The sequence below is a fragment of the Mytilus californianus genome, unplaced genomic scaffold (assembly GCF_021869535.1).
Source record: "Mytilus californianus isolate M0D057914Y unplaced genomic scaffold, xbMytCali1.0.p SCAF_1, whole genome shotgun sequence".
NCBI classification, from domain to species: domain Eukaryota; kingdom Metazoa; phylum Mollusca; class Bivalvia; order Mytilida; family Mytilidae; genus Mytilus; species Mytilus californianus.
The window spans coordinates 116,286,305-116,417,742 of record NW_026262581.1 but is presented as its reverse complement, the minus strand read 5'-3'; the positions used below and the strand labels follow the sequence as shown (position 1 = coordinate 116,417,742).

Genomic DNA, 131,438 nt, shown 5'->3' with positions numbered 1-131,438 from the left:
TCCTTGCCCTGTGTAGTCTAGCATTGTCGTACATGCACAAGGGTCTTGAGGCAAGTGGAGGATTATCAAAATGAGGGACTACAATGTTTCTAAGCACCAAATCCCTGTATGTCTGTCCGTTCATGTTACCCAGCAGAATATGTATACCCACCTTACAACAGTATGAGAAGAAACCCCATACTGTAACACCACCAGCAACGTATGCAGTCGATGGGCAAATGTTGTTTTGGTCATTAGCAGTTTTATTTCCACGACAAACTCGTATTCTGCCGTCTATTGGTCGTAACAGAAACTGACTCTCATTTGACCAATGAACATTTTGCCAGCTTCTCATGTTCCAGCGTCGATGGTCATTAGCCCTTTGAAACCCGATTATACGGTGCCTGGCTGTTAGGGCAGGTCTCTTGACAACACGACGTGCTCTTAGGTAGCCTCTATGAAGTCGACGGACCAATGTTCGAACACTAACATGACCACCTTGACGCCAGTGGTGTCTAAGTTGTGGTGCAGGAGTAAATGAGTTGGCTTTAGCACAACCAATAAGGAGTCTGTCATCACGATCGGTAGTTAAACGGGGTCTTCCGGACCTTGGTTTATCATTTACAGTTCCTGTGTCAACATGACGTTGTAAAAATCTGACAATGACGGTGTGTTTAAAGGGAAATCACACTATTGTTTATACGCATCGCTCTCGGCGCCGCTATAGTGTCGTGACCGTATTATGACGTCGCCGTTTCGAGTCCGTCGTAAAGGTTGCTAATTTCTAAAATGGCGGCCCGCTCAAAGGGACGTTCACTATTAAAGCAAGAGAAAGCAAATGACGTTTTGATTTAAGTGCAAAAAATGAAAATGCTACTCGAAACGGACAAAATGTATGGCAAAAAAAAAAGCCGAAAGTGGTCTTGATATGGTCTTGAATTACCTTACGATTGGGTTTAATTCAAATGAGTTACTCTCTTTAAATAAAGATATTATTATCATTATTATTATTATTGACTTAGTATTTACATACAATACCATTTATACAATTATTTTTCTTAAAGGTTTATTAATTTCACCGAAAAATATTGTTAGATATGAGAAATATCAACATTTTTTGTTGATCTGGTCTTTATTATTTGTAGCGACATCCGTCAGCTCAACTTTTTTTTTGTAGAAAACCTTTTTTATTTACTGTAGTTTATATTTTCATATATTAACAATTTTTTTTATCTCGCAGATTTCTTAGTTTCACGAAGAAAAAAAATATTTAAAAACAAAAGAGATATTTATAACACTTTTTGTCGATCATTTCAGTATAATCAAAGCGTACATCGGCGAATGTGAAATCCGTCCGGTCAACTTTTTTTTTTAGAAAAACATTTTGTTTTACTATGAAGTTTAAATTTTCATATAAGATAACTATTAATCTCGCAGATTTCTTAGTTGTATGAAAAAATATTGTAAAACAAAAGAGATATTACCAGTAACACTTTTTGTCGATCAGTTCAATATTGTAAAGCGTACATCAGTGAGTGTGAAATCCGTCCGGTCAACTTTTTTTTGTTAGATTTTCATAAAATATAGTCTAATATTTCTAAGGTCTTCAAATATTAAAATAATCTATCAAATAACAAAAAAGTTCTGACTATTTATATCTCATCCGGTCAATACGGGCAATTGTCCTGTCATTAGTGTAACCCAACTGTTGGCAGCGTATTGTCGCGATGCGGTATGTGGGAATATACTGGAAAAAATAACAATATACCAAGAGTAACAGCATGTAAGCGTACAGCTTCCGGAATTTGTAGTTTTCTGTCCAACAGAGGGATGTAAATAAGAACAATGAGTTTCGATGTTCCTTTGGTATCAAACGCCTCTCTCTCTCTCTCTCTCTCTCTCTCTCTCTCTCTCTCTCTCTCTCTCTGTTTCTTTTTTTTTGGGAAGTGGGGTATGGGGGGAACAAACACATGAACACAAGTGATTCGTAGAGTAATCATATTTGTTGAAATATCAAACGTTATTTAAGAATAACGCCAGTTAAACATCACTGTAAAAGAAGCATACAAAATTTTACATCGGTTGCTGGCTGTCGAAATCAAAGAAAATTTAGCACCGTATTATATAGTACATTATACGCAATCTTCCTTTAATGCTTTGTACAGGCTTTCATAATTTGGGCACAAAAAAAAATCATATTTTGTATTATTTCTTCAAACTGTCAATTATAGCGAACTGTACGACCAGCAAGTTAAAAAATAAGGCCGCTAGACGTCAGAGCAATCTGGGAATATCAAACACTATGCCTAGTTATTTTTGTACTATTGATGACCGTACTACCTACAACAACAACAAAAAATCCACACTGTATATTTGGCTTTACAAGACTCCAACAAGAGAAATATTTAACACACACACATGTATTTATGTAGAGTAACATGTCTTTCAAAGTGCTAATCTGTAACCATCACATTAAGGTCCGTCTTGTGAAAGAGTATTCATCTCATATAGAAAAAAATTTTGTGCTGATATTCATGGAATATTTGCCACTGAAAGTTTTGCAAAAATCAAGAAAAAAACGAAAACAAAAACAAAACAAAGACTAGTAATTAAGATGTAGGTTCGTGTTCAGATCACTCAATGTGATCACTTGCCTGTCAACAAACAGTGATACAGGGAGATTGTCAGATTCCGATCATGACTGTAAAGGACAACCATTTGTTTAATACAAAGGTAGCTGATTTACTCTTGATACCTTGGTTCTTTAGAAAAAAAACGGCCAACATGATATAGCAGAGTGCTGAAAGTGGCACACACAATCAATCAGTTATTTTCAAATTACCTATCATTAATCAGTTTTGGCAAAAAAAGTATAAAGGCTATATCATACTGAAACATAAATGTGATAAAAGAATATACAATTCAAGAAAGAGAGGTGCACCAACAGAAAATAGAAACTGCAATCTTTCTTTTAATTTCATCCGATCTCAGATCTCAAAATTTTAACTCTTACCAGAATTTATTCTATCTTACAGTTACTGTATAACTCTGAAGTTTCTAAGTGGAACTCGAGCTTTAACCTTTAACTAGAACTCTTACTCGAATAAACATTCGAACTAAAAATAAAACTGGAACTTTAACTCTAAATTTAGCTGGAACTCGAATTCTTATTCTACATCAAAGGTTATCTACACTCTCATTTGTCATCTGATAACAAAATTCGTAAGGGTTCCACGAAACCCAGTGTCTCGCCTACTTTTGCTGTTAATCGCAGGCTCAACAAAAATGAGGAAAAAAAATCAATAAAAATATTCCTCTCGATACTATCTTTTGATTATAAGAAGCTTCTGTCCAAGTTTGGTTTAAATCTAGGATAGTTTATGGATCTAATAAATGTTTTAAAAACTTTAACTGCATACTGTATGTAATGTTAACTGGAAGAAAAACTAAGTCCATTTATAAGTAAAATACGGATAAACAGGTACAAAATTTTGACAAAATTTCCTTCGAGATACAAGCTTTTGATCATAAACAAGCTTCTGTCCAAGTTTGGTACATATCCAGGATAGTTTAAGAAAGTTATTGAAATCTTAAAAACTTTAACCACAGAGTGAATGTATTGTTTCCTGGCAGAAAAACTAAGTCAATTTATAAGTAAAATACGGAAAAAAAAGATTTTTTTTTTACAAAATTTACTTCTGGATACTATCTTATGATCATAAACAAGCTTCTGACAAAGTTTGGTAAAAATCCAGGATAGTTTAAGAAAGTTATTAAAAATTTAAAAACTCTAACCACAGAGTAAATGTATTGTTTCCTGGCAGAAAAACTAAGTCCATTTATAAGTCAAATATGGAAAAACAGGAATTTTAATTTTACAAAATTTACTTCTGGATACTATCTTATGATCATAAACAAGCTTCTGTTCAAGTTTGGTAGAAATCCAGGATAGTTTAAGAAAGTTATTAAAACTTCAAAAACTTTAACCACATAGTGAATATTTGTGGACGCCGCCGCCGCTGCCTCCGCCGACGCCGACGACGACGCCGACGACGGAATGTAGGATCGCTATGTCTCGCTTTTTCGACTAAAGTCGAAGGCTCGACAAAAAACTAGAGTTAGATAAAATATATCGATATTTCCACAGAAACACGGATAGATGTAGCAGAACAAGAAAAAAAACTAGATCCGTTTATGACAAATTAAAAGATTTTTTTAAATACATCAACTTGGAACATTATATGTTCCTGATATCAATATGGCGATGTGTATTTCATTGTCAATTAACTCTAAATTATCAGATGCATTGTATTTCTCATAACATACCAACGTTGAGCGATTAATCGAACGGTAATAAAATATACGTAATACATAAAGTTTTAATACACAGGCGATGAACATTGAACATATTATGTACAATGAACATGCAACGATGTATGAAAAATGGATGCGGGATGATAGAACTCAGAAAAAAATTTGGTTTCCACAGTTCGAATAAATTATGAAGCGTTGTGTAACTACGGAACCAATTTTAAATTCCTACCGAAAATAGGTTTCTTTTAATGTGCTGAGTTAGTGGCATTTTCAATACGGCATTTCAGGTTTTATCTTCCCGGTGCGAATGGACAAGCTAGTGAAATTATGGTAACGAAATTTTTCTGCCTGCAGTCTAAAAGGAACGTGTTACTTTTCAGCCCTTCAGTCTTCCGAGGTAGAAGATTCTTTTTCTGGAAGCCGAAAATTAATTCTATAATACGGCATGAGGCAAACATTCGTTTTCCACATACAACAAATGCAATTTAAAAAATGAGATGACTTCAACTTTGACAATTACTTTATAATAAACTGTTCAGTATTGTATCTATGTTTAACGATTTGATAGATTGATAAAGATATCAATGAATAATCAAAATACCTTAAAAAATGTTCAAAAATGATATTATATTTTGTAGTGAAAAGGTTTAATTCAACCTAAGCGTTGCAAGAAATGCTGTTATGCCAGCAACGTCGTTCTATAACGTTAAAAGGTTATAGTTCCCGCCAAAATTCAATAATAAAGATTATTTCCGTTTTAGCGGATTTAAAACATCGGTGACCCCCCTTTTTTATTTATGCTTTTAAAATCTTCCCTGAAGCTGCAACTTATGCAGAAGTTTGAAGGGAAAAACATTAGTAGATTTTTTTTATTTCAAGAAAAATCTATTATAAATAGCAATTAAAAATGGCGGGAAATGTTCAAATGCCTTCAAAAATAAGGAAACCGAGACAAATAAATGTTCATAAGGTATAAGTTACATTTGACTGTTTTTGTTATTCCAGTTAAACATGGTTTTTCAATAAGTTTGTCTTTTTCTAACAATTTAGAGCGGTATTTCTATATTTCGTTATAACGCTATTCTTTAAGTTTTGATGACGTCATATCTCGAAAACAACATCGGTGACCCCAATTTTTTTTTCGCCTAAAATATCTTAATATGTATGATCTGTCTACATGCAAAATTTCAATGAATTATTATTAGTAGTATAAATAGTGTGATTTCCCTTTAACATTGAAATGGTTACCTATGCAACTAGTGCTCCTACCGGCATTTGACATGTCAATTGCTTGTCAAGGTTCAGTCACATATAACTTATCCCTTGTCATATTTCACAGTGACTTGGTGAAGGTCAACTTTCACCTGTACGCGGGACAGTAGGAAGATGATTTAAAGGCATCGAAACAGTGTATTCGAAAAAGTGCAGATGACCTTTAATAAAAAATTGCTTGGCGTGTTTATCGGAGTTTATTTTTTTTTTGTCGTAATGAATTTTCTTAGTGTATGTTATAGGCAATTCATAACACCAAACATAAATATTTTTTTCGCAATAGTTAAAAAAATATTGCCAGTTATATTTAGGTGGTGCTTAACTTTTGGCGGACTGTATATAAAGCAATACATTGCAGGTCAACTATGTTTGGCATATGAAATGGTTGTAAGGTATACATGTCTGTCTGGCTTGGTTCTTCTGACCATGATCTCATTTTCACGAATCATTGATAATTAAAAGTTTATGTGATACTTGTAGTTAAACTTTGTCTTTAAATTATGACTATCAATATAAAATCAATAATGCGAGACATTTCAGTGTGTGCACTCTTGTTATTGTTCCAGCGCAATGCGTTGCAGGGGACATAGAAATACTAATGTCCGTCCATCTGGTCTTAATTGTTAGCGCTCTCACATGTACAATTATTGTCAAATTTTTATAAAACTTATATCAAAGGTTCATATCAGCATTGTCTCAAACAAGATCGAAAATCAGTGCTGATCAACAATTTTTAAAAGAGTTATGCCCCTTGGAAATATTAGTTATATGCAAAATTGCATTGTTAGTGCAAGGTTTAATTCAGCAATGTCTTGGATAGTTTCGAAAATCAGTGCTGATAAAATATTTTTAAGAGTTATGGCCCTTGGAAATATTTTTTATATCGGAAATTGCATTACATTTACTTTCTCTAAGATAGTTATAAAGATTTTAAAGAACCAAAAAAAAGTTTTAGTTATTGCCCTTGGACAGATAAACTATGTGCAACGTGGGGGACTTTTGAACTCTTCTTTCATATAATCAGTAGTAATGAGAATTGGTGAACAAGGAGTTTAAATGTTGGGGATAATTTCTCATTATTGATTGATTGTTTGCTTAATGTCAATTTCTCTCTTTACATATTTCCTGGTTCAATGACATTGGTTAAGGTTAATGACCCCTTCTATGGCAAGCCGTTTTACTATTTATTTTAACTTCAAGATATCTAATAAACTTAATAAGATATCACATATAGTTTATAAGATATCTTATAAATTATATGAGATATCTTTTAAACTCTACGAGATATCTTATAAACTTTATAAGATATCTTATAAACTATATAAGATATCCTATAAAATATATGAGATATCTTATATAAAAAATATTTATAAGATATCTTATATATTATATGAGATATCTTGTAGGTAGAATAAATAGTAAAACGGCTTGCCATACCCATCTGTAGGCCTGTGTATTACGAAATTTTCAAAGTGCTACAATATCATAACAGTAAAATTACTGAAAGAAAGTGAAGTGCCAGTTTGTACATATACCAAAGGGAAATGTTGTTCAAAGCAATACTGTTTAATATTTGCATTGCATTTAATAGAAAATGGGGATTTGGTGGAAAATAAATTACAAAAAAAACAGACTTTATAACGTGGATATTCGTTATAAAATTGTAAACATAGATTACTCACTTGTTTGTCCATGGTGTGCTTGCTTTTATTGTCTACAAAAAGTCCAAAACAACCTTTACAATCCAAAAAAACCTCGTGCTGAGTCACTTAAGTCGAGCGCACCCTTGAAGGTGTACTTGGATAAGTCCATTTTTATACTTGTTTTAACCAATATCTTTATTTATAAACTTGTTTTAGAGAAATCATTGCTAGCACTGCATGCAATAATCTTCTATCTTTTAAGTACTGAATTGTTAAATAAAAGAGTACAAAGGGAAAGGCTGCAGATTTTTTATAAAATTTCCATGTGTTTAGCATTGCAACATAAAAAGGAAACATTATCCTTAAAGTTTATGCCAAGTTGATATTAGGAAAGTTTTATGTCATATTTTACAGCTGTTTTCATGTTAGTAATAGAGATGATCTAATGTAAATATGCATTATAGGGAGATAAGCATCCATGCACATAGTGACACATATTAAAGTTTCATTGCCTTCGGTTGAATTTAAGTCAAAGTTTATTTGTGCAACTATAAATAATAGGACTATCTCAACATGTGTAAATATAAAAATAAGGTAAATATGCATTTGTTGTTTGGATTAGATCAACTGCCAGGCAAAAGTATATCACTTAAATGCATGTAACTTTAAGTAATAAGACCCGCTAAACATGTGTAAATTTGCATGTTTTGGATTAGATCAGTAGCCAGGCAAAAGTTTATTACTTTAAAACATGCAACTATAAGTGATCTAAACATGTGTAAATATGCATTTTTTTTTTATTAGATCAGTAGCCAGGCAAAAGTATATCACTGTGCATACACTTCACTGGCTTTAATTGAGTTATATAACAGAGTTCATATCTCTGTAACTTAGTAATATGATCATCTTACCTTGTGTACATATGCTTTTATGGAAGGGCAGAATCAGGCAAAACTATGCCACAGACATATTTTATGCTTTATTGACTTTAGTTAAGTTTTACTTCAGAGTTCATATCTATGTTATTTTCAGTAATACAATCATCTCAACTTGTGTGTTAAGTTTTACCTCCAAGTTCAAATATCTGTTACCATCAGTAATAGGATTTCAACTTGCATAAATATGTATTCTTAGGACTAGGTCAGCAATCAGGTAAGAGTATGGTAGCTGGATACTATAGGTCACTCTGACCTATTTTGCATATATCATAGAAAACCAATTTTAAATTTGCATTGCCAGAGCCAAGAACAGATCTGGTAACCCATCAACTCTATTCATCAAAGACACAGAGGTACCTAGTTTGGGTCATTCAGAACTTCAACCATTTTCCTAAACATTTTTAAACTCTCCCCATTTGTGGAACTTAGTAATTTTTGGTATTGAATTAGGTTTGTGTCATCAGCATCTCCAAGTTTCCTTTGAAGTGATCATACAAATTGAAAATCTACACCTCTCAATTTATAGATTTTTTTTCTAAAGTTTCTTGATGTGCAGAATTTTTTGTCATTGAATGCTATAGAATGTACCTCATTTGTAAGTCCAAGTTTTACTTCAACCATACCCAATCTTTGCATTTGGGTCTAAATATCCCCATTGTAACTATATTCAGAAACCTACCAAAAAGAGAGTAGAACACTATACATTGTATGATTAGTTTTCTCCAATTCTTAGCTGATTTATCATTTTCCTGACCTGCTAATTATTTTTTTTTAATCAATGTGTGGTTTGTTTGATCTCAATTCGTCATTGGTCAAAATTCAATTATGACATCAAATTTTCTTGCTTTCCTCTGAATTTCCTATTGTGACGTCACGAAAACAAGCGACCATGCCTGAATATGTCACATAGAAAGAACACATCTTTTTGCAGATCATTGGAAAAGAAGGATAAAATCTATCTACATATCATCTAAAAATCATTTAAAAAAAACCAAATTCCATCACTAAATCTCTAGCAATGCAATATTTCTCCACTCCTGTAAGGTAAATTTTCTTAAAAATGTGATCTGCTATATCTCTATCAATACATTTAAATGTATTTTGGTTGCTTAGACAAAATTCTAGCACTTGAAAATTTTCCAATCTTTATTGCACTAAAGGCTGTTCTCTAAAACAGCAGTTTGATGCAGGTCCAGACATTATTGGTCTGTTATCTTTAACCACTCAACATTAACAAAAGTTTAAATTTCTATGACTTTTCTGTATAATTCAGATTCAATAACTTTTCAAGTACTTTAATATTTGCTAAAACTAAATTCTATGCAATCAATGTTTTTTTGGCAGCTCAGTTGAAAACTGGAAACTCATACTTCACAAATTAAACAAACCTTTTTTGTGGTACTGCAGATTATTCCTTAAATCAAGTAATGTAGTTGTAAGCAAAAAAAAGGTCACTGCACAACCTTCAACAACAAGCAAAACCAAAACCTATTAGTAGGTTATACAAGACCCTAAAAGGACAAAATGTAAATCAGTTCAAAAACAAACTGAGAGGTGATCTATTGATCACAAATACGATCTAGTGATCACAGTAACCGAGAGATCATGACTTCGTTTCTAGCTGCATTATGTGAAATTTTATAAGATGTAATAGTTTTGCCATATTTCAAAGGCATAAAATGTGGAACAGACCTTACATTAGTTTTGTCATTTTTAAAATTTCAATTCGAGGCAAGTGCTCACCCGAGAACAAACAAACCAAACCACAACCATTTATATCAATTTGTAAAAGAATTAAAAAGTAAATTAACTTTAAATAAAATGCTTCGCTGAGCGCAGCCTGATACGACCGCAGAGGTCGAACCCTGAACAGTTGGGGCAAGTTTTGACACAATATTCAAGCTTGATACTGTCTGAATTTGGATTGTGATAAAGTTTTTTGACATAATACAGGTTTCTGACACAAAATAAATGTGGTCAAACATCTTAAAAATTTGAAATGGGACATTTAATTTACCTAGAATGGTCTGATATCTAAAATTTAACAACATGGTTAGATTCAGCATATAAAAAAAACCCAAAAATTTAATTTTAGTTGAAATCAAACAAAGTTTGTAAGGGAGGTAACTCTAATGGAAAAAAAAACCAAACAAAGAATAACCAATTCGGAGTATAAAAATTTATTTCCACTGAACCCTTTGATATACACTATTATAATATTATATGTATCTAAATCACAGTATTTGATGTTTCTAGAAACAGCTAAAAAATATTTCATACTAGAACTAGCAAACAAATAGCAAAAAGTACCAACATAAAGAAACAAAGCTAAAGTAATTGTCCATTAATCAGGAAATACTTGTTTTCCACCCATTTTTTTGCCCCTAATTCAGACTGAGCCATAACCCCCCAAAGCCAATCCTAACCATCCCTTTGTGGTGTGGAAACTTGTGGTACAATTTCAGACAATTCCATACACTGTTTCACAAGTAATTGTCTGGAAACTAGAAAAATGCTTATTTGGGCCCCTTTCTGACACCTAATTCCTAAACCGTAGGGACCATAACCCCCAAAATCAATCCCAACCTTCCTTTTGTGGTTTCAAACCTTGTGTTTAAATTTCATAGATTTATATTTACTTATACTAAAGTTATTGTCAAATTTCCAATGGAGTTTGCAACCATAATAACCCATTTAAATACATCATAAAAGTCTTAAAATAGAAAATGACATACATAATCATGGTTAAAATTAAATTACCTTGCATTTTTAAAATAGTAACTTCTAAAAATAAATTGATAGCTAATCACCTCAAGACAATACAACATTTCTTTATACATAATTTAAAAGCAGTGTAAGGGAGGTAATTCAAACACATTGTCAATGTTGTGTTTGAATTACCTCCCTAACATTGCTTATTAATTATGTTTTATTCTTAAATAACTGTCCATTAACCTGGAAGTCATTGCTTATCCCCCTAATTCCTACACGGTTTGAGCCATAACCCCCCAAAGCCAATTCTTACCATCCCTTTGTGGTATGGAAACTTGTGGTATAATTTCAGACAATTCCATACACTGTTCCACAAGTTATTGTCTGGAAACTAGAAAAATGCTTATTTGGGCCCCTAATTCCTAAACTGTTGGGACCATAACCCCCAAAATCAATCCCAACCTTCCTTTTGTGGTCATAAACCTTGTGTTTAAATTTCATAGATTTATATTTACGTATACTAAAGTTATTGACTGAAAACCAAATGTCTTCTGACAACGCTGAGGACGTGATACCAATATACGACCACAAAAATTTTGCGGTTGTATAATAACTCGGGAGATAGTTTTAAAAGTTTTGGGAAAAACTTCTGTTTAGTGGTCATTAAACATTCCAATAAAATTTAAAAAAAGTCTTCCAATTTATCATCCAGAAACCGCAAAATTTTGAATTTTTCCAACAATCAAAAACCATAACTCTTGGAATGGTAAAAGAAGCCAACATAAATCAAACTTAACCAGCTGTCTTTAGTGGTCCAAAATGGTATTATAATTTCAGTCAATTTGAAAGAGCAGTTTTTCATTTTATATCCAGAAACCATAACATTTTTCCAACAATATAGTACTATAACTCTGGAACGATAAAATCGAATTTAACCTGTCTTTCATGGTTCAAACATTCCATTAAAATTTCAATTAATTTAAAAATGTGGTTCTCTCTTTATCACATGAAATCCAAAATTGAGACTGAAGTATAGACATGAGGAATGTACAAAACAACAAACAAAAAAAAAGACAGCGACCAACAACAACAACCACTAAATTACAGGCTCCTGACTTGGGACAGGTACATACATAATGTGGTGGGGGTAAATCATGTTAGAATGTTAGTTGATGTTAAAATGGAATATCCTTTAAAGAATTACAAGTCATGTGGAACCTTGTGTATAATGATATGAACTATTTTTTTAACTGATCTGATTACTAAGAGCAAACTTTTGAGCTCTAAAATACTTCATACATTTTAAGGTGGTGAACAGTTATACACAATTACATCAATAAAACTGAAGGGGCTCAAATTTTTCAACAACAAATAGCGAAGTATTTTGACATAAAGAAATAAAAGCAACTTGTTATTTATAATTTTATCTCATTTTTATATAAATACTTATATCAATCTTCATTCAAAACAATCATGTCATTCTAGCAATATTACAAAACACAAATTAAAAACATTTCAAAATCACAAAAATGATGCTAAATAACTTTTGTAAAAATCAATTATCTGTATAAATAAATAATCATATAAAAATGTCAGTATCACTTCACATCGTACATACATTATTAATTTTGTTTTCACATAATGTTCCTCATTAGCTACTTTGCTCATGATGATAATTACATACTATTAAACATATATAGAGTACAACATTAACTTTAATTATAAGTGTAGGCAAAAGATAAATCTATTTGTTCTCTCTTTAGAGATTATAAATCTGTTGGTGTATAAAAATGATTATGGTAGTGTCATATCAAGGAATATTAAATAGTGTTGCTATTTTGCCATTACTCTAATAATCATATATTTTTTCTTTAGTCATTTCAGATAAATAGTACAGACTGTTATTTCTTTCTTTGTATTTTCATCTATTAAATGTGTGACAGATCACATACATTTAATGATACTATCATTAGTAATTTTTTTTTAAACCTTCAAAATCAATTTTTCATTTAAAGTTTACATTTAGAATGCTTAAGTCTATTGATACATTTTTCAAGTTTACTATGTAAGTCTCATTAAAGTTTAGATTTTCCAGCTGCTGACTGGAATTCTCTCAGCTTCATTGCAAGTCCCATGTTCCCTTGAATCTTTAGTTTGCCTTGGAAAAAAGCCTGGAATATAAAATTGTTATCCATCATTCATACATATTCTTTCTCTCATCAATAATATATATAGCCAACTGCTTTGCTGGTTCATTTTAAAATAATAGATGTGCCAAATATGCATCACAAAACTAAAATAAAAGAAATAGCCTATACTACTAAAGGACATATATTGTTTTTCTTTATGGTTTATATGCAGTTTTTCAGCATATTTGAACTTTTTAAAGATTATTTATAAGTAAATGTTACATGTATATAATCCATACTTTTAGTTATAGAAATGAACAAAACAAGCTGACAGCTGTGATGAAATACTGCTAAATATAAGAAGGTAACTGAGGATTTGGCCTTAATGAAAAACTGAACTAAAGTCATTCAAGTATAGTGACCCATACCATGGTAAACACAATTGTACTATAAAAGAGATTAAATCAGTGATTTGTTACCCTGTTAAAGAGAAATTCTCCACGGTAAAAAATAAATACATCATTTTGATAGAGGCACAAAATGTTGGAAAAAGTGACTGATATTGTGTGAACAGCATTGTACTTTTACAGACACTATAAACAAGATTGAAAGTGTAACGTCATTGATATATAATCAATGGTTTGGAAAAATTCACCATCATCAAAACAGTAAGTCCATATGGACAGACTACAGCTTCTATCTAGAAATTTGCTGACATAAACTACTTGATAACAACTTTAAATAAACTAAAACTTCTTTTTGGAGAATGTTTACAATAAATATCTTACTTTTCCACAAGGTTTACTACATACCTGCTGAGGATTAAGTTTTCCCAACATTAAGTTTAGCATATCATCATCTTTCATTATAATTGTCACGTCACCTTTGGCTGAAATAAATATTTGTTTTAATTATAAAATACAAAGAAACTATCCATTTTGTGAGGAAATGTGAGGGTTAAGTTCCCACAAAAAGGTTTGACCCTGCCAAATTTTTTTTTTCATATAAAGCCTGTCACAAATCAGGAACCTGTTATCCAGTGATTGTCGTTGGTTGGTGTCTACCATAAATGTTTTTCAGCATAAATCAGGTCATAGGTTTTTCTATTTTGAATTGTTTCACATTTTGTCATGCTGGGGCCTTTTATAGCTCACTATAATATACAGTTCAGGTTTTACTGATTTTCATAGATTGTATGGTGACCTGTAGTTGTTTCCATCTTCATTGTTTCATTAACAATCTTACAACATCTCTCTATCTTCATATAATATGCATGTTATATACAATTTCATTCACAGTAATCATAATTTTGGTATCCACTAAGACATGGCCCCAGCATGCTGTCAAATGCTTTAATAACAATCAATTTATGTCATAACTACTATATAGACCTTAATAGTAATTACTGGATATCTTTTTTGGGTCAATTCAGGATACATCTGGATGAGTATTAACTTACGTTCAACACCAAATTTAACTGATCCACTGCCATTCTTTGCATCAACAACCCAGACACCTTCTGTTCCATCATTTGACTTCACTTTAAAACAGAAAATTCCTTTCATCTTTTTCACCCATGCAGCTCCATCCTAGACAAAGTAAATAAAATATTGTGAATAGATAATAATTTCTTTTAGGAATAACAAGTAAACTGAAGTAAAAAACATGAACTAAATCATTAAATTAAAAAAACTAGAAGATCACCTGCATCTTCAACAATAGCCACTTTTTAGTAAAAATTAGCATTAAAGGGGAACAACTCTATTAAGAGTTAAATGACAATTTTACTAATGTTTACATATTTTTAGATCTTATCCTGTTGATATTTTTTTCCTTTCTAATGTTTTTATTTATCTATTATAGTTTTTTGCGGCTCTCTGAAGCAGGGGCAAAATTTTTGTCAGCCTTCTACCTCGGTAAGAAAATTTCATAGGCCGATGCAGCTTTCCAAAGCTGGGGCAAAAAAGATAATAGGCAAAAAATGCAAAAAAATGTAAAAATTATCAGTAAAGGGTAATAACTACAAAACTATTTGTTCTTGTCTTGCTGATCATTTATGCTATTTAGTTTCTATCTATCTATTACAGTTTTCAAGATTATAGACAATAATGGGAAAAGTTGTCATTAAAGGGCAATAACTTCAATAAGGAGCCGAGTAACGGTTTTGGTCATGTTTGACTTATTTGTAGATCTTGTCTTATTGATTATTTTTGCTTAGTATTGTTTCTATCTATCTGTTATAGTTTTTAAGATATTAGGCAAATACACACAAAATTGGTAAAAATCAGCATTGGAGGGCAATAACTCCAATAAGGATTTGTCAGATGATTTTGACTATTTTGACTTATTTGTATATCATAAAATTGAGAATGGAAACAGGGAATGTGTCAAAGAGACAACAACAACCCTACCAAAAAAGCAGAAAACATCCCTTGCTGATAATTTTTGTTGTATAAAGTATTTATCTATTCACTCTAATTTTCAAGATAATAGACAAAAACACTAAAAACCGTCATGAAAGAGCAATGATTCCAATAAGGATTCAAATGTTCTCTTTTCAAAGCAGTTTTCAAGTTAATAGACAAAACTTGCATAATACCACTATGTTTTATTTTTGGCCATTTTGGCCATGTTGGGTTTTAGGCAGGTCATCGGACAATGATGATTGTGCCCAAGTTTGGTTAAATTTGGCCCACTACTTTCAGGAGAAGATTTTTTTAAGAGTTAAGAACAACAATGGACGACAGACGACGGACACCAAGTGATGAGAAAAGCTCACTTGGCCCCGTGGGAAAGGTGAGCTAAAATTATTTTCAGGAATTTTTTTTTTACTGATTTACTTTTCTTGTTTATTTTGAATGTTCTGTATTTTACTTTACAAAAATTAAGATTGACTGCAAAAGCATGAAAAAAATAAACAAACTTGTGCAAGGTGGTAAATGAAAAGCAAACAGTATTGACAGTTAAGGAATATTTTTATAATGACTAACTTTTCTTATTTCTATTTTACCACTACATGAAAATATACCTCAGTCTCATCATCATTTTTTCAATTTAATATTTGGTCCAATCTTCACTCAATTTCAGACATTTCTGGTTCCTACCATATATCATTTAATGCATCTTGTCATATACATTACCATCCAAAAATAAGGTTGTGTTTTAATTCAGAAAAACTTAAAATTTGGAAACTGATAAAAAGCAGTTAAATGGGAAAGCAAAAACAAAAATTATAATAACATATTTTTGGGTGCAGATAAAAACTATATGACAGCATAAAAATAAAATGTAATACCTTGTCAAGGTTGCTTTTGATTTCTTTGAAAATTGCTGCTGACTGGAATTTGTCTTCTGTAGAAGCACTGGTGGCAAATGCTTGGATTTGACTGAAACAAACACACTTAAATACTTAATACTTCTCCTTTGAAAAACATTAATAATAAAAACATAGCAAAAAAGTTCTGAATTTGTACCGATTATCAGGGTGACTTAATATTGATATTGTAAAATATCAGCTGTGAGTCGCAATTTGAAGCTTTTTGTCGAGTGAGCGGTTCGAACGAATTCAAAAAGGCTTCACATTGTTTAAAGCAGCTAGCATATTACAATATAAATATGATGAAAATCTGATAATAGATTTTTCTGATTGTACTATTGTATTTTGCATAAAACAGACAAGTGTTTTTCTTTGTTTCACCAGCAAACCGGAAGATGACTTGATATGTTAGAGTCAAACTTATCAATATCTGTTTTTTCATTATGAAGTCAATGATATGTCTGGGTCAAAGCTATATCATGGGTTAACGTATTTGACGTCACAAAGCCGTGACATGCAACTTTATGAAGAGCTGAGCAGAGTGATTCAGACAGTAGGAACACAAATAAACAGTATTACAGTATTACAGTTTTACCACTAAAGAGATATTTGTAAGAAATTAAATGGTCAATTTAGATTTAAAGGCTTCTGGAAATGGTTCCTTTTTACACTTCAAAAATTCTAAATTTATACCAAATTCATTTATATTTACGCATAAGACAACTAACCTCTGCTTAGGGAATCCTTTTTTATATAATGCTACAACTGCTGCACCTCCCAATCCTATATTGTGTTGGAGAGCAACCTTTGCATTTGATACTTGTCTTTTGTCAGCCATGCCTCTAAGCTGCCAACACAGTTCAGCACACTGAGCAAGACCTAAAAAAGTGCATTACTTAGTACTTAACTAGCCTGCTGTTTTATTATTATTCAATACATATTTTTCAAAGTATCTTTCTATTTGTAGAACTGACAGGAAAGAAAGAATCAGCTTTATTTGTTTCTAGTGTTAACAAGTGTAAAAGTAACATGACTTATAAAATTGTTCAATACTGAACATTAATTATTTATTGTAAAGACTAACAATACATAATTCCAAATAAGTCAATCTCATCTTAGTAATAGGCAAATCCCAGGTAAATGTTGCTGTTAACAGTTGTCACCTGAAAAGTCCCAATAATGGTTTTAGATTATTTTTAACCAACCTGTAGCACCAAGAGGATGACCTTTAGAAATGAGTCCACCACTTGGATTGATTACATATTTCCCACCATATGTATTGTTACCCGAGTCTACCAATTCTGGACCTTTACCTGTAATTTAAAAAACATTAAAGTTAAACAATTCAAATCATAAAGTTTATGAAATTAAGCAGTGGCCATGACCACAAATTTAGTAGTAAATTCTGCTCTAGTTATTAAGAACTGCATTCAATAAACTATTCATTGTCATTCAATTGTTTTATGTTATTGTATAAGAATGTTGTTTATTACAGAATTTCCAATCAATCTAGTTCATGGAATCTTGCATTTTTCTTACAAATATCTTGATATTGTCCTGAGATGTATTTATGTTTTGCAACTGCTAAACTATGATGTTCAACAAAACATATCAATAAAATTGAGAATGGAAATGGGGAATGTGTCAAAGAGACAACAACCCGACCATAGAGCAGACAACAGCCGAAGGCCACCAATGGGTCTTCAATGCAGCGAGAAACTCCCGCACCCGGAGGCGTCCTTCAGCTGGCCCCTAAACAAATATGTATACTAGTTCAGTGATAATGGACGTCATACTAAACTCCAAATTATACACAAGAAACTAAAATTAAAAATGAAACAAGACTAACAAAGGCCAGAGGCTCCTGACTTGGGACAGGCGCAAAAATGTGGCGGGGTTAAACATGTTTTTTGAGATCTCAACCATCTTTTATATAATTAAATATTATGTAATACTAAAAGTAGGCCATCTCTATATTTGTTCCTTTCATAATTGATATATATAAATATCCCAATCCTTACTCTTACCTCATTTGTTCATTAACCCTATCCAAACATTTATCCTGATTTAAGATCATTGGGCATTGCATTTACAGCAATTTTTGAAGAAGGTGGTATTTCATTTGCTCCAAAAATAAATACTGCTTTTGCGCCATTTTACAGGTAAAATATAACAGAAACGTTTTAATATAAGTTGTATCATGAATACGAGGCCTGTATGAGAAATGTTGTAGAGTTTCCACCCCCATTGGGTAAGTAAATGAGTTCATTCCTCATACAAAACTGAGTCACTTAAAAGGTATAACATTATTTAGTGTTCACATGTTTGAGTTGACAAGATGGACATAATTAATTCGGAGATTAAAAGAGGAGGAAATACATCTGTATTTTGTAAGACCTCACATTTAAAATATCTAATGTATTAAAAAAACAGAGACAAATAGTAAAGATGTACCCCAAAAAGTTGCAAAGCCAGAATCACAACAGATGTGGACTTTAAGACCATTATAAAATCATTAAACAATGCAGTCAACAATGGTTTAGACCAGCAAAAAGTACAATCTCAGCATTAAAAACAAAAGTATCTTTTTAATATAAACCTATTATTTATAATATTTACCTGTATTATTGGCACAAAAGCAAAGCAGCACAAAACCCTTACAAATAATAATTATAAACAAGAATGTGTCCATAGTACACAGATACCCCACTCGCACTATCATTTTCTATGTTAAGTGGACCGTGAAATTGGGGTCAAAACTCTAATTTGGCATTAAAATTAGAAAGATCATATCATAGGGAACATGTGTACTAAGTTTCAAGTTGATTGGACTTCAACTTCATCAAAAACTACCTTGACCAAAACCTTTAACCTGAAGCTGGACAGATGGACGAACGAACAGACGCACAGACTGAAAAACATAATGCCCCTCTACTATCGTAGGTGGGGCATAAAAAAGGAATACAGCAAAATTTATAATTCTTACCTGGAGGACACAACCCGAGAGCTTCATAAGTGATGAGTTCATTACAGGAGAAACAATCATGCAGTTCCACCACATTCACATCATCTCTACTCAAACCTGAATAAACAGTTAGATGTTTACAAAAGACTCAGCATGACCTGTTTTTAACCTTACCTTTTAGACATTTTCAAATTTCAAAAAATATATAAGGTACATATATTTATCAATACAGATTGGTTGAATGGTTATAAAGTTTAAAGATATTACAGTGTAAATAAATTGCAAAAAAATTAAAATTTGGTTAAATGATTGATATTGTCCATAGCTCTTCTTTGTTCTTGCTCTACATTCATATGCTACATTTTTATATCAACCTAATAAAAAAATTGCAAAAAATATATTTGTGATGAAAGCTTGGGATGAAATTTAATTTTAATCAGACAAATTTGATCTTTATGGAGGATTTCTGATATTTCCCCCCAATCATTGTTACATTATAATTTTACTGTACATCAGAATAGCACAAAAAAAGAAACAACAATGACTTTTTTTAAACGTTGCTTGCTTATCAAAAGTAACACGACAAAGAAAATTTCGATAAAATGAGACCAAAAATGGCTTTTATTCATGTCCTTTTGGGATTTGTGCAAAAATCAATCTGATTATAGTGAAGTACCTTTGACTTCTACTTTTAAGGGTTGATAATCTGATGATAGTGAAGTACCTTTGACTTCTAATTGTAAGGGTTGATACTCACTGTTACATCTTGTCTAATACATTTTATTTCAAGCCAGACATTTGCATAGTTAATTACTTCAGTTAAATAGAAATGTTGGGAGATAGCAGAACAAAAATAGAAAAAGGAAGACACTAAATCTATTGTCAGGATTGAAATAAACAAAAGTGATGTTTTTTAATTTCCATTTTCCATATTTCTTTTTTGTAAATGAATAAAAGTAGGGGTATATGTCAATGAATAAGCAACACTTTTCTGTTTTATTTCATGCAGGTTTCTTCAATAATTTTGGAGCTTTAAACATTTTTTTCACACAATAAAACAATTTAATTACATATAAACAAGATCAACAAAACCATCTTACCTGCATTTTTGAATGCTCTGTCTGCAGCTTTTGCTGTCATATCATATCCAACCTTAAACATTTTAAATACCATACGGTTAAAGGCTAAAACTATTACAAAACAAATGAATGGGTCTGTACAGAAAAACCAAGTTGCAGAGTTCAAAGAGCAAATTCTTAATAATAGGAATAAAACAAAACAAAATCCTGCATATGATTCATTGATCCAACAATTCTGAACACTATTTGACAAAGAATTATGTACAGACAGACACTCAATTTGTTTGTGTATACATTACTATATGCTATACTTTCAATAAAAGTTGTTTTGCAATGATAATCATTTTGGTTTTTTTTTTAACACATTCAATATTACAGGAAAAAATTCATATTGCAAAAATTTTACCACACAAGGCAAAGTATCAGCTTGATAGTAAAGCTAAAGACATTTTGATATGTCAAGAGCAGATGAGACGACGGACATTTGATATTCTAAATATATGATTTATACATTTTTTATATTAAATCTGAGACAGTTACCATATTAACCCTTTCCCCGATGAGTCCCGGTTTACTGGGATTCACGCTTCAGACAGCTGACGATGAGTCCCGTTTTACCAGGATCGGAATACCTCTTTTATATTTCCCGCTCAAAACAGTGCAAATAAGAGTTATCTTTCTTTGTTGAATACCCGGATGAAAGTGTAAACATGGCGCTTCCGTATGTTGAAAACCGTGTCAAAATCAGAGGAAATTTAAGGAATTTACGAGAATTTAAAATGAGGGAAAATTTTTTTTGAAAGAATATGGAAAAATTGAAGCCAAACTAGTATACTTTTTTGACATAAAATGTCGTTTTATGTACAAAACACTTGGAATGGACATCGTTCAGTGTAAGGAATTTGTACAGCCTCATTAAATTTTTCAAAATTTTGCTGTTTTGGGTTAAAAAATTACGATTGGGGGTCAAAAAGTAGAATTTTGAGAATTTCACCTAGATGATGCCGAAAATTTGAAAATTTGAATATTTTATGAAGAAAAAATTATCAAAACATGAACAAAACTGTGAACATGGTGTTAGTGAATGAAATAAAGACACAAAATACTACAGACAAGTTTTTATTAACATTTATTATGAAGATCTCCCACTTGAGTTATAGTAGCCAGGGAAGCCATCGTCTCAGAGTAGCTTCTGTCTGGGCAGCTATCGGTGAAAGGGTTAAGTTGGATCTTATGTTTAAATACTTACAGCCTTCATACAACTATTATCATTGAAAGCACTTGGTAAATCAGTAGCCATTTCCATTGCTACTATTTCTACAGCTTGGTTTTCTAGTCCATGACTTCTGACAAATTCTTCACTTGCAAGAATAGCAGCACCAGAACCATCACTTGTTGGACTAAAAACCATTAGTTCTAACATTTAATCTTATAACAGTATGGTGTTACATATGAACTACTAATTCATAAAATATGAAGATTAATGAGCACTGTAATATATAGAAGATTATTTCGTTTTTTAGATGTCTTATAGTAATTTGTGTTATTGAGTTGCTATTTAATGGACAAATATCCTAATCCCTTTTTATTCATATGAGAAGCGTATACAGGCACATATCAAGGATGTCTCTGAAAGGGGTTATTCAGGGTGATGATCTCGACTTTAATAGCATTTTTTGCTTTCAGGGATGGGTGTTGTTGATTATTTTTATATAAACACCACACATTATCTTTTATTCATACATATTTTTATGTTTTGCTGAAATACGCATATATTTCAATTCAAAATGTCCTGAAAACCGGCTTGTTTCTAATTGTTAGAACTGAACAAGAATGATTACGTTTAATCATCTCTCCTGCAATACTGATCATGATAGAATTTTCTGTTTAATGTCTTTAAGATCAAGGTCACATAAACTAAACATTATTGATGATCTTCGCATCATACTATCATGAAGTATTGGTTCAAATTTGCAAATAAAACTATTTACAGGTAACTGTGACATCATGTATTTATTTCAATACCTACCAACACTGGAGCTTTGTAAGTGGATCGTGAATCTTTGGAGAATTCATAATTTGTTCTAGGGTGTATTCATCTTGAAACTGTGAATAACTGAAATAAAAAAGGATCAATGATAAGATATTTATATCTTCCAAAAGAAGAATGTAATGAAAGTACTGTATGGGATTTGCTTATTACTAAAGGTACGTTGACGTATAGTTGCTTACATCCTCGTCCTTTGTTCTCTGGTGTATAGTTCACACAATCATACCTATCTCCTTTTATTCATATTGATACAGGTCATACTTATTTGAAAGCATGAATATTTACTTATGAATAGTGATATTATACTGACTCCTTCTTACAGGGTTTTAATACTTTAACAGTTTCATTATCAGTAAAAATGGTAGCTTCTTAAGATTATATAACATCAAGGACTTTGATATCAAAAAGAGGTAAAATAACTTAATTAATACTAATATCCAACAGTAGGTATTTTACAAAACAAGACAATTCACATACACACCAAAAGTTGTATACAGTAGTATCATTAAATTTTTCAAACAATTCTAAGATTTAGCAAGATTTTCACTTGAATAAATAAAGTTATCATCAAAGCATTTATACATTATAATCCTATTATTTAAAACTTACATGACATTCTTTTTAGAAAATATCAATTTATCAAGTAATAAAAGTGAAAGGTATGACATTTTTTTTCTTTTTCCTCAATATTTCAATTTGTACACAAAACAGTTATGCCATTGTATAAATCATATTTAACTTCACTGTATAATATCATTTAGGGGATAAATCAGACAATATTACAATATAAGATGGCATGATTCAATCATCAACCTAAAAAATATTTTGATCTTGCTAAAAATGCAGTATTTTTGGGCATTTTTGGTCTAATGACAGAAATTTTTATCATTGGTTAATACTGTGATTTTCTGTTTTCTGTGTATTAACAGTACTTGGTTTTGATTATAGAGTTGATGCATTCACTATTTGTTAAAACTTGAGCAATTAGATATACCTATTGTTATATCATCATTTTAAATTCATAATAACTAAACTTACGGGTTATTTGTTGAATGCTTGTGGTTTTTATGAGCAATTTTGGCAAAATGAATTGGCTGAGTACCTAAAAATATTAAAAAACAAAGGTTTCTTGAAACCTGCACCTGCATTTTACAAATAAATATATGTATTATCTTCGTGTACTGTTTAATGTATTAGTATAGCTATCATAAATTAAAGCCATACTTAGTTACACTTTAAGAAATCATCTTCTTAAAACTATTAGATTTTTGTGCATTTCAGTTTGATATATATTTTTTATTCATGCATGTATATATTGTTTTTAAAGTGATCATTTCAATGCAGCAACTCAAATGATTTGACTTTAATTGTTAAACTTAGAAATATAGTACATTTATATTGGAAATAAGTTTTATTGCATTTCATTTAACCAATAAAGAAATATAAGCTTATGGTATTTGACTGTCCCATTGGTATCTTTTCCCTCTTTTTCTTTGTTCCCTGTGTCTGAAGTGTATTCTCTTATAATTTTACAATAATGTTGTATTCCTTCTTGATTTAACTTCTTTTGTGTACTTCTTCACTTTTTCTCTTTTTCTCTGTATGTTATCTAAATTGTTTTGCAGTCAATCTAAAATCTAAATCATTTGCTCTACCCCTACATAATATACTGTCAAGTTATCTGGTAAATATCTTGAATACATAGGCCAATGGTTTCTAAATGTTTGTATTTACTGCACATGTACTTATTTTCACGTTGTATTTATTTTCACAAATTTCGCGGTAAGTATATTTTCACGAAAATAAATACATGCGAATTTAAATGCAGATTTCACGCATATAAAAACCATTGAATAAATATCACTGGAAATTACAACTGTACATGCATGTTCCCCTTGTTGGCCTTAGATAATCTCAATTGAACCGTGAAACTGTTAAAACAACACCAGTTATCTTCACAGAAATTTAATTAATAGGAATAAAAGAACAGAGTTCCAATGTCCCCCACGTTGCACATATTTTTTCTATCCAAGGTACAAGGGCAATTATGAACTAAAAAAACACTTTTTTTTGGTTCTTTAAAACTTTTTATAAATATCTTAGAGAAATGAAGACATCAGAGCAAATGCAATGCAATTTACATTATAATTAAAATTTCCAAGGGGCATAACTCGTTAAAAATATTTGATCAGCACTTTTTTTCGAAAGTGTCAAAGACATTGCTGATATTAACCTATGATATATAAGTTTCATAAAATTCTGGCAAGATTTGTTCACATGAGAGTGCTAACAATGCAATATAATCAATATTTCTAAGGGGTATAACTCTTTTTTTAAAAATATTTGATCGGCACTGATTTTCAAATTTGTGAAAATCATTGCTGATATGAACCTATGATATAAGTTTCATAAAATTCTGGCAATAATTGAGAGCGCTAACAATGCAATTTTCCATATAATCAATGTTTCCAAGGGGCATAACTCTTTTAAAAATAATTGATTGACACTGATTTTCGAACTCGTCCAAGACATTGCTGATATAAACCCATGATATATGTTTCATAAAAATCTGGCAAGAATTGTAAACATGAGAGTGCTAACGTTGCAATTTTCCTTATAATTAATGTTTCCAAGGGGCTCTTTTAAAAATAATTGATCGGCATTGATTTTCGAACTCTTCCAAGACATTGCTAATATTAACCTATGATAAAGTTTTCATAAAAATCTGGCAAGAATTGTACACATCAGAGCGCTAACAAAGGCCGGACGGACTGACGCCCTGTATTTCTATGTCCCCGCAACACGTTGCGCGGGGGACAATAAAAGGACAAAAGGTGAAAAATAATAGCCCAAGCTAAATATGACAGTTATATTAAGTAATTAACGACTTAATCGGGTTATTAAACATCTATCAAAACAGACGACTGATTTTACGATTGAATAATCTTTGTTTATTTTGTTTTATATTGTTAAACAAATGAAGACCTAATTAATGAAAATTTTAAGAATTATCAGTCTGTTATTTATGTTCTGATATTTTTGAAAATACCGCGAAATTATATACACGCGAATTCATTGACAATACCAAAATCGAAAAAAAGTGTACATATATAGTATTCTGTAGTTTACAAATTAGACTGTAATTCTGTGATTTGTTGATCTTACCAGTCATCTATGTAAATCAAATGCAGAAGCCAAACTGAAAGTACAATTTTTGAGCTGCATTCTTTTTTGAACTCAATTATGATATTGGTATTATAAATGTTTTACATTGAAATCTACAAAGTCAAGCATGACAGAGATTAAAAGACTAGTTCTAATTTCAAAGTGCCCTTAATCTATTGTATTTTATATTACCCAAACTCCCTATTTTTTACATCAAATGTGCTGCCAAATAATGCCAACAACCAAAATATGTTTCATTTAATTTTACTGTATGACATGCACAATAATAATGGTCATAAGAAATATTTGTTTATTACTGTAGAATAAGGTGCATACCATATTTTTCCATATGTTCCCTGCCAGCATTTCCAAACATTTGAGCAGCCAATGGAGCCTTTTCTATACCAAATGTGTTTGCAACAACCATTGCATGCTTCTCCATTGGATTTGTACGATCTTGGTACTGTTAAAAAAATCTTGTTTCCTTAATTGATCTTAATTCCATCTATATAATTCATTTGAATTAGAAATATGATTAGAGTTGAGTCAAATGGTTTTGTACTCATGGGTCTTTAGTCTAGCACTCAAATAGCAGGATTAGTCAAGTTAGAACTAGTTTAGATATATGTCTTACATGAAAGATGTGTGCCCCCTGCCACAGTTACTCATTCATTTGTTTATTTCAATCAGATTAAAAAGCTATAAACAATTTTGGAAATGGAAAACCAACATATATATAGTGAGCATTAAATAAATAGGTACATATCTAAAGCATCTGTATAAAATAATATGTGTCTGTGTTTGTTGTATGTTGTAAATAGAGATACAGAGATACGTATGATTTCATAGTTCAGATAGCAAGACAGGTAACCAAAGATCCTGAATTCATAACACACTCAAGTCTATGCATTGTATCAGCAAAACTACTCATAGTTTTCATTTTCAAAATTATCTAATAAATAATCTTTTTTAAGAATAATTTGAGCACAAAGTTTTTTTTTTTGAAAGGACAGAACCTAGCTGTGAAACCAAAGCTCTTACTGTCCTTGGGATATTTTTTTGTATATAAAAAAATCCCAAGGACGACAAAAGCTACGGTTCTACAGCTAGACAGAACCCTCATATCAATGTTACCTAATACTACAGACTGGATAAATTCAACATACTTACAATAGATTTCAAAGAACCTCTGCTCATCTTTTCAAACCCCAATGCCAAAACACAATTTGCCAAACCTAAAAAAAAGAAAAAAAGTTATAAAACAAACAATTCCTGGAATACAGTCAAAGGACAACAGATGTTTGTTTGGAGTAAGTAAAAAAATGGTTGTCTCAGAGTTAGAATAATGCATCTAGGAGTGATGACATTGACTAATGGGAGATAGCTTAGCATTGCAAAAGCTTGTCCATCTAATGAAAAAGTTTATATTCATATTAAATAACCATGTTCTCATCTTGACTTTGGTTGAGAAATTGATTGCTTAAATTTAATACTTTTAAAACAGCTGCTACAAACAAGACAGGTATGGGTATATGAATATAAGGTGAGACTTTTTAATCAAATGAAGTAACCTACTGTGGATTCATTATTATTCGTGGAATATCAATTTTTCGTGGAGTTAGTGGGTAAACATGAACCATGAAATTAAATTTTCAACAAAGAATAACTTTTGTATAGGCTTGCATGCGGAGTTCGCCAAAACCACGAAATCTAATATCCATAAAAATACAAATTTCCCTCAATCCACGAAAATTGGTACCCACGCAAAATTAAACCAATCCACAGTATTTGTTGTTGTGGCATCTTTTTTTGTGTAATCTTTTGTTTTATCCATTTCCTAATCTGTCCTCTGTATTCCTTCCATAATTAGTAATCTTCGTCTTTTTTTATATATTTACAGACCATATAGTATCAACAAAATGTGTTTATCTCCTTGTATGAACTGTTTTGCTGTCAGAAGAGCAGTTGATACAGAGGCGTAGGCGTTGTTCACCAATAGTTTGGAAAATAATCTTATAACAAAAACCCCATCTTACCTCCTTCAATAAACTGTTTTGCCATAATGAGAGCAGTGGATCCTGTAGCACAGTTGTTGTTCACCTACAGAGAAAGCTATCATTATAGAAACACTATGAATGGTTCCTAAATATTTTTATTTCTTCAAATCTGATGAAAGAAGTTTATATTTTTTCTATTAAACTTTAAATTATCACTAAAACTATGCCTTTGATAAAAGGCAGGGTCCTTTAAGTTTAAATTTGAAAAGGGACACATTTAAAACCACTTCTTTCAGATTTCACTCTTCAGAAAAATGCGTCTATGGCTTTACTGATTAAATAAAATGCTCCGCTGGGGCGCAGCTTGATACGACCGCAGAGGTCGAACCCTGAACAGTTGGGGCAAGTATGGACACAACATTCAAGCTTGATACAGCACTGAATTTGGATTGTAATTAAATATTTGACACAGCATAGGTTTCTGACACAGAATGAATGTGGTCTAAGGACTTTTTAATTTACCTATTCAAACCATATCATTATCATTTGCTTTTATATATAAATCAGATATAACCAATTTAAAATCGAAAATTTTAAAGAAAAAAAAGGAAAAAATACCCCCCCCCCCCAAATTTTTTGAACCCGCTTATGATTCATCACCCCCAAACTCAATCCCAGCCTTCCCTTTGTGGTATGGTACCTTGCAGTACAATTTTAGAGAGATCCATACACTTGAGCACAAGTTATTGTCTGGAAACTAGAAAAATGCTTGTTTTTTTGCCCCTTTTTGGCCCCAAATTCCTAAACATTTAGGGCAATTACCCCCAAACTCAAACCCAGCTTTCCCTTTGTGATATGGAACCTTGCAGTACAATTTCATAAAGATCCATAAACTTACACACAAATTATTGTCCTGAAACTAGAAAAATGCTTGTTTTTTGCCCCTTTATGGCCCCTAATTCCTAAAATTTTGAGGGAATTACCCCCAAAATCAATCCCAGCCTTCCCTTAGTGGTATGGTACCTTGCAGTATAATTTCAGAGAGATCCATACACTTGAAAACAAGTTATTGTCTGGAAACTAGAAAAATGCTTATTTTTGGCCCCTTATTCCTAAACGTTTTGGGCAATTACCCCCAAACTCAATTCCAGCTTTCCCTTTGTGATATGGAACCTTGTAGTACAATTTCATAAAGATCCATACACTTCCACACAAGTTATTGTCATGAAACTAGAAAAATACTTGTTTTTTGCCCCTTTTTGGCCCCTCATTCCTAAAATTTGGAGGCAATTACCCCCAAAATCAATCCCAGCCTTCCCTTTGTGATATGGAATCTTATGGTACAATGTCAGAGAGATCCATACACTTACACACAAGTTTTTGTCATGAAACTAGAAAAATGCTTGTTTTTTGCCCCTTTTTGGCCCCTAATTCTTAAAATGTGGAGGCAATTACCCCCAAAATCAATCCCAGCATTCCCTTTGTGATATGGAACCTTGTGGTACAATGTCAGAGAGATCCATACACTAACACACAAGTTATGTCTGGAAGTTACAAAAATGATTATTTTTGGCCCCTTTTTCCTTAACTGTTGGTACTTTACCCCCAAAATCAATCCCCACCTTCCTTTTGTGGTATTGAACCTTATGGTAAAATTTCATAGAGATCCATTCACTTAAACTAAAGTTAGAGTGTGAAAACCAATGTGTCTTCGGACGACGACGACGACGACGACGCCAACATCATACCAATATAGGACCACAAACATTTTTTTGCGGTCGTATAAAAAGACTATCATTTATACTGTTTGAAAGTTTCTTTTCCATACTGAAAACTGTAGCAATATTAGATAAGAATGAAAAAGATGGACATAATTATAATACATGAACTGCAAATCAGATGGATATATAGACATTCAATTGATATTTTATTGTGTGTCTTTTTATGTTTGAATGTTACACCACTGTTTCAGGTTAGGGTGAAGGTAGGCGCCTATTAAAATGTTTAAACCCACTGCATTTTTATGCACCTGTCCTAAGTCAGGAGCCTGTTGTTCAGTGGTTGTCGTTTGCTGATGTGGTTGATAAGTGTTTCTCATTTTTTATATAGATTATACTGTTGCCAGTGTTGGTTGGCCCTTTACAGCTTGCTGTTCGGTGTGAGCCAAGGCTCCGTGTTGAAGGCCTTACTTTGACCTATAATTGTTTACTTTTTAAACATTATGACTTGGATGGATAGTTGTCTCATTGGCACTCATACCACATCATCTTATTTATATTCATTTATGTTACTAAGAAATATTAGAAATTTATAAAAAAAACTCAAAATAACAAAAGTCACTGATCAAATTGTGTTCTTATTTCCTCGTCCTTTTATTCATCATGTGATCTATGATAATATAAATTCAATCAATAATAACTGGTTCAAAGTGAGAGTAGTAAGTTTAAATTTGTGTGTCTACAAACCCAACTTTTCAAGAATCACATTTCTATTTATAGTAGTAATGTAAACAAATTAATTTTAGTGAGCAATTCATTTACTTGACTTTTGACTGAAGACAAGTTATGCAAATATAAATGGTTGCCATTATGTCTAACTTGGGTCATCTCTAAAAAGAAAACATTAAAATGAACTAACAATAAGTCATTTGGATGTACTGAGTGATTGAAATCTTGAACTGGGATCACATGGTCAATTCATTTATGGTCATTCCAGGAAAAAATGTGTGGGAGGGTAGAAAACTCCACTTGATATTTCTTTTTCTATTGGTAATAAGGGTGCTAGCAAATACAATTCTGTTACAAATGAAAATAAAAATAATGGGTGGTGGGGTGTAATAAAAAGTGTTGTCCAACTGTCCCATACATTTTTTTCCTGGAATAACCCTTAGGAGTAAGTTTAAATCAATGACAGAACTTACATTGAATACTGGAATTCCTGTGAGTCCTAGTTCATATACAGCTCTTTGTCCACAAGTAGAATCACCTTAAATTAGATTTATCCTTTACTTGTAAGAACACATATTTAACAAGATTTACTTTGTGCTACTGCTCACTTATTTCTACCACTGTTTTTGCTTTATAGAGTGAAATGATTATATCAACCAACCAATGTGGAAACAGAACATACAGTGTGAAAATATTAGTATGTTAATGTAGTTGGTTGTATTTGGGTCAAATTATCATATTGGCTGCAAAAAGCACCAAAGTTAGTTACTAAATGAATCAAAACATAAAGTTGAATGTAATGTCATGCTAACCATACCCCAACCTGTAATTCAAAGTATCAGAAAACGGAAAAAAGGTGTCTGACAGATCTGAAATTAAAAAGCCCCAACTCTTTACAAGTCATCCTTGTCAAGTTGTAGATCAAATATGAAGTCATTCTGTTCTGTAGTACTGGATATATGTGTTAAAATGTTAAGTTCCTTCAATATTGAACAATGAAAGTATTAGAAAACAGAGAGTTTGGTCTCCGACACATCCAAAAAATTCTAACACATTGCAACTCATCACTGTCAAGCTGCTAACCATATATGAAGTCATACTGTTTGGTAGTTCCTGAGAAAAGTGTGACAAAAATATTTACTGGAAAAACTTAGATAAGGTGATTGCAATATAGCCCCCACTCCTAAAGCAGGATAATAGTAATACATTTATATTTCACACAGTTCAATTAATGTGACATACCATAAACGTAACCAACACATGCTTGTTCTATCTGTTCAAAGCTCACTCCTGCATCCTGCATTGCTTTTGTTGCTGAAAAGAAAGATCAAATAAAAGTTAGAAAAAAACACCCATAACAATTGCTCTTTACTTCTATATAGTATGCAATTGAATAACAAGAGTACACTGCTTAAAAATTAAAATTGATTGATTTATTGATTTATTTGTGTTTAACACCACTTTCAGCACTATTGTTTATTTCTTAGGGGTCAGTTTTTATTGGTGAAGGAAGCTGGAGTGCTAGGAGAGAACCACAGACCTTCAGCAGGAAAACAGACAATCCTAGTCAATTCAGATTAGTATTGACCATAAACTCAAAGTTAAAAAAAAAGTGGACCTGCATGTAAGGGCTATTGTTTTTTTCTCCAAAAATGCTTTATATTTATCTGATACAAGCAATGATAATGAAGATAGTATGACAGTTATAGATTTCATAATGATTGAAAATTGGTTTAACACCTAGAAAGAATTGATATCACTTGATATCAACTTGAGTTATTCAATTTCAAATTAAAGTGCAAAAAATAGAGTTTATGGAAAGTTTATTGTTATTATTGAAATTAAATAACTCCAGTTGATATCAAGTGTAATTACACCTTATATAAGAATGCCGGAATTTGATTGGTTGTTAGCCAGTGTATTTTTCGCATATTCTAACATTTTTTCCTCATTTCAAACGAATTTGCCTGTTTTTTCACCACTGCCGGTGAATTTGCCTCAAATTCCCCTCTCTGCCATGGTATTTGCCATTTTGGATATTCCTTTTTTACCCTCGCGAGCCTGTTCCAGCCAAAATTATTCGGAACCTTTCTCACTTTATCTCGACAACATGGTTAAGCACTATTGATTGAGTTAAACCAAAAACTGTCAGAAATATACATATAAAGAGGGGAAAAACATGTCTATACAAATGAACGATTTAATAATGGAATAACAATGACGTTTACACATATAGATACCATGACGTTACAAAAAGACAGCATTAACTCATATAAGTACATGTATAATTCCCGCGGTTCTACGATTTCCCTTCACATGTACAGACAGTTTCAATCAAAATCTATTCTATGTAATTAAACAGATATATCATGTTATGGAGGGGTATTTGCGAAAAATACCAGTCTTGGGACCAAATTTCCCTCCCCTAGCGGCTTGGGAAATTTCACCATCCCTTGACTGGTATTTATCGCAAATACCCCTCCATAACATGATATATCTGTTCAAAATCCAATTCTTTCTAATTGTTAAAGCTATTTCTCTTTTACTGTCAAAATTCTCTTTGAGTGGCCTTTAATATTACCGTTTTTATGTGTCTTCAGCTGAGCCGCAGAATAACACAAAACTTTGCTCATTAATGATACCTTGCTATAAGTATTCGTTTAACAGGAAGTTAATAAGTCATGGATGTTAAAACATATCACACAAACTTTGATTCAAAATTCAAAGAAGTTCTATTGTATTTTGAGAAATTTCTTGGGAATAATGGATAGACAGAGTAAAAGAAATATAATCCCGGCCTAGGAGCAGGGGTATAATGACTATATGTTGAAACACTTAACCCCCTGCCTGCAGTGATAAATCAGTCAACTGGAATGAAATGTAAACTCTATCTATCAGTCATCATTACACACTAAGGTACAATAAATCTCCTACAGATCTGCAGGCATTACCTTAAAAGTTAAGGGCTATTGTCTAGTAAAAAATGTTAGGCAAGGATAAAAAAAAAATCAATCTGAAAGTAATCTTTATACACTAATGACCAAACATGAGCTCCATTAATATTACTGCAGGCATTACAAAAAAGTATGGTCAAGTACAATTTTTTGAAGGCAATATAACACCTTCAGTCAGTCAACAGGAAAGAAAAGTATCGAAAATGAATTCATTTACAGGGGAGTATTTAAAAAAAAATTAATAATCAAAGTGATGGAAATCACTCATGGAAAGATTGGAAGAGTAGTTTGAATAATTTCAAATTATAATTAGGTATCCTGTGGACAAAAAAGAACATTTATATAGCACTATTGCTGATAATTGCATTAACTGCAGGTCTTTAGAAGGATAAGCACTTTTTCAGTAGATAAAATGAGCTAAATATGAATCAATGATAGCGGGTCCCTTAATTTGCACAACAATTTAGGTTAAATTGCAATTTCATATCTTAACCAAATATTCTTCCCTACTACATGTTTCACCTCTAACATTTTATCTTTAGAAACAGAAGAAATTACCAAATAAAGATTCTTTTAAAAAAGATTCTCAATTTTCCTCCAACAGGTAGACTTGAAACTAGGATCTATATTGCCTCCAAAAATTAATCTAAAAAGGTTGTTTTGGGGGCATTTTGTAAGTTGAAACATAGGTATACAATTTTTCTCCTCTAAGAATTGCTTATTGATTTTGAAAATCAATTATCATGATTTTATGACACTTAAAATTAAAAGTTATAAAGTGTATTTTAATTCAATTTATAATTCAATATTTTCCAGAAAAGGGCACACATGCAACCTAAATTATAAATAAATTACAGATGAAGATTGCACAAATTTATCAAGTAAAATATAGACCTTACTTGAATACCTTTTTGTATCTAGATTTCATATTTTGTCTTTTCTTTTGAAAAAAAAGGTCTTGTTAATCATTTTAATTCTTAGTCATTTATTTTTTCAGACATTATTTATAGAATCACTTCATGTAGGGTAGAGCAAAAGTAATAGGCAATGAATAAATCCGATATATCATTTCTATCAAAATAATTATTTCTGTGACTGTATCATACAATCCTTTACGATAGATATTTAGCTAATCTGCAATTAATTCCATCTTCATGCCTAATATATCATGTACTGTGTTAGAACTCTAGATTCTACTGACGAGAAAAGGTAACACTAGGCCACCGAAAGCTGAATTATTAGTTCAGTCTAGGTGGCCGTGTGGTCTAGAGCTCTGGACACAGTGCAGGCGGTGTTGTCTCGATATCCCAATAGCATAAATTCGAATCCCAGCGAGGGAAGAACAAAAATTTGCTTCTGCAAATTTGCAGATTTAACATTGTTGTGCTATTATTTAAAGTAATTATCATTTCTATATATATATACATTTGTTTCAGAGTTTGCGAAAACTTTTTTTTGACCTGTCAGTCATGGGACTGACAAAGCAAGATTATATGTCAGTCCTACCAAATCTTTGCCAGTTCTACAAAATCTATCAATTTTATCCTGAAATTCTCACTCATATTGCTTCCTTTTTATGTGTTTGGCTTCATCAGAAGGTTCCACCGCCGATCGTTTGCCAGGGACGGCTCCGTGAACAAATTTTATAGGCCACATGTAGCTCGCCGCTTTGGTTTGTTTATAAAAAATTCGGAAACCAGTACCGGAAATTAGCTGCGGGTACATTTGATGACGGATGTAAAAAACGTACTAGAAATTAGCTGCGGGTACATCTGATGATTGATGTAAAAAACGTGCCGACATAGGCACTGCAACGGCCATCGGAATCGCCGCTAGCGATCAAAATACCGGTCCGAGCCTCATTTTGGCAGTCAGGACAGACAGGACCGACGATTTTATCGCGAACTCTGTGGTGTATTCAATAATGAGGTTAAGTATTTGTGTATTGAGATGTATAATGAAGGGTCTGTTAATTATGTAAGACTGAGAATGATTAATAATTTGGTCAATATGATTGGATTTAAAGAGGTGGGACATTGTAATGAAGGCCCCAGCTTGTCTCTGATTGTTTGGTGATCATGGCAGCTGTCAATCCTACTGGTATTGTATCATTACTCTTACCTATTAGGTCCGAGTACACAGTTATCGTCCTTTGATTTTCGTTGTCCACGAATAAAGTCCCTAGTGTGGACAGTGTGTTGCTTGCCAATTTTTTTAGTACCCCTTCCAAATGTATTCCTTCATGTTTTATGCCTCAAATAGCAAGTAGGGGGATGAAATTACACTGTAAAAAAATTTGGGTCATGAATTGTAAAGTAAAGTAGTGATTTGGTCCAGCTGAAAAAGGTTAAAAATTAGCACTTCAGAAGCTGTCAAAAGATTTCATGACCCCCTTAAAATAGAATTGTCCATATTTTGAGTTAGGGCCGATGAAGTTTTCTATAATTTTGATATAATTTGTCCCAAAAGTAGTACAACACACTGTAAAAATATTATTGAGAAAGCGCAGGTGGGATTTTTTTTATTTTCATTTATTGTCTAAAAGAAATGCACTACGAAATAACTGTGTACTCGGACCTAATGACAAAAATAGCCTGCAAATTAACAAACCTTAAATACATACATACTTCAATGAACTGCTCTGAAGATATAACCCAAATTTTTCACAGTTCATATGTGCATATGTACACAGACATGAGAATTATAGGGAACTATATTTCAGTGTGTATACATTTTGTATATTTAGTAGCTAACCGGCACTACTTCTTGGTTTAGAGGCCGGTGCCTTAGGAAAGACTTGAAACAATAGTTCCAATCTTTCCAAAAATATTAATTTCGGATCTTGAAATACACGTGTATATGGCAAATATTTTAAGTTCTAGTTTTAGTCCTGGGAGTCATGATTTATTTATTACTTGTAATTGACAGTGAACTAGCTTTCAGTAATGGCAGGGCTGATATTAACAAACATTTAAAAAGTCTACAATTAAGACAGCATAAGGATTAACCATGCCATTGTTGGTTTGATTTGGTAAAGAAGCTTAAGAGGAAAATGTCTATAAAAAAAAATAAAAGGACGTCCAGTGATGCTTATAGCTCAGTTGGCCCTTCAGGTCAGATGAGCCAAAATATGAATTGTTCATAATTTTACTTAACTAAAAATAGCCTGTATTCCAATATGTATAATATTGACTTCTCACTTAAGTATAAAATGTAGTGAGTTACATATCTTAACTTAACTTGAAATTGGTTAATATATAATGCTTGCAATAAAAAAAAGTTCTTTACCCAGCTCAGTTTTGCATCACATATGTATAATTTTTTACCTGCTTCTTTTGCCATCTGTGGATAATCAAAATCATCTCTCCTGCCTGGCTTTTCAAACTGAAAATATGAAGATAAATATAAGTTATAGTCTTAGTTGTCATATTAAAGAGATTATTGTAAGATTGATGGCTGCATAAGTTAACATCCAGCTGCAAGTTTCCATGCACATTCCGTGTGATAACATGTTATTGCAATATGAAAATCGTCAGAATCCGATTTTCAAGGTAACATTTAGAAGGGAGAGAGGTCACATTATTCTTACTCCAATCTGACCAGTCTTTGCTCTTGATCCTAAATCTGATGTTTACGTGTTATATTAAACAACAATAGTAAATGTACCAGATTTCTACAGCTCTTAGTTATTAGAGGTGCATTGAGGTACATGTCTACCATGTGTACATGTATGATCAATTTAATATTTGCACACCTTTACATACAAGCAAGTTGTATTAAGTTACAATGAACAACTTTATCTGACTCTATCTGATCTTGTTTTACATAACAGATATTTATGGTAGCCTTGGGCTGTTCTTCTGCTCTTTGGTCGGGTTGATGTCTTTTTGACACATGGCCTGTTTCCATTCTAAATTCTATGATACAAATTTGTACCATTGTTACTGCACCCTGTACTATTAATCATTTTACCAGATCTTTAAAACATCATCTATATCATTATTTTACAATGTGTAAATAATTGACATGGCACAAGTTTCTGAGCATTGGTATTTAAGATGATGTTTCAGTCTTCACAATAAACTTTTGAATCTACAGGGCCGAAGCTGAATGTTAAGAAAATTTTAGTTAGATTCTATTGGCCTGTAGAAATGATTTTTACAGGCCGACAGCATTTTTATAAGCCTGGGCTGGGCTGGTGGGCCTGTGGTTGAGCGAAGACTGATGTTTGATAAATTTTTCTCCATTTTGAATTCATATTTGTTTTGCTCAGTAAATGTCTGGTTTACATAAATAATATGATCCTACTTAACAGGTTTTATTTTTTTTTAAATAGGCTTCTGGTGCTTAGACCAAGCATTTTGTTGCCTTTCACACATTTTAGGTAAACAAAATATTCTGAAAAATTAACCCAGACAACAGAAAAAAATAAATGGAAAATGTGTCCCCATGGACACAGATGATGCCCCTGGTTGCATACAACATTATAAAGGGAAATAACTCAAAAACAATAAAAGTGACGCTACCCAAATTTGTACTAGATCTGAGTTTTGTGGTAATAAGTATTGTGTATAGGTTTCATAATGATTGGTTGGGGCAAACTTAAGTTACAGAATGGAAACTAAAAATTTTGCAATTTTTCGATTTATAAAGGGGCATAACTCGATAACAGTTAAAGTGACGCCACCAAAATTCAACTTGATCTGTGTTTTGTGGTAATGAATATTGTGCATAGGTTTCATAATGATTGGTTGGGGCAAACTTAAGTTACAGATGGAAACTAAAAATTTTCCAATCTTTCGATTTATAAAGGGGCATAACTCAATAATGGTTAAAGTGACACTACCCAAATTCAACTTGATCTGTGTTTTATCAGTGGCAGTCAAAATTAAACATTGCATTGTATAAAGCATTGATTGTAGTTGATTCAACTATAATCATGGACAAAGGAAGATAACTCCAATTTTAATAAAATGCTCCGTTGGGCGCAGCTTGAAACGACCGCAGAGGTCGAACCCTGAACAGTTGGGGCAAGTTTGGACACAACATTCAAGCTTGATACAGCACTGAATTTGGATTGTGATCAAATATTTGACACAGCATAGGTTTCTGACACAGAATGAATGTGGTCTAAGAACGTAAAAAATTTTAATTTACCTATTCAAACCATATCATTATTATTTGCTTTTATATATATATCAGAAACAACCAATTTAAAATGGAAAATTTTAAAGAAAAAAAAAGGAAAACCCCCCCCCCCCCCCCCCCAATTTTTTGAACCCCCTTATGATTCATCACCCCCAAACTCAATTCCAGCCTTCCCTTCGTGGTATGGTACCTTGCAGTACAATTTCAGAGAGATCCATAAATTTGAACACAAGTTATTGTCTGGAAACTAGAAAAATGCTTGTTTTTTGGCCCCTTTTTGGCCTCAAATTCCTAAACGTTTAGGGCAATTACCTCCAAACTGAAACCCAGCTTTCCCTGTGTGATATGGAACCTTGTAGTACAATTTCATAAAGATCCATAAACTTACACACAAGTTATTGTCCGGAAATAGAAAAATGCTTGTTTTATGCCCCTTTTTGGCCCCTAATTCCTAAAATTTTGAGGCAATTACCCCCAAAATCAATCCCAGCCTTCCCTTTGTGGTATGGTACCTTGCAGTACAATTTCAGAGCGATCCATACACTTGAACACAAGTTATTCTCTGGAAACTAGAAAAATCCTTATTTTTGGCCCCTTATTCCTAAACGTTTCGGGCAATTACCCCCAAACCTTGTAGTACAATTTTATAAAGATCCATAAACTTACACACAAAGTATTATCCGGAAACTAGAAAAATGCTTGTTTTTTGCCCCTTTTTGGCCCCTAATTCCTAAAATTTTGAGGCAATTACCCCAAAATCAATGCCAGCCTTCCATTTGTGGTATGGTACATTGCAGTACAATTTCAGAGGGATCCATACACTAACACACAAGTTATTGTCATGAAACTAGAAAAATGCTTGTTTTTTGCCCCCTAATTCCTAAAATTTTGAGGCAATTACCCCCATAATCAATCCCAGCATACCCTTTGTGATATGGAACCTTGTGGTACAATGTCAGAGAGATCCATACACTAACACACAAGTTATGTCTGGAAGTTACAAAAATGATTATTTTTGGCCCCTTTTTTGCCCTTAATTCCTTAACTGTTGGTACCATAACCCCCAAAATCAATCCCAACTTTCTTTTTGTGGTATTGAACCTTATGGTAAAATTTCATAGAGATCCATTCACTTAAACTAAAGTTAGAGTGCGAAAACCAATGTGTCTTTGGACGACAACGTCATACCAATATACGACCGCAAATTTTTTTTGTGGTCGTATAAAAATTACTTGATATTTAGAAGAAAATAAAAATTTTGCAATTTTTCCATTTATATAGGGGCATAACTCTAGAACGGTTAAAGTGACACCACCAAAATTCAAACTTGATCTGTGTTTTGTGATAATAAGCATTGTGTATAATTATATAAGTTTCATAACATTTGGTTGAGGCAAACTTAAGTTAGAGAACGGAAACTAAAAATTTTGCAATTTTTCCATTTATAAAGGGGCATAACTCTAGAACAGTTAAAGTGACACCACCAAAATTCAAATTTGATCTGTGTTTTGTGGTAATAAGCATTGCGTATAAGTTTCATAACATTTGGTTGAGGCAAACTTAAGTTAGAGAACTGAAACTAAAAATTTTGCAATTTTTCGATTTATAAAGGGGCATAACTCTAGAACGGTTTTAAAAGTGACGCCACCAAAATTCAAACTTGATCTGTGTTTTGTTGTAATAAGCATTGTGTATAAGTTTCATAACATTTGGTTGAGGCAAACTCAAGTTAGAGAATGGAAACCAATTTTGGGACGTACGGACGTACGTTCATACGTACTGACAGACAAGGGTAAAACTTCATGCTCCCACCGCTACGGCAGGAGCATAAAAAACACAGATGGAAAAAAGATGAAAAGTAGAAGAATATGTATAGTAAGTCTTGGTATACAAATCTTTGAATATCAACAAACTATTTGTACAGTTTTGAGCCAAGGTAGCTTTGATTGGTATAACCATGCGAGATCCAAAAGGTATTTGGCACTTCTCAGGTGCATCAAAAAAGCAATGCATTGCATACGTTTTTGGTCATGCAAAGTCCACTTTCACAACACATCCTTAGACAATCAGTCTCAGTGATCCAGTATTAAAGTTTATAATGATATTGATTGAAATGAGGCAGTTGCACATGATCAAGATTCTATCAGCTGAGTCAAGAAGTGATAATTTTATTACAAAAAGAAATTAAATTAACAATTTAATATACATATCTTTATTTCTTACCAATAAATATGAAACAATGATATATTCGATTAAATCCCTATCCATTACAGTGCCTTTATATCTATGTAAAGAGTGCCCTATAAGTGAAGTCCTCCGTGCATAAGGTGACCTTAAAGTGTAGCCAATCGCGCTAAGAGTGCCCTCTGAGAAAAAAATTACCCTGCCCTTTATAAAAGCTGCAGGAGACACTATAACGTCACAGCAAGAACACAATTTTCAAAAATGTCATTTACATCCATTCCAGCTCTAAAGACCTTATCGCTATTTTGAAATCTGTGCCGCTTGACCCGAGAATCTGCGCCTCTTGAACTATTGACGTCATACAACAATCACTTTTCCATTGTGTCGTCAGATATGTTCTATTATGAACTCAAAATTTTACGGGAACCTTAGTGAAGTCCAGTAATTGCGGACAAAACACATAGCGATAAGGTGTATTGGTCACCATAATATTGTTAAAATACACAGATGGTATCAGCGTGATTCGAAGTCTCAATCTCAGGATCTAAAGGCAGCACTCATACCAAATGAGCCAAAGAAGATGCAGTCCGGTAAATCTGCCCACATATAGCTTTGATGGTATGTATTTCTGCATAATTATATACAAACTGTATCAAATTTAATATAAATTGTTTCATTGACAAATCAACTTTGAGTAGTTTATCTCATTTCCCAAAAAATATCTGAAATAATTTTTAAAATTAACAAAACAAGCGGGTCCATCGTGTTTTTATCGGAAATCTGTTTGTCAGGTAAATCCACCCATGCGCAGCAAATATATATGGAGGGCCGGTTTATCACAAGTTTATGAAATGAAAAGGTCATCTATTTATTCATAGACCACTAATAAAGTGATTCCAGGGAATCCAAAAAATAATTTCAAGTCAGAAATGAGTTTTGTAAGCAATAATATGATTATCGTTAGCTTTAGGAACAGTATTGTATATATCACTATATTTTCGTAATAAAGGATTTTTCTTTAAAATTTGACATGCAGTGATGATAAGTACAGTTCATATGAATAAAATAGCAGAAGAAATATTCATGGAAGTGACAATTAATGAAGAAATGGGAGTGGGCGGGTTTACTGGACGGGCGGAATTACCGGACACTACTGTATCAACAATCATACTATTGACGTCATACAACAATCACTTTTCCATTGTAGGGTCAGATATTTTCTATTATGAAGTCAAAATTTTACGGGAACCTAAGAGAAGTCCAGTAATGGCGGACAAATAGCGATAAGGTGTATTGGTCACCATAATATTGTTAAAATACACAGATGGTACCAGCGTTTTTCACAAATTTTGCAAATGAAAAGGTGATCTATTTTTTCATAGACCACTAATAAAGTGATTCTAGGGAATCCAACAAAAATTTCAAGTCAGAAATGAGTTTTGTAAGCAATAATATGATTATCGTTAGCTTGAAGATCAGTATTATATATATCACTACATATTTTCGTAATAAAGGATTTTTCTTTAAAATTTGACATGCAGTGATGATAAGTACAGTTCATATGAATAAAATAGCAGACGAAATATTCATGGAAGTGACAATTACTGAAGAAATGGGAGTGGGCAGGTTTACCAGACTGGCGGAATAACGGACACTACCATGTGTATCAACAATCATACTATTGACGTCATACAACAATCACTTTTCCATTGTAGGGTCAGATATTTTCTATTATGAACTCAAAATTTTACAAAAACCTTAGAGAAGTCCAGAAGGGGCGGACAAATAGCGATAAGGTGTATTGGTCACCATAATATTGTTAAAATACACAGATGGTTAACCAGCGTGATTTTGAAGCCTCAATCGCAGGATCTGAAGGGAGCACTCATACCAAAGAGCCACAGAAGATCTTCCCTAACTCAACCAATCAGACGACATATCAACAATCATATCAACAATACCAGAAGTCCATTATGGACTTCTGACAATATTCAATAGTCAATAATTATTAGAGACTGTTTTGCAATTATTTCGTTTAGCATTTTTGTTCAGTAGAACTGAAAATAGACATAAAAGGAGATTATTAAAAAAAAATCATTATTCATTGTTTTTACTCTGATTAATTTAAAACAGATCCACTGAACTTCTATATTAATATTTCGCTTTGTGAAAAATACATGTGATCTCTCAGTTCAAAGGTCATCATTTCGTTACAAAAAATGTTTTGCTTGTGGAAACAGATGATTACTGCAGTATTTTCATTTTCTTAATATTTTTAAAATCTTAATGGCAAAGTAATTCTGTCATTTTTACGGACTGTCACCTTTGTCATTCCAACACCGACAACATATACACGTCGTCTCGTGCTTGTGTTTACGCCTGTAGAAGCCATTTTGACAGATGCCCTGTGCCCCGGATGAGAACTATTTTCAGACTCATTCAATGCAAATTCTTCCGAAGAAAAGTAAATAGAAAACATAAAAACTGGCATTCCACAACAGAACATTAATAGCATTGCTTTTTATGATGACACACATTGTATGTTGATAAAACTAAGTGCTTTGATACGATATTTGTCATATTCAAATAATGTTGTTGTACTTTTTCATGAAACGTATTTTTGATAGAGCAGTGAGTAGGCTATCGTAATTTTTGGCGCGGGTCATTGTTGTGATTCTTTAATAATTTTCCCTATTTTTTTCTTGTCATGAAGAACTTTTAATCACGTATGGATTCAGTGCATATCAATCTTTACTGATAAATTAACTTATGTTGTAAATTGTGTCGATTATCTATGATAAAGACCAAAAGACCGATGTAAATTCTGCACAGGTAAGGCTCGTCTCAGGGCAAACAATTTCATATTTTCACACTAATCACTTTATAATGTAAGAAAACTTTACACAGGAAGCATACTTTTTGAACATTATGATAACGAAGTCAGCTTCTAACTATCAGTTTCACATTTAATGGTAGGATTCTAGACAAAAAAACATACAATATTACAGTAATAAATCAAGAATGGCCGAAATAAAATGCTTTGATTTTGATTCATCCAAGGTATGTCACGATATGCTTCTAGTAATTAGACGCACTTATCATCAGAAAGATAATGCACATTTTACTGCCATGTAAAAACAAAACCCTGCAATGGTATCAGTTGTAGGTTGCTCCAGGAAATTGATTGTTTGACTAAATTACAGTTTAAATACAAAAATATTGGTTTCTAAATTTATGGGTCAAGTCTGTCATTGGGAGAAATAACTTAAATATCAGTCATAAAATAAAGTGATTTGTTAGAAAAAATATTTATACTTCTGATGAAACCATTATTTGAATTAACAAAGTTGCTTGTATTTTTGACAGGCTTACATGGATTATGAGTTACCTCCCCTTTGACCACAAAATGGTTGTCAATATTCAGTAAGCAAAATTATTTTCAAGTTGCAAAACTTTTCTTTGAAAATGTGAACAAGTTACAAACAATGGCTAGAATTTGTAATAATAAACTGGACCATGAAAATGGATAAAACAAACCAAATTGGGTTCATATAAATTTTGTGGTAATGGAAAATTTAGTAATATGTATTTCTTTGTTGATTTGACGAAACAAACATTTAAATTGTTTGGGTTTGTGGTCTAATGGTTATGAACAATGGCTACAGTGCTGAAGGTCCTGTGTTTGATCCTGACTCAGGGTGCTGGAAATTTCAGCACATTAAAAGGGTGATTTTCACCCTCTCCAAAATCACCCTCCCCAGGGTTTCAACATTAACTTTTATACCAACTTGTCCAGTTGGGCAAGTGCCCTATTACTTTTACTTGTCCGAAAGTGAAATCTACATGCCCAAACTTTTACATGCTAAACTGACAACAACTGACAAATTTGTTAAAGTTTAATTTCATTTTCTCTTTCAAGCTTTTACGTTTTTCCATCTTAGGGAAATACACATCCGATGTCAAATTCTAAAGTTAGAACAACGAAAATAGACCTCCGCTATCCATTGGTCGGTGGGAATAACATGCGTCGGAGACGCCCGAGTGGTGTCCCGATTGATAACGATAATGACGAAGCAACGCCGTAGCAGCCTGATTGGCCAATATTTTTAAACGTGATCTATTTTTGGTAAAATGGGGAATTCAGTGCGAACAAATGACGAAATATACGCATTGAAGGGTGGTTAAAACCACTTTACTTGACCGTGCGGTGTTATCACTGAGTAATCTATGGACAAAACAACAGACACTATTGATTTTGTGAAATTTTAATCATATAACACTTTTTTTTTCACTTGCCCGATCGGACAACCAAGATGATGTTTTTACTTGTCCGAATACGGCATTGACTTGCCCCCGGCAATCGGACAACCGTTAGTGTCGGACCCTGCTCCCACACCGGGATTTGAAATTAGCGGTCATCCACTCGCCAATTGCAAGTGTTTTTCTATGTGGGCTCTTGAATATGTAATCACGTTAGCCCTCATGGTGAGTGCACTTTGAAAATTTTATTATTAAAGTCACATGATATCAAGTGTAGTTCACAGAAACTCGTATGTTTTCCTAACTGGTATCTGCTCAAAATCAAATGAACAATAATTTGCCGAAAAACCAGTTTTAAAACTGTTACATTTTTTCAAAGCATAGGATCCTACTTCATTATTCGTTTGACACCAATTTGATGTTGGACCAGGATCACCTGATCACAGGTTCTGTTTTCACCACTTTAATTTTATCTATGCATGTGTGTGTCAAACTCTTTTTGCTGTCCTCTTGTTTGTTTTGTACAATGCCACAGAGTATTATACATGTAACATGTAATTAATGTTCTTTTGAAAACTGTTGTTTTGTTATATACATGACAGTGTTCCAGCTAGAATTTGAAAATGGAGGGGCGTGTACATGTTTATAAAAAAAGTGCACTTACATGTAAGCATGCTCCCCCATGAAAAGGGACATTAACTATACATGTACAGATTTATTTGTATTATGAACCATAGTACTACACACACTTACACAATCATTTAATTTCAAGTACAACAATTCAAAGAACCATGATCATATCTTTCTAAATAATATAGAAAGATATGATCAGTGTTCATCAGATTTTGTTAATGAAAATAACTGCTATTTATAGAAATAAGAATATGTGGTACACATGTATGTTTGCCAATGAGAACTGTCCACCAGATATGCAATTATTATCATTATTACAGTATCAACCTAAAAAGAAATCAAGGATATTCATTATCCATTAAACACATGTTTATATAATATGTGTGCTCTTGTATCTACACCAATATTACTTGGTTTGTTGGGAATTAAATAAAGATAAGGAATGTGGACTTTAATCATTTCTGACATTATAATGTCCATCACATTGTATATCTTCCACTATCAATTTTTAAGCAAGTTTTATAAATTGCATGTCAATGCATTTTTCTGTTTATCAAACTGCAATAACTGTACTTTGATTGAAATTAGTCTTTATAATATTTTTCTGAAGGCATTTAAAAAGGTTAAGATGTCTAAAATAATTACATTCTTATTAAAACAATTTTGAATTCAATTTCATATATAAATTCTGTTCCGTTGTTTTCCTCTATTATAGTTGATGTGTTTCCCTCGGTTTTAGTTTGAAACCCGGATTTGTTTTCGCTTAATCGATTTATAACTTGAGCAGCGGTATACTACTGTTGCCTTTATTTAGCATCATGGTAATGTGATGCTATCTGAACTTAGTTTCTTATAGATAGTGTTATGGATGTGATGCTTTTTTTCTAGAAACAAGATGGTATCTCATAATTTCCTGTTTATCAGGATGGTATAAGAAATTATTAGAAGAACACTTCTCTAACTAATAACTGAAAATATCCAGTTGAATGGTTGATGATTATAAGGAAGAAGATCCTTTTTTACTGGTCTATGACTGGAGTCGCATTATGTGCGACAAAGGGATTACTATCCCAGTCTAAATGATAAACTCTTAAATCTACAGGCCCAGGGCTCAATTTTTGTCTTTATGGAAAATTTTGTTAGATTCTGTTGGTCTGTAGAGATGATTTTTACAGGCCCAACAGCATATTTACAAGCCTGGGCAGCTGGGTCTGTGGTTAAGCGTGAAGACTGCAGTATCCAGCAGCAGCATAAACTATTTGTATAAAGCTTTTATATTTCAGAAGGTAGAAGACCTGGATGCTTCATACCATGTATGCAGATACCTTATGTTACAAAGTTTCCATCTGTCTTATGTCCATTGATTTTGAACTCATTTTCATGGTTCAGCGACTGCTTGAAAAATAATAAGTTTTTTTGTCATGTGAATTTTTCACTTATTATGAGTAAATGATATCTATATTTGGTATATGGGTTCCTTGCCATGTCTACATGACGATGATGTCCATCAGACAGGGTTCACCTAACCCCTACCTCATTTCATGGATCACTGAGGTAAAAGTTACGTAATCAGGTCTGTTTCTCAAAAACTATAAGCAGTATGTCAACTATATGTGGTGTATGGAATGATTGTAAGGAGAACATGTCAGTCTGGCCGGCTTTATCTGACTTTGACATCATTTTCATGTTTGCTGGTCAAAGTTCAGTTTTTATACTACTGCAAAAATTTTGATGCCGTTTAATGCAGGGCTTCCAAAACGGTCATATTGTCCGGACTTGATCAGTAAATTGTTTATTTGACTTATTGTGCCGAGCCTGAACTGCACATCTATAGATTTGCCATTTTAAAATGATTCAGAAAAAAATCGAGGTTTATGTGATCTTTTTGACCTGACCTCTTGCCTTAAACAGCCACACGTTTCCAGTCATAAAAGTGACATGATGAATAATCACTATCAAATCAAACCCTACTTTAATACCCTCTCATTACAATCAAGGCTAATCAGTTGTCTGACAGCTGAAATTTACCTGTTCAGGCAACAGGTAAACTATTTTTGAGCCCCCGCTGTTGCGGAGGGGGCATTAAGCTTTACCCTTGTCCGTACATCCCAAAATTGGTTTCCATTCCCTAACTTAAGTTTGCCTCGACCAAATGTTATGAAACTTATACACAATGCTTATTACATGTACTACAAAACACAGATCAAGTTTGAATTTTGGTGGTGTCACTTTTACCGTTCTAGAGTTATGCCCCTTTACAAATCGAAAAATCGCTGAATTTTTCGTTTACGTTCTTTAACTTTAGCTTGCCTCAATAAAAAGTTATGAATCTTATACACAATACTTATTACTACAAAACACAGATCAAGTTTGAATTTTGGTGGCGTCACTTTTACTGTTTGAACTAGTACACTCGTGTGCAGGTGTGAGCTTTAATTATGCATCAGAATTTTTCAAAAGTGCTAAAATTATCATTGATACCTTTATCTAAAGTTCATTTCGAGTATTTTTCTAAAGAAATAACGTGGTGGCGTCACTTTTACTGTTTGAACTAGTACACTCGTGTGCAGGTGTGAGCTTTAATATTATGCATCAGAATTTTTCAAAAGTGCTAAAATTATCATTGATACCTTTATCTAACGTTCATTTCGAGTATTTTTCTAAAGAAATAACATGGAAAGAGCTACTTAAACTCAATAATGCTTTGTAAATATACAAAGATTTTATGTATCCGTCTCTGGTCCATGTTTTACCACTGTCAAGTCAACATCCAGTTTTAGAAAAATGTTTTTTTTTAAATCGAAAGTGAAGTTGTTGAACTTGACAGCGTAATTTTCCACAAATAAAGAGTCTAAGGTAGATATTACTACGCTGATGTTAATTGAACAGTTTACGTCAGAACATTGAATTTTTATCAAAAGCCAAGTTTAAAATCTTTTTTTGTGTCAATTATTATTTATATGATGCCCAGCGTATTAAAATGCTTGCCTTTTGTTACTAAATCGGCAAGAAATCGGGATAAGACAAAAAATGTCCGGCTGGCTCAAAATTTTTTTGGAAGCCCTGGTTTAATGGTATGAAGTTGTCGTCTTCATCATTGTGTCGTCCCTAGACATTTGGTTTACAGATAATAACTTAAGTATAAGTGTATGGATCTATGAAATTATACCAAAGGTTCCATACCACAATAGGAAGGTTGAGATTGATTTTGGGGGTTATTGTTCCAACTGTTTAGGAATTAGGGGCAAAAAAAAACGGATTTTCAGGTTTCCGGACAATAAATGAGTATTAGTCTATGGATCTTTATGAAATTTTACCACAAGGTTTCATATCCAAAAAGGAAGGTTGGGATTGATTTTGGGAGATATGGCCCTAACTGTTTAGGAAAAAGGGGCCAAAGACAATACTTTTCTAATACTTTGTATAAATTGCTTATTTTGTGACCAATTTCAATGGGGTTTAATTCAAAGTCTTGAACTCTTGGGGTTCTTTAGTATGCTGAATCTTATTTTGAGTTTAGATTTTGGATTTTGTTCCCATTGCTAAATTGGTCCACATTGAGGTCCAAAGGGTCCTAAATTAAACTTTGTTTGATTTCATCAAAAATTGAATTCTTGGGGTTTCTTAATATGCTGAATCTAACTGTGTATTTAGATTTTTGAATTTTGGGCCCTGTTTTCTAATTGGTCCACATTAAGGTCCAAAGGGTCCAAAATTAAACTTTGTTTGATTTTAACAAAAATGAATTCTTAGGGTTCTTAAATATGCTGAATCTAAAAATTATTTAAATTTTTGATTTTGTGCCCGGTTTTCAAGTTTGTCCACATTGAGGTCCAAAAGGTCAAAAATTAAAGTTGGTTTGATTTCGTCAAAAATTGAATTCTTGGGGTTCTTTGATATGTTTGATTTAACCATGTATTTAGATTTTGGATATTGGACCATAAAAGGTAAATGTCCAATATCAAATTTTTAAATTCTTAGACTAGACCACATTCAATCTTTGTCAGAAACAAATATTTAATCACAATCATTATCCAAATTCAGAGCTGTATCAAGGTTGAATGTTGTGTCTATACTTGCCCCAACTGTTCAGTGTTTGACCTCAGCGGTCGTATCAAGCTGCGCCCTGCAGAGCATTTTATTGTGTTACAGTCTGTTTTCAAATACTATAAGAAATAGGTCAAATATATTTGGTGTGTTGTCTGTCTGACAGGATTTATCTGACCGTGACCTCTGCTCATTTTCATGGTTAATTGGTCAATCTTTAGTTTTTGTGTTTTGGTCTGTTTTCAATTACTATATGTGATACTCGTAGTAAAACCTTAATCTCTAAGACTTTCAACATAAATTCTTAAAATCATTGGTCAGTAAAGCAGGCGAGACCTTTCAGCGTTTGCACTCTGGTTTAACTCCTTCCTTAAAGAAAAAGGCGCACACAAAAGGACACATTGGCCCACAGGGACAAAAGGGCACAGGGTTCAAAATTTTGTGGGCCGGACACAATATCTAGACGCCCTGGTGTTCACAATACTTGCTTTCATCATCGGCAATTTTCCTTTTTTACCAAGTCAATGAAACAATTTTTCATTTATAAGTAAAGAAATTCAAAAGATTTAAACGATTTATTTTTGAAACGATATATTTTTGTAGAAAAGAGGTGAAAGCATTGACTTTACAGATTGGTCGTATGATATTCAAACAAACAACTTTTAGAAATATTTTCTTTCATTTCCAGTAGTTGTTACTCCAGATCGTATATCAAAACATTCTGATTTTTGGCAAAATAAATTTGTTACTTCATTAGAACATGATGAAATTGCCTTTTGTTAATATTTCATCCATGCGTCATATTCCTTTCCAAATCGCTTGTCAAATATTGTCTCTTATTTTTCGTGAATTTTTCTACGTCTGCCATTCAAATATTTCTACGAATCACAGATCGAAGGCAGGATTCATCAGAAGCGGATCAGATATGACTGAAATCCGTATTCTTACAATAATAACTACAGATGCTTGAATGGCACAGCTGACAGAAGATTAACTAAAAAGGAAAATTACACATTCAACATGCATTAACATACTTTTTGGTAAAATCTCAATGCTAAATGTAAATATTTCCATGTAAATGCATTGTTTCAACTTATTGATTAAAGTTGCTTAACTTGATAAGTTTATATATATCTTTTTTAATGGAAGACAATGAATTTTATAAACATAATAAACAGAATAGTTTTTTAATTGAATTTTAATTGATATATGATACTTTCTTTTCCTTTTTGATATAAAAAAAAGTTCTTATTAGTACTAGATATTTAGTCGGTAGTTTCTGGCAAGAAGGCAAATATAAATTCATAACTTTAAACGATTATTTAAAGGGGCATTAGCTGTCAAATTCATGTTCACCGATTTGACTCAAATTTTCATATTTGATTTATAACATACTAAAAAGAATATCCAAATTACTAAAAGTTTAAAATAAACAATTAACAATGCATGGAGTCCATAATATATATCAGCATTTCAAGTGTATTTTTATCTAGTCACCATCTAATTAACCATCGATATGACCTCCGAAGACTGCCGACGGTCATATAACCCGATTTAAACATAAATATAGATAGATAGTGACCATGTGCAATTGAATTTTTCTAGGTCTGTTTGATTTCATGTTATAGGTTAAAGAAATAAGTTAATCATTGTTTTTACCTGTATAAGAATGATTTTTTGTGGATTGAATCAGTCAACGAAAAGGTTCACCCTTATTTCACTTTCAATGTTGACATTCTTTTCCTTGGAATAGCTGAACACGCCTAGTACATGTGTAACCCATCGCTAGCTAAGGGGTTAAATGGAAGTTCACATGAATACGTTATCACATGAGGCCGATTTATTCACTTGCAAGTCAATAATACATCATCAATGTTTTTGAGCTTATTTTGACAAATTTGGACCAAACTAGCTGCTTATAATGAAATATTATTTCAAAATTCCGCTTTTATTAATACTTGAAACAAACAGATTTGTGCTTATTTTTGTCTATATCGTAGCTAATGCCCCTTTAAGACATAAACTCAAACAAATGTTACTTTGATTGTATTCTCAGGTATGAATTGAACAATATACAGAATAATTGAATAAATAGGTTACATATGGCCCTTTGTATAATTGTAAAAACCAAACATTGTAGCACCACAGGCGAACAACTTCAACTAGCACTTCTCTTTTAAGTCTCACCACTTCTCCCTATGATTCTGAAGTAGTGTGAGCCCTGATGGAAATGTCAAAATAAAAGTAAAGTCCTTCAGTTTTTATACGACCGCAAAAAAATTTTGCGGTCGTATATTAGTATGATGTTGGCGTCGTCGTCGTCATCCGAAGACACATTGGTTTTCACACTCTAACTTTAGTTTAAGTGAATGGATCTCTATGAAATTTTACCAATAGGTTCAATACCACAAAAGGAAGCTTGGGATTGATTTTGGGGGTTATGGTACAAACAGTTAAGGAATTAGGGGCCAAAAATAATCATTTTTGTAACTTCCAGACATAACTTGTGTGTTAGTGTATGGATCTCTCTGACATTGTACCACAAGGTTCCATATCACAAAGGGAATGCTGGGATTGATTTTGGGGGTAATTGCCTCAAAATTTTAGGAATAAGGGGCCAAAAGGGGGGCAAAAAACAAGCATTTTATACACTACAGCTCGGGTGGATTTTGCTTTGTCCACCGGCCCACCATGGGAGTGGGCACGGGGTGGGCAAAATTTGTACCTTGTCCACTCTGCCCACCTGTAGGAGTGGGCATTCAATTTCTTTTGTTTCATCTAAAGACTTGCAAGTACAATCACTTGAAAAAAGCAGATAAGCATTTGTAATCAATATTTTTACAAAAAAGAGATTATAGCTAGAGTGGGCACGGGTGGACTGCCCACGGTGGGCCGGTGGAAAAAGCAAAATCCACACGGGCTGTTGTGTAGTTTCATGACAATAACTTGTTTGTAAGTGTATGGATCTTTATGAAATTGTACTACAAGGTTCCATATCACAAAGGGAAAGCTGGGTTTGAGTTTTGGGATAATTACCCAGAACGTTTTGGAAAAAGGGGCCTAAAGGGGCCAAAAATAAGCATTTTTCTAGTTTGCAGACAATAATGTGTGTAAGTGAATGGATCTTTCTGAAATTGTACTACAAGGTTTCATATCACAAAGGGAAAGCTGGAATTGAGTTTGGGGGTAATTGCCCAAAACGTTTAGGAATAAGGTGTCAAAAATAAGCATTTTTCTAGTTTCCAGACAATAACTTGTGTTCAAGTGTATGGATCTCTCTGAAATTGTACTGCAAGGTACCATACCACAAAGGGAAGGCTGGGATTGATTTTGGGGGTAATTCCCTCAAAATTTTAGTAATTAGGGGCCGTAAAAGGGCAAAAAAACAAGCATTTTTCTAGTTTCAGGACAATAACTTGTGTGTAAGTGTATGGATCTTTCTGAAATTGTACTGCAAGGTTCCATATCACAAAGAGAAAGCTGGGTTTGAGTTTGAGGGTAATTGCCCTAAACGTTTAGGAATTTGGGGCCAAAAAACAAGCATTTTTCTAGTTTCCAGACAATAACTTGTGTTCAAGTGTATGGATCTCTCTAAAATTGTACTGCAAGGTACCATACCACAAAGGGAAGGCTGGAATTGAGTTCGGGGGTGATGAATCATAAGGGGGTTCAAAAAATTTGGGGGGAGGGATTTTTTTTTCCTTTTTTTTCTTTAAAATTTTCCATTTTAAATTGGTTATTTCTGATTTATATATAAAAGCAAATGATAATGATGTGGTTTGAATAGGTAAATTAAAAAATTTTAAGTTCTTAGACCACTTTCATTCTGTGTCAGAAACCTATGCTGTGTCAAATATTTAATTACAATCCAAATTCAGTGCTGTATCAACCTTGAATGTTGTGTCCATACTTGCCCCAACTGTTCAGGGTTCGACCTCTGCAGTCGTATCAAGCTGCGCCCCAACGGAGCATTTTATTACAAAATAATTTCCACTGAAACTACTGGGCCAAGTTCATTATAGATAGAGATAATTGTCAGCATCAAGAATGTTCAGTAAAGTAAGATCTACAAACACATCACCATCACCAAAACACAATTTTGTCATGAATCCATCTGTGTCCTTTGTTTAATATGCACATAGACCAAGGTGAGCGACACAGGCTCTTTAGAGCCTCTAGTTTAGTTTTCTGGCAGTCTCTACAGTACTACAGTTCTTTTTTAGTTAGAAGTACTGCTGAAGACTTTCACCCTTTTTTCAGAATTTTTAAAACTGAAAGTGGACCTTTTTGAATTTTGAAGTATCTCTGATGTATACTATAAGCAGTATGTAAACTATATTTTGTGTATGGAATGATTGTATGGTGTACATACTAGTCTGACAAGATTCCTCTGACCCTGACCACATTTTCATGGTTCATTGGTCCATGTTATTAGTTGATAAGCTTCTACGTCATTTTGTCTTTGGTGGAGAGTTGTCTCAATGGAGAATTACCCATCTTCTTATTTTTATATGATGAAGTTTTTGTATAAGTATAATAATAAGAAGATGTGGTATGATTGCCATTGAGAAAAATCTCCACCAGAGACCAAATCACATAGAAGTTAACAACTACAGGTGACCATATGGCCTTCAACAATGAGCAAAACCCATACCACATAGTCGGCTCTAAAAGGCCCCTAAATGACAAAAGTAAAACCATTCAAATGAGAGAACTAACGGCCTGATTTATGTACATACAAAGAATGAAAAAAAAATATGATATACAGCAACAAACGACAACCACTGAAATACATGCTCCTGACTTGGGACAGGCACATACAGGATGTGGTGGGGTTAAACTAGTTTGAAGGCCCCAATTCTCCCCTAACCTAGGACAGTGGTGTAAAGGCACAACATAAGAACAAACCATGCAAAATAAATATGAGAAACAACAAAAACAACAACCACTAAATTACAAGCTCCTGACTTGGGGACAGGCACATATAGAATGAGGCGGGGTTATACTAGTTTGTTGGCGGCAAACCCTCCCCTTAATCTGGGATAGTGGAGTAACAGTACAACATAAGAACAAACTATAAAAATTAGTTGAAAAGGACTCAACTCATCAAATTGATAAAGTAGAACGACATCTAACAAAAAATTAGACCTGACGTGGAGGGTATTTAGGTTTGTTTTTGTAAGCAATAGGTTAACTTTTTTTTGTGCGTGACTGGACGTGGCAGGGTATTTAGGTTTGTTTTTGTAAACAAAAGGTTAACTTTTTTTGTGAATGGAATCTTTGGAATGATTGTAAGGTGTACATTTCTGTCTGGCAGGGTTCATCTGACCTTGTTTTCATTTAGATGGAGGGGCCTCGGTGGCTGAGTGGTCTAAGTAGTTACTACTGTAATCACTAGCCAGTCAACACTGAGGTTGTGAGTTCGAACCCCGCTCGTGCGGGTGCACTCGACTCCAATCTTAATTGACTAGGATTGTCAGTTTTCCTATCAAAGGTCGGTGGTTTTCTCCGGGCGCCTCAAGTTCGAATTTGGGTAGTGTCACTTTTACTGTTTTTGCGTTATGCCCCTTTAAAAATTGAAAAATTGCTAAATTTTTGTTTCTATACTCCAACGTTCTCTCTGGGTGGCGTCACTTTTACAATTCTCTCGTTATGTCCCTTTATAACATATGTAAGCAGGGACATCATATATATGTGCCATGGACACATTCTCCATATAATTTATACCATTCATAATGCAAACATGATTGATGTCTTTATGGTCGTTTGTTTAAAAAAAAAAGTAATGCTTGTTTAATTGTGTGTTCTTATTGTTTGTTTTGTATGTTTTGAATTATCAGAATTGGGGATTTACCAGTATTAAATCTTTGGACAATTATTTGTTGATGGCAGGTCTTTGAATTTTTGATACTTGGCATTGATTTAGAGCTACGCGTATTATAGGAACATCGTTCTTTTGTTGAAGATTGTATTTCTCTGCAGATGTCTTTTTAAGTTTTACCCTTGTCCGTCTGTACGTAGTCCCAAAATTGGTTTCCGTTCTCTAACTTAGAGTTTGCCTCAACCAAATGTTATGAAACTTATACACAATGCTTATTACCTCAAAACACAGATCAAGCTTGAATTTTGGTGGCGTCACTTTAACCGTTCTAGAGTTATGCCCCTTTATAAATGGAAAAATTGCAAAATTTTTATTTTCTTCTAAATATCAAGTAATTTTTATATGCCCGTTTACGGGACGTGTTATGGTATACCTCTGTCTGTCCGTCTGTCTGTCCATCGTCAACATGTCGGAAATTAACTCAAAAGTGCTTTAACCAATTTGCATAAAACTTTGGTGAACGTTCATATCTATTGACGTGAACTCCCTTTCGTTTTTTATAAAATTTAGTTTTTACGTTTCCGAGTTGTGGGGTTTTATTCATTAAAAAAAGGGGGATTTTCCAGTTTTGGACAATAAGTCAAGAATGCTTTCACCAACTTGCAAAAAATTGTTGTGAATTGTTTATATCTATTGACATGAGCTCCCTTTCTATTTTTATAAATTTTAGATTTTAAGTTTCCGAGTTTTATTCATAAAAAAAGGGGGAATTTTCCAGTTTTTCTGACAAAAACTCAAAAATGCTTTCAGCAATTCTTATGAAACTTTGATGCATTGTTTGTATGTAATGATGTAAGCTCCCTTTCGAATTTTATAAATTTTATATTTTACATTTCTGAGTTATGGGGTTTTATTCATTAAAAAAAGGGGTGATTTTCCAGTTTTAGGACAATAACTCAAAAATGCTGTCACCAATTCTCATGAAACTTTGGTGAATTGTTTATATCTATTGATGTAAGCTCCCTTTTTATTTTCATAAATTTCTAATATGACATTGAGAATTAATTGAACTTAATTTGTTTATAGTCTGACAACAGATTTACTAAGTATTGCACAGCAGCAAGAAATCTTTAATTGAATATAAATTCAATTCATATAACCCATTTCAAGATCTTTCACTACATTTATTCAGAAACCTATAATATGTCAAATATTTAATTACAATCCAAATTCAGACCTGAATCAAGCTTGAATATTGTGTCTATTTTTGCCCAAACTGTTCAGGGTTGGACCTCTGCGGGCGTATCTAGCTGCGCTCAGAGAAGCAGTTTATTAAAATTGGGAGTTATCTTCCTTTGTCCATGATTATAGTTCAATCAACTACAATCAATGCTTTATACAATGCAATGTTTGATTTTGACTTCCACTGATAAAACACAGATCAAGTTGAATTTGGGTAGTGTCACTTTAACCAATTTTGAGTTATGCCCTTTATAAATCGAAAGATTGCAAAATTTTAGTTTCCATTCTGTAACTTAAGTTTGCACCAACCAAACATTATGAATCCTATACACAATATTCATTACCACAAAACTAAGATCAAGTACAAATTTTTTGTTTCCGTTTTCTAACTTTTGTTTGCCTCAACCAAATGTTATAAAACTTATACATAACCGTTCTAGAGTTCTGCATGTTTACAAATAGAAAAATTGCTGAATTTTTTAGTTTCTGTTCTCTACTTAAGTTAGCCTCAACCAAATGTTATGAGACTTACACACAATGCTTATTACCACAAAACTCAGATCAAGTTCAAATTTGGGTAGCGTCACTTTTACTGTTCTTCAGTTATGTCCCTTTATAACAATATGCTATGCAAGCGGGGGCATCATCTGTGTTCACATGTGGACACTATCCATATTTATTTTGTCTTTGCATTGCTATCTTATTGACATACCTCACATCTCCTTTTATCCATGCTTGTATAACAATTATGTATGTACATTTAAAGTCTAACTAATTTCTCTCTTTCCCTCTCTAAATGCTTTAGGACATCAGAAGTCTAAAAATTATGTTCAAATTGTAGGTTTTCTTATAGGGTGTGTTAAAGAAGTACTGCTTATAATGACCATTGATATTTTGTATGCTGTTGTATAAGCATTCATTTCATGACGCTTACTTAAAAGCAGGATGTTTCAGTGACTTAATTTACATATTTAGCTGAATGTGTAAGCTTAAGTAGATGAACTTGGGATAGCATGGACAAGAAATTGAACTTGAAGAAGGGATATTCTTTATGTATTAAATCATGACACAAAATCCCAATTAAACATTTAAATATTTAAATAAAATCCAAACCAAGGAATTGCTCTTCATCTCATAGTGACGGAATATAAGCTTACACCTCATTGCAAGCTTTGAATGCTATTGAATGGGTATTTGAGAATTTTTTAAAGAAAATGCCTTATTCTTCAGTCATTTCTCAATGGATATAAAATAAGCACATTCATCAAAATTTTATTATCAAGTGAGTTTTAGTAGTATTTTGTAAGTATAATCCATTCCCATAAACTTTTTCATGCAATACATATGCAATAAGGCAATCCCTCAAAATGGATTTTTGAGTTTGCTGCAAAAAAGTAAGGTGCAGATGAATTTGAAATGGGGCTTTTTTTGTTCTGTCAACATAACTGATTAAAATAGAAATGAGAAGAAAAAAAATGCTTATATTTTTCTGAATTGAAATAAGATGCAATATGATGGAAACACAATTCAGCTTTATTTTTTTACTTCAATATACATGTGTATCACTATGACACGGTTTTATTGTTGAGCATGATTTTGCTATGTATATATTTATCCTTTATTGATTGATTTTCTGTTCTTTGAGCAGTGCAGTGTTAATACTTAGATTTTAAGTGAAATAAATCTGTTCTAAGATTTTTCATCCTAATGATTTGATACAAAAATGATACCTCTCGTTTTCCATAATCCTGGGAATGTTTTGCTTAGCGTTATATGATAATTTGCAGAATTTATTTAAATTTTTTTTTTCCATATTTCAAAATTTATTTTATTGTTATCCCTTTATTTAAATTTTTTGTTTATGACTAGAAAGTGAATTTTCATACTGATAATGCTCCCTTCTCCCATACAGATGCGGAAATGAGTCTTGTTTTAAAAAAAATAAATTACACATGGTACATTATCTTTTCAGTTTATTGGATCCTTGTGGTAGTGTGTCATTTAGTTTATTGGGTTAGAAGTTAGAACTCAGTTTGAAATTGAGTGCTAAATTGATAGTTTATGGTGACCATTTCCTGTTTAGTGTAATTGGGGTCCAATTTGTATTATAATGCTTCAGTTAATGCTACATAAGAAAGTGCAGAGCTTGCATATATGTGTGTGTTAGTTTCTTTTATTTTGGTATTATTTTATTCTTAGTGTACAAGTCTTTTGTAAGGAGTTTTAGCATTTTGATCAGGTCTGTGGTTAAAAATTGTATGGATAAAAACTAAGTAAGTTTGAGACTTAATATTAACAAGGAATTCCTTGATATTATAATAACTGATGTCAAATCTATAGGACTTCAATACTAATTAATTCTTTAAAATTATGAGTTTTTGATTATAGAAAAGAACTGAAGTAAATGAATAATGTTTATTTTAATTTTTTTTCTGTGATCACATATTTCACTAATTAGTTTCCTTTACACATTAATTGATAACTGGTATACAGTATAATCTATATTTACAATACTCTATTGTACATGTATAATCACTTCACTAGATCAGAGATCTTTACTTGTATATAACTTTGTAAGCTTTATATTAAAATACAATGTAACTTTCAATAATAATTGTAATTTCTACATGGCATAAACAAAAACTCTGTTTTATATTGTTTATTGGATTTTGATTTATAAATAGAAATGTTAGTTGAAGTATAAGTACTTAATTTTCAAGGTGATATAAATAAGGAATATCAGTTCCTGCAATACTCAGTTATCAACTGGTGTTTACAATGCTGGTAAAGAAAAGAACATGAGGGGATGGTTCTGACACTTATAAAAATTATTTGGTTGTCCAGGCATTGGAATTCAACGATGATCTGAATGGGTTTTTGTTTTGTCCTAACTATTAGTTTATGGTTGTAAGGTTGTATTAGATTCATAGAAATACTTACTTCACATATTTGCATTATAAGGCTTGAGACTTCTTGAATTTAGTGCAAAAGTGTGGAAAAAGACTCATTTTGAGATCTTGTAACTTTTATTAATTCGATGAGTAACAGCTTTAGCCAAAAAGATATTTTTTTGGAGCAATATTCCTTTGTTAATATAGTGATTAACATGTAGCAAGGTTAAATCTAAATCATTTAACCAAGAAGTTTAACATTTAAAATTTAACTGCAGGATATAGGAAAACCACAAATTTTAATTTACAACTGAATAAATCTTTTCTACTGGCTTGTATGCAGACTTTGGCAGAACCATAAAATTCAGATATCTTCAAAATTACAATTTACCTCAATCCATATGATACAGTTCCACTTGTGATAATTATAGATAATGGCAGACCATTGTCAGATTTAGAGAAGTTTGAATTTCCTAAACTTGATCCTGGCTGAAAATTTTATTTTTGATATTAATACAGTTATTTTATCTAACTAAAATTTTTTAAATTGATCCTGAATGTTGTAACTGTTGTTGTGCACTTGATTCCAAATGGTGAAGAATTTCCTCATCAGACAGGATTGCGTAAATTTGTTCTAGACTAACTGTACACATTTCACTGACATTTGGTTAGTTAACCTTAATAAGAAATTTTAAAAATTGTTGAGAATATATTTGTTCATTCTTCACTCCTTCATTCCTAAACAAGTCTGAATTTAGGATAGTGGAGTACATTGTGCTATCTTCAAATTGGTCTTCTGTTCTTTGATTAAAAAGAAATATGATAAAGATTGTGATGTTATAGATTTCCATTATTTTTCAGATGTGACCATGTAAAAAGTAGAAACCATGAATGGTGAAGTTCCAAGTGTTCCAATAACAACACTTGCGGGGATTAGTAGTTTAACAGATTGTGAGTTATATTATTTGTTGTTTCCATTAAAATTTATTGTATTTATAGTTAAAACAGGGGTCCCCCACCTTATAATAGATTTGTTTATATCCAAAAATGATTCAGGTCCTTACCTAAACCATATATTATTACTTTCCTTGATCAGACCTTAATAGTTTTCCAGATATTTGTCTATAGGGGACCTGCCCCATCAATGTCATATCATTAATTGTTAAATATCTTGGAAACTTGAGATTCCCATCCCCAAACCATTTACATTCCCAATTTTTATGACAAGCCCTTAACAGTACACCATTGGTTCTGTCTTTGGGAAAGTTGTGCCCACCTGGTCATCATAAAATATTTAATATATCACAAACTGTTCAGATCCCCATCCATAAACAATATGTATCCTGAATTGCCATGACAAGACTTTTTGAGTACACCATAGATTTTGTCTTGATATGGGGATGCGAATCATGCCCAGCCCTTCATATCCTAAATTGTTAAATATATTATAACAGTCAAGATTCTCACACATTGAACATAAATATTTCTTTTTTGCCATGACAATATATTTTCAGTACTAAATATATTTTGTTGTTTTTTTTGTATAGAGAAACATAGGGATTACTATCTGGCGGCGATGGCTTTAAATATTTGTATAAAGCTTTATATTTCAGAAGGTAGAAGACCTACATGCTTCATACCTTGTATGCAGATGTCTTATGATATGATTTTCCATCACTCATATTTCCATTGTCCTTGACCTTTTCATGGTTCAGCAACTGCTTAAACAAAAATGTATCAGTTTTTTTGTCTTGTGAAATACTCAATTATTATGAGTAATAGGATCAGTGATCAAGGGTTCTAAGTTGAAGTCTGTATCTGTGATACTATAAGCAATAGGTCAACTTTATTTGGTGTTTGGAATGATTGTAAGGTGTACATATCTGACTGGCAGGTTTCATCTGACCTTGACCTCATTTATGGTTCATTGGTCAGTGTTTAGTTATTGTGGTTTGGTCTGTTTCTCAGATACTATAATTACTAATTAATAAATCAACTGTACAGTGTTCTCCCCAGAATTTTCAAATAGAACCGTGGAAATCAACATAACACTGGTTTTCCAAAAATTATAGCACCATGGCCCTATACATTCTATTACAAAATCATCCAAGATAGCACCATGGTAGAAAATATAGCACCAGGGTACCACAGTGCTTTTAGGCCCTCGGGAGAACACTGCTGTATTTGGTGTATGGAATGATTGTAAGGTGTACATCTCTGTCTTGCAGGTTTCATTTGACCCTGACCTTTTTAATTTTTGCGGTCGTATATTCAATGGTATGGCGTTGGCGTCGATGTCGTCCGAAGACAAATTGGTTTTCGCACTCTAACCTTAGTTTAAGTGAATAGATCCCTATGAAATTTTACCATAAGGTTCAATACCACAAAAAGGAAAGTTGGGATTGATTTTGGGGGTTATGGTACCAACAGTTAAGGAATGAGGGGCCAAAAATAAGTATTTTTATATGACCGCAAAAAAATTTTTGGGATCGTATAATGGTTTGATTTCGTTTGAGTCGTCGTCCGAAGACACATTGGTTTCCGGACAATAACTTAAGTTTAAGTGAATGGATCTCTACTAAATTTTTAAGTTTTACCCTTGTCCGTCTGTACGTACATACGAACGTCCCAAAATTTGTTTCCGTTCTCTAACTTTAGTTTGCCTCAACCAAATGTTTTGAAACTTATACACAATGCTTATTACCACAAAACACAGATCAAGTTTGAATTTTGGTGGCGTCACTTTTACCGTTCTAAGAGTTATGCCCCTTTACAAATGGAAAAATTGCTGAATTTATTGTTTCCATTCTCTAACTTTAGTTTGCCTCAACCAAATGTTATGAAACTTATACACAATGCTTATTACCACAAAACTCAGATCGCTTTTGAATTTTGGTGGCGTCACTTTTACCGTTCTAGAGTTTTGCCCCTTTACAAATGGAAAAATTGCTGAATTTATCATTTCCGTTCTCTAATTTTAGTTTGCCTCAACCAAATGTTATGAAACTTATACACAATGCTTATTATCACAAGACACAGATCAAGCTTGAATTTTGGTGGCGTCACTTCAACAGTTCTAGAGTTATGCCCCTTTATAAATGGGAAAATTGCAAAATTCTTATTTTCTTCTAAATATCAAGTAATTTTTAAAATTGGAGTTATCTTCCTTTGTCCATGATTATAGTTGAATCAACTACAATCAATGCTTTATACAATGCAATGTTTAATTTTGACTTCCTCTGATAAAACACAGATCAAGTTGAATTTGGGAAGTGTCACTTTAACCATTATTGAGTTATGCCCCTTTATAAATCGAAAGATTGCAAAATTTTTTGTTTTCATTCTGTAACTTAAGTTTGCCCCAACCAAACATTTTGAAGCCTATACACAATATTCATTACCACAAAACTAAGATCAAGTACAAATTTTTTGTTTCCGTTTTCTAACTTTAGTTTGCCTCAACCAAATGTTATGAAAATTATACACAATGCTTATTACTACACAGTGTTCTCCCCAGGATTTTTTGATAGCACCAGGGTAACGCGTGCGGACAGCTTGGTGAAATATTTCATACAATCAGTTGTGTCGCATCACGTTGCGTCGCGTTGAAAGTTGTTGTATGTGAAAGGATTCCTGTCATAAGAAAATATAAAATTAACAAAAAAAATTGCAAATATTTTTTTATTATTTGAACCAGTTTCTATCTTAGATTTTAATAAAAAGAAATTTTTCATAAATTTTAGAACATTTTGCCATAGATTTCATGTAAATATTAACCTTTCTTGTCTTTGGTGATAATCAAACATAGATACAGACTAAATACTGCACTGAAATTTAAATCTTTATTTGTCATGAACCATTTTAAAAGAATTCCTAAATCTATAAATTTATCTTTGGTCTATAGATCTATAAGTAACCATATTCAATGTCAACAACTAAGTCTCCCTATTTTCCCGCCTAAATGACAGGAAGTAGATATAAATAGATTTAACATGTGCTTACGGATAAAATTTGCAAGATTACTTCTGTTATTTATTAATTATGGATATAGATATCCAGTTTGAAGGAACAGTCATATAATACTATAATATAAGAATTGAGAATGTCAATTATACGTAATGAGCCACCTTTATGATGTACAAAAAATGTACCTATCGGGTCAAGACGCTGTTTGTGTACAAAATATTTGCCGGCATGTCACAGGTCAGTGCTTGGGTGATGAGTGAAGCCATAAAATAGTTATCTGTGATCATAAAGTTATGAACTCTAAATTAAAACACAAAAGAATCATGTTATAAGTGTTAATTACATCGATTTTAATCCAATCAACAAGGTTAACCTCATAAGGTAAATCGATCACGTGGTGTTAACAATCTGTGTTGAACTGGTTTGAACTGGTCAAATTTCACCTGGAATTTTATACCGCACGGAAAAGATTTAACAAGTCGTTTAAAACTTTACCGATTTACGATTTTTTAATGAAAATTTTAGCACCACGGAGAAAAATTATACATCGCGGTAAGAACGATACCACCACGGTAAAAAATTATACATCGCGGGCCCGCGGTCCTTTAAGGGCCTGGGGAGAACACTGCTACATAATACAGATTAAGTACGAAATTTGGTGGCGACACTTTTACCATTCTTGAGTTATGTCCCTTTATAAACATAAAAATTGCTGAATTTTTCGTTTCCGTTCTCTAACTTTAGTTTGTCTCAACCAATTGTTATAAAACTTATACACAACCTTTCTAGAGTTATGCGTGTTTACAGATAGAAAAATTGCTGAATTTTTAGTTTCTGTTCTCTACTTAAGTTAGCCTCGACCAAATGTTATGAGACTTACACACAATGCTTATTACCACAAAACTCAGATCAAGTTCAAATTTGGGTAGTGTCACTTTTACAGTTCTTCAGTTATGTTCCTTTATAACTATATGATATGCAAGCGGGTGCATCATCTGTCACATTTATTTAAGATATTCAATACCACAAAAGGAAGGTTGGGATTGATTTTGGGGATGATGGTCCCAACCATTTAGGAATTAAGGGCCCAAAAGGGGCCCAAAACAAGCATTTTTCTAGTTTCAGGATCATAACTTGTGTATAAGTATTTCGATTGCTCTGAAATTTGTACCACAATGTTTAATACCACAAGTAGAAGGTTGGGATTCATCTTAGGGGTTATGGGGCCAACAGTTTAGGAATTAAGGGCCAAAAAGGGGCCAAAAACAAGAATTTTTCTAGTTTCCAGACAATAACTTGTGTGTAAGTGTATAGATCTCTCTGACATTGTAACACAAGGTTCCATATCACAAAGGGAAGTCTGGGATTGAGTTTGGGGTCAATTGCTCCAAACATGTAGGAATTAGGGGCCAAAAAGGGCCAAAAACAAGCATTTTTCTAGTTTCCAGACAATAACTTGTGTTTAAAAGTGTTATGGATCTCTCTGAAATTGTACTACAAGGTTCCATACTACAAAGGAAAGGCTGCGATTGAGTAATGGGGTTATTGCTCCAAGGAGGGTTTCAAAAAGTTGGGGGGGGAGGGGGGATTTTTTTTCCAATTTTTTTAGGGGATTCATATTTTTTTTTCAAAATTTTTCATATTTCGAATTTTTGAAAATTCCAAGAAGAAATCTTCCATTGCACAGTATTGCGCAATAGATTTGAAAGATCTTTGACCACATTTATTTTGTGTCAGAAACCTATATTATGTCAAAAATTTGATCACAATCCAAATTCAGACAGTATCAAGCTTGAATATTGTGTCTAAATTTGCCCCAACTGTTCAGGATTCGACCTCTGCGGTCGTATCAGGCTGTGCTCAGCGAAGCATTTTATTTCAGGTTCATTGGACAATTTTAAGTTAACTATCCACCAAAGTTCAAGTGAAGTGGATGTATTCTTTCATCCCATATCAGGTTAAAGTTTTGATAGTTTACCATGGAGTTGTGGTCAAATCAACTTGAAACTTGTTACATATGTTTATTATGATTGGACTTGACCCAGAATTGGCAGTTCACTGAACATGTAAATTTAATAGAGTTGGTTGGGCATTATGTCTTATTGACACTTATTGACACATGTTCTTGTTTAGTTTAAATTTGCATCAGAATTAAAGTTAAAAGGTCCGTCATATAAGTGAAAATATAACCATTGATATTTTGCATCCAGTTGCTTAAATAAATTTCATTTCAGTTACAGTCTTAATAATGCCACTATTTCTAAGTTGAATTTAAACACTCTTTCAATGTTAAGTTTTCTTATTAGGTGTGTTTACAATGAAGTTCTTGCACTAAACCCAAGATATTTGATATACTAATATATTCACTGAAACAAGTGCATTTTCAGTGAGGAGTATTTGAGGCTACCTTTAGGTATTCTTCAGCTACTTCAGAATTTTTACACTATATGTAATGAGGTAAGCTAAAACATACCAAAAAAGGATTTCCACTGTCACATACAGACAATCAATAATCGTGTAAATATGTCAGTTTATCAAATTACTGTTAATAATTTTGCTGCAAAGTAAGTGAGACATAAGTTTTATTACTAACAGTACACAATCTTTGTTTTACAGTATTGCCAGAATTACCTCTACCAACTCCCATTCCATCTACAATAAATAACAGAAGCCTTTTACATAATTCTAAAGTTGTTGAAGGAGCCAAAAGATTATTGCAGTCCAAAGATGATTTCCTAGCAAAGCATGTAACTCGAACTTTGTGCCAGACCACAACTGATGAAATGTAAGAAAAAAAAATTTGTTATCATTTATCTTGAAATATATCTTCTTTTTTTTCCTTTTTTTTTTGTGCCTTGTAATGTTTTCAGGTCTGTGATGTAGTATACATGAATAACTTATAATTTCAATTGACTAATACGGAAAAGTGCATTTTACAACCTGTATATCCAACTATGAAAGTATTTACTGTAATAAAACAAGTAATTGCATGAAGTGAGGAAAAAATAATGACATTTCACATAGTTGATGAAAGGTATAGTCATTGACTCCAATCTGATGTTGATCATAAAATGACTGCTTGAATTGCATTGATATTAAATTTTCCAGTATTGAAATTGAACATTTAAACCAGACAAATAAGGTCTGTGACCACAGATAGTAGATACAAAATTTGCTAAAAAAAAATGGACAATGTCTATGGTGGATGAACAAAAATGAAAATAAGAAAAGTAAAAACCCTTTAGATAAAATGAAAGTAAAAAATGACTACCAGAAACAACTCTCAGATATAACAAAAGCATTCAAAAATGTAATACAAAAGATGATTGGATGATGATCATGCCAGTATGGGATGTTTAAGTCTATTAACATTCAATTTTATTTCAGATTGTTAAAAGATAACCATGCTGGAGATGGGATAGAGGGTGATGTGCCTCCATTACTGCGGTCTGTTTTGGCACAAAATCCACATGTATTCAGAGGTAGCTTCTTTTAATGATTAGTCTTTTCCCTCATAATTCCCAAAATATGATAATATTAGCAAAACTAGTTATCTTGTCTTCTAATAAAAGAAACTTTGGATTTCTTTTTGTCCATAAAACAAATGATTAATATGTGTATTGCATACTTTAGCAGATAATGTAAGACATTAACAAACAAATGATTAATATGTGTATTGCATACTTTAGCAGATAATGTAAGACATTAACTCTAGCCCAGTAGTCATAGTACAAATTTTCTACAGTTCTAGTTAAAACTGTTTTATCAGAAGCTCACAGATTGAGAAAATAAGAAAAATAAAGCTATCTTTCAGTAACCTTAAAAATTTAAAATCACACACTGCTTTGTTGTAATAAATTGTTTCTTATATTTTAGTCACAAGAAGTAACTCTAAAAAGCATTCTCCACAGAACAATGACATTTCTGTGCAGCAAAAGCATCCAAAGTAAGTAACAAAAAAGATGATATCCAGTACTTGTATTAACAAAATATACATCTCCCTTACATACGTTCTTGCCATGAAACATCACATGTTAAAACACATCCAAGTTGAACAACAAAACACTAAAATCTAATTTCAACCAATTGACTGTGAGTCACAATTTTGCACACACATTGCCATTCATGTACAAAAAATGTGAAAACATGTACAACCTCTGTCAGTCTCAATTCTTCACACACGTTGCCATACATGTACAGAAACATGAGAAAACACGCACCTTCTAGTCCATCCATTTCTATAAATGTTGGTCTTTGAATACAGGTTCCCAAATTTGTATAGAAGAAAGCATTTATGTGCATTATAACTTTTGAAAGTACTAGTGTAAGCAAGGAACCAGAATTTTTATTACACTATTTCGGTCATTTTGAGATGACTTAAAAGTTAGGCCCCTTTTTCAAATTATTGAAATTATTCACACTAGATTCAAAGCATCAATGAACTTGTGTTGACTGTTTCATCGCATTTTCTTCATGAATTTTCTTGCAGTTTTTCTAAAAACGTTCAAGAACAGTTAATGGAATGCAACAGCTTAAAATTGAAATTATTTTAATGACTCAAAATGGTAAATTTCTCAAGACATTGCTAACTTTTCTTTTGATTTTGAAGACGAATTAAAACCGGAAGTTACAAGACAATACTAAAGTACAAGTAATTCCGGGATCCTTTCTGTTTATCAACTATTGACAGGAAATCACAGGATTTTTAATTTTATTACTTTTAAATGTGTTTGAATATAGCAGATAGTAGTTGCATTTGTTTAATTTAGCATGAAATCATTTTGCATTTTACAATTAAGTGTCTAATCTGGTGAAGACAATTTCACGCATGCATGTTACATAGTAAATAAAGCACACGTTTGACTCGTGAAAAATAACTTTTTTCTACATAAATTTAATCAAGTTTTAATTTTAAATCAGAATTGACGATTGTCTTTGCTGAAAAGTTAAATAATGAAGAAAGTTGTCATAGAATTTTAATTTCTTTATAATATTAGTTCTGAGCTTATGATCACTTTCAGGGGTGAATTTAAAGTGATTAGTGATCATTAGCCAATATTTGTTATTGGGAGGGATTGTCATACTATACTGAAGTGGCAGTTTTATTACAGTAAAGGGATTACAAAACAAAAACAAGTGCAAAATGGCAATAAAGAAACCCAATCTCATTGAAATGACCGAAATTATTTCTGTAAAAATATTTAATTTGTCCTAAATCCCAATCTGTCTTTAGGACTTGACTGGCAAACATGACCATTTCCTCACCCTTGAGTGTAAGTGAACAATACTGTATTGGTCTTGTATGTATAACCACTATGACTAACTATGAGAACTGTACATTATGTAATTACATTTTTCACATGTTCAAGGTTTTATATAATTGCCTCACTATGTAACTGAAGCAACAGTATTGCTTCTCAGCTTTTAAATACGATTTATTCATTTAAAAAAATATAATTTGATTGCTTGTTCCTTATAACTGTCAAGAAAAGTTTATTTTTCTAGTCATGTTGATCAAGGGTCCGGAAACGGTCATATTTGCCAGTCATGTCCTAAGATGAAACTATTTGACCGAAACGAGTAATTGGGATTTAGGACAAATTTTATTTTGTTTACAGAAGTAATTTCGGTCATTTCATTGACTCAATGTTTGAAATCGGATTTCTTAATCGCCATTTTGCACTTGTGATCACTTGTTTTTGTTTATAATCCCTTTCCTGTAATAAAACTGCCACTACAGTAGTTTGATAATCCTGAGGGCCCTCCTAATATCTATATCAATGCCTCCGGGAAACATTGGCTAATGATCGCTAATCACTTTTTACCTGTGGTTTTAATTCACACCTGACAGTGATCACAAGCTCAGAATAATATCTTTAAAACATTAGTTCCCTGACAAGTGTAATCATTATTTATTTACTTTTCATCAAAGACAGTCATCAATTCTGATTTAAAAATTAAATCTAAATTTACGTAGAAAAAAGTATTTTTTCATGAGTAACACATGTGCTTTATTTACTATGTAATACGCATGCGTGAAATTGTCTTCAACAAATTTAATATTTAAATCGTAAAATGCAAATTGATTTCATGCTAAATTAAACGAGTGCAACTATTATCTGTTATATTCAAACACTTTTAAAGGTAATAAAATAAAAAAGCCATAAAAAGCCGGTGATTTCCTGTCAATTTGATAAACAAAACAAATCCGGAAATGAATCCGGAATTATTCGTACTTTAAAATATCGCAAACTTCCGGTTTTAACTTTTGTCAAATCGAAAGAAACGTAAGCAATGTCTGAGAAATTAACCATTTTGAGTCATTAAAATCATTTCAATTTTAGACTGTTGCCTTCCCTAAACTGTCCTTCATGCGATGAAACAGCAATACAAGTTCGTCATGTTCGTTGATGCTATGAATATAGTCAAGTTGATATCGACAATTTGAAAAGGGGCACCAACTTTTCAAACATCTCAAAATGACCGAAATTGTCTGGAAAAATTTCCGGATCCTTGATGTTGATTATATTGTGTAATCATCAACTTCGTCATTGTCATTTTTGCAAATTTTGTCAAAATAATATAACTGCCAAAAGCTCCGTTTTGGGGATATTTTTGAATAACATATTTTACTCAAAACACCTGTTGAACATGAAAATAATTAGCAATAAGCGATCTTTGGCTTAGTGATAGACATACTGATTGTTGAACTTTGTGTAAGTCTTGATCAGAATCGACCATCTATACTTGGTCGATTTCTTTCTAGCGGATTCACTCAGGATTTGCCGATGGTTAGAATGTCCACAATTAGCAATCCTCAAGTGAATATGCTACTCTCGCGATGGAATAAGCCCAGTTTAAACGAATGAAAAGTCCACATAACTCATCGAAATGACAGTATAATAACACTTTATTGAAAGTCGCTGATCCTTCCAAATAAATTGTGGTTGTTTAAGACAGTGCTTGTGGTCGTTTTAAACAAATTAATATAGCATAAGAAATGCAGTAGTTTCTAAGTAAATGAATATATTCCCATTTTAATTTCAGATTTAACCAGAAACATGGCAGCAATAAAAGTCAAGATAGTGCTAAAAGAAGACCAGGGTCTAATAAATTCCAAGACTCCTTTCTTCATTTTACAGAATCCTCCACAACAAATGATATAGGTAATTAATATTGTTTGTATTTCAAGAACTTCATTGGTCTATCTTAACATTCTGTTCCCTAAGTGTTGCAATTTAATTGGATTTTATTTCAGTATTTACCGTATTTTCCGGATTAAAAAGCGCACCCCTAAATAAGGCGCACGGCCGTTTTTGGGGGGTGAGGATTGTTTTTTTCCTTACATAAAACGCACCTGAATATAAAGCGCACCCTGAAGAAAACGTACATGCATTCTACTGACCTTAGCGTAATGAATGTTCACTCCTTCTTGTAACTCACTCCGTAACATGTTTCATTTTTATTTTCAGATTGTTGAGAAAGTTGAAAGACATTTTGTATATATTTATTTGTTTCATATTAAAATAAATAAATGTTAATAAAATTATTATAATTTTCTTATTGTTTTAATCATGCCAGATTCATTAGTTGTTTTTTGTCAACAATGGCCATGTGTTGACAGCTTGGGTGTCCATTGAACCTTGTTGTTTTGATTAAAATTAGTTCGGTGTTGATTGCTCATTTATTGTTTGAATTGAAATCAAGGATTTTAATTAATCTTGAAAAGGTATTCATTAAAAGTTACCCAAGCCATAAAACTGCCATTGTTTACCTTGATTATGACCTACTTAATTACCTGTACCCACGTGTGAAAACTGTTCACCCATAAGTCAGGAAAAAAAATTATTAAATTAAATCTAAAGAATTTTATTGTTGTTTATAAAATAAAAGTTTAAGTTTTATAAGTAACAAACATTTTTCAATTTAAACTTGGTTGAAAACTACGAACAAAACCATTCAGTTTCTGCAAGTCATTGTCTATTTTTAACTGAAAGTGAGATGGGCCACGGAAAGGGGAATTCAAATAAGACGGCGATATATAAATGTCTTAGCATATTAAATTATGAAAATTAATATTCATTTTTTTTAATTTCTTACACCAATATGTGGCTACAATATTTCATAAAGATATTTCATTTTGAAACAATAAAACAACAAGCAGTTACTCCTCAATAGTATATCCTGCATGGTACCTCTTTTCAAACACGCTTATCTTTCTTTGTTTATGAAACACTTTAAAGGGTTCATTTCAGCACATGGTTATCACCATCGTCATTAAAAGAGACTTGAAATATTGGAAAGAAACACAATCACTTCCTTTATTATTTCTAAAGAAGATTTTATTTAAAAACACATTACAACAACAAACAATTACATATTTATTGTAAATACACTATTAATATCCTGTATGGTACCTCTTTCAAACACGGTTATCTTTCTTTGTTTATGTAATAAACACATGGTTATCAACTTCGTAAGCCAACAATGAAATAAAGAACAAATGATAAAGTATATATATTTTTATTCATAACAAAATATGCCACATGAACAATTTATCAAGTCACTGCAAGCACTTGACAATCTGACGGTCTCCATAAAAAAAAATCCAGATATATATTTTTTTTCACGCTTGCCCTGAAACTGAAAAAAATACATACATAAAGCGCACCTGAGTATAACACGCAGGGACAATGACAGAGAAAAAAACCTGCGGCTTATTTAACGAATTTAACGGTACTTGTTTTCACTTTGTAGTGCCACTATGTCATATATCCATTGTTCTTGACCTCATTTTCATGGTTTAGTGACTGTTTAAATTTTTTCAATTTTCATGAGAAATAGGTTAACTATATTTAGTATATGGTATCATTGCAAGTTTTTCAGGTTTGTCAGACAGGGTTCACCTCACTTTGACCTCATTTCATAGATCAGTGATCAAGGTTAAGTTTTATGTAGTCAATGTATGGAATGATTTTAAGGCTAACATGTCAGTCTGGCAGGGTTCATCTGACCGTGACCTCGTTTATATTTTTCATTGGTCAATATTATGTTTTCAAGGTTAGGTCTGTAACTCAGATCTATAAACAACAGGTTAACTATATTTGGTGTGTGGAATGATTGTAAAGTGAAAGTGTCTGTTTGGCAAAGTTAATCTGAACTTGATTTAATTTTCATGGCTCATTTATAATGTTATGTTTTTGTGATCGACTCTTCAATATAAAATTTAATCATGATCAGCAAAGCAGTTGAGGCAATTCAGTGCATGCCCTCTTTTTGTAATTAGTTCTGTTTCTCATATGATTTTAAAATTTTATTAGCTTAACACATTTCCTGGACATGTAGGTATATATCCACACTGTATAGGTTTGTTATTTAACTGGATATTAAGACTCGCACACATACATGCACATATGCAGGAATAAAAGGTAATATACCGTTACTTCTTTATGGACCAACTCAGAATGGTGTCTAAATGTTTCACATTGGACAAGTGTTTTAAAGTTTGGAGTTGAATTTGTGAATTGGCCTGTTTGAGGTTTGTAAATACAAACTGTTTCTGTAAGTAAATTTTTATGTGTAATATTTGTTTTTTGCTGTTATAATTTTTTTTAAATCTATGTGTATTTTTCGCTAATATTATTATTTTGATATACTGACACAGATAATAACACATCTGATATTTGCAAGAAAGATGCCTTGCATTTGAAGCTTCTAAATATTCACTTGCATGCCTGTGATCAAGAATACTAGTTACTTGTTAGATTATCAAGCTTACAAAACTATCAATTCTCTTTGATATTTTAGGTGCTATGAATGGAGAACATCCTGATACAGAAAATGCAGAATACCCTACCAGGCATAATTCAAATGAAAACTCCAGAAGTACACCAAAAGGTTTGATTTTATCAATTACAGTCTTTACTTGTTCTTTTGTTGACTTATTATGCAGTTTATGGGAATGTTATTGTGCCTTCTTTTCAAACTCTATACATAATATTGCAGAAATTCAGGTCACGGTAATTTAATTTCACAGAATCAGTCTTGCAAAATTAGCAACATTCTATGTAGATTAATATTTTCTTTGTAGTTGTATCACCAGCACAGGGAAGTGTTGCAGAATCTGTCACTAGGCTGCATAGTAAAGAATTGGAGATGTCAGAAAAATGGCGCAAAATATTTGAAAAGGGACCAGAACCTCGAGTTGTAATAGAACCTCTCGGATCTCAATCACAAATTTTATCACCATCATTAAAACCTCCACCACCAAAAGAACCAAAGGCTGTAGTTTTATTAGAGATGTTAGATGAAAAAGTAAGTGTGTGATCACATGACATGATTGGGATAGAAATTAATTAAAAGTCATTTAGAAAGTTTCTTGATGTTTTGAAATTTCAAATGATGGAGACATTTTCAGAGAAAAAAAATTCAAATACTTCACTGGATATGAAAAGTAAAACCCTAAAATATCAGAATGTGGTTTCCATGCCTCTGTATCATAAAGTCATATAATATTTAGCATTTGATCCCTGTCGATAAGCTGAAGGGGTACAGGATCCACTCAACTGTCCAATGTTTTTTTGCTAGAATCTTTTCATTTGCAGACTGTTTTTTCACATGCTGAAATTGTGCATATTAGCAAAATACTGATTTTTGTCAACCATTTTCAAATAGTGCATGACTGTTTGTTTTCTCAATTTTTAAGCTCTCCAGTAATGGTTTCTATAGTCTTGACTGGTTGTACCAAAGAAGCATTCAAATACATTATACCTAAAGCATATCAAATTCCAGAGTTGTTAACTTTTATATGGCCTTTCAAATTACAAACCAAATATATTGCAATCCAGCCATTTTCCACTCTATACTTACATTGGATTTAGAAGTAAGATAAAAGGTGGGGGCAAGTATGAAACCACATAGGTGATTTTGTTTTATTTAAAGGATAAGAATAGAAATAGAATGTTTGAACATGAATTTCTTTATTTTAGCCAAAAAAGAAAAAAAGGAATAAGAAGGTATTTTATTCAAAAAAGTTGTTGCAAGTTGTTGTATTTTAGAAATCATGTTTTATATTTTTAATCATGTTTTTTCAACTGTTCATTGTTTTTTTTGTTATTTGCCTTTAAATTGTGAGTGTGGTAATAAATATTAAACCTGGTCAACAGAATAGATTGTAGTTTTGCGGGGAACATGGAAATACCGGGCGTCCTTCCGATCTTGTTAGCGCTCTCACAGGTACAATTCTTGCCAGAATTTTATAAAACTTATACTATAGGTTAATATCGGTAATATCTTGGACAAGTTCTTTAATGGTGGCCGATCGACTTTTTTAAAAAGAGTTATGCCCCTTGGAAATATTCAATTTATGGAAAATGGCCTTGTTAGCGCTCTCACAGTTACAATTTTTGCCAGATTTTTACCAAACTTATACTATAGGTTAGTATCAGCAATATCTCGGACAAGTTCTATAATGGTGGCTGATCGACTTTTTTTAAAAGAGTTATACCCCTTGGAAATATTAAATTTATGGAAAATGGCCTCGTTAGCGCTACAAAAAAAATTGTTTTATTTAGTTATTGCCCTTGTACCTTGGATAGATATAGTATGTGCAACGCAGGGGACATTGGAACTCTGTTCTTTTATTTAAGTAACAATACAGTGTTCTTTTATTTAAGTAACAATACAGTGTTCTTTTATATAAGTAACAATACAGTGTTCTTTTATTTAAGTAACAATACAGACAATTCTATTATTTTTGAGGGGTGTTGACAATTATCTTTTTGATGGAAGTAACATGTGTTATTTGATGTTGGTCAAATTTATACAAATATTTGAAGAAGAAAAAAAATGAAACTATACAAACAACAAATCAATGGTTATAAAAAGTAAAGTTTTTATTGCTAAGAATTGAAATGTTGAATCAATGCTGTTGCGTCACATTACTTATAGCAATGTTTAGTATATGACTGCAAATACATATCATGCAAAAACAAGAAACAAGAGAGCATTTCATATATCATTTAACAGAAAATAGATGTATGGTCAATATTGCAAATTGCTTTCTAAGCAAATGTTGAGTAATTTGTCTAGTTTAACTGTTAATTATGCAATACAAATAGGCATTGCATTGATTATCTATGGAGGGCTATTCTGTGATCATCAATCTGAAAAATATCCTGATATTATAGGCATAAAGTGACTGGTTTAGATTTTCAAGATTCATAAAACCGAGGGAAAATTTATGTTATGGCCCATCTAAAAAAGCAAGACCAAGTGACAAAATGAATTCTTGAGTTTTAAAGTTTATATTAGATCATAAATTTTAGAGGATATATAGTTATGTGTGAGGGGGGTAGGAAACTGCAATTGTGGGACAATGTCACTTTAAGGTTTGAATTTAATGTAAGACTATTTGTTTTCAAAATTGATCATCCAAATGACGAAATTTATTCAAGATTCTGTAAACATTAAAGATCAACTTGTAAAAGTCTTTAAAGACATACAATCTGCTATAGTGAAGATTGAAAAAATATTTTGAATTCTGCATTTTTTTTTCAGCAACTGAAAACATTACAGTCTAGTGGATCTGGTATGTAAACATGTTTTGCAATTAAATGTTTAGATAAACAGACACTCAAGAGGGCAATCAAAATCATAAATTAAAGGACAGACAACACCATCACCAAAATAAAAGTTACTAAGACATTAACCAACAATACATAGAAAACCAAAAAAAGCTTGGCTAAAATATAGCTGATACACTCGTACACCTGCATAAATTTTCCAGTTCTTTTAGATAAAAGTAAAGAATTATAATTCTTTCCTCTTTTATAATTATATTGTACCCTCACTTTAAGAGTGGCCCCGCTATATTGCAATCACCTTGTTATTTTTCGTCCATCCGTTTGTCAAATATTTTTTGAAATTTTTGTTACTCTTTTCTCAGGATCTACTAAATACAATGACTTCATATTTGTTCAGCAGCTACACAGAAATGAGTTGCAACATGCTAACTTTTTGTGTAAATCAAACACCTACTTCCTGTTTGTCAGCACTTTGAATTTTCAATATGATGAATAATGATAAATATTTTGCACACATTTCTCAGGAACTATTATACAGAATGACTTTATGTTTGTTCAGCAGCTTGACAGTGATTGTAATAATGTATGAATGCTTTTAGTGTCTGTCAGACACCTACTTCCTGTTTTCTGATACTTTGAATGACGAGTTTTGGTATGCTTGTGATGGATGGGTAAACTCGATGTATAGACAGGCAGTAAACAACGTCTATTTCATTTGATTGTGTAATCTCAAATATATAACAACATTAACAAAAGATAAAGGGATGTTAACAATGGTAAAACGGCGTTAAAAGTACTGTTAATGATGAACATAAATTAAACTGTCTCTAAATCATCAACACTTAGCATGGCAGCGTGTGCACCATCTTGTTTATTTAAAGACATAAGTAGGCTTATAATGATAAGTTTTCGAAGTATTATTCAAGTTAAAACTCTGTAATTGATTGCATCTTTTTTTTTCAGTTAAAGCAAAAACAGATCGACGTTCACATAGTTCAGGTAGGTTTTAATCTTATTATTAAGATAACTGCAGGACTGTTATTAAAGCTATAGTAATGCAATAATTGTAAAGGGGTGTTTTGAGATTGATTGACAAAAGCTGGTTCTTAAATAAGTATTCTAAACTTGTATAGTATATACTTTAAAATCTGAAATTAATTAAATGTTTTTAATGATATGAAAAATAGGACGGGAGGATCATTGCATTGATTAAGTCACATTTCAATTTTGTTAGTAATATTCTACTACAACATGTACAGGATTTTATTTATCTGGTTTTTGTTTGTATTTTTTTTAAATTGTTGACTTTGATTTGGAATAATAAAGAGAAGTTCTGAATGAACAGTTTTATAATTTTGAAGTTACTTATTTTTATTTCATTGTTGTTTTGTAAAAAAAGTGCTATCTCATATGTAGAGACAAATGTAAAATAAAAAATTTAATTATTTGATTTATTTGTTGCAAAAAAATTACAATTCAAGAAGAAATTATTTCTGTTACCAGGCAATAAAAGGTCATATTATGAAGAGTCAGATGATGACGATGGAAGAAATCGGCGGAAAAAACGGAGACAATATGATACAGATGAAGAAAGTGAACCTCCTAGTCCTGTTGAAGGTTTGTATAGTATATACTAGCACACTTTAAAATAGACATTCATAACTGAAATTGATAAGCCTCAATTTTTATTGTTGGATTGTGTATAGAAGGGGAAGAAGATATTGGCAATTCTTTAGAACATACATGCATACATGGGATGTTAATAATACTCCAAGTATTGATTAGGATGTCTTCTTGTCCTCTGCTGGTGAATATGGTATATGATCAGAGTCACATATTAAGGTAAGTTGAAGCAAGTAAGTTAGGTAACTGTCTACAACATGAAGTGACATAATATGGCCATACAACCAGACATTTCTTAATGAAATCAGTTGATTTGTATTTTGTTTTTCATTACAGTTAAAAAGAAGAAAAAGGACAAAAGAAGACATAGATTGCAACAGGAATTATCAATAGAAGAATTATTAGATAGTCCCACCTTTAAAAAATTTAGTTCATGCATAGAAACCATTTTTGATTCTGCAGAAGATGTCAACTTTGGTTCCTTAGATCCAAGTGAGTAGTTTAAATGTTGGTACCATATATAAATCTTGCACAAAAAGGGTAATACTGAACAGACTGTATAAAACTATTTACATATGTGATTAATTCTATTAAATAATTTTAAAAGCAGTTACTCAAATAGTATGAAAAAAGATAAGAAAAGAATGATAACGATCAGCCAGATAATGAGATCAATTTCATGAACATTTTCTAGTTTTACAGCTCTTCTATAAAAGCATGCAATGCAAACCTTTGATCAACTTGCTTGCTATGTTTGTTTGGATGTTTGTAAACAAAAGGTAGGTAGTCTGTTTACTATATACTGGAATTTGATTGGACAATAAACATTAACTTCATTGCATGTCAATTTTTATTGTCTAATCAAATTCCAGTATATACAAAACAGACTGAAACTCCGCCTACCTATTGTTTGCAAACATCCAATCAAACATAGCAAGCAAGTTGATCAAAGGTTTGCTTTGCATGCTTTTATAGAAGATCTGTAATCCATCTTAAAAAAAGACTTGTCACTGATATGTTATTTGTGATGTAAAACAGATGATGAAGAAACTGAAATTCCAGAAGAAACGTTGATAGCAAAGTCAACACTCGCAGAGTTGTGTGGTGAAGCAGCAAAGTTGAAGACAATGGGAGTCCTGAATCAGGTGAGATTTTTTACATTTGATAAAATTTCTCCAAGTACTCCGAGGAACTTCAGATATTTATATCTAATCCTACTAAAAAGTAACTTTGAAATTGGACTTTTTGAAACTATAAGTGATACACTTTTCTTTATACAACCTTAGATGTTTTTTTTTTAATCTCTGTGCATGCGGTAAATTCTATTTATTTTAATCAAGAGAAGATGTATGAAAAATGATCATGATGTAATGAATGCAGTATACATCTGAAATTTAAATACATTAAACAACAAAACGGTAGTTAGATTCAATTGAACTTTTTATCTTGTCAGGTCCCAGCAGCAACATTGATAAAGTTATTAACGATTCTTCAGTGGAATGTTAGAGATGGTTCAAGGATTACACCGATCATTAGTGCTGTAAGTTATAATGTTATAAAGACTGTTCAGAAAGCATTTTCCACTTTCATTATATCTTGCAAAAGACATCCAGTGAAAATCTTTCACAATGATGGCATTCCTTACAAACTCTGAATATTCTGTTTGAAAGTTCAGAAGTAGAAGTGTTAACTTGTAAGGATATTTTCAGGGAACCTTAATACATTTCAAGTAATTGTTACAGGTAAATAATGTATTCAATAACCATATTTCACTTACCAACAAATTATATCTATTTAACAAGACATATATATTTGGTGAAATAAAGTTTTCAGTGTCCCAGTTTACATATAAATAATTCATCATAAGCATACAGTTCATAAAAAATTTCAAATATTGACTATTTTTGAAAATAATTGTTGAAATGACAACTGTGATACTTGTTTACAAAAATCTTCCAGTGTTTTGTCATTAACATTTATCAAACAATAAAATTAATATGTGATTTGTAAAGGCCTGTCTAAGGCAAATATTGGGTCCTGATAAGAAGGAAAAAGTTCCCAAGCAACATGGAAATAGTCATTTTGAGATATTTCTTGAACAAGATTAGCTTCAATGGAATAATATCAGATACATGTATTTCAACTTATCAATGTAGTTTTGTATCACACATCAGCATAAATATACTCTTGTAGAATGACATGGAAGATGAAGATGAACAAAGATTATGGAGAGAATTAACAATGGAGCGTGTAATGCGAAGTATGGACGCTGCTCTCACAGCCACTTATATAATGAGTGCAAAAAGTATGCCAAAACAAGTGTATATAGAAGATGTGATAGAAAGGATTTTATTGTTTGGAAAATTTCAGTTACTAAATTCAATATATCCAGAATTTGATCCAGTCTACAGGATTGATAAGAAAAAAGGTAATTTTATATTGTGTAATTAGGATAAAACATGATAATGAAATGTCTTGCTATCAAACTTTTATCTACTTTTATGCAGTGTGTTTACAATAGTAAATTGAGATAAAATACCTGTTCAAATCACTTCAGGTTTTAATTGCCATTTAAAGTAATATATTTTTATATTGTTCTCTTTCTGAATATGCATGAAATATTTGTTATCTGATGTCAAACAACCAATAATCAATCATCCAATCATTGTTATTTAAACCATGATGGTGGGTGGTCCAGCTGAGATCCAATCATTGTCAACAATGATGGTAGGTGGTCCAGTTGAGATCCAATCATTGTTAACCATGATGGTAGGTAGTACAGCTGAGATCCAGTCATTGTTAACCATGATGGTAGGTGGTCCAGCTGAGATCCAATCATTGTTAACCATGATGGTAGGTGGTCCAGCTGAGATTCAATCATTGTGAACCATGATGGTAGGTGGTCCAGCTGAGATCCAATCATTGTTAACCATGATGGTAGGTGGTCCAGCTGAGATCCAATCACTGTCAACCATGATGGTAGGTGGTGCAGCTGAGATCCAATCATTGTTAACCATGATGGTAGGTGGTGCAGCTGAGATCCAATCATTGTTAACCATGATGGTAGGTGTTCCAGCTGAGATCCGATTATTGTTAACCATGGTGGAAGGTAGTCCAGCCAAGATCCAATCATTTGTAAAAGTGAAAAGGCCATGGAATTTAATGTTATATCACATACTTGTTGAAGGTTTTGGTTTGCCCTAATCATTCTGTTTTCTATAAGTAATTGTTGAGAAATGATGCAAATGTTTAAGAAGTGGTTGTAGAGCTTATAAAGCAAACAATTGGGCAAGAAATAAAGTAAAAATATGGATGTTGGCAGCTGCATCATCTTTATGTCTGTTATATCATAATAATATGTAACAGAATGAGAGTTACACCCTTTACATTTACAGTTTTGTTAGTTAAATAATATCTTGAATTCAATTAAAGCTCTTCCAGGAAAAAGTGTAATGTGGGTATGAGGAATAGATTGAAAACAGTAGAATGTGTTTGTGGAATTGTTGATAGGATTTATTAGAAAGCACATGCTAAAATTTTCATCGATAGTAGGATGTCGAGAAAAGTGCACATCTTTTCTTTTATGCATATTTTTCCTAAAATGGTCTTAAATTAATGGAACTAGCTTAGTTGAAAATCTTATTCATTAAGTTAGATTGCATCATCAGAATTGCAACCTTATCAAAACTCTGAAATAGTATTTTATCGATCACAAACATGTTTATATGAATATACATATACTTTTGTTATATAGTAATTGTTACCTTTGTTGTTTCTATCTTCAAGATTGAGGATGAAGAAATGTAAAAATATTTTTGTATTTCAGATGCCTACACAAGTTCAAAAGCTAAAAGAGCTCGAGCTGGCCAAGTAAAACATAAATCATCAATAACTTTGTATAATAAAATGGCTGAAATGATCAGCAATTTATCAGAAATTTTAGAAATTCAAGAACTCACAGACACAACTATATTACAGGTAATTTTAATTCTTGCATCCTCTTACCAGTGATGTCAGTAATAATAGAATACGTTTATAAATATCAGCACCTGTCTGGTGATACTGTTAGCCAGGAATTTCTGTTGGATAAATTTTCAGATGTGTTATTGTTTAATTTCACTTTCACAAAATTATTTATAATCTGTAAAAAATACACATTTGAAGATGAATAAACCAAACTACTTATACTCCCATCCAAGTAGTTATTCATGTCAGTTTTCACCTATTTAGCTTGTCTGTAAACATCAACAAATGGATCAGAAATAATTTTTGAACTTAAAATTTTATTAGATAAGATACCAGTATTCTTATTATTTTAGTTTGATATGTTTTTGCAAGTGAAAGTTGTTTATACAACTTCATTCAATAATGAAGGAAAAAACATTGACAAATTATTTATTTATTTCAGGTTTCTACATTGGGTGTAGGACCTTTCTTTGTAGAAAACATCAGCGAGATACAGTTAAATGCAATGAAACTTGTAACTACAGTAAGTATATCAATTCATTTTTAATCTGGAATGAAGTAAAATTTGTGTAATGTTCCAAAAATCACTTAAAAAGAAGCTAATCGTACAGAGTATTGTGATGTGTTCTTTCCAAGGACTTAATTGGCTATTAGATATTACATAAATTTATTGTCATTGCTCTGATTGATGAGGGTTAGAGCATTATAAGGAGCTGTTTTTTTTTGTCCCAGGCAAAGCAAAGATTGAATTTTTTAGATTTTGACAAGAAATATTCAATGGAAAATGTAGTAGATGATGACAAATATTCTCTTCAAATAAGTTTGTTTTCTTTATCAATCAGTTAGGCAATTTTGATTTTATGAAACTAGCTATGTAGGTACAGTGTGAGATGTTCAAATTAAAAGTTCAAAGATCAGTTAGAGTACAATCAATCTAAGTCAGGCTCATTAGATATTATAGAAATATTTGACAACTCTAAACCTTTACACAAGTATCCGTATTCTTTAAGAAAATGAAAAAATTAGTCAAACTTTGTTTTCAAAGAAGGAATTGCCAACATAGATTAAAAAAAATCTTGTGTACCCTTTTACAGTGATACATAATGGTTGTTTTCTCAATATTGATTCAATTTGTGGGAAAAAATGTTTTTGTGCCCCTGCGTGGCAGTTAAGGGAATTAAGTGTTACCCTTGTCATTCTGTACGTCTGTCCCAAAACTAGTTTCCATTCTCTAACTTTAGTTTGCCTCAACCAAATGTTATGAAATGTGTACACAATGCTTATTACAACAAAGCTCGGACCATGTTCCAATTTTGGGTGGTGTCACTTTTACAGTTCTCGAGTTATGCCCCTTTATAACGTTATTTGCAAGCGGGGGCATCATCTGTGTCCCATGGACGCATTCTCCATTTACTAATTTTTTTATAAAGAGTAGAGAAACTTATTGTTAATAGCAACATATGTTTTATTATTTTCTAAGGTATTTTCAAGATATGAAAAACATAGGCAGCTTATTTTAGAAGACATCTTTGCAAGTTTAGCACGATTGCCATCAAGTAAAAGGAATCTCAGGAATTACAGGTAATTACAGTGAAATTGATAGAAACAGATACATTACAATTCTTGGATATCCTTTATAACTGTTTTATGATTTAACACTGACACAAAACTAGGTCACAATATGAAAAAATAGAGGACATGATATAGTTTGTGTTTAGATTTAATCATCAATTTTATAAAATCGTTCTGTAGGGATGAATCCTGTTTATGTTATAGGATGGTAAAACGGAAAGGGATTCTTAGTACAATAGAGTTGAGTTTTGCATTTTATAGCTATTTATTTGTTTACCAAGCAAGGTATGAACAAGTTCTTTATAAGATCTAGAATTCTTTCCAGTTTAACATTGTAAAGGTACTCATAACATTTTTATGTAATAGTAAACAATGACTTAAAGTAGATGTAGGGGGATACTTATCTTTAAGCTTGAATCAAAGGACAAAGTAATGTGCACATAAATAAACTGTTTTAAATATTACAAATATCATTGTGATATAATATTGATGTCTAATATACATGTACGATTTTAGATTAAACTCTGAAGAGTCAATACAGATGGTGACAGCTTTGGCATTACAGCTGATCCAGAGTGTTGTAACCTTACCACAGCCAAAAACTGAAAACTCTAATGAAGATGTTTCAGAAGAAGAAATACCAGTGTCAAAGAAAAACAAATCTAATCAAAAAGTCAAACGTGGCCAGGTAAGTTTGGGGGTAATTTAAGATATGGTGATAGGGATGTGCAATCAAATGAATATGCAGTATAATTTTTTTTCTCACTTTGTATATTTATTAAAAAAGTTGATTTAATGTACTTGTGCTTACCAGATTTAGAATGTAATGCAGTTCATAGTTTATAAATTCAGTACTCAGTTGAACTGAAAATTGATCTGGTAGAAATTGTAAATCTGTTATTGTACAAATATATATCTACCAATAGCACTTAAAATTGACAGAATATTAAACAAAATATTTGAACATTTATTTTCAGACTGACACAGATATCCTTATTGTTACCTCATTTGAAAATGCAATGAGAACAGCACACAATTTTCTCTCTGTTTTCTTACAAAAGTAAGTATAAATCAAATAACTTTTTTAATGCTTAGCTTTTAAAATATGATATATGATGTATGAAGATTATTAATTCAATGTTTTATAGTGAAAATATGTCAGAAATCACAAGTTTTAAAAGAAAAGAAATCAAGTTAGATCTACATTCTGAATGTTCATATGTAGTCTATTAATATTTGAAATATCATTTGCTCTTTTAAGATTGAGAGTTCTTAAGTATTCCTCAAGATGCATAAAAATTGGCTTGAAAGAAAGATTAAAAACTTCTAAAACCTAAACACATTTCTTTTTTTCTAGATGTACTGTAAAAGGGGAAGAAGATTACCGGCCATTATTTGAGAATTTTGTACAAGATCTGCTTTCTACTGTTAATAAACCAGAATGGCCATCATCAGAACTGCTGCTGAGTTTATTAGGAAGAATATTGGTATGTTTTATATATTTCTAATTTGTATGAGACTTGAAGTATGCATCATTTAACAACAACACAATGACACAAAAAAAACACAAGATATCTAGAGGCAGCAATATGGCCAACAATAGACAATTATCAAATGAATATGTTAAACTAAATCTCCATGAGTGAAGAAAAACTGTGATGTGACTATCATAGATGTACCATCAATACTAAATTGCTTCAATGACAAAATCATGTTTATAACACATTCTTAAATGGAAAATACAATGGTAACTGTTCTAATATTAATCTATTTTCTGTAATTTTAGGTGAAGCAGTTCAGTAATAAATCTGTAGATATGTCCCTCAGGGTAGCATCTTTAGAATATCTTGGTATAGTTGCATCAAGATTACGTAAAGATGCAGTTTCTAGTCAACTCAATCAAGAGTCTATAGATGAAATAGTAGCTAAAGTAAGTAATTTGTTCACATATTTTTATGCCCTGTTGGGCAGAGGGGGCATTAAGTTTAACCCTTGTCTATCTATACTTCCATCCATAGTTCCCAAAATTTGTTTCCACACTCTAACTGTAGTTTAACTCAAAACCAAAAATTTATAAAACTATAAAAACTTATACACAATGCTTATTGCCACCAAACACAGATCCAGTTCGAATTTGGGTGGCCTCACTTTCCCTGCTTGAGTTGTGTCACTTTGTAAATTGAAAAGTTGCAGAATTTGTCATATATTTGCAAGTGGGGGGCATCTTTGTCCCATGGACATATTCTTCTTTTATTTTCGATAGGTTTTAAGAGTAAAAGAATAGTTTAAGTATATTTGTTGGTAAGGGCCTTTAGGAAAATGTATTCAATGTATTAAACTAAAGCAATATGTATGTACAGATAAGAATGTGTATTGTTTCATTGTATACATGTAGAAGACCAAAGAGAGATATCAACAACAGTTTACATTGAGTTAACAACACAAAAAAGTTTTTGAATGGAAATTTTGCTATTTATTATATTCTCACAATAGGTATATAATACATGTTAAATGGTTTATTGATTAAAATGGGGGTGAGGGAGCAGAATGCAAGGTGAAATAGAAGTAGTAAAGAAGTCATTTATTATTAAGATGTTTTCCTGGTAATTTTTTGGCAAAACTGGTATGCTATATCGGTTATTTTTAATTTCTGCATCTCTCATTTAGGTTAATGAAGAGGATACCGATGATGAAGAATCAAGCAGGTCAACAAGAGGAAACAAAAAACCTGAAAAGGTAAAAAATAATTTATTATATATTTAAGTTATCTTTTTTTTTGCAGTCTAAAATCTGTAATGTTTAGTAAATAAAGTATTTTCATATAGTAGACACCACAATCATTGTTTTTAATGTTCTAGCACTTATCATGTGCACATTATAATATGAATAGTTTGTGCTTTACGGAATGTACAGTTTTCAATAAGGTATATTTGGAATTATTGAAAGGATTTATCTTCTGCTAAACCACAATTGAAAAAGAATGAAAACTTGCTACTTGGCTCATTAAGGAATTTAAATACTGCAGAATACACTTTAAGAAGATTGTTCATATGTCATGCTACAATAAGCAAAATTTATAATAATTCAGCAGAGATTCAGTATTATTGCCGAGATTGGAATCAAAAGTGCAATACTTAGAAACAAAGATATAATTTCTAGAGATCTTAATAAAAGATTGATACATGAACTGATTTTTATCAGACGGTTGTCCTAGATATACATATTATATTTGCTCTGACCAAGCAATCATTCACTGAAGAATAAAAGCAGCTTGATGAGGCAGTCATAATGTCCTGACACGTACCGTTTTAGTCATGATGAACATTTTGAATTTTCTATAGAAAATATATAAAACTTAATTTTATATTTTTTTTTAAGCCTGAAGAATCTGAGGATCCGACACAGACTCTTCAAGAATCCATGTTAGATTTCCTAGCTAGTAATTCAGAAAATGAACCAGCTTATTGGGTATGTAAATCAAGTTTCTTGCTTTCACTGAAACCTTTCTCTTGTTGTTTTTTTTTTTTCTATCAGTACTTCTACATATGTGTTATTTCCAGATCTTGTTTGCAGGTGTTGTTTAAAACGTCATAAAGAGGCATTTGATTTCTAAAAAAATTGTTTATCTGATTACTAAAAACTTAAATGGCTTATAAAAATCAAATGTCCATTTGTTTGCCAACATTTTCAGTAAAAGTTATTAGTATGGACTCTTTAACAGGTTACATCTGCTTAATATTATTGTTTATATGCATGTATGCATGGTTTAGAAATCTATTTGCTTTTGCTTGAAACTTTACTATACCCATTGGACATTATCTAAAAGCAACCATTGTATGTAAAAAAAATTGTTGACTTTTTTTCTTTTTCTTGACCTTCAGTTTTCTGCAGACTGCCTGGACAGATAACATTAAACACACTGACCAACAATATTCTTTCAACCTTTCAAGCTATACAAATCTAGAACCTGCTTGACTCAATTTTTGAACTATATAAGAGAATATTTCTTGCCTGCTGGTATCAACTCTTTTAAATTTTTACAAACTTTGATTTAACTTGCAGCATGCCAGAAATTTCTACATTGCCCAGTGGTATCGAGATACAACAGTGGAAGCAGAGAAGAAAATGAAAGCCAGTGGAGATCATGAGGATGAATTTGATGAAACAGAGGTAGAAATATCAACAGAAACAGAAACCATGGAAAATCAGGAGAAAAGAAAGAAATTTCTTCTATCACAGATAAATGGCATTCAACCATCAGATTCAAATTTTCGGTATGCAAGATATTTTATATTTTCTCACTCTGTAAAGTTGAGATGAGATACTTTGTTTTGGTTTCCATTTTTTTTTTTAATGATTTTTGTGTATCTTTCTACTGCAGATGAGATTAGGTTATATAGAGATCAACCTATCTATCAGTGCAGTTCATTTCAAACTTTGATGATTATAAGATATTATTTATACTTAGTATTAATTTTTCCTGCTACCAGAGTTGGTGCAGTTAGTAAGGTTGAAATATGTTTCTATAAGGGAGTAGTCGCAAGTTTTTCAAAATTTTTACTTTTAGAGTTTAACATTACAGAAATTCAGATGTACATAGTTATAATTTGTTCAGAATGTTTGAATGGCTTGAAAATGTTGCCTACCACCTTAAAGTGTGTTCTGTTTATTGCCAAAGTCAAGGTTCACTAGTTATTATACCCCCGCTTTAAAAAATTGGGGGTATACTGTTTTACCTCTGTCTGTCCTTCCGTCAGTCCATCCGTCAGTCAGTCCGTCCGTCCAATGAATATTTTCGTCGCATTTTTCTCAGGAACTACTTGACAAGGATTTCTGAAATTTGGTTTCAGGGTTTATATAAGTAAGTTACACCGTGTGATGCGTTTTCAGATTCATGACTCAACAACTTCCTGTTTACCGAACACTTGTATTATTTTACACATTATAGCCAAGTTGAAAATTTTCGTCACATTTTTCTCAGGAATTACTTGACAAGGATTTCTGAAATTTGGTTTCAGGGTTTATATAAGTAAGTTACACCGTGTGATGCGTTTTCAGATTCATCACTCAACAACTTCCTATTCACCGAAATATTTCGGCGGGGGTATCATCAGTGAGCAGTAGCTCACAGTTTTACTTGTTTAGTTCACTTTAACATGGTTTAAATTATCCACATACCCAAAAATACTAATTCATGTTCAACTCATAAATTTTAATAGTTTGAAGGATTAATGTTTGTATAATTTTTTCCAACCATCGGGAGAGTATAGATAAGGTTAATAACTTAGTTTAACATTACATAACAAATATATCCAAAAGTCTTGTCAGAATCAAAAGCTTTTGAATACTTTGTAGTGAATTAATGATACTTTGTATAGTAGCTGCACACTGTCAGAGGGTGTCTCATAAATACAGTGAGAATGTATTGACCACCCTGATTATGCATGAAATATTCACCACTAGATCTTGAGCAAACAACATTAAATTAATGTTACAAATTTGAAGGTTATTTTTCTTTATAAACAACATTTTGTAATGATGAATGCATTTAAGATGGATGCTTTGTGAGTTTTGGTGGAAATACTTCTTTTTTGTTTTTAAAATAGAGGTAAATATTGTATCATCTTTATAGGTTGCTTATGGTGTTCAATGCATCAGTTTGTGTTATAATCAGATGAGATAACTTAATAATGTAATATTTTTTAGATTGTTAATGCTATATTCTATATTTTACAGACCTCCTTCTACCAAATTAGATGATGAAAATGCAGGTTTAGTCGCAAGATACCTTTCATCCAAAAGACCATTTGCACAGAGCTTTGATATTTATTTAACACAGGTAGGACTTTTACGCTCCACCAATGATAGTAGGGGCACATGCTGAGTCAGATTTTTGACATGCTAATTACCAAGGTAACATTCTCCAGGAAGACATGTTACTCTACCCTGACACATTATTCTGACTGAGTAGACCAGTCTTTGCTCTTACTCTTAAATGCTGCAAGTGTAGAAGCAGCCAATACCAATTGTCCAATCTTTGGTTTGACCCAGCTGGAGTTCAAACCCATGACCTCCAGCATTCTACACCAGCATGCTACCACAATACCTAGGAGGCAGTCTAGGATTTGACTATACATGTTGAATGTGGACTTGAGGAATCTATACAATAACTGACAATGAAATGTTATGTTTGCTTAAAAGACCAGGAAGTAAATTCAATATTTCTGACAGAACTGCAGTCATTGTTAACTTTGGAGACACCATTTATACATGTATTTATGATGGATATTTTTATATAAATGTGTATAGCTTGTAATTAAAACAAGATGTCTACCATTCACTAATGTTTCAAAAGGCCACTTTAAACCATACAAGTTGGTAATATTTTCTGTAATATAAAGTCTTCAAACTATGTCATTTCTTTTAGTTTTTTTTCTGCAATTAAAATGTACCTGCTTGGGTCAAAATTATGGGTAATAAAGGGGAACTTGCGAAAAGTATTAAACATATTTTTGCAACAACATAATTATGTATTCCAGATTTTGAGAGTATTGAGTGAAAACGCAGTAGCAGTACGAACAAAAGCTATGAAATGTTTAACTGCTGTGGTAGAAGCTGATCCAGGCATTTTAGCAAGAGTAAGTAGTTTGTTCATTCAAAGATATTGCATATAAGTATATCAGAGTATTCAGGATTAAAATGAATATATTTAAGCTTGTAGATCATGCAAATAGAGGGTATTTTGTGTTATTGATTTAAAAAATTAAATAATTTAAACAGTACTGGCTGTAAGAGTTGGGATAATTTGCCGACTATATGTTAATTTTAGTCTTGCAACAACAGTATCATTGGTTATGTCACTAGTGATGTTACTGTATATTATATGGAAGAATAGTTTCAAAATATATTTGCTAAATTTAAACCAGAAGGTTTGTAATAGATTTTTTTTCAATTAAAAATGTTGTACTGCTATACACAAACATTCAGTGGTTCCAGTAACTCATACATAGACAAAAATTCAGCTGATGATACAAATAAACATCTGGTCTTTTTTGTTGAGCCTGTGATTTTTCTGTCATGTAAGTGAGACATGGCAATCCTAGATTTGGTAGTCTGCGTCATCAACATTTACATTCAGTCTATGGTAAAGTTTTTTAAACTTCAACAACTTTGTCAAACCTTTATGGAATTTTTTTTTTTTCACATAGTACAACAACTTGTGCAATGTAATTAATTTTAAGTATGCATTCAAGAGAGTATAACTTATTTTAAAAAGTCTGATAGGCTGACCCTCATTTTATGCTAAGTTTAACAACCAAATTTATGTGTTGGATACTTAGTGAACATGTTTTGCTTTTTTTTTCACTATCGTATAAGGTTTATAAAGCAAATTTGGAAAGAGATGAACTTTGTATGTTTTTGTCTTATATACAAAAGTCATAAATATAGTCAAACCAGATATGTTAAATTTACAAGTGAATGTTATTTGATTTCAGAATGACATGCAGAAAGGTGTTCATGGAAGATTCCTTGATCAATCAACATCTGTACGAGAGGCAGCAGTAGAGTTAGTAGGAAGGTTTATTCTAATCCGTCCAGAACTTATACCTGATTACTTCCAAATGTTGTCTGACAGAATACTGGTAACTACTTTTTGTATCTACATGCACATTGTTTTTTAGGCCAAATTCGCCTCAAGCAGTAGGAAGCATAGGTTTTTTGTCTGTGCTTCAGTCCATCTATGTGTCCCATATCAGATTTTATATAATTTGTTGTGAATCTGATTTGATATTATTATTTTGCTGCACAAGATTACATGAAGATTATGATAATGCTAAAACATAGCTTAAAGGATTGATATGACCTTGATTGCATGCTTCACTGATCATGATGATGTTTTGATCTAAATTAGTACAGTATGTAGTGGATGTGATAACACAATGCAATGAAAATTCAAAAGTTGGTGTAGCACTGTCCATACAGGCACAATTTTGTTTTTAGATTTATGTCTGATATAAGCCTGCATGTTTTAAGTTTATCTTTATTAAGGTTGTTCAGTAGTTGAATGACTTCTTTAAATAACAGTTCAGTTGAGTTTGATAGACTCTATTTGCATGGAGTATCTAGAACTCAATTTTTTTTAAGTCGACTTTAATAAGTGGAATGAGTTTTTTTGAAAACAATATTTGAATTTGTATTGAGTTCTCAAATGTTAATTTCAGGATACTGGAATCAGTGTTAGAAAACGGGTGATAAAAATATTTAGAGACATTTGCATTGAACAAAGTGATTTTCCCAAAATACCAGAAATGTGTGTGAAAATGATTCGTAGAGTGAATGACGAAGAAGGTATAAAGGTATGTACAACTTATCCTATTGACATTTGTACTTGGAATTTTAGCAATTGGTTAAAACGTGACAAAGCGTATCATGCTCTCATAGTGCAGCTCTTTGTTATCCTATTCATATTCAGTTTCTGCAAATGGGCACAATAAACAAAGCTATTTCCAATTATTAAGACACCCCACTTTGTACATATACAACTTGTTAATAAGGCAAAACATTGTACAGTAAAAGTAATTAAATTTGTGATATCCAAACAGTTGTCCAATCAGATCTAAATCCACCCCAAGGGGTGCAGTATAGACAGACATCAATACAAAAGTCATTTATAATTTACAGCTTTCAGAACTAACATTATCATGTATATTTAGAAACTGGTAAATGAAGTGTTCCAGACCATGTGGTTTACAGCTCTTAGCAATAGAGAAAAAGATTCATCCAAGTTGTTACAAAGAGTTGTTAACATAACAGAAGTCGTAAGTACCATTAAAGTTCCTATATATACTGTAAATTCAGAAACTGTTGCAAGGTTTTTATACGACCGCAAAAAAATTTTGTGGTCGTATATTGGTATGACGTTGGCGTCGTCGTCGTCGTCCGAAGACACATTGGTTTTCGCACTCTAACTTTAGTTTAAGTGAATGGATCTTTTTGAAATTTGACCATAAGGTTAAATACCACAAAAGGAAGGTTGGGATTGATTTTGGGGGTTATGGTACCAACAGTTAAGGAATTAGGGGCCAAAAAGGGGCCAAAATCAAGCATTTTCTTGTTTCCAGACAATAACTGTGGAACGGTGTATGGATCTCTCTGAAATTATTCTACAAGTTTCCATACCACAAAGGGATGGTTAGGATTTGCTTTGGGGGGTTATGGCTCAAACCGTTTAGGAATTAGGGGCAAAAAAGGGGGAAAAACAAGGTTGTCCTGGTTAATGGACAAATACTTTAGTACAAAACATAATCTAAAGCAGTGTAAGGGAGATAAATCAAATACATCATTGAAATTATCTCCCTTACACTGCTTTTAAATTATGTATAAAGTAATGGTTAATGAACAATAAAGATAATTTAAAACAGTGTAAGGGAGGTAATCCAAATACAACGTTTTGGTTACTTCCCTTACACTGCTTTTAAATTATGTTTAAAGAAATGCATATTTATAAAAGGAAGACCAGTAAAAATATCTGCAAATGTTGCATCTTTTTTTTTTTACCAAAAAATCCATATGAAAGATTTGACACTATATTTTTAATTCTATTATAAAAAAGATTAAGTTAGCACTAAGGTAAATTTAAATGGGTAATAATGGTTTCCAACTCCATTGGAAATTTGAATTGAGATTATGACCATATCTTGAGGGAAAGAATTTTTTGGGGGAAAAAAGGGGGGGGGGGATAAAAAGAAATTGTGGGAGGTCAATTTTTTCTCATTTCAGATTTCAGAAATTAAAAAGAATTATTCTTCAAATATTATTTTTTTTTCAAATTTCAAATATTGAAAAATTTCATGAAGTAATCTTTAATTGCACAGTATGGCGCATTAGATTTGTAAAATCTTTGATCACATTTATTTATTTGTTATGCCGAATCTAACAGTGTATTTAGATTTTTAATTTTGGGTCCAGTTTTCAAATTGGTCTACATTAATGTCCAAAGGGTCCAAAATTAAACTTTGTTTGATTTTAGCAAAAATTGAATATATGAGGTTCTTTGATATGCTGAATCTAAACATGTATTTAGATTTTTGATTTTTGGCCCAGTTTTCAAGTTGGTCCAAATTGGGGTCCAAAATTAAACTTTGTTTGATTTCAACAAAAATTGAATATATGAGGTTCTTTGATATGCTGAATCTAACCATGTATTTAGATTTTTTATTTGTGGACCCAATTATCAAATTGGTTCATATTGAGGTCAAAAGGGTCCAAAATTAAACTTTGTTTGATTTCATCTAAAATTGAATTATTGGGGTTCTTTGATATTCCAAATCTAACCGTGTATTTAGATTTTTAATTTTGGGTCCTGTTTTTTAAATTGGTCTACATTAAGGTCCAAAGGGTCCAAAATTAAACTAAGTTTGATTTTAACAAAAATTGAATTCTTGGGGTTCTTTGATATGCTGAATCTAAACATGTGTTTAGATTTTTTATTATGGGCCCAGTTTTCAAGTTGGTCCAAGATAGGGTCCAGTGTTTAAACTTTGTTTGATTTCAACAAAAATTGAATATATGGGGTTCTTTGATATGCTGAATCTAAACATGTATTTAGATTTTTGATTATGGGCCCAGTTTTCAAGTTGGTCCAAATTGGGGTCCAAAATTAAACTTTGTTTGATTTCAACAAAAATTGAATATATGAGATTCTTTGATATGCTGAATCTAACCATGAATTTAGATTTTTTATTTGTGGGCCCCGCTATCAAATTGGTTCATATTGAGGTCAAAAGGGTCCAAAATTAAACTTTGTTTGATTTCATCAAAAATTGAATTATTGGGGTTCTTTGATATGCCAAATCTAACCGTGTTTTTAGATTTTTAATTTGGGTCCCGTTTTTTAAATTGGTCTTCATTGCGGTCCAAAGGGTCCAAAATTAAACTTAGTTTGATTTTAACAAAAATTGAATTCTTGTGGTTCTTTGATATGCTGAATCTAAACATGTGTTTAGATTTTTGATTATGGGCCCAGTTTTCAAGTTGGTCCAAGTTGGGGTCCAAAATTAAACTTTTTTTGATTTCAACAAAAATTGAATATATGGGGTTCTTTGATATGCTGAATCTAACCATGAATTTAGATTTTTTATTTGTGGGCCCCGCTATCAAATTGGTTCATATTGAGGTCAAAAGGGTCCAAAATTAAACTTTGTTTGATTTCATCAAAAATTGAATTATTGGGGTTCTTTGATATTCCAAATCTAACCGTGTATTTAGATTTTTAATTTTAAGTCCCGTTTTTTAAATTGGTCTACATTAAGGTCCAAAGGGTCCAAAATTAAACTTAGTTTGATTTTAGCAAAAATTGAATTCTTGGGGTTCTTTGATATGCTAAATCTAAACATGTGTTTAGATTTTTGATTATGGGCCCAGTTTTCAAGTTTGTCCAAGTTGGGGTCCAAAATTAAACTTTTATTATTAACCTATTATTTAACAAAAATTGAATATATGGGGTTCTTTGATATGCTGAATCTAACCATGTATTTTGATTTTGGACATTGGACCATAATAGGTAAATTAAAAAAATTCAAGTTCTTAGACCACATTCTTTCTGTGTCAGAAACCTATGCTGTGTCAAATATTTAATAACAATCCAATTTCAGAGCTGTATCAAGCTTGAATGTTGTGTCCATACTTGCCCCAACTGTTCAGGGTTCGACCTCTGCGGTCGTATCAAGCTATGCCCCAGCGAAGCATTTTATTATCATTATTATTTAATCTTGCATTTTTGTCAGTTCTTCAAAAATCGCAATAATAAATGAACGCATTAATTTATGAATTTATAGTTGTTAATTCCTTGTGCAATCAAAAGGATGAACTTGTATGTTTCAACTTAAATTGATAATTTTGATAAGGGATGGAGGGGAAAGTTATTTTCCTATTTCTTTAGCTATGTGCTCTCAATACTTAATGTCATCAACAACAGAAACAAACTACTTTTTAAACAGTTTTTTTTGTAAAAAGATAAGATGACATTTGCATGCAAGTTAATAAAAAAAAACACAACTTCATTTAAGTTGCTTAATATTAGATTAACAGGGTAGGTATTTTTTGTGGTCACCTACCTGTTCTTATTATGTCCTGCCTAAGATGGTTGGAGGTGTTTAATAGCTATCTGGTAATTATCAAAAAAGGAAAGTTAATTGTGACGCAGCTCAACACATTGTTTGATTTGATTTTGATTTGATTTTGTGTTTTTAATGCCACTTTTAAGCACCACTTTTGGGCTATTTCGTGGCGGCCAGTTTTTATTGGTGGAGGAAGCCGGAGTGCCTGGAGAAAACCACTGACCTTCGATAGGAAAACTGACAATCCTTGTCAATTAAGATTGGAGTGGAGTGCACCCGCACGAGCGGGGTTCGAACTCACAACCTCAGTGTTAAGACTGGCTAGTGATTACAGTAGTAACTACTTAGACCACTCGGCCACGGAGGCCCCGACATTGTTTGATCCATGACACCAAACTATCACCATGCTTCCCATTGTGCTATCCAAAGTTTATGGGGTAAAACACTTAAGTCGTGAGAATGTGAAAGCTTGAAATCAATTCATTCTAGGTAAAAGTTTTTGATTAGTGTAATTTACCATGAAGTTTTAGTTAAACCAACTTTCAACTCAGTACTCATATACATTCTGTTTTGATTTATAGACAATATTATGGTTTTAACCCCAATTTTACTGCTCACAGAACATGGAAATGTGAATGTGCAAGGGGACATGGTCCTTATGGACATATTTTCTTGTTGTTTTTTTTTTATTTTTATTCTTATTGTTATTAAAGACTTTATTTAGGTATAGTATTTAAAATCATCTTGTTATATTTTACAGGTTGCAGCCATCAAAGATAATGGTTATGAATTCTTTGAACAGTTATTGGAAAATGTAAGTTGATTAAGTGTATGTTTTGCTACTGCAAAATCATTGTGGTACATGTCATAAACATATGCCTGTATGGTTTTTGTGTGGAGTGATTGCATTAGAATGTGGAAGTACAACAGGATAAAAGATATAGTATTTATATATATATTTATATATATATAAAGCTGAAAAAAAACATGTTAATGTTTGTATGACTTATTGTGAAGCCAATCAAATTTTTCCCCAGAATCAGTTGAAGTATACCTGTCCATTTAAATTTTTGTAAATTGTACTGTCCCATTGAATAAATGCAATAGCTATAGTTCTCTGTGCAGTTCATTCAATTGGACCTTTAAATTTCTCTTTGAAAAACCAATCATTCATTGATTAATTTGGCTGTACAAAAAGATAAACTCCTAATGACATTTACCAGTTCTGAATAATGACACATTGTCAGAGCAAGAGATGATAATTTAGAGATAATACATTTAACTGCATTGATATTTCAGTTGCTGAAAAAAGATGAAAATGGCCATTACAACAAAAATGCTGTAACATCTTGCAGACAGATTGTTGACTGCCTGGTGGAAAATGTGCTGAGATTAGAAGAGAAAAGTGTTGGTGAGTGTCATAGATGATTTAGTCAATGACTTCTATATCTTAAAAGATATTTTTATCATTTTCTTTGAAATCTTGCAAAAAGAGAAGCAGTACATTTTGTACTTTGTATGAAATAATAAAAAAAAAATGGTTTTCTGAGGTTGAAAAATATGCTCTTCCTACCTTACTGATAATTACATATTAAATTTAATACGAAATTTCTGTTTGTAGACCAAGAAGAAGGGAAAGGATGTAGTCAGAGACTAGTAGCTTGCCTTTCAACTCTATACTTGTTCAGCAAAATTAAACCTGACTTGATGGTGAAGCATGCAGAAACTTTACAACCATATTTAGATATCAAATGCAGTGTGAGTTCTTGAATTTTGTTCAGTGCATATATTACCACTGAGATTTGAAAAAAATAAAAGTGAAAATCAGTTTCATGCAAATGACAAAAATTTGGAAAAAATGTTTCACCTGAACAGGACATTTGAATGAGTAGTAGATAATATAAGTTGATCATTAAAAATATTAGAATAATTCTATAGACTCTTACTTAATACAAACAGTTTTAAAATGCAACTCATCTAATTGCATTTATTAGAAAATAAACTTAACCTGAATGTACTTTTTCTTTGTATGCATAGTTTTGGCCAGTTAAACAAACTTATAAATTAAGAATAAGTAGTTTTGATCTCAAGCCTTATAATCTGATATAAATCCATGGGGATTATTTATAAGGGTAAGGGGATCAGAAATAGTATATAATTGATTTTCAAAATAGAAAAATGCTAAATTTGATATTAAAGCAAATATTTTGTTTCTATTTTAGGCACAAGGAGATTATTTTGTGCTGCATTACATTGCCAAAATTCTAGAGTTGGTTGTGCCCTTAATGGAACATCCAAGTGAATCATTCCTTGCACAGTTGGAAGAAGATATGATGAAACTCATTCTTAAACATGGCATGATGGTAAATTATTTATCTGTTAAATGAAATGTTGACAGCTTCAGTAAATCAAAGCTTTTGTTTAATATTAGACTACAAATTTGCCTCAAGTTAATAGTTTGGCAGCTTATTTTTAAGAACTTTATAGATAAATATATTGTAAACATCTTAAATGCTAAAACTGCCTCCATGGTCTCTTGGTAGCGTGCTTTTCATTAGTGTGTGAGCACTCAGCATATAGGAGTAAGAGCAAAGACTGGTCAGCACGGATTAAAAAAGTAATGTGTCGTAAGGTGATAATTATTCCTTGTGACTATTACTTTGTGAGTTAGCACATTGAAAATCATATTCATTGTGTCAGTATAGTATGAAGCATGGTATATCTATATCTTATTAATGTATTATCAAAATTATGAAGTCAGCTGGTTTCAAGTTTACTAAAAAAAAATAAGCGATTTAAATATGTATGTAGCTGCAAGAAATGACATAAATGATGACCTTAAAAATTTGATGAGAAGAATGTTTAGTATTAAAATTGGAATACATACATGTCTCTACTATTAAAGAATACAAGTATAATTTTGGGTCATACACAATATGGTATTTTTTCTGCTTTCAGGTGCTACAAAGCTGTGTCAGTTGTTTAGGTGCTGTTGTTAATTGTGTCAGTCATAATTTTGCCTTGGTTAAAGATTGCTTCCAGAAATTCTTTGGTAAGTATCTTTCAGGACAGTGAATGTAATTTTAAACACTAAAAATATGTACATAAACTTTTAATATATATGCATTAGTAATATATACAAGTTAGATAAATTTTTCAATAATGTGATCTCATTTCACTTTTTATTTCAAATATTCATTTTTAATATCAAATATGTTTTAGGTCTTCTGACACGGATGATGGTTATCCACAAGTCAAATCCAAGGGAATCATCATTGAATGCTAGAAAACCTACACTCAACAGATCTCTCTTCACAGTTGGTTTATTTTGTAAACACTTTGACTTTGATTCCAAAGAAATGGGTGAAACAAAGGTAATTATTGATGACAGTGTTATCATATTATTCTTATTGATGACTTTTATTAATATTGGATTTTCATTCGTGAAATATTGTAGAATTTATTTTTGGAAATAAAGTTATGACCAAGGGAGGTAGTACCTTGTCTTCTATAAAGTCAAAATTTATATTGATATATCATGCCAGTGCCAAAGTATTGACAGGTGGGCCTATGTGTATACCCTTGTGGATTAGCAGTCTATCAGGAGTGGTGGTATCAATTCAAAATCAAACAAACCAGTTTCCTGCCCTTTGTATGTATTGTTTGGATTTATTGCAGAAGTATTGGAATTATTATTTTTATGCCCCACCTAGAGGCATTATGTTTTTCGGTCTGTGCGTTTGTTCGTCCGTCTGTCCCACTTCAGGTTAAAGTTTTTGGTCAAGGTAGTTTTTGATGAAGTTGAAGTCCAATCAACTTGAAACTAAGTACACATGTTCCCTATGATATGATCTTTCTAATTTTAATGCCAAATTAGAGTTTTGACCCCAATTTCACGGTCCACCAAACATAGAAAATGATAGTGTAAGTGGGTTATCCGTGTACTATGGACACATTCTTGTTATTTTTTATGTAAATGCCAAATTGATTAGTAACAATTTATTGTATTGAACTGATTTTTACTTCAGGAGATTGAAGAGGAGGTGATCAGTGTATATATTTTGTTTAGTCTGTTATGTTCAGTTCTTGGTTACTTTGTTATTATGATGAAATGTTTCATTTAAAGTTAATTCTTGACAAATATCACATTATATCGTTATTGATTTTGACCTAAAGAACAAACAACACCAGTGGATGATCACATCAGCCTATTGATTAAGCAAAAGATTTTTCTCCCAAGTTTGTATACTTTTTCAATTGCAAAGTCAATGTTTTTTAGTGATGAAGATAGCATTTCATAAACTTCATAAAGGATCATTATTTCTTGTATAAAATTTACTATAGGACAAAAAATTGCTGTTACAGTACTTATTTTGAAATAGAAATAACATGTTTGTAAGAATTAAAGATTATTTTTTATTTTTTAGGTTTCAATCAGAGAGAAAGTGTTTGATGTGTTATATTATTTTGTCTTTCATGAAGATTTAGATGTGCAAGAGAAAGCACTGGCAGGTTTAGGTATGTTAATGTCTTAGTGTATGCTTATATGAATTTGGTAAAAAAAAGAATCATTGTAAGAATGTATAATGGGTGATTTTGCAGTTGCAAGCACTATACAGTCTACAATGTTAGAAGTAACTGATAGAGAAAATAGTACTAGTCTTTTTACACTAACCTTAATTTATGGTTACAAAAATAATGTAAATTAAGTAATGTAAACAGATGAAATATTTCTCCAAGGAGAAAAGCTGTAAATTTGAATTATGAATAAAAGGAGAATATCAGAATAATATTTAAGTTTGGAAAGGGCAAGGGTACATACATTTTTTTAATCAGAATTACATTGAACTTTCAGATGCAACATATTTTGACAGGCAATTAGATACATCTAACTTTAACTTCAATTTTATTGTATTGTTTAGCATCATTTTCATTGTCACAGGTAATCTCTGTAGACAGTATCAATATTACTAGCTAACCTGTAATGACAGCTGACTATGCCAGATGGGACTTAATACAAGGCTGTTAACATTTTCCCAAAGTTTATGGCATAATCGTATACATTTTTTGAATATTAACTGTAATATATGAATATTTCTTCATAGGTTTTCTTGTTGTACGGCATTATGAATTTATGATGCACACTGTGATGAGAGAAATGTACTACGACTTCCTTACCAATACAGAATCTCCTGTTAGACTCAAAATTCAAGTATGTTTAATCTTTATATTTTATATGTTTTACACAATGTGTCATGCCAACTTTTCAAAATCTCCATGGGGGATTATAAGCACAAGAGGACCTAAGGGTGCTATAAACAGTTTCGTATAAAAAACTAGGGGTTATTCCCCGACTAAAAATAACCATGGAGGGAAATCCCTTTTTATTCATATAATTGGTGAAAAAGTATCATGTTTTTTGTATTCGATTGTAAAAATTAGTTGATTAGCTTTCAAATTAAACAGGTTGAATGATTAAAATAATTTTAAAAATTAGATTAAATATTCATGTTTTGAGGGGAGACAACACTGTAAACATCCTGTTTTTTTGGCAGTGAAAATTGAAAACTTATTCGTTGCCACTGTAGCTCTTTTCGAAGCAGGAAACCGTACCCTGAAACAAGATTTTTATTAAAGGCCAGGTAAAAACCTATGAATTTCATACAGTTTTGATTATGGGAAATGTGCCTGTATCATGTTTACATGGGTATGCACATGACCTGATTTCAGGTTTTTTATGTTCAGATTAGGCAACTTTTTCCCCATTTTCTCTGGATAGAACTTTTTTACTATATTAACAGTACAGTATATTTTTATTTCAATATAAACTAGAGAAAATTCTGATTCCAGTAATATCTAGTTTTATACAAGTATCTTTATTAACCATTCCACCACTAAGGGTCACTTAGGCATGGTCCCTTAAAATATGACGTCATAGAAAAAAACTGTTGATTGCACCCTAATGCATACCTATACATGTCATTAGTGTACTTATTAGAACATCTATGGTTTTGAATGAGTATACATGTGTTTAAATGTATTTTTTACTTCTCTGAATGCCTTTTTTAAAGTACTTAGTCTAAATAATTGAGTTTTATAAAGGTCAGGTTAACAACTCTCATGGGGAATATCCCCTATAAAGGGGAAAAGTTGGCAGGTCTGACACATAAGTACTTGTGTTTTCTGCATTTTAGATAGGATTTCCACTTAAGTTTTGGTGTTATTCAGTCAGAATTTTGCTTTGTTAAAGTTCAGTTTGAAAGTGAATCACAGTACTTCAAATGAAACTAAAAGTAACAAGATATTAAAGAAAGTTGCAAGATGAATAATTGTGATTAGAGCAATGTTTTTTGTGTGATTTTCTATGTATTTCATTTTTGATTCTTCTTGTGTACTGTCACCTAAGTCTTTAGAAATGCATATTATATATTGTACTGAAAAAGTAATGCTGATAATTTCAGGTTTTGAAAAATCTCCAGTATTATTTAAATGAAGAGGAAATTAGAATGCAGATTTCTGACCAGGAATGTAAGATATTCTCATTGTAATAAATGATATCAACATTTTAAAAATATCTTGAAATTCTTATTTAATTCATTCAGTGAACTTTGATTTTTAAATACCCTATTGCTCACTACAGCTAAATAGTGGATATTAAATGATGACATTTCTTTCATTAGTTGAACATAATATGCATTTATGTCTAAACCTATGCAACTGGAAATCGTAAAAAATGAAGTTTTCTCAGTGTGCTAATCTTTAATGCTATCAAAGGTGCCTTAAAAAATTGGGGTACCTTGACATTCATTTTTAGTAGAAATGACTGATTAAGTTTAATATTTAAACCTGTAAAAGTAAGTAAGAATATTTGTCTGCCAAAATTTTGTTTCTTTCTCTACAAGTTAGGCACACATAACCCTTTTAAGTTTTACTTTAAGGTTTTATGTCGAGTACCTAAAAGTCATATATGAATGACAGGTTTTTTTCAGTGGATTTGATTAAAAGATGTGGGGTATTTTTCAATGAGAGAGCAACCCAAGGACACAACCAAAAATCATCACACATTCAATATATAATATTGGATTGATAATATTCAAGTTCATGTTCACCTGATCTATATTTGAGTGGCTTACATTAACCATTGTGCCAAAGAGGGACAACATTTTATCAATGGACATAAATTAAATATAGATACAAAAACTCAATTCCAGTATTTTGTGACTTGAATAAAAAATTTTCATAAGCCTGAATGTCTGAACATCTAGGTGATTTAATTAATTATTTTTTGTTGCAAAATTTATTTTATATTACTTTTGTTTTAGGGAAGAAACATGCAAAGGAAGAAGATTTGAAGGAAATGGGGGATGTGCAATCAGGGTGAGCAAACAGTTACTGAAATATTTGTATTTAGAACTTATCTTACGAAAGGAAAAGTCCTGTTTTAAACAGTTTTAAAAAAAATAAATGAAAAAGTAAAAATAAAAAGCATTAATTCTCCAGAGGACAATTGACAAAAAAAGAAATGACACATAGGTCAACTGTAAAATATACTGGTTATAGGACAAGTGGTTTAAGTAGTTGTTTGACATTTACAATATGTATACACTAATGACTTTACCTCTATGAATACAAATACATTCCATACCACACAACCATGATTTCTGTGTTTATTAATATGTGTATTAATTTTATATATATCTTATTTTTAGGATGGCTAGTACTATTATGCAAATCTATTTAAAGCAAGTCTTAGAATCCTTCTTCCATCAGCAAACACAAGTCAGAACAGCAGCTTTAAATGTGATATGTTTAGTTCTACGGCAAGGTCTTATTCATCCTGTACAGGTAAAATTAAACTGCTTATTTATCTATTTATTATTTCTTGATTATTATTGAATGTATTATGTAAAATTATTCAAAACATTCTCTGACAGTACCCTCAATCAATAGCGTAATCAAATTTCTTAGATTAGGTTGACATGGAATGATATAAAGAATCATAGTGTTTTATGTCTCAGATGAAATGATAAGACAGTTCTTATTATTAAATAATATGTTTAAATTGGCCCTAATATTCTATAATCAGCATGACTAATATCGAATTTAAAAGATCAACTCATATTAACCATACGTTTAATTCGACTGTTTGACCCAGTTAATAAGTTTTTCCATACAGACCAGCTGTATCTACTTCCTGTTATACGGACCAGCTGTAGCTACTTCCTGTCATACGGACTGGCCATACAGACCATCCATATGGACTGTTTTGATTATTTGATAAAAGTTATACGAACTTGCTGATTCTGTATTGGCCCTGTATTGGTTCTCGGTCTGCTGTATTGGCCCTCAGCCCTACGACCCTCAGGACCAATACAGCAGACAGAGAATCAATATATGGGCCAATACAGAATCAGCAAGTTAGTAACACTATAATATAAAACAATGTTTGACTTGAAAGAAAAACAAAGGAAATGTGAATATGGTCTGAAACCAATTATTTTATAAAGCACAGGATTAGTTTAATGCTTATTAAAACTACTGACAAAATCACAAGGACTACCTTTAACAGATCAAATTCTAATGTTCTGTGAAAATGTTTTCAAAGTGTATTTTTTGTAAAACAACGAACATGATAAAATTTATCTTTGTTTAAACATAACACAAATTATACACCTATACACAAATAAATCAAAAATTTACGTTTAAGTAATATAATGTGTTGTTTTGTTTAATTGCAGTGTGTGCCATATTTAATCAGTTTTTGTACAGACAGTGATAATGTGATAAGGGTAAAGGCTGATTCACAGTTGGAGGAAATAGAGAAAAAATACCCTGGCTTTATTCATGTGAGTTGACATTTATATCAATTTCTAAAGTTAACAACATTGTACAAAAGAAACAATGACTACATCCAATGGTCATGTGTTGCTGTCAAGTTAATATTGAAACTGGCATGAAAACTGTGAAGAAAATAAGTTTTTAAATGGGAAATGCACTTTGAGGATGGAAGCTGCAATAACAACACAAGGATTTTAGTGAAAATGAGATCTCCTTTTGCACATTGAAAAGAAATTCAAACATGCCATTTTGTATTTTGTCCAATAAATCTGTGCAGTAACAGATGTTTTCCCTGATGTGGCTGTAAAGTTATTTTACATGGCTGACCATGTCCCTTCTCTTTCATTCAATTTTCCAGCCTCCATTAACTTTGAAAAAAGATTCAATACACTAAGAAAAGAAAATGAAATAAGTTGTATGATAACTCTCAGTGATCTCCTACTATCAAAGTATGACTTCTATGGAATGTGTATAATAAATGAATTTGTCATATTTAAATTCACAGTTAAATTCACAAATGTCAACATTGCTCTTCTGCAAGAGTCTGTTCAATAAGTTTGATAAGTTTCTTTGCCAAGTGCCTTCAAAAGTTTTCCTCATGCATTTCAAACAAGTTGACATATGGATTATGTAATTTGTCTAATCAAAGTTCAATCAAGTAGTGTCTAAAATGGCTGAAACTCTGTCTGGTGTCTTTTATAATTGTAATGCTAGAGCATTTTTTCTGATAAACTTTGCAAGCAAATTAAAACAAAATTGTTGAGCATATTATTGTAGAATAGCTCTGTGATGCAAACGTTATAAAACTCGTTCTAACTCTATTAGTCATTAGTGCTTTTATGACATTACTTTTTATTTCAGATGAAAGCTTTACAAGGATTAAAGATGTCATATAAACTACAAGAGTTCTTGATAAATAATAAATCTGAGTTAGTGCGTGGCATGAGAAACTGTAATGACCATATACAAAGTTTAAATTCTCGACTTTATTCTGTGTTACGGACTAATCGTTCACATCGGAGAGCTATATTGACATCATTATTAAATACTTTTGATGATTCTTCGGTAGGTACATATGTTGTTAATGGTAAATATTTCATGAGAAATCTTTGAAATATTTTGGGCAAAGTTAACATTTGTTTAATGGATAACAAGAGATCTAGAAAGAGAGGGGGGCATAAATTATGTCATTCCATGATGTATCTTGAAACAGACTTATTTATTTTAATTTTTTAGTTTGATAAAAATAGCATATAAGAAAAATTTTTACAAGTAAAGCTTGCCTTTCAGCTACCTACTTCATGTCATAAGGTTTTAGGAAATCAAAATCCAGATAAATTCAGAAAAAGTTTAAAAAAAATAATTTATGCAATGAAAACTGGCATTATTTTAGTAGAGTATTTAAGTATTGATAGAGTTTTTTTTGTAAGGAAGAAATACTATAATGGCATATTTGAGTTCTACATAAATATCAGTTAACTGTTGGTTTTTTTACAGAAAGTTTCATTACAAGAACAAGTGTACATAGCAGATAATTTAGCATACTTCCCATACCTCACTCAGGATGAACCTTTATTTATCATCAATCAAATTGATATCATTGTCTCGGTCTCAGGCTCCAACTTGTTACAGTCTTTCAAAGAGGTTAGTTTTCTTTTATAAGAAATCTAGAATATTCCATAACTGCTGAGGGAGATTATCTACCGAACAGTTTGGAATAACTTTAATACAAATTTAGAAATATTGTCACAGTGTATATTGTAGTTGCTTATATTTTTATATTTACACCTATAGAGAGGGATGATTCATTGTTGCCTTTTTAGAAACTTGAATATTATTTAGAAGCATGTTTTAGAGCTATACCTGTATTTATTTTTTGTTGTTTTAAATGATAGTGTGTGCTTTGCAGGCCTAATTTCAGAAAGATTGTTGATGATGAAGAGCATAATTTTAGGCAAAACTTCTGTAAAGACATTAACACAATATCTCAAAATGTTGCTGTTCTCTGACATAGACATGAACACATTTGAAAGTATCATTTTTCAAGTGATATAGTTAATATAAAAAGTTCTTCTCCACTGCATTGCTTATGTTTTATAGTTTAATTCATTTTATTCTGTTCTTCAATTCCCAACATGGCTAAAAGTGTTTTTCTACATACAGAAGCTTCACTGACATGCAAAATTTTAATTTTGATTTAAGTAACATGCTTTTATTATTTTTTTGAGTTTATGTATGAACATTTGTTTTATTTATTGTAGAAGCTGCTTCCTAGTAAAAAGGCAAGAGCAATGGTACTATCATTTTCTGCTATATATTTGTTAAAAAATGTCATGTTGTAAACCAAATTCACTCTATTTGGAGAACTTAAAATTGTTTAAATGTAACAAAATTGAATGAGATATGAAATCTTAATGGACTTCTTAAACCTGTACTACATGTAGATATTTACAGTGGTTTTTTTTTGTGTTGCATGTTAAACCAGTTTATATAATTCAAAACAAAACAAAAAGTTATTAAATAATTTAAAAAAAATGGTAATCCTTTAATGGGTGGCAACAAGTTTAATTTTAGTTCTTAAGTTTTGACTTTTGCTAAAGTTTGATTAATAATAACTGTCAAGATAATGATTTAAAGAAAAGCAGTAAAATGAAAGAAAATTGTATATAATGTTTCAAGTGGTAGAAATAAGTTGTACATTTTGCTGATGAATTCAATTTTTCGATTTTTATGGTCCACTTTAACCTTATTGCTTTAAATATTTATTGTAGTAATTTTTGTCCAGTTTAACTTCAACTGATAGCTAAAAGATCAAGTAATTTTCTTCATACATTCGAAACATGTTCTCAAAATATTTTAGATATATGCAATCATACAAATCTTTTAATTAATTTAAAGCATTGTAATTTTCCCTCCGCAGATACCGTTCTAGAGTTATGTCCCTTTATAACTTCGAAAATTGCGAATTTTTTTGTTTCCACACACTCACTTATTTGTTTCATCCAAATTTTATGGAACTTATCTACAATGCTAAGAACCACAACATGCAGTCAACGTTCGAATTTGGGCAGTGAGTCATTTACCGTTCTAGAGTTATGCCCCTTTTTAACTTGGAAAATTGCAAAGCTTGAGGGGGGGGGGGGGGGGTGAATTCGTGTCCTCAGACATAGTCTTCTTTTATTGTTTGTTAAAATGATAGAAAATTAAAAATTAGAAAAATTTGTCAATAAATTTTTAGGATCTTGATGCAAATTTTGAAATCTTCTTTGGTTTGCTTCTCTTTTAAGAATCAGTTGCAAAAGCATGGTTAGTTCCAGTTTGAGATTATGAAACTTAATTTTAACTTTTGAGGAAATTGCCTTGTATACCTATATCTGAATGAAAATTAAGTTTTGACTTTTGACATATTTTTGCAGGGTATGATTAATAATGGTCATGAAGAAGGAAGGAAAGTATCATATGAGGATGATGATGACGACTTTGAAGCCATGTTAGGTTAGTATTATTTCATGATTTGAGTATACTCATGAAGAAGGTGCATCATTAGGTCTGCTTTTAACAAAGAAGTTTTAATTTAGGTCATATGAATTGTTTTCTTTGGACAGTCTAAGTTATTGTCTTCACTATATTAAACACACTTAAACTCTGAGAATGTTTGTCCAAAAATCTTTCAAAAGTGAGTTGATTATTTATTACTGTAGATTCAGAAATTATTGCGAGGTTTTTATTAATGCGACTTGGTGACTATCTCAATAATAAGAACTCGCATTGTGTTGTCTGTTACATATATCTGTATGCAGATTTTCATGATGTCGCTATAATTAATCTCGCATTTTTGTCCATTCTTGAAAAATCGCAATAATAAATGCACGCAATAATTTCTGAATTTACAGTATATTGTTTTGACCATATTAAACCCTCATTTTGATTTGACAATTTTTGCATGAGTTATGGGACATTATTTTATTTATTATTGTAACTCAACAACACTTTTTGAACTCGGAGACTGTTTGCCAGGAAGTTTTATATACTTGGTAGGATTGTTTTTCATCAATTGTAGTTGACCATGCTATACAATCAGTTTGATTAGGCAATTTTGGCAGAAATTATGGGTCTTAAACCTTTTTTTTTTTTACTATTTCCGTGTGAACACAACTCCTCTGAGATCATTTGTCTGAAAGCTTTCCTACTAAATAGGATTGAATATCTTAATGTGTAGTTGACTATACTATGCTTTTGCAATTTTGAATTGACAGTTCATGTGGGAGTTATAGAACTTATCCTCTGCCTATTGCAGCATACTCACTCCTTGTGACTGCTATGGCTTATCATTATTGTTAAGTAATCAATTCATGTTTTATATAAGTGAATATTTTTATCAGATTAGTAATATAAAATTGATTAACTACAACTAAGTTATAAATTTGATGATTTCATTCATTATGCCCCCGCCGCAGCGGAGGGGGCATTAAGTGTTACCCTTGTCAATCTGATCAAGTTTGAATTTGGGTGGCGTCACTTTTACCATTCTAGAGTTATGCCCCTTTTCAAATGAAAAAATTGCCGAATTTTTCGTTTCCGTTCTCTAACTAAAGTTTGCCTCAAGGAAACGTTATGAAATTTGTACACAATGCCTATTACCACAAAACTTAAGATCAAGTTTGAATTTGGGTGGTGTCACTTTAACCATGCTTGAGTTATGTCCCTTTATAACATTATATGCAAAAAAAAGGGGGGGGGGGGGGGGCATCATCTGTGTCACATCTGGACACTCTCTCCATTTATTTTTTGCAATGAAATTGAGTGATCTTATGAAGACCAAATATACCGTAGGAATCCGAGCATAAGTCCGAAGTTTGGGAGTAAAATTCAGATATCAGAGAGGGGTACCCACTAATAAGCGAGATCCAGTGACGAGAGGAAAAATCCAAGCCCGAGAAATGTGGTCAGATGTGAATTTCCTTAGGAAAACTGTTGGTTGTAGCTAAACCTACTTTAAAAATCTCTAAATACAGTTATTGTTGAAAATAAATGACTACAATACTGTCTTTGTGTTTTATTTATCCTCTTTTAATCATATTCTGCCAATTGGTGTTGAATTTCCAACTGTTTCCGTTTTGTGTATTGATTTTTCATGGTCACATGGTTTGTGTATAAACCCAAAAGAAGAGCCAAGAACTAAAAATAAAAAGGAGATAACAATGTACCAAATATGTAAAAGGATGTATTCAACCAAGTTATTATGTCATTATTGTTATATCATGATATCAGTACAATACTTATCAATAATATAATAATCAAAAATAATTTTAAGATTCATTCCCAAGATTGAAATATTCTTCATTTAAATGTCTCAGGTAAACAAAAATTACAGAATCGATTGATAAGCTAATATAATCCAGTGATAACCTTTAATTAAGAGACAAAGAGTTGTATTCACTAAAGGTGTGAATAATATCAGTGATAGGTAAACAGGTGACACTAAAGAGTTGGAGTTATTTTGATAAGTTGATTGGCTTCACTTAATTTCTTTAATCCTTTAATCATCACTATTTAATAAGAATTATAAAGTGTACATGCTCATTCAATACTGAATTATGCATGCTGTGAAAAACATTTTCAGCAAGTGTTGTTTGACTTTTAATTTTTCAGGTTCATATTGGTTTATATTCGCTTTTCTCAAACAATAGGTTGTTAGTCATACTCTACAAAATCATTGATGCATTACGTAAACAACACACGGCTAATCAAACAGTGAACAAAACAAGAAATGAATACATCTTTATTATTAACAGCAATATAAATTATCATGATGAACATCAATTAAATTCAAACCTAACAAACATTCATGCAGAAAATGAATATAATACCTGGATTTTACATTGATTTTACCAGTGGTCAGTTATTGTCAGCTGCAAAAAAAATGCCAAAATTTGTCCGACTTATACAAGGGTTAAGACTGAATCCTTAGATTTTGAAGCCAAAAAGGGCAACCGACTTATACTTGAGTATCAACGGTAATCATATAAAAATGATATATTTTACAGAAAGACTACCAGAGTATATAGATGCATTACAGGATGTCATTAAACTCTCACAAGGATGTATTCTTCTCTTACATTTAAAACAACATCTCAAAGAAACATATGGATTCACTGACAGGTAGTTACATGTTTTTCTTATATTTAAGTCAAATATTTATGTTCACTTAGTTGAGAAATTGAGAATAACAATTTAAATTGTGTAGAATAGTGTTTCATAGGGAGATAGTTCAAGTGTGTAAATTGACTAGGTTTTTAGGGGTGTGATATGATATAACAAATGATATTTCTGCACTCAAAGTAAGTAAACCGACAAAATCAACCTTTTCATTTACAATACAATTAAACATAATTTGTAGGATTGAAGAACTTTACTACTTTTCATTTAAAGTGCTCAAATAATGGCTTTTATTATGCCACCTTCTTGGTAGAAAAATATTAAAGAATTATTTGAAATAGATAAAAGAAAAGTATTTAGATCAACAGTGAAAATATACCTTAACAAGAATGTGTCCAAAGTACACGGATGCCCCACTCGTACAAACATTTTCTATGTTCAGTGGATAATGAAATTGGGGTCAAAACTCTAATTTGACATTAGAATTAGAAAGATCATATCATAGGGACCATTTGTACTAAGTTTCAAGTTAATTGGACTTCAACTTCATCAAAAACTACCTTGACCAAAAACTTTAACCTGAAGTGGAACAGATGGACGAACGAACACACAGACCGAAAAACATAATGCCCCTAGGTGGGGCATAAAAATAATAATTTCAATACTTCTGCAATAAATCCAAACAATACATACAAAGGGCAGGACACTGGTTTGTTTTGATTTTGGACAAAAACTTTAACCTGAAGCAGGACAGATGGATGGACGGATGAACGAATGGACGCACAGACCAGAAAACATAATGCCCATGCTACTGTCGTAGGTGGGGCATAAAAATTAGTTACAATCAAAATTATTGAAGTGTTTTTCTTGTATTTTTATTATTGTTAAATTTGTCTTATTTTGGAAATGTAAGGGCCTTTCAAATTTGCTTTAGCTTTTTATACGAGTTGATCTCTGGATGAGAATAATGTTTGGAACAAAATTTGTGTATACTGATCTCATATTATTTATCTGTTATTCACTCAAATTGTGTTTTTATAGTAAAGTGCACAACTACTCACCAGCAGAGACCAAAACATATGATAAACCAGTGAATAGAAAAACTGTATTGAAATTCCAACCACAGACTGTTCTCAAAGAATTAAAAGCATCTGAATTATCAGATGAAGAGGCCAGAGAGAAATTAGTCAGTGATTATGTGGAGGTAAATCTAATTGACATTAAAAATTAGTCTAAAAAGTAACATTTAAAAAAGTGAATAGTCTAGTTATTGATAAATGAACATCACTTTTGATGTTTAGACAATATATGTACAGTACATTGTCAGCAAGTATAAGATTTACTAATTAAAACTTTGAAATAATGTTGAAACATGAGTTTCGACAATGTACTTATATAGTATGTTTTACTGAAATTTCCAGTATATACAAATATATTGAATTACACACACCGAGAGAAAATGATGGACATTTTATTTTATTTATTTTCTTGTAGTTATCTACAGTAGCATGTTTAGCATTCAACCTAGGATACCAGTATATTTTTTACAATTATTTTATTTTTTGTGAGTACCAAATCTTATGGATAGAAGAAAAAATGTATTGATGTAAAAATTTGATTTTGTGGTTTTAACAAATTATCATTTCAAGCCAACAGTGTATGTTGTTGAACTCTTAAATTTGTAATTAGCCTTTACCAACAAAATCCATGAACATTAGTCCCCGAGGAATAATAATGAATCCATTGTATGTAAGGAATAAAATGTTTATTATATTAAATTAGATGTTTTTAGCTTTAAATAATAATCATTTCAGTTCAAGGAATTGATGTTAAGTATAGACCCACCTGATGAAGATGAAAGCGATGAGGCTAAGAGCACAGGACGCAACACACCAACACCTGGACGTAACACCCCAACTCCAGGAAGAACAACACCAAGGGTACCTCCCATGACAATCCGTATTGGAGATGATGGTGTTGTGGTACCTAAAGAAAATGAAGACACTGAAATGATTGTAGAAAATAATGAAGAGGGTGCAGATAACTCTGTAAGAAATTATTCAGTGTATTAGGCAAAAGAAATATTGAATTTATCACATCTATTCTCCTACACAAAAGTATATAAATTTGAAAATGAGGAAATTGTATGATTGGTATAAAACGCAGAGAAGTTTGAAAATGTTTTAAGAATGAGACCAGTTGCTTTCACTGTTCTCGAGTTATGTCCCTTTTACATGAAAAAAATTGCTAAATTTGCAGTTTCCGCAATCTAACTTTAGTTTGCCTCAACCAAATGTAATGAAACTTATACACCATGCTTCTTACCACTAAACACAAATCGAGTTTGAATTTTGGTGGCGTCTCTTTCGCAGTTCTTGAGTTATGTCCTTTTGTAAATTGAAAAATTGCAGAATTTGCTGTTTATTTATCCCATGGACATATTCTTCATTTATTTTAAGTATACAAGTAAGCACTGTGAAATAATGACTCCAGCAGCTGAATGTACCTACACAAGTTTGTATTTTCTACATTATCAATTTCATGGCAGTCAGGATTGGAAGAGGAAACCAGAATGCCATTAGTGAAAATACCTTGTCAAGTGACACACTTCTTTAATAGGTAGATTGAGTGCTCCTAGTCATTAAACAAATGACTGAATGAATTTTGAATCCCTACAGTAGTGGTTAATAGTGGTGATCTGTATAATTACACAAATATCTCAACTCATCAGCTGTTGAGGCCCCATACTAACCCATCTGTTCTGAAAGCCATTCTAACAGTGATTTACTTTTATTTTTATAACATTGGCTTTATTATATAGAGCATTTCTAATGGCTTAAAACAATTAGTTTACCTAAGTGATAATTGTTTCAAGTGTTGAAATATATAGATAAATCTAGTGCTGAAAGTTGTTGGTTCAATCACTGGCCTGGTCTAACCAAAGATGTAAAATTGACATTTGCTGCTTCTCCGCTAAGCATGTAGCATTTAGGAGTAAAAGCAAAGACTGGTTTGCCTGGAGTTACAAAAATGAGTCTTGGTAGGGTAACATGTCTTCCTGCAGACAGTTACCTTGTGATCTTTATCAAAAGTAAGATGTTATGATTGCCAATGAGACAATTCTCCACCAGAGACCAAATGACATACAAGTCAGCAACTAAAAAAAAAATAGGTCAGTGTATGGCCTTCAACAATTAGCAAAACCCATAATGCATATCAAGCTATAAAAGGCCCCAAAATGACCAATGCAAAAACAATTTATACAAGAAAACCAATGGCCAGATAGCACATTTCAAATTCATATCACATTAACATGTTTTTGCCCTAAATGTGCATTTAATTTTGGCACTGGAAGTTGAACAGCCATCCATCCTCATCATTATTATCTTCAGATTGATATATAGGTGATATTTTTTTTTAAATGTAATTTGAAATGTATATGACAGTACTATTTGAATTTCAGATGAAATGGACACCTAAACCATCCAAGCATCACCATCATCACCACCATCATCACAGTAGTAGTAGCCATAAAAAGAAATCTTCACGAACGTTAATACAAACTATAAGTGTTACACCTAAATCTGTTCCAAAGAAGAAGAAAAAGAAACGGAAACGTTATGGTAGTGATAGTGACAGTGATAATAGTGATGATCCTGACTTCGTATGTTAGTAGTGTATCATAATGATGTATGGATGAAATGAGTGATAATCTACATTAATGGCTGTTTTATTGTTGTTTTATATTGTTGTCGTGAGGAAGGAAATCATCTGTTTTATCAAACAAACCATGTACATAAACAAAACTCTTTATCAAAACTGCTGCATTTTATTGTCACTGTATCTAGTTCATTGTTTTACATTGTTCGTTGCTTTCTCTTTTTTTTTTAGAATCATGACGTCATTTCTTATTTACAAATGTTGTTGTGTAAATGAAAAAGTATTTATTTTATTTTTTAAGAAAAACCTGTATACAGTTTCATTGCCAACACATTTCTCAACACATTATCAGTCATATGTGATGTTTTCATTCCCAGCCATTTGAACTTGAAGAAAATAGAAAAAGTTATTTGATGAAATTAAAAAATATAAAAGATTAACTGTTCTATTATTAGTTGCCAGATGAAAGTTGAATGATTGTAAGATGTGCATGTTGTAATGACATGTGCATCTTACCTTGATATAAAATAAGATGAGATATGATTGTTAATGAGATAACTCTCCACAAGAGACCCAATGATGTAGAAGTTAGCAAATATAGATCAGGATATGGCCTTCAACAATGAGCCAAAACCCATACTGCATAGCAAGCTATAAAAGGCCCTGACAACAAATGTTAAACAATTCAAATAAAAAAATAAAAAATAAACGAAAAAAAAATATGACGTAGAGCAACAAATAACAAATACTGAATTACAATCTGTTGACTTTGGACAGGTGCATTCAGTATGTGGTAGGTTTAAACATATAAGTGGACACCCAACGTGGGACAGAGTGTAAAACAGCACAATGCAAGAACAAACTATAAAACCATAAACAAAAATAAAAAACAAATATGATAAACTGCAACAAATAACAACCACTGAATGACAGGCTCCTGACTTTGGACATGCACATACCGATATAGAATTTTGGCAGGATTATATATGTTTGTGGGCCCCAACCCTCCTCTAACCTGGGAGAGTGGTGTAACAGCACAACATAAGAGCAAATCATGGCTTCCAAAACGGCTGTATTGTCCGGACATGACCGATAAATTATACATTTAAGTCCTGTTGGGATGAGCCTGAAACCGACATGTAACTGAGGTTTGCCATTTAAACATAAATCAGAAAAAAAATTGAAGTATATGTGATCTTTATGACCTGACCTTTTGCAGTCACACATTTTCGGTCATAAAAGTGACACGATTAGTAACTACTATAAAAACAAGGCCTACTTAATACCCCCTCATTACAATCAAGGTTAATTAGTTGTCTGTCAACTGAAAAAAGAGGGACGAAAGATACCAGAGGAACAGTCAAACTCATAGAGCAAAAACAAACTGACAACGCCATGGCCTAAAATAAAAAGACAAACAGACAAATAATAGTACAGATGACACAACATAGAAAACTAAAGACTAAGCAACACAAATCCCACCAAAAACTGGGGGTGATCTCACGTGCTCCGGAAGGGTAAGCAGATAGTGCTCCACATGTGGCACCCGTTGTGTTGCTTATGTTTTATTACAAATCCGGTAAATAGTCTTATTCGGTAGGTCACATTCGTGAAAACGGAAGGGTATTGTAGTTACGACATAAGGAACATATCTGATATCATCTGTATAATGGTCAACCAACTTGTGATGGCATCCGTAAAATTTACAAAGGGATGATTTCAACTTCACCATTTGGAACTCTTGGTTTAATAGCTTCTTTGTGAGCAACAATCCTCTATCAAGGAAATCATGATAGGAAATACAAGCCCGGGAATATCGTATCAATTGGGAGATATATACTCTGTATGCAGGCGCTGCTGGAATGTTGCTACATATAAATGGAAAGTTCACAATTGGGAAGCTGAAATCATCTCTTTTGTCGTAAATTTTTGTTTTCAACCGACCCTCATTGTCAATTTCTAGATGTAAGTCAAGATATGAGGCAGAAATTTACATGTTCAGATGATAGGTAAACCTTTTAGTACCAGACATCAATCAGACTATTTACAGTTACTTTCTAAAATTTCACTGGTTTACATCTAACGAATTTAGTAAAAATGATTTTGCCCATCAGTAATATGTGTTAAAATATGATTTTATGATAATTTTGAAAAGGTTTTAAGTAAAAAATCGACAGAACCATATTTGAACTAGTACACATGTGGGCAGGTGTGAGATTTAATTATGCATCCGAATTCTTCAAAAATGCTAAAAATATATAACGTACCTTTATCTGACGTTCATATGAATTATTTTTCTTGGAGAAATAACATGGAAAGAACTATTTTTAACTTAATTGTGCATTGTAAATGTACAGATTTTACGTATCCGTCTCTTGTTCCTATGTTACCATTGTCAAGTTAACATCCAGTATTAGGAAAATGTGCTTTTTAAAAACATTAGTAAACTTTCTGACTGTGATTTTGTATTAATAAAGAGTCTTGAGATGTTAGCGGATATGTTCCTAATGTCGTAACTACAATCCTGTTCCCTTTTCACAAATGTGACCTACTGAATTAGACTATTTACTGGGTTTGTACTAACATGAGCAACACGACGGGTGCCACATGTGGAGCAGGATCTGCTTACCCTTCCGGAGCACCTGAGATCACTCCCAGTTTTTGGTGGGGGTTGCGTTGCTTAGTCTTTAGTTTTCTATGTTGTGTTTTGTGTACTATTGATTGTCTGTTTGTCTTTTTCTTTTTTAGCCATGGCCTTGTCAGTTTATTTTAATACGACCGCAAAACATTTTTGCAGACGTATATTGGTATAACAGCGTTGTAGTTGTCCGAAGACACATTGGTTTTCGCACAATAACTTTAGAGAATGGATCTCTATGAAATTTTACCATACGGTTCAATACCACAAAAGGAAGGTTGGGATTGATTTTCAACTTTAAAAAATTGAACAAAATTTCTTCACATATTATTTTTTTGGCAAAAAAAGGGTGTGTGTGTGTGTGGGGGGGGGGGGGGGGGGGGGTCAATACGCAACAGCATAGTGTATTGCACAAAAGCAAAAAAAAAATGGGTTAATTTTTATTTATTTTTTGGGGGGGTGGGGGGGTCAATTTGCACAGGCACAGTGTATTGCACAAAAGCAAAAAACTGAATATAAATTCAAATCATATAACCAATTCTAAGTTCTTTGACTACAGTTATTCTGTGTCAGAAACCTATTATGTGTCAAATATTTAATTACAATCCAAATTCAGACCTGTATCAAGTGCTAATATTGTGTCCATTTTTGCCCCAACTGTTCAGGGTTGGACCTCTGTGGTCGTATCCAGCAGCGCCCGGCGAAGCAATTTATTGATTTATGAGTTTGAATGTCCCTCTCGTATCTTTAGCCCCTCTTTTTATGCCCCCTCCATAGCGGTTGGGGCATTAAGTTTTACCCTTGACCGTCTGTACGTACGTACGTCCTCCGTACATCCCAAAATTGGTTTCCGTGCTCTAACTTGAGTTTGCCTCAACCAAATGTTATGAAACTTATACACAATGCTTATTACCACAAAACACAGATCAAGCTTGAATTTTGGTGGCGTCACTTTAACCGTTCATGCCCTTTATAAATGGAAAAATTGCAAAATTTTGATTTTCTTCTAAATATCAAGTTATTTTTAAAATTGGAGTTATCTTCCTTTGTCCATGATTATAGTTGAATCGACTACAATCAATACTTTATACAATGCAATGTTTAATTTTGACTTCCACTGATCAAGTTGAATTTGGGTAGTGTCACTTTAACCATTATTGAGTTATGCCCCTTTATAAATCGAAAGATTGCAAAATTTTTAGTTTCCATTCTGTAACTTAAGTTTGCCCCAACCAAACATTATGAAACCTATACACAATATTCATTACCACAAAACTAAGATCAAGTACAAATTTTTTGTTTCCGTTTTCTAACTTTTAGTTTGCCTCAACCAAATGTTATGAAACTAAAACACAATGCTTATTACTACATAATACAGATTCAGTACAAAATTTGGTGGCAAACCTTTTACCATTCTTGAGTTATGTCCCTTTAAAAACATAATAATTGCTAAATTTTTCGTTTCTGTTCTCTAACTTTAGTTTGACTCAACCAAATGCTATCAAATTTATACACAATGCTTTTTACCACAAAATACAGATCAAGTTTGAATTTTGGGGGTGTCACTTTTTTTGTCCTAGAGTTATGCCCTTTTACAAATGGAAAAATTAATGAATTTTTCGTTTAACGTTCTCTAACTAAAGTTTCCCTCAACCAAATGCTATGAAACTTATACACAATGCTTATTTCCACAAAATACAGATCAAGTCGGAATTTTGGTGGTGTCACTTTAATTGTCTAGAGTTATGCCCCTTTACAAATGGAAAAATTGCTGAATTTTTATTTGTTTTTGTTCTCTAACTTAAGTTAGCTGCAACCAAATGTTATGAAACTTATACACAATGCTTATTTCTACAAAATACAGATCCAGTTTGTTTTTTTGGGGTGTCACTCTTATTGTTCTAGAGTTATGCCTGTTTACAAATGGAAAAACTGCTGAATTTTTGTTTCCATTCTCTAACTTAAGTTTGCCTCAACCATATGTTATGAAACTTATACACAATTGTTATTACCACAAAACTCAGATCAAGTACAAATTTGGGTAGTGTCATTATTACCGTTTTTCAGTTATGTCCCTTTATAACTATATGATAGACAAGCGGGGGCATCATCTATGTCCATGGACACATTCCCCATTTATGTTAGAAAGTCTTACAGGATTAAGATTGGAATTAAAAAAAAAAATGTTTGGCTGGCTCAAATATTTTTTGAAAGACCTGGATAAAATATAACAAAAAATCAATTGGAAAAGGGCTTTACTCATCAGAATGATACAAAGCATAGTATTGTCAACGGTTAACCATTCGAAGGATCAAATATTGAATACCACCAAGGTACTTTTTAGCTCACCTGGCCCACAGGGCCATTTGAGCTTTTCTGATAACTTGGCGTCCGTCGTCTGTTGTCGTTAACTTTTTAAAAAATCTTCTCTGAAACTACTGGGCAAATTTAATCAAACTTGACCATAGTCATTATTATGGTATCTAGTTTTAAAAATGTGTCTGATGGCCCTGCCAGCCAACGAAGATGGCTGATATGGCTAAAAATAGAACGTAGGGGTGAAATGCAAGTTTTGTCTATTATTTTGAAAACTTCTAAATAGAGAAATTCTGACAGGGCAAAAATGTTGAGCTCTACCAATTGTTCGTTGATGTAAAAACTGTCAGGTGACTTCTTATAGATGTTATTGCCCTTGAATGACAAATTTTACCATTTTTTTTCATTTTTTGCCTTTTATCTTGAAAACTGTAACAGATGGAGAGAAACTTTTAAAATTGATCAGCAAGACGAGATCTACGAATAAGTATGCAGGTTGAAATTGTCAGTTGACTCCTAATTAGAGTTATTGCCCTTTAATGATAATTTTACACCTTAAAAATTATAATAGATAGATAGAAATTTAAATAAGCAAAAATCAGCAAGACCAGATCTACATTTAAGACCTGATGGAGGAAATTTTCTAACGACTCCTTATTGAAGTTATTGCCCTTTAATGACAATTTTTACAATTTTTTGGCATTTTGCCTTATATGATATGAATCATAATAGATAAATAGAAACTTTAAATAACAAAAATTATCAGCAAGACGAAATCCACAAACAAGTCAAATTTTGACGATATAGTTAGTAGACTATTACTCTTCATAGGAGTGATTGCCCTTAAATGAGGATATTTTTACCCTCTTTTGTGTTTTGAGCAAAAACTTAAGAAGATAGAGAGAAACTAAACAGACAAAATGATCAGCAATACAAGATCAACATAAAAGAAATTTTTGTCATGAACTCTATTCTTGTCTACAATGTTGTAGAGAGTCCATTCCCAGTTGATTATGCACATAGACCTAGGTGAGCGACACCAGCTCTTTAGAGCCTTTAGTTTCAATTTTATACACTTTCAATAAAAATTGCTTCAAAACATGAAAAAAAAGGTTAATTGAAAATGATCATTAGTATTTCATGAAATCAATTGTTCAGTATATTTATTACTCGAGTATTACAAAAAGTCCAATTTTACTCAATTAGTTAGCACAAAGACATATTTTCCAACAGATTTTTGCTAAATTAATTTCACTAATTTTAACTATTTGGTGGACGTATATATAAAAATGTCAATCATCCACATCACAGACTTGGTCATATTTCAAACAGAGTACTGATCCAAAAATTTTTGAAGCAAAATTTAGAGTATACTTCTTGAACCATTAACCTGCAAAAATGAACATTACAGAAAGATCTAGGAAAGGATGTCACAATCCCATCAATGCATCATATCAAATAAACATGCATTTATAAAGTACTACAGAGATTGTCTGTGAACATCAACTTTAATACAACTCACCGGTGACGTCAACATTTAGGTTCAGTCTGTAGTTCAAGTTTTTTTTAAACATCAATAACTTTGTCAAACCTACATGGAATTTTATGAAATTAGGACAGAAGCTTGTCTATGACCAACTGACAGTATCCAGAGTGAAATTTTGAAAATATTTATTTCATTTTTCAGTATTTTACTGATAAATGGACTTAGTTTTTTTACAGTTAACATTCAGATTTAGTTTTTTTTACAGTTGACATTCAGATTTAGGTTAAAGTTTTTCAGTCATCTATCACTTTATCAAACCTTCATGGAAATTTATGAAATAGGACAAAAGCTTGTTTATGATCAAAACACAGTATCCAGAGCAAATATTTATTTTCATTTTTCCATATTTAACTGATAAATGGACTTTTTTTACAGTTTACAAGTAGATACAGACTGGGGTTAAAGTTTGCTAAACATCAATTAATTTGTCAAACCTTCATAGTGTTTTATGAAACTTTTTAACTATTAAGAGATAATGTCTGAAGCAAACCTTTGAAAATAATTTTTTTCATTTTTAGTATTTTTCTGATAGATGAACCTTTTTAACAGTTTAAAACATTTACCGACATTCTGGGATTAAATTTTTTTGACATACAAATGTATTAAGATTTGTAAACCTTCATGGATTGTTATGAAACTTGGACAGAAGCTAATCTTCAAGACCAAGAAATAGCATCTAAAGAAAAAGTTTGATTTTTTTTAAAATTCTGTATTTTACATATAAATGGACTTGCTTTTTAAGTCAATATTACACTTTCACACTGACAGCAGCAATCGCAGACGTGTCACTGGGTTCAACTGAACCCCTTATCAATTTTTGTCTTGCCTTGACGGATTCAAAAAGCAAAGCATAGGTATGCTGTTTCCGGCAGCAATGGCATCAACAATGTATTAGTTTGTGATTAGGTCTAGTGAACCACTAGTGATAGGTCATTGATATATGGTATGCAGTTGTATTAGCATTGGCACATCTCATTATGATGTAGATTATTTGGCCCAGCCACCTTAGTCATGGTCGATTGACTTCAAAACTTTGCTTAGTTTACATGTATTAGTTTGTGATTAGATTAGGTCAGTTTATGGGAAACCACTAGTGGTAGGTCAATGATATTTGGTATGCAGTTGTATAAGCATTGGCTTATCTCATTTCCATGGAGATTATTTGGCCCCGCCCCATCAGTCATGCTCTATTGACTTAACTTTTGCTTAGTTTTCATGTAATAGTTTGTGATTAGGTCAGTTTAAGGGGAACCGTTAGTCGTGGTCAGTGATAATTGGTATGCAGTTGAATAAACATTAGCACATCTCATTTCCATGGAGAATATTTAGTCCTTACCCCTCAGTCATGGTCTATTGACTTTGAAACTTTTACTTAGTTTACATGTATTAGTTTGTGATTAGGTCAGTTTAAGATAAACCACTAATGTTAAGTCAATGATATATGGTATGCAAATGTATTGGCATTGGCAAGTTTCATTTCCATGGAGATTATATAACTCCATCCCCTCATTATGGTTTATTGCAGTGGCGGATCCAGAAATTTTCATAAGTGGGGGCTCACTGATTGCCTAAGAGGGGGCCCACTCCTGTCATGCTTCAGTGATTCCCTTTATAACAACCTAATTTTACTCACAAAAGGGGGGCCGGGACCACTGCACAAACAAGTTTACAAGTTAATGTTTGTGTTTAGGTATGTTTAAAGGGAACGACTTATGAAAAGTCAATGGTATATGGTATGTAGTTGTATTAGCATTGGCACATCTCATTTCCATGGAGATTGTTTATTCCTGTACCTTCAGTCATGGTTTTTGACTTTGAATATTTGCATAACTAACATGTTAAAATATTGCTATTTTAGTGTCAACATTTGCATTATCAAAATAACAAATAGGCAAGACATATTTCTGTGTTAACAGTTTACTTCATATATCATAGTTTGCTTTTTTTAAATATAGCTGATTTACAAACCATGCCTCTTTTGGGGTATACTAACTATTCATAGATATTTTGTTTTGTTTACCTACTGGTTCCTAGATATGATGTACATGTTTCATCGTATAGAAAATTGGAATTTTACCAATATAAATACAATTGGATTGGGGTGAAATTAAATTCTCAGGAAGACTAAAAGTAAAGGTAGGGGTAGTACAGAATTTTAGTGTAAGTTTAAACTCTTCGAAGTTCGAGGCATATAAATGTTGAAAAATCTTGCAGCACAACCCCATTTTTTTACCTTTGCCAGAATTAGTAGTGCATGTGAATTGCATTGTCTTTATTTACTTTATTTTGGTGTATAGAATTATTGATAGCACATGTCCATCTGACCTTGAACTCTTTTTCCATGGTTTTTAAGACTGTGGTCAAGGTTGTTTGTGATTTCAGTTTCTCAAATACAATAACGAATAGCTCTTTTACTTTTAGCTCACCTGGGCCAAAGGGCCTAGTGAGCTTTTCTCATCACTTGGCATCTAATGACAATTTTTCCCAATTTTGTCTATTATCTTGAAAAATGTATTAGATAGATAGATAGAAACTTTAAAAAGCACAAATGATCAGCCAGAACAGACCAACAAATAAGCCGTAATGGACGTATTCAAAAGACTCGTTATCGGAGTTATTGCCCTTTAATAATAATTTTTAACATTTTTTTGTCTATTATCTTGAAAACTATGATAGATAAATAGAAACTTTAAAAAGACTAGATGTGTTGGATAGAACACTTATGGCCCCGCTCACAAAAAAAGCTTGAAGACAATTTTAGGAGTGGAAATTTGAGAATGAAAGTCTGTATAACTGTTATTTTCACGAAATTTTCAAAGTCCAAAGCCCATACTTTTGGCACAAGTCAGCAGAGCAGAACCAAATGTAAACTCAATCTGTAACCAATCATTGTAGACTCACATAATAAAAATCAGCTCAATATGTGAGGTCCTTTAGAAAAAAAGTCAGTCATGAAATTTTCAAAGTTCAAAGCCCGTAATTTTGACAAAACCAAATTTTTGAGCGGAACCAAACATAATCTCGATCTATCTCACATACTTACAATCACGCTCAATATGTGAAGGCCTTTAGAAAAAAAGTGTTTAACTATTAGTTGTGGAATGAAGGAATGACGGATAAGGGTAAAACTATATGGCCTGACCACTTTGTGAGGGGTCAAAAAAATATATCAGCAGGATAATTCTACAAATATGTCAACATGACTGATATTGTCAGTTAACACTTAATTATGCCCCTTTAATGATAAAAAGTGGCCATTGTTGACGATGCAGGGGAGCAACACAGGCTCTTTAGAGCCTCTAGTTGGTATATAAATTGATTGTAAATTTAAAATCATGCAAAGCTGTGATTTCTTTCCCGGCTTTGGCTATACTTTTTTGTCCTTTTTGGTTATAGCTTTTCATCTTTTTAATAATCTTTGGATTTTCAAATATTTTGGCCTCAAGCATCACTGAAGAGACATTGATTGTCGAAATGTGCATCCGGTGCAGAAAAATTGTTATTGTTTATGTTATTACATGTCAGTCTGACAGGGTTCTTTTGACCTTGATCTCATTTTCATTGTTAATTGGTCAGTATTTATGTTTTTCTTATAAGGTAAATCACATAACAATATGTCAACTAAATTTGGTGTATAGAAAGTTTGTAAGGTGTATAATGCGTCTCACAGAGTTCATCTGACCTACACCTCATTTTCATGATCCATTGGTCAACATTTTCAAGTTTTCAGTTTGCCAAATTAGACTTATCACCGTACTTACATGGTGCCACATGTGGAGCAAGATCTGCTTGCCCTTTCAGAGTACCGGTCTGAGATCACCCTCAGTTTTTGGTTGGGTTAGTGTTGCTTAGTCTTTAGTTTTCTATGTTGTATTTTGAATATGATTTGTTTGTCTTCTTTTGCCATGGCCTAGTGAGTTTATTTTTTACTTATGAGTTTAAATGTCTCTATGGTATCTTTTGACTCTATTTCTTAATAAGTAGGTCAAATTTCATAGGGTACTAGGATTTAATTTTTTGGGTAAAGATTGCATGAAATGCAATCAAAACCCTATGGTACTGACTGGATATCAAAATCTTCCAAGGTTTATCACTACTTTTGAGATACACAAAATATAGTGCATTGATCATAACATTCTAAACATCGATCCTCTCTATGAACATTTTGAGAAATTTATCAATGAAATATATGCTCAGATATTGAAGTTACAAAATTATGTTAAACTTGTCAAGAAAATTACATAACTTGTGCAAGGAGCAGGGATCTAATATCTGTTCTAAAAATGTCATTGTTGAAGAAATCTTTAAGATTGGAATTATCTACCTTTGTCCATAATTGTAGTACATCCAATGCTTTATACAATGCAAGGTTTAATTTCACTTCCCACTGATAAATTAAAGCAATCTTTACCCTTCAGTGCTTACAAGCACTTTGATTTTAATATGTAGGCAAATTATTCATCCTTAAAGATGTCGTAAACTGCAACTTTGATTTACAAAATACACTTTAAAGGACTTTTGTACTTGGTTTTATATATATTAAGTCAAGTCATTTTAAAATAGTTGTCAACAATATATTCTAATTTGATGTTTTCATGTTATCCTTTTTTCAATATCAGAAAGACAATAAATAAGTTTTGGAAGAACTATCATGATTTAAGCAGTCCACCTAAATTACTTTCCTATTCACCAGTAATTTCCTGCATAGTTATCCAAAACATATCTTGATTTGCCCTGTGGTGGGCTAAATTTTTGTGTTGTTTCTGTAATTTATTGTGAGATTGTGGTGCAATTTATGATAGTATTTGTTTGATTTTTTAGCAATCATATTTTGTTTATCTGTGCTCTTCAATGCAAAGATGTAGCAAAGAATTCCATTCAAACCAGTGCTAGGGACCATCTTGAACTTGCAGTTAGGAGAGTGTGTCTGCTCCATGTAAGCCTAACTTTAGACTTCAAGATGAAGAACAGCCTTAAAGCACTGTTCTTTTGCCTTTGATTTTTCATTGGCCTGTTGTGGTTTTGTGTCAGGAGTTGATACACAAAATCCTTTCTTTTCCATTATAATATAGATTCAATCAATAGAATAATTTGATGGAAATCTTGGTTAGTATTTTCTATCTGGTCATAACTTAAACAAACTCTAGTGGATGCTATCTTAGTTCTCAGATCTGAAGCAAGATATGTATGATAATGCAAAAGTTGACAAAAAGTTGGGTTAAGTCAAAAAATTTTAATGATTCCAGATATTAGGACAAACATATATATCACAGTTTTATCATAAAGTAACAGTAGATATAAGAAGGTAAATAGGACTAATACAACACTATAAAATATACAATAAATTAGACAAAAAATATTCAATAACAAGTAAAATGTAAAGGAAAATTTTGTTAAAAATTTAGCAAAGTGTTTTTTAATACAGAAAGCTATCAATTCAACTGGCTGCAAATAGAAACATGTAAAACTACTACTGTGTTACCTATGATCCTTGTAAAATTGTTTTTCATTAAAGTCATATGATACTTCAAATTAAAAAAAAAGTTGAATATGTTTTATATACTTGAATAGCTATGTGTTATAAATATAAAACACGTGTACATGAACTTTCTTTTAAGAGAAAATCCTTAATCTCATCCAAATCTTCAGAAATGTGCTGCTATTGAATTATTGCCTTCCTGTACTCCAATTCGCCATTAGCTTTTCCATATGCAGTGATCTTGACTACATTACCTCTCAATGAATCAAACCTGTTGTTTCTATTGTAAGTTACTATATAATACCACTATCTATAGGAACCAATTGTTGATTGTTTGGCAAACATCTGAGGTTTATCCAACAGATGAACTTGTACAGTAAATTGATTTTTCTTTTTGAAGTTTCTGAACCTAAATAATTTTATTAAATTATATAATTTAGCTTGTCTATACTAATTAAAAGTGTTTGGCATGAACAAATTGACAAAACCACCTTGTTAACATCCACAGAACTGTGTGAAACTTTTTTTTTAATAAATAAATTATATCAGTTATTCAATGTTTTCTCCAATATTTATATTAAGAAAGAATGTTAAAAAAGCTATTAAAATAGATGTAGATTGACAAAAATATTACATAGATGTCAAATATTGTCTTTATTCAGAGTGTTATTGCTTTAAAGTCAAAATCATTTATAACAGTTCAGATGAAGCATTGTTAATTGATGGAACCCATTTCAAAGAACAAGTTTATATTCATTTTCATCAAATTCTTTGACCTTGATTTCTCAGTGGTTACCTTGATTTGCTTGAATACCTCCACTGTCAAATACAAAAGAGATTTTTAACAGGATAAACAAGAATATGTGTCCACAGAACACTTTCTCAGCTCACACACCAACATTTGTAAATTAAGTGATCGGCAAATTCTGGTTTAAAATCCTAATTTGGCATTTAATTTTAAAAGTTCACTTCATAATGAACATGTGAAGCAAGTTTCAAGTTGATCTGATCACAACATACCTTAAACCAAAACATTAACATGATACAGGACAGACGGATGCCCAAACCAGAAAACATAATACCCTTACTATTGTACGTGTGGCATAAAAATATCCTGTTGCCTCACATTGTTTTAGAATACCTGCCACAAATGTCTAAACCACTTAAATTTGGTTCAAATTAGGCATTTTATTCAGAGGATAAAACTTTAAAAAAAATAGTCTTTTCAAAAATTGCAGTCTATTTATAGATGTACTGAACTTGGCCCTTTAAAATCCTGTATATAAGTTGAAAATTCAGTTTTTTTATCATGATCTTCTGAAATATTATTATCAACTTAAGTGTGGTAAAGACTGGGTGTATGATTCAAAGATTTCCCAAAATTACAATCAGTTAAATTTATAGTTCCTGTAACTTTAACCTATGACGTAAAGACATCAAGTCAGCAAAGGACATCTGACCCAGGTCCACTAATCCAAACAGAAGGTTGGAAATGAATAGATATGTGATTCAATAGACATCATCCAGAAACCAATATTTAGCTCACTTTTCAGTCTTTTTATAGAGAGTGGAATCTTGACCTTTGACATGGAGAACTTTCCTAAAAGAAAAATTGATTTATGGTAAAAAAATAAAACAAACTGCTGTTGCTCTAATGAAATTTGACAGAACACAACTGGGCATAAAATTATCAATTATCTGAATATCTGCTACATTTAGTCCTTAAAAAGTGTCGACCAATAGGGGGATATAATCTTTTCCTACAGAGATAGCAAAAATTTGTACTACACTTCCAGCATATGACATGATTGATGTTTTCTTTGCGTAAATTGTTTTCTGTACATTCTGGACACATTGCATGATCTATTGTTTTCCCTAGTCCTAATGCTGTGTTTAGCTCCTGTATTTTCTGAAAATAGAAACAAAATGTTTTTTATTATTATTCATAAATCTGAAATAAAAGAAGCATCTTCAGAGTTTTTTTGTTAGAAATTTTTTATAAAGGATAGATTAACTGAAAGAATAGTGGTTATGAATTTCGCAGGATAAGCCTAATACTGTTGATTCATTTATTTTCGTGGGTACCAATTTTCGTGGTTTGAGGAAAAGTTAAACTTTCAGGGATATTTAATTTTGTGGTTTTGCAATAGTCTGCATACAAGCCTATGGAAAATTTGTAATTCGTTGAACATTTAAATTCGTGGTTCACCTGTACCAACAAAATCCACGAAAATTGGTATCCAACGAATAATAATGAATCCACAGTATAGGATAATAAGGAAATTGAAAAAATGTTGGAATTTAAATTAATGCATTGGGAACCAACTATGCACTGAAGCATCTTTTCCCCTAGGGAAACATGGCATTTTAGGAAAAACAGCAATCTCCCATAAAAAGTAGGTCACTTTGACCTTAATGTTTCACTGATTTCTATTAAGTGTTGTATCTGAGTTCAAACTTCAAATATAAAGAAACCTACAATCACAGGGGGATTAAACAGCCTCCTATGAAAAGTAGGTTACTTCAGACTAAATTTTACACTTTATTCAAGAGAAAAGGCAATTTAACTGACCATTGGTGGCTCATTGGTAACAGGAAGGTTTTCATCAAATATATATAGAGAACAATCTGGAGATTCCTGAAAATGTTTGTAAGAATCTTGAGTTGTATCCTTGCCACATGCCCAACACATAGAACTCTTACACACTGTACATATCACATGGTTACATCTAAAAATATAACAAGGAAGGTTATCATTAGTAAATATGGCTATCTTCCACTGCGTTTAGTGATGCAACATTTTTCCATTGGAGACAATTTAATTTCCTTACTTTAAAAAGTGAAGCTTCACCAGCATTAAACATTTGTACTGAGTACCGGAGGTGTTTTTTTCACAGCCATAATTTGGTCCTTTGAATTGCAATAAAAATGTTTCAGCATTTTAGATGGGTTAATATAATCGATTAGCTTCCATCTCTTGTAATCTTAGAATTCTGTTAAGATTTCTAGCGCTACTGGAACTTAGTGAGCAGCAATATGTACATATTATATCAAAGCTTTCAAAATTAAAAGAATTACTAATTATAGGATAAAAAACTTCTTGTAATACATTTGATCTAGTTTTTGTTTCAGTCTGTTCTATGTCTGATAAAAAAATTGACTTTTTTTATAAAATGGAGATAAATTCTGTGTAAAAATGCTGACTGCATGATATAAATGGAAGATAACTTTGAACATGCAGTTTAGAATAAATTAATGTGTCAACTAGAACTGCAAGTGAACTCACAAAATGGTACATTTGTCCCACAAATTCAATTATCATACCTTTAACATGTTGGACTGGGGTTATATTTCTTAGGGCTATTCCATTAAAATGTATGTGGGAGGGTAGGAAGGGAAGGTTAAATATTGAATGTGGGTCATGGGTCTTTTTTCAGTATGTGTCTATTACCATTATGCAAAATTATCTAAAAAATGGCTCTTGGTTGTAGGGATATTTTGAAAGTCCCTTCCTACCCTCCCACATACATTTTAATGGAATAGCCCTTAATGCACAACCACAAGTAGTGTTCTACATCTGTAGAACGTTGCATTCGTATCTGTAAAGTTGTTTAGGAGGATTTGCGCATATGAAAGACTTTTACCACATATTGCAATATTATCTCCCCTTAAACAGAACTGGGATTATATTCCTTTATGCACATTCTAAGTTAGCGTTCTACAACTGTGTAAAATTTCATTAAAGAGGAGTTGCGCTTACAAGACAATTACCACATATGCAAGATTGAAGTACATATGTTTGATTATCTCCTCTTTAACATGTATGACTGTGATTATATATAGATTATATATATAGTGGATTATCGGATTTATCTAATCGAGATAGCTAAATTATCAAATTTTAAATATTGAGATTGGATAAATCATATAAGCCACAAGCAACTATGTAAGAATCTGTTTCTGTAATGATTATCAAATAAATTTTCATTTTTGATTAACGAAAATCCCATTCGAGTGCCTTCCACATGCCCAATTTCTATGTCATACAAATGTAAAAGATGTCAATTTTTAAAACTCCTGTAAGCACATTCCGATTCATCTAGAGAGCTGATTAAGGTTATGACCTTTTAAACTTAGCCAATCAACTACTGAGATCATAGGCAACCAGACGTTGATTAAATTTTTTTAAACAATTGGTCCAGAAAGGGTTAAATTGCCAAAGAATTAGAGAAATTCTTTCATCGTCTGGTAGTATTCTACAAGTGTTAATAAATATCTGTCTGTTTAAAAAGAGTAGTCCTTACAAAGCACATGGACAGACAGACTGAAGGTGAATCCTATATCTTCAAGTCAGGAATACGACAGTTGTTTTCCATTCGTTTGATGTGTTTGAGCTTTTGATTTTGCCATTTTATAGAGGACTTTTCGTTTTGAATTTCCTTTGGACTTTGTTATTTTTGTTATTTTACTTTACACAGTTTATGAACAGGTAATTGTTATGCGACACCATAAACAGTTTGTCCTACCTTGGTTTTATCTCCCTTTGCAAAAATATTTATAATTTGGAAAGGTAAACATAAGCATATAATAACCGTAAAATGTTACGGTGTAGATCTGTTATTTTTACCGTTTTGTAAGTAGACATAAAATCTTATGAATCAATTCATATTTATGTTTATTTATATTATGTATTATGTTAAAATGTATAATACTAACATTTATATATATTTTATTAGATATTCTTCCTGGATACCTAATAATTATTACAGAGGAAAACTTAGCCCAATGCTGTAAGCTAAGTAAATTGTTAAACAGCATATAATACAATAAAAATTATTTAATTGTGTTAAAAAAAAAAAATTGGAATCAAAAGTCAGTAATTGGAAAATAAGGCTTTAGAGGATGTAATGAATATATTTTCAAAGGATTTTAGAAATTGTAATTTAAAAAAATATATGCATGCTACTAGACTTGCTTCAATTCCCTTTCTTTTATTTCTTTCTTACTTATTTATATGCTTACTGAAAACTACCATGATACTGATTGCCAAGGAGAAAGCAGGTGTCAATATAATGGCAATCTCTACCTTCTTCATCGAAAATAAAACTTATATTTACCCTCCAGCTTTAATAATTTTCACTTTACAAACAGGACATTTCTTTGATTTTTCTTTTAAAAAATCATGGCTTTTTACTTCTTCCATGCGTTTAAGTTTCCGTTGAAATTCCTTTTCATTTTCCCCCTCTCTATTTTTCCTCTCTTCTTCTTCCTTTAAATTGTTTTCCTTTTTGAAGAAACATATTTCACCCTAAAATGTAATATAAATTGTACATTGTTAACTGTTTTAAATGGTAAACTTATTAGAACCAAAAAAAATGTTTTAACATATAAATTGAAATTTTCTACTTATTAGATTCATTGTCCAATGCTGTACTGCGACTCCTATGTATTTATAATAACAAACAATCAATGTACCAGAGAAAAGTTTATATAAATCTTTCTATAGTTCTGAATCCAATAGTATTGATAAAGTTTCTCGTGTTTAAGTGAAAACATAATCTTAATTCTTTAAACAATTAGGTCTTGCAAAAAATAATTTATCTATTTCCAAGATATTCATGGTTTTTCAAATGCTATGGAATGATCTTACCGGTATTCAACTTTAGAATTCTTTTGCTGAGGATCTGACTGATTTATTTGAGTGTGAACATATATATAGGATGATTTAGAGCTTGATATATTGTGTGCACACCAGTCCTGTCTATGGTTAATGATTGTATGATGCA

The 131,438-nt window shown here is 31.9% G+C and overlaps 3 protein-coding genes across 5 annotated transcripts in view; 1 reads left to right on the top strand and 2 right to left on the bottom strand.

Moving 5' to 3' along the window:
• Positions 1-12,266: 12,266 nt before the first annotated feature.
• On the bottom strand, positions 12,267-42,737 carry LOC127731664 (sterol carrier protein 2-like). Its single transcript, XM_052240445.1, has 18 exons — positions 42,616-42,737; positions 36,287-36,344; positions 31,249-31,320; positions 30,480-30,544; positions 27,599-27,662; positions 26,733-26,797; positions 25,899-26,025; positions 23,436-23,499; positions 22,377-22,463; positions 21,597-21,747; positions 20,369-20,420; positions 19,290-19,385; positions 17,509-17,616; positions 17,032-17,182; positions 16,283-16,373; positions 14,447-14,576; positions 13,800-13,876; positions 12,267-13,029 (listed from the first exon to the last, which is right to left on the bottom strand). The coding sequence occupies exons 1-18, from the start codon at positions 42,682-42,684 to the stop codon at positions 12,934-12,936; spliced, it is 1,623 nt and encodes a 540-aa protein (XP_052096405.1). The 5' UTR covers positions 42,685-42,737; the 3' UTR covers positions 12,267-12,933.
• Positions 42,738-42,915: 178 nt separating this feature from the next.
• Positions 42,916-114,113, top strand: LOC127731503 (nipped-B-like protein). Of its 2 annotated transcripts, XM_052240329.1 has the most exons (50): positions 42,916-43,124; positions 60,048-60,137; positions 65,769-65,937; positions 66,540-66,634; positions 67,029-67,098; positions 70,200-70,318; positions 72,960-73,049; positions 73,243-73,466; positions 75,711-75,741; positions 76,700-76,735; positions 77,240-77,353; positions 77,696-77,851; positions 78,398-78,504; positions 78,813-78,899; positions 79,553-79,787; positions 81,186-81,337; positions 81,768-81,848; positions 82,806-82,906; positions 83,414-83,585; positions 83,875-83,957; positions 84,255-84,384; positions 84,684-84,827; positions 85,565-85,633; positions 86,276-86,365; positions 86,960-87,171; positions 88,634-88,736; positions 89,437-89,535; positions 90,394-90,540; positions 91,120-91,254; positions 91,612-91,716; positions 95,777-95,830; positions 96,316-96,427; positions 96,638-96,774; positions 97,239-97,379; positions 97,975-98,068; positions 98,239-98,390; positions 99,444-99,534; positions 100,122-100,228; positions 101,478-101,544; positions 102,339-102,393; positions 102,726-102,861; positions 103,755-103,862; positions 104,716-104,919; positions 105,352-105,498; positions 106,116-106,148; positions 107,271-107,349; positions 109,902-110,016; positions 111,055-111,217; positions 111,828-112,061; positions 113,477-114,113. In XM_052240329.1, exons 2-50 carry the CDS (start codon positions 60,074-60,076, stop codon positions 113,684-113,686), a joined length of 5,859 nt encoding a protein of 1,952 aa, XP_052096289.1. In that variant the 5' UTR covers positions 42,916-43,124; positions 60,048-60,073; the 3' UTR covers positions 113,687-114,113. The 2 variants fall into 2 exon arrangements, with proteins under 2 accessions (XP_052096289.1, XP_052096290.1); XM_052240330.1 differs by lacking the exon at positions 106,116-106,148.
• Positions 114,114-125,386: 11,273 nt separating this feature from the next.
• Positions 125,387-131,438, bottom strand: part of LOC127731719 (E3 ubiquitin-protein ligase RNF14-like) — a 22,954-nt gene continuing 16,902 nt past the window's right edge. For both annotated transcript variants that reach the window (XM_052240542.1, XM_052240554.1), the window contains 3 exons: positions 130,770-130,960; positions 128,225-128,381; positions 125,387-127,561 (listed from right to left, as the gene is read on the bottom strand). In XM_052240542.1, the coding sequence (XP_052096502.1) occupies positions 127,343-127,561; positions 128,225-128,381; positions 130,770-130,960 (567 nt within the window). In that variant the 3' untranslated portion in view covers positions 125,387-127,342. The remainder of the gene's footprint in view (positions 127,562-128,224; positions 128,382-130,769; positions 130,961-131,438) is intronic.

What these genes read in the sequence shown, in the direction of transcription:
- LOC127731664 (XM_052240445.1), bottom strand. Translation starts at nt 42,684, where the DNA reads ATGGCTTCTACAGGCGTAAACACAAGCACGAGACGACGTGTATATGTT. An exon ending in ATGTGTTGGTTACGTTTATG is followed by an intron (nt 30,545 to 31,248) that starts GTATGTCACATT and finishes ATCTAATTTAAG; the next exon opens with GTGATTCTACTTGTGGACAA. An exon ending in AAGCATTCAACAAATAACCC is followed by an intron (nt 22,464 to 23,435) that starts GTAAGTTTAGTT and finishes TTTTTATTTCAG; the next exon opens with TTATTCACAGTTTCAAGATG.
- LOC127731503 (XM_052240329.1), top strand. Translation starts at nt 60,074, where the DNA reads ATGAATGGTGAAGTTCCAAGTGTTCCAATAACAACACTTGCGGGGATT. An exon ending in CTCCAGAAGTACACCAAAAG is followed by an intron (nt 73,050 to 73,242) that starts GTTTGATTTTAT and finishes TTTTCTTTGTAG; the next exon opens with TTGTATCACCAGCACAGGGA. An exon ending in CGACTTTGAAGCCATGTTAG is followed by an intron (nt 107,350 to 109,901) that starts GTTAGTATTATT and finishes TATATTTTACAG; the next exon opens with AAAGACTACCAGAGTATATA.